Source organism: Pipistrellus hanaki (assembly GCF_964339955.1).
Source record: "Pipistrellus hanaki genome assembly, chromosome: 4".
Taxonomy (NCBI): domain Eukaryota; kingdom Metazoa; phylum Chordata; class Mammalia; order Chiroptera; family Vespertilionidae; genus Pipistrellus; species Pipistrellus hanaki.
Window position 1 is genome coordinate 98,753,039 of NC_140506.1, and position 142,051 is coordinate 98,895,089.

General features: G+C 52.4%; 2 protein-coding genes across 4 annotated transcripts in view; both read right to left on the bottom strand.

Moving 5' to 3' along the window:
• Positions 1-32,707: 32,707 nt before the first annotated feature.
• On the bottom strand, positions 32,708-97,879 carry CACNG3 (calcium voltage-gated channel auxiliary subunit gamma 3). The gene is made up of 4 exons (XM_084881257.1): positions 97,254-97,879; positions 40,964-41,047; positions 38,050-38,190; positions 32,708-33,711 (listed from the first exon to the last, which is right to left on the bottom strand). Exons 1-4 carry the CDS (start codon positions 97,462-97,464, stop codon positions 33,200-33,202), a joined length of 948 nt encoding a protein of 315 aa, XP_084737383.1. The 5' UTR covers positions 97,465-97,879; the 3' UTR covers positions 32,708-33,199.
• Positions 97,880-129,036: 31,157 nt separating this feature from the next.
• PRKCB (protein kinase C beta) overlaps positions 129,037-142,051 on the bottom strand; it is a 266,693-nt gene continuing 253,678 nt past the window's right edge. The window contains exons 17-18 of one of the 3 annotated variants that reach the window (XR_014794935.1): positions 132,931-135,139; positions 129,532-129,673 (exon numbers count right to left, since the gene is read on the bottom strand). Coding sequence is in view for 2 of the 3 variants with exons in the window: in XM_084882729.1 (XP_084738855.1) it covers positions 134,981-135,139 (159 nt within the window). In the remaining variant the exon portion in view is untranslated. Of the gene's footprint in view, positions 129,674-131,938; positions 135,140-142,051 lie in introns of those variants that run through there. The other 2 variants (XM_084882730.1, XM_084882729.1) reach the window with 2 other exon arrangements.

Sequence of the window (142,051 nt, forward strand, 5' to 3'; positions counted from 1 at the left end):
CACCCTGTTCTCCATCTGAAAGCTCAGACTTCAATGGCCTATTTTGATGTCATCCCCTCTCCTGCCAACTATTCTACCCAATCAATCCCAGTACACTTGCTGTTTGACCTGTTTACCTTTCCCATCCTTTAGTCCTTTAGTCCTTCTCAAAGGACTTCCCTTCCTACCTAGGTCCCATAGTCAATCACTCAGTAATACTCTCACCCATTTTCAAATCCTCTGTCTCTTACTTTCTGTCACTATAATCCAAACTCTCCTCATCCATTCACCAAGTCCTATGGAGTCCCTTCCTCAGATTGGTCCGCTGCCTTTCATTTCCACTGCCACTCTACAATTTTGGGCCACCACCATGAGACTGCATGCCTGCAGCAGTTTCCCAAATGGCTTCCTAAGTCCAGCCATGTCCCTCTCCAGTGCATTCCCTGCAGCTGTGTGACTGGTTGGATATCTAATCATTACCATTTCACTTTTAAAAGTTATATAAGGCAATTGTCCAGATCTATGAACTTTGACAAATACATCTTGTTATGAAACCATTCCCCAAATTGGGATACAGAACAGTTGCATCATCCCCCAAATTCCATCATGGTGTCACCTCTTACCCCTGGAAACCTCTGATTCAGTTTCTGTTCCCATTGGTTTGTGTTTTCCAGATTGTCATACAAATGCAATCATATAGTGTGTAGGCTTTTTAAAAAATATATTTTTTATTGATTTCAGAGAGGAAGGGAAAGGGAGTGAGATATAGAAACATCAACGATGAGAATCATTTGTTGACTGCATCCTGCATGTCCCCCCACTGGAGATTGAGCCAGCAACCTAGGTATGTGTTTTGATTGGGAATCGAACCAGGGACCTCAGGGTGTACAGGATAACCCTCAACCAACTGAGCCACATTGCCTAGAACAGTATGTAGGCTTTTGAGGCTGGCTTCTTGCACTTAGCATATTGCATTTGACATTTATTCAAGTTATTGTGTGTATCAAAATTTTATTATTTTTTATTGTGGATTAATATTCTACAGTGTGGATGGATGTATTACAGTTGGCTTAGCCTTTCACCAGTTTAAGGACATTTGGGTTTTTTATAGATGGGTTACCACAACAGACCTGCTGTTAACACTAATGGACAGATCTGTGAGTGAATGCAAGTTCTTATTTTCTCGGGTAAATTGAGATTTCTGTGGTAAGTGCTTGCTTAACTTTATAAGAATCTGCCAAATTTGTTTTCCAAAGTGGCTCTACCATTTTGCATTTCCACCAGCAATGTATGAGAATTCCAGTTGCTGTACATCTTTGCTAACATTTATGAACTATTATTTATGTTCTTAGTTTTAGGTGTTCCAGTAAATGTGCTGTGATATCCCATTTGTATAAATTGTAAGTTTGAGCATGCTCCTTCCCTGCTCATAACTGTCTGTACCTCCCGTTGTTGCTTTGGATAAAGCCTTCACTCATTAGCATGGCTTTGAGGAGCTGCTTGCGGAGTGGGGTCCCTGCTTTCCTCTGAGCCCAGCTGCTGCCATCCCATCTCCCTCTTTGCATTTCATGCTATAACCACAATGAACTACTTTTAGCAATCCTGATGCACAGCATTTTCCTCACTCTTTCATTTCCACTTTTGTAATTATCTCTGCCTAGAATGTTCCCTCTCTTCTCTCATCTGGGCAATTCCTACTCAATTCCCTGTCCTTAAATTAAGGGTCAATTACTCCAACTGTCACCAACTCCCTTGTTACACTCCTGTCTCAGCCCTAACTCCTATGTAATATTACATTTTCCCCTTCCTGGGTTTCAAAATCAGCCACCATACTTTGCAGTTCTTACCATCAAGTGAGTTTGTCTCAGCTCCTCTGACTACCTACCCATCTGTAGCTTAGCTTGTCCTGGACTCCTCTCTCACTGGGAAGATCACATTCCTTCTTCAGGGTAGCTCCTCCTCCTACCTTCCACCAACATGATTTAGTGGGTGCTGGGAATCAGAACATATCCTGTTCATTTGGCTGTAGGTCATCAAGACCTGGCCAAGAAAATCAGAGCCTTCCTTACAATTTTCTAAATTAAAACTATGGGAAAGGAGTTCCGGTCAAGATGGCAGTATAGGTACTTACATCCTCCCATAAGCATATCAAAATTAGAATTAAATTACAGGGAAAATATCATTCAGAATCACCTGAAATACAGCTGAATGGAAGTTCTGCAACTTGGGATTTAAAAAAGAAGCCACATTGAGATTGGTAAGAGGGACAGAGATGCAGAACCGACTGGTTCCACACATACCTGTGGCAGATAAAAATGGATAGGGATATCTCAGCTGTAGAGGTCCCCCCTGAGGGAATGAGGGCATCCCAGCCCCAGCCCAGGTCCCCCTAGCCCAGGGTTCCAGTGCCAGGAAGAGAAGTCCTTATTACTTATTGCTGTAAAGACCAGTGGAATTGTAGCTTAGTGAGATGGAGGGCTGCTGGAGTCCCAGGCGTTCCTCTTAAAGGGACTGCATATGTACATACTCAGACTCACTCCCTATGAGCTGCAGCACTAGGGCAATAGCTTGAAATGAACCAAGGACATACAAGGAGAAACTAAATTGTTCAGCATCAGGGCAAGAGTTGAGTAGGGGGCAGCTTTATGCTGGAAAAAAAGTGCTGGCAAAGGCCATTGTTCCTTTTCCGAGGCACCCCCTCACCAGAGTCCACAGGGGACACCATATCTGAGTCTCCATCAATTTGGCTAACACTTTTAGCTCTGTTCTGGTGATTCCCTGGAGACCCCCACACTCACCTTGTGGGCCCAACCAAGCCATTTCTAGTGGTTTTCTATACAAATGGTCTCTCTTGCCTCTTGCCTCCTAAAATCTCTCAAACAAGCAGCATCTGGCCTTGTGCTAAGTGGTCCAGGCCCAGCACTAGTGGCAATCAGCCTTGGTTTGCAGCTTGGCTTCTCCTGGGAAACTCCAAGCCAAGAAAAGTAGCAGCCATCGGCAGATTGCTCTTTAGATCATGCCAGGTGGCCCTAAGCAGGGCACAGGCATTGGCTGACTTTGCACCTCCCAGGAGGCTCCATAGCCAGTGCACCCAGGGGACAGCTTCAGACTATGCTAGGTTACAACCCTACCACCTCCAAGAGTGACATACTCATGGGGTGGACTCAGTGAGCACCAAAGCCCTATTGAAGCAAGTCCTGCTCCTTAGGCTTGACTCCTGCACATTAGCTCCTCTGCTGTAGTCACAGCTGGTCCTTGCAACTGATTGGCCTCATGGGGGAAGGGGGCCAATCCCTCTCTGTGACACCAACAGCAATCAAAGCTCAATAGCAAACACAGCCCATGTAGGGATGCATCTGGAATGCCTAGCTCGGGTGACTGGGGAGGCTGCACTACTGGGCCCTACAGGACATCGAGTACACAAAGCCACCCTACCAAGTGTGGGACACATAGCAGCTCTACCTAATACATAGAAACAAACATAGGGGAACAGCCAAAATGCGGAGGCAAAGAAACAGGCCCCAAATGAAAAACCAGGAGAAATCTCCAGTAAATGAACTAAATGATATGAAGGCAAGCTAACTAACAGGTACAGAATTCAAAACAATGGTTATAAAGAAGCTCAAGAAACTTAGTGAGAGCTCCAAGGGTCTTAAATAGCATGAAAAAATTACATAGAAACCATAAAAAAGGACCAGTTGGGAATGAAGGACACACTAACTAAAATGAAGACTAATTTATAGGCAATCAATAGTAGACTAGATGAAGCTGAGAATCAAAATGATTTGGACTATAAGGAAGCAAACAAAACATCTAATCAGAATAGCAAAAAAAAAAAAAAAAAATGTAGTTAGTGTTAAGATCCTCTGGGACAACTTCAAGTGTACCAACATTCAAATAATGGGTATGTCAGAAAGAGAAGAGAGAGAACAAGAAATTAAAAACCTATTTGAAAAAATAATGACAGAAAACTTCCCCTAACTGGTGAAGGAAATTGACATACAAGTACAGGAAGCACAGAGAGTCCCAAACAAGATGAACCCAAGGAGGCCCACACCAAGACATATCATAATTAAAACGCCAAAGGTTAAAGAAGAGAGAATCTTAAAAGCAGCAGGAGAAAAGCAGTTAGTTACCTACAAGGGAGTGCCCATAAGACTGGTAATTTTATCAACAAACATTGCAGGCCAGAAGGTAGTGGTACAAAATATTCAAAGTGATAAAAAGCAAGGACTTCTAACCAAGATTATTATAACCAGCAAAGCTATCATTTAGAATTGAAGGATATATGAAGAACTTCTTTCTGTAATCTATAATAATAAAAGCATAAAATGCTAATTAGACCAGACAACCTTCCAGATGAAGTTGGGGCTGCAATGGCCTGAATCATGTGTATATATCAGGCCTCTAGTGTATATATAATGTATAATCACCAGGTGTACACCTGAATCTAATATAATATTTATTATATGTCAGCTGTAATTAAAAACTAAAAAATGAAAAAAAGAGAAAAAATTTATCACAAAAAATGATAAAAACATACAAACAAACAAACAAACAAAACAACTATGGGAAATAGGGCAAAGCTGAAAAGATTTGAGCTTGGCTACCACTGATGGCCATGCTTTTAGCGCCAGGGAGATAACAGGTCTAAAGAAAAGCAAGTACCACCCAACTGGTGTGTTTATGTGTGTTGGGGTGAGAGGGAAGTTGACAGTGGGGGTGGCTGGGAAGGTCATGAGCTAAATAGGAGCAGAGAACCTGAGCTCCTTTGAGTTCTTGGTAGTATTGTCCATGGAGGCAGCTGCTTCCTCATCTTCCCAATGTTTAGTTACCTTGGCCAATAAATTCCTTGCTTTGCCTCAATTACTTGAAACTAAGTCACTTGCAATGATTTAAAGAACCCTCATAATACACAAGTCTTAGACAAATTAATTAGGGGGAAGGGTTAAGGCATTTGGTAAAATTGGCTCATTTGAACAGCTCAGGTGGAGGGTTTGTTGATGACACGGGTGAGGGTCTGGCCTGGGTCCCAGGCTTCCTATGTACGAGAAAGCTCTCAGCCAAAAGGCAAGACATGACATGTATTCTACATCAGAGGGGAAAAGTGTCTAATGGGTTGAGAATAATTCAGATTTAATTACTAGGAAAAATGCCTTCCTTTCTTTTTTTCTCTTTATTCTTTCCCCTGCCTGATGCTTAGACAGCAGGTTCAGTAGATATTTTTGTTCCAGAAATTTGACTTGAGAAACAGGGAGCTGAGTCCTCAGCTTCCTTCGTGTTGGGTGTGAAAGCCGAGTGTTTTGGATGTGGGCAGGAAGGAGCGGCAGGTGCTCCCAGCTCTTCCCACTGAGCGCTGCCAGGCTTAGTGCCCACTGTGGGGCCTACGCTGACACCTGGGCCTCGGAGCTCATGGCCCATCAACTAGAAATTACAGGTGTGAAATGCTCCAACCCCGCAGGCGGTGCCGCTGCAGCTCTGTGGTTCTGCATCTCAGATAGGGCCTCTTCCCTGCTCAGCAATCCCATCACACGCCCACTGCACCGATTTCCAACCCCAGCACTCCCTTTGGGCCTCAGCACGCACTGTGCCATCCCATGCCCCCTTCCTCTGTCAAAGATGAATTTTCTAAATAACAGCTTTAATGAGATATAATTCATATACATAACATTCACCCTTTAAAACGTATAATTCAATGATTTTTAGTACAGTCACGAAGTTGTACAACCATAACTAGTATCTAACTTTAGAATTTAAAAAAATATATGTTTTTATTGATTTCAGAGAGGGAGAGAGAGAGAAAAACATCAATGATGAGAGAGAATAATTGATTGGCTGCCTCCTGCATGCCCCACCTGGGGATTAAGACCGCAGCCTGGGCATGTGCCCTGACAGGGAATCGAATTGGGACCCCCTAGTCCACAGGTCGATGCTCAGGCACTGAGCCACGCTGGCTGGGCAAGAACATTTTTATCATTTTTATCATTTTTATCATTCCCAAAGGGAAGCCCCATATGTGCTAGCAATTGTTTCCCATTTCACGCCTTCCCACAGCCCCTGGAAGCCACTAGCCACAGCAGGATCTGCCTATTGGAACATTTCATATAAATGGAATCATAAAATGTGGTCTCTGTGACGGACCTCTTTCACTAACATGATGTTTTCAGGGCTCATTTATGTTTTAGCATGTGTCAGCCCTTCATTCCTTTTTAATGGCTGAATACTATTTCTTTGTATGGATATGTATTTGGTTTTTCCATTCATCAGCTTTTTTTTATTTCAAGAAAAATGATTTTAAATAGAATAATGTTACATGCAATAAACTTTAATATTTCAAGAAAAACTATCTTAAATCTAATAATGTTACATGCAATAAGCATTAATTCATCAGCTTTTTAAAAATATATTTTCAAGTTGATTTCAGAGAGGGAGAGTGAGAGAGATAGAAACATCAATGATGAGAATCATTGATTGGCTGCCTCCTGCACACCCCCCACTGGGGATCCAGCCCTCAATCCAAGCGTGTGCCCTGACTCTGACTGGGTGCTGGGAGCCATAAGGAAAAAGTCCGGTCTCACTTCCTGGTCAGTTCCACTTCCTGGTTGAGCAAGAGCGCCAAAAACCCGCGTGCCAAAACTGTTATCCCTCCCACATTGGAATAGCCAACCAGCTAAGAACAAGTACCCACCGCCCAGCCAATCACCTTGTGACAACCCCCCCTTTCCTACCCCTCCCCTCCCAGCCTGAGAGCTTATAAACCGTTGTTCTTGAATAAAATTTTGAGGCTTGATCAGAACCCTGTCTTGCCTCCGTTCTTTGCGTTCCTTGTTTGCTTCATTCTCTTAGGTGGTTTCCACGTGCCCTCGTTGTTGCCCCGCGGGTCGGGGCAACTGGGAATCGAACCGTGACCCCTTGGTTCATAGGTTGATGCTTGACCACTGAGCCATGCTGGCTGGGCTCCATTCATCAGTTGATGGACATTTGTGTTGTTTCCACTTCAGGGCTATTATGAATAATGCTGCTATGCACGTTTGTGCACATGTTTTTGTGTAAACCTATTTCCAATTCTTTTGGGTGTCTCTCCAAGAGTGCAACATGGTAACCCAAAATGAAAGTTTTTGAGCTAACATTGAATTGCTAAGTATGGTATTTTGAGGAACTGCCAGGCTGTTTTCCAGAGTAGCTGTACCATTTTACAACCCTGCCAGCAATGGATAAGGGTTCGTCTCTCCATACCCTTGTTCACACGGAGAGTGCCGGTCTTCCTGATCCCGGCCACTCCACTGGTTCAGTGTGGTGTCTCCTTGTGGTTAGTAGCTGCTGACTGGTGACTGGCGATGAGCGGCATTCCCGTGCTCATGCTCATCTCTCCATCTTCCTCTGTGAGTTTTGTCATGGCTTTCGCTCCTTTGAAAAACGGAGTGGTTTGGTTTTTCTTGTCAGTGTGTAGGGGTTCGTTGAGCATTTCGGATACTATTCCTATGACTATGTGCTGTGGCTGCCCAGTCTGTGCGTGTAGGGCTGTGTTGAGATCAGATGCTGAGGACAGAGGCCTCCAGGGCATGATGTCCCTGACTCTCTGCCCACCTGCCTGACCTGAGCGGCAGCTGCACCCGCCTCGGGGCGTTCTCCCTGCCTCAGAGGAAGGAAGGTTCTCAGGCAGCCTCCGCAGAGATCTTGCCATATGAATGAGTTACCACGTCGGTGAGTTACCATAGGAATTGCAATTGCACTCTCTGTTCTCTACTCACACGTATTCAACATTTAGTTTCTTCCATTAAAAATAAAGTCAAGTGGGAGGAAGACAAGGGAAGATAAGGGAGTTTAAGTGGCTTTTTTTTCCTTCTATCTGAGACCTTTTCTTTTCCTTCTTGGTGTTAACAGTTTCCACCAGCCATCTGACTATTAGACTTCTTCAATTCATCTGCCTCCTCAGTGCTCTCAGCTGGCTGGCTTCTCGCTGTTAGCACAGGCTGGCCTAGTTGTTCGATCCCCCAGTTTATCACCTTGACAAGTCTCCCTCTACACCCCCCCCCCCCACTTCCTTCCTGCCTACTGACTTGGAGCTTGGAGTCCCTTTCTCCTCCCTACCTTCTCTGGAGCGTCCCCTGCAGGCTTTCCTCAGTTTGTTTATCTGCAGGTTATGTGCTGTCTGTCTCCCCACTTTCAGCTTTAATTTAAAACTTCTGAGCCACATGACACTTTCACGTTTTTCCCATGCTGTTATGGATTTGTCTCATGGGTTTGGGGGTAACAGTTATGAGCATTTATACTCAGTTTGTAATGTGAGCCCCTCGCCAAGGGAACTTTTTAACATGCTACTTACACTAGTACCAGAGCCCCAGTGCACAAAATTCGTGCATGAAGGGGGGTTCCCTTAGCCCAGCCTGCACCCTCTCCAATCTGGGACCCCTTGGGGGATGTCTGACTGCCAATTTAGGCACGATCCTGGAGATTGGGCCTATACCAGCAGTTGGACATCCCTCTCACAATCTGGGACTGCTGGCTCCTAATGGCTCACCTGCCAGCCTACCTGGTTGCCCCTAACTGCCCCCCCCCCTTGCTGGTCTGATCACCCCTCACTGCCTCTGTGTGCCAGGCTGGTCACTCCTAACTGCTCTTTGCTGCCAGTCAGGCCATCCCCACCTGCTCCTCCCTGCCTGCCTGGTTGCTCCTAACTGACCCCCTCTGCCGGCCTGGTCACCCCATACTGCACACCCCCCCCCCCACTGGCCTCGTCGCCCCACGCAGCCTGTTCAGTTATTTGGTCGTCCCTCACTAAACTCCCTGCCGTCCTGGTCACCCCACACAGCCTGCTTGCTCAGTCGTTGTTTTTTTGTTTGTTTTAAATATATTTTTACTGATTTTTTTTTTTTTTTTTTACAGAAAGGAAGGGAGAGGGATAGAGAGTTAGAAACATCTATGAGAGAGAGATATGGATCAGCTGCCTCCTGCATACCCCCCCACTGGGGATGTGCCCATAACCAAGGTACATGCCCTTGACTGAAATTGAACCTGGGACCCTTCAGTCCATAGGTTGACGCTCTATCCATTGAACCAAACCAGTAAGGGCACTTGTTCAGTTGTCTGGTCATCCCTCACTAATCCCCCTGCCAGCCTGGTCATAGGCAGCCATCTTGTGAGGGCGTGAGGGTCAATTTGCATATTACCTCTTTATTATATATATATAGGATATTGAGTACAGAGCATGGTGTTGGTGCATTGTAGGCAGTTGAGAAGTTATTTGCAGAATAAAACAAGGGACTGCTAGGTGGTAGAGAAGCTTCTAAACACTCTAAAGCCCCTAAACTATGCAAACAAACAAACAAACAAGAGCCCTTCTTAGTTTGGCTCAGTGGATAGAGCATCAGCCTGTGGATTAAAGGATCCTGGGTTCAATTCTGGGTGGGGGCACATGCCCAGGTTACGGACTTGATCCCCAGTTGGGGGCGTGCAGGAGACAGCCGATCAATAATTCTCATCATTTCTCTCTGCCTCTCTTTTCCTCTCTGAATTCAATAAAAATATATTTTAAAAAAACAAAGCCCCTACACTCCCACTCCCGACCACCGTACTCCAGTGCTCAGGAGGGCGAGCTTAGAAATAGATTGTCTAGGGCAGTGTTTCCCAACCTTCTCTCATGATGAGAATCACCTGGTGGAGTTGTTAAAACACAGATTCCTGAATCCCAACTAAGAAGTGCTAAACTAGAATTTTTGGGAACATATAGGTAAAATTGTATACTTAACTAGTGCTCTAAGACAGATGTTATATACAGAGCACTAAGTTAGGTATGCAATTTTACCTATATGTTCCCAAAAATTCTAGTTTAGCACTTCTTAGTTGGGATTCAGGAATCTGTGTTTTAACAACTCCACCAGGTGATTCTCATCATGAGAGAAGGTTGGGAAACACTGGTCTAGGGGACACTCAGTGAGTTACTCCATGTCTCTGGACCTCACTTTGCTCATTCATAAAAGGAGAATGACAATAATCCCCACCTGTGGGATGGCTGAGAGGATAATGCAGTCATGCACACGAAGGGTTTAGGGTGGGACCTGGTGAATGTTCTCAATAAAGGTCGGATTTGCTTTAATCAACAGCAACGTATGTCAGATCTGAGCCATGTGATCTATGCTACTTGCGAGTCACCAGCTGTCCTCCCTCCCCCGAGTCACTTCCTCATTTACCTGAACTTTCTTTCCTCCACATTGCACCTCACTCCACCCCCTCAGCATCTCTGTGCAAAGTCTCTCCCTTCCAAGCAACCCAGAAGCTTGCCACAGTCTTCCTTTAATGAGCCTTAATAAAAACCCGTAACCAAGCCTGTCTTCACAGTCAGTAGGAGATGACTAAGCAATTAGCGTCCCTTACTCCATGCACCGGCATTTCTCTTGGGGCTCCAGTACCAATTAGGAGATGGAAGTGCGGTTTGGATCTTGTTTCCTGGTGGACATTAAGCACTGTGTGGTGAAACGCCTTCTCTGTGAGGGACCACCCGGGTGGATTTGAGAACACCTTTCTCTGGGTGGCTCTGGACCGGTGACATAGAGGGAACGATCTTGTAAGTCAAGCTTTACAGCGCCAAATGAGTTTTGTGTTGTAAGAGTGACCATATGGACCTGTCTGCGCCAGATTGGAAGGCATAGAGATAAAAGTCTAAAGAAAGCGATTGACAAAAAATCATGGAGGATGCGTTTCTGGTAAATAAAAAAGCATCACATATGAAGAGATGCCTAGAAATGTAGAGGATGTATTTCCGGTGGGGAGAAAAAAGAAAGCTCATATTCATTTGGAACATTATTGCCAAATTATTATTTATTTAGTGAGCACCTACTATGTTCCAGTCACTCTCGTAAGTGTCAGATAAAACAGCCTTTGCCCTAACCAGTTTGGCTCAGTGGATAGCGCATCGGCCTGCGGACTAAAGGGTCCCAGGTTCGATTCCATTCAAGGGCATGCACCTTGGTTGCGGGCATATCCCCAGTAGGGGTATGCAGAAGGCAGCTGATTGATGTTTTTCTCTCATTGATGTTTTTAACTCTCTATCCCTCTCCCTTTCTCTCTGTAAAAAAATCAATAAAATATGTTAAAAAAAGAGAAAGAAATAAAACAGCCCCAAGTCTCCTCCCTCTGTTGTTTACATTCCGCTTTAAGAGTAGTGGGGGGCCAAGGGTCAGAGGAAAAGGTACTTTTGCTTGGCAGTTGAGGATGTCTGGAGATGAACCATGAACATGACTAGAATTCTTCAAGGTAGATTTGGAGGGTCAGATGGAGAACCTTGGACCCCTGATGTCGGCCGGGAAGAGTAGTGGAGCTTGCAGGGAGGGCTGGGAGGCCCCCAGATCCCGAGCCAGGGCTGTAGCGCTGAGGGTGAGCGAGAGGCTGGCTACCTTGTTTGCTACTGAGAGGAGGATCTCAGAGGAGAGACGCTAAAGGGTTGGTGTGGACCCACAAGCAAGCGTGGCCTTGCTGGCGTGCTGAGGAAGACAGGGATAATGCCTTGTCGATGGCCATGCCTTTGACTTCAGGCAGCCCTGCTGGGAGTGGGGGCTGGCCCTGCTGTGTGAGACGTGAGAAGGGCCTCCACCTCTCACCTTTGGAATGGCAGCGAGGCTGCTGCCGGGGTGTGGACTGAGTGGCTGGTATGTGCTGCCATGGTTACCACCCCGTGTACAAACCATCTCCTGGTGCACAGCCTGTCTGGGGCGTGGCAGGGAGGAAACTTGCCTCTTCCTCAGACCCCACCCACCCAGGGCCCAGGCAGCCGTCCAGGGTTGCTCAGGGTCCACTCGGCTGGGCAGGCGCTCCTAGCTGCTGTCCTTGCACTTTGAGGCCTCTTTTCACTTTGTTTTTCAATATTTCCCAAAGCTCTAATTGCTATACTTCCTCCAATGTTTTTAATAAGCAATCAGTGAGTACTGCAATTAGGAGGGCCTGATTACCGTCGGCATTCTCTTTCTTCTCTCGGAAACCGCCACTGGAACAGTCACAAATAAACCTTAATGCAGACCAAAGATACGCTCCCCTCGAAAGCTGTTTGTAATCATGATGGGTTATTGTCAAAGCCAGCAGGCAGCGGAGTCCTCGGAGGCACCGCTACATGCTCAGCCGCCGGGAGGGTGAGCCGGTGGGCGGGCGGCGAGGCGCGGGTGTGCAGGTGCCCGAGGAGGGCTGCAGGCAGCATGGGCGTGTTTTAATTGATGAATTTGGCTGATGAAGCCTGTAAGCCACTCCTTTAAAAATGTTGCCATGCAGCATGTGAATGGGCAAGTGTCTGAGTCCTGAGTATGCGCTGATGAGTTTTAAAGGTACACACAGGCCCATGTAACCACGCAGACCAGGATACAGTGACCCCCTTATCCCCGGGGGATCCGTCCCAAGACCCTCAGCGGCTGCCTGAAACGGTGGAGAGCACCGAGCCCGGCATGCACCCCAGCGGTCCCTGTGCTTACGTGCCTGTGGTAAAGTTTAATTTAACAGACTAGGCACAGAAAGAGATGAACAACAACTAGTGACAAAACGGAGCTGTGGTGGGCAGTGAGGCAGACATGAGCAGCGCAAGGTCGCTGGGTCAAGTACAGGTCACCAGAGTGGAAGCCCAGGTGCCTGATGGACAATTGTAGGAGGGACCTCGCCCCCACAGAAGCCTCTCCTCCCCGAGCCTGTCTCTGGTCAGGCCTTTCCTCCTGACCTTTCCTCCTGAGAGGTAACATCTAGGCCTCGGTTCTATTTCAGCTCCAGGCCTAGAAAAGCAGCAAAACCAGACAAGTGACTCCACAGCTGCCCTTGGGACCAGCTGCATCAGACAATGACCCTCTGCCCTGCACCCACTGGTCAGTCCGTGGGGACCACACCCCTGAAGACCACCCTGGAAAGCTGCTGGATGTCTGCTGAGCTCTTTCCGGACCTCCCTGACACCTCCTTCCTCAGACCCGTAGGAGGAGGACCCCGCGTGCTCTCCCCGAGCGGCCTGTGCCTCTCCCTGCCCCCACCCCCACCCGCAGGGTGTCACCATCAGCTTCCTCACTCCCAAGCCCAAGGGCCCTTCCTCTGCCTCTATCACGTGTTCCCGAAGCTCGTTTCTTCCAGGAACCACTCCTCTGCCTCTGTGATTTACCAAGTCACTGCCCCCTTAGAGCCTGGGTCTCGGCTCTGAGTTCTTTCCCAGCCAGAACCAAGCACCAGGGCTGCTGAGCCAGGTCGGGTCTGACCGCACCCCGCAGCAGAACAATTAGGACAATATATGATAACGGAGGTGAGTGAGCATCATGTTGTAAAATAAAGGTGACTGACCTGAACACCAGCAGGGACACTGAGACGGCCGATCAGATAACCCAGAGGGCTCCTCAGCCACTAGCTGGTGGGAAAGGTACAGCTTGGAGACGCTGGACAGAGGGTGAATCTAGTCCCCGGGGGGACGGATCCTTCAGCACACGGTTCAGGAAGGTGTGCAGTTTAGACCTTACACGGTGTTTACTCCTGGAACTTTCCACTTAATATCTTTGGACCATGGTTGACTGCAGGTAACTAAAATCAAGGAAAGGAAAACAGCGGAGAAGGAGGGACGGCATTTCAAACATCTCGGACGGCTCTCCAGGGCCCGCTGTGGTGCTTTTAGGAGAACAAAGGAGATGAACAACGCTTGGATGCATCCCTGGGATGGATGAAAAGACAGACCTTCCTGGGTGCCTGGTGCCGGGTGGGGTGGTCCTGAGTGAAGAGCTGAGCCCCACAGGAGAGGCAGGCGCTCCCCTGACTCGTACCGGACGGCTGAGGTCAGTTGAAGGACATTCTGCACCACTTGGGCAGCAATGTGTGTCATCGAGGAGGGGTGACAAGGGGCAGGTGGCACACCAGGGCACAGAAGCTGCCCCCAGTCCTTCCCTCATTTGTCCCCCCACTCCGGAGCTTGCCAATGTTCCCAAGTGTTCTTTCCTCAAAACCTCTCGCTCTCCTGGGGAACCTGCCTTCCAAAGAGCTGGGGTGGGGGTGCGGGAGGTAGGGCCTGGGCTCCCGCCAGCTTTGAGTTACTTTAGAGAATATGAGATGGATTGCTCTACTGACTCCTGCCTGATGTTGTGAAATGTTTGAAATCGAATACAGTTAATATTAACATAATCATTGAGGAATATGAAAGTGTGAACATTTCAGAGGCCTGATGCTATTTGGGCTAATTAAGAAAAAAAAAATTTTTTTTAAATTGATTTCAGAGAGGAAGGGAGAGGGAGAGAGACAGCAACATCAATGATGAGAGAGAATCATTGATTGGCTGCCCCCTGCAGGCCCCACACTGGGGATCGAGCCTGCAACCTGGGCATGTGCCCTGACCGGGAATTGAACTGTGACCTCCTGGTTCATAGGTCGATGCTCAACCACTGAGCCACACTGGCCCAGCTTCTGGGGCTAATGTTAACTGAGGGAAAGTAACCCACACAGCACTGGAATGAGCCTGGCTGCTGTCAGCGCCTTCCGCTGTGTTCAGGGAGGACATTCCCCTCTCGGGGGTGGAAGGACGCCCTCAGCACACTGCCTTCTGTCTGTCCTTCTGTCTGTCCTTCTGTCTTCCAGCTGATCACTTAGCACGCTGCACGTTCCTGACCTTCTGATGACGTGTGTCCCTTCCCCTCTGGATCCAGAGCATTGTAGGCAAGCTGAGACACTTCACAGCACAGCCCTCCTGTGCGTCCCGCCGCGGACGGACGGCATGGCGATGGGGGGGCACTGGCCCCGGGAGGGTGGGGAGGAGGAGCCAGCTCGCTGGGCTCCCTGCAAATCAAGTGTCTCAGGGCAGGAGGAGAGGTGCCGATTGGAAGGAAAGACGCCCCCTCCCGAGATTGCTCCGCCGTGGGGCTGACCCGGTGTTCTGCCTTCTCTAAAGTGTCCGGGACCATAAGGGGACAGCCCTGCGCTGAGGGTGGCCATGGGCAGGACTAGCGTTGGTAACTTTGGAGCAAAGTCCCATTTATTAAGCACTCGCTAGGGGTTGGTCATGTGTTAAGTATGTCAACACGAGAACGTCCAAAGCTGAAGAGAACTTTTGTGTTTGAGCCAAACTGCCCGCGATGCGGGAAGAGCTCAATGCTCTGCACAGGGACAGCCAGCAGCTTCCCGGTGATGGTGCATCTGGGAGGCAGGCGGAACGTGAGGACCATGACGTGGGGGGAGGGCGGCGGGAGGAAGGCAGGATGGTTAACAAGACGACGTGGCCCCTCGGAGGCCCGTCACAGTGTGCTCACGGGGCGCACAGGACAGCGGACAGAGCACACCTCCCTCTAAAGAAGCTGTGTGTGGTGTGACCGCCTCCACGACCTGCAGGGGGCGTACGGTCAGACCACCTGCGAGGTGACTGCATCGCTGGCCTTGCACACACCCCTGTTTCCGTCCATGCATGCACACGGCGTTTTCTCATTCATCCTCGCTGCACTGAGGGAGGTGCCTTCCGTTTTATCCCCACTCTGCACTGGAAGAGAAGAGAAACCTTTCCCACTGTCCCCGTAAGTTCCCTTCCTGGGACCCCACACAATCAAGCCAATGAAAGACAGGTTAACAGGAAAAGAGGCACACATTTTATTTGATGCGAATATTTCCATTTCTTACACATATGCAGGATTTCACAGAAAAAGAAGTGAGAACTCACAGAAGTGTTAGGTCTGAGAGATTATACACCATTTTAACAGAGTAAAATATTTTTTTTGAAAAATTGGAGAACATTATGCTGAGTGAAATAAGCCAGTCAATGAAAGAAAAACACCACATGATCTCACTCATTTATGGATAATAAGGAACATTATAAACTGATGAACAAAAAATCAGTAAAAGAAACAGACTGTGGAATTACAGTGGGGAGGGGAGGGAGATCTGGGGGAGATAAGAGATCAACCGAAGGACTTGTATGAATGCATATAAGCATAACCAATGTACGCAAAACTCTGGGGAGGGAGGGCATGTATGGGAGTGGGGGGGATTGGTAAGGTATGTACACATATAATACCTTAATAAAAAAATGAGAAAAAATATTTTTCATTGATTTCAGAGAGGAAGGGAGAGTGAGAGTGAGATAGAAACATCAATGATGAGAGTCATCGATCAGCTGCCTCCTGCACCCCCCACACTGTGGATCGAGCCTGCAGTCCCACAACCTGGGCATGTGCCCCGACCGGGAATCGAAATGTGACCTCCTGTTTCACAGGTTGACACTCAACTACTGAGCCACACCAGCCAGGCAAACGGGTGACACATTTGCAGCAAAATGACAAGACGAAGGAACATGTTTGGGCATGGGGGGCAGTAACTGTGGGAAGTGAACACTGGGGGGCACTAATGGGAGATACGGGCTATTTCAGTGGGATTTGTTTATGTCGAGTCAAGTTGGTGCCTCCTCCAGAGATAAGAACTTTTTTTTTTTTTTTTTTTTTCTGGTGCAGGAAGAGGAGGGGACAGTTCACAGGGGAACTGGAGCCCCGCCTCTAGGCAGAAGGAGGGAGGCCCAGAGCTTTTCCTGCGCCTGCTGCTTCTGATTGCCTTCAGCTCACAATGATCTTCATGCCCAAGGGGCAGGTTTCCAGGTGGCAGATCCGGACCCCCATAGCTGAGTAAATGGCAGCAGAGAAAGGAACTTAACCTGAAATAAGCTCAGAGCAGGGACTTGAACTGGGTCTGTTTTAAGGACAGGGAGGAGGGGCTACTGGCATCTGGTGGGCCAAAGCCAGGGATGCTGCTAAACATGCACAGGACACCCCCAGCCCCCCAAAAATGAGTTATCCAGGTTCAAGTGTCGGAAGTGCCACTGCTGAGAAGTTCTGACCTCCCCGAAATTCCTCTGCTGCTGTAGGTAACCGTGACTGGCTTCCTTTGCTTGCGCCAGAGACTCGGTTGGCTTGTTATGAGTTGGTTCATTAATTAACTGAAAACAGTGGGGCATCGGTGCTGGGCCTGGTCTGATATTTGACATCTGCCTCACTGATCTGGAGGAGTGTGTGGTGAGAGCCCCACATTCGCTGCTGACGCTTAGCTGTGCCAGGAGTGAAATGCCAAGCCACTGGCGGCAGCCGCGGGAGCTCTCGGCAGCCTGAGAGTGGGCAGGGAGTTGCCAAGGAAGAGCCTCAGTGTGGGCAAATGCAAGGTGCCGCACTTGGCAAAAACACTCGGAGCTATACTTAGAGGGAGGAAGAGGAGAGAACAGGAGAAGCAAGTGAATAAAAAAGGAAAGAGCTCCATGAGGGATTTCCAAGCTTGATTCTGAGACTCACCCGAGCTCCAGCTAAAAAGCCGAGCCTTCTTGGGCTGCCCTTGAGCACGGGTCTGGTGCTATTCCTCAAGCAGCTTTTAATTTCCTGCAGGAGAAAGGACCCAGTTCCTTCAGATTTTATGATTTTCAAGAGAAATAAAAAATCCTGGCTCTTATGTATAAGTTCCCATTTTTCCTTTTCTGGTAATTTCTTATTCTATATAATAAAGAGGTAATATGCAAATTGACTCTGAAGCCCTCACACAAAATGACCACCACCATGTGCTTAAAGATGGCTGCCACAAGATGGTTGGCAGGGGAGGGCAGTTGGGGGTGACTGGTCCAACAGGGGAGCAGTTTGGCATTGATCAGGCGGTCAGGGGAGTGGTTAGGGGTGATCAGGCTGGCAGGCAGGTGAGCAGTTGGAAGCCAGCAACTGCTGTGAGAGGGATGTCTGGTTGCTGGTTTAGGCCTGATCCCAGGAACATCCCTTGAGAGGTCCCAGATTGGAGAGATTACAGGCTGGGCTGAGGGACACCCCACCCCCAAGAGCACAAATTTGTGCACCGGGCCTCTAGTTTTAATATAATATCAAGCTTATAGAAAAAATTGCAAGAATAGTGTAAAGAGCTCCTATACCCTTTACTCAGATTTACGGGTTGCTAACATTTTTCACATTTGCTTTATTATTACAACTTACCAATTTTTATAAATAGCCTATGGGTTGAGCTAAGCAAGAATTTGGACCCTGAACTACCATTTGGTGACTTCTGAAGTTCAGGCTCATTTCAGATGAGTTAAATAAGGATCTCCACAGTGGGGTCTGGACATTTGTATTTCTCTTTAAAGATTTAAAAATTGCTTTTTAGAGAGAGAGGAAAGAGAGGGAGGGAGAAAAACATTGATGTTGTAGTGAAACATCGATCGGCCACCCCTTTCATGCCCCCTACAGGGGATCTAATACACAACCAAGGCCTGTGCCCTGACTGGAAATTGAACCAGCAATCTTTCAGTGCAGGGGGCATTGCCCAACCAACCGAGCCACCCCAGCCAGAGCTGGACATTTGTATTTTTAAAGTTCCCTCCAAATGATGCTAATGTGTAGCTAGGCCTGGGGACCACTGGTCTTGGTCCCTCATGGTAATGTTGTTCCCCTTATTGGTGCCTGGCTTAGGGGTGAGTCAATCTTGGCTGAGAGAGGAAGGCAGAAAGCTTTTCTTCCCTCTTAAAGGCACACAGGAAAGAGGCAGCTCTTGCTACCGGTTGTTGTTGTTTCTGGATATGATGAATACTGGCCTTAGGATGGAAAGGTTTCTGATAGAAAGACTTGGGTCCTTAAATTTATCTGAGCTACTAAATTATCTAATCGCAAGGAGGAGACTTCATCTTGAGATTCTTTTTCTTTTTTTAATGGAGGATACATTTTTCTTAAATATGTGGCAGAGATGACTAGTCACCTGCCAAAGGTTCATAGTGCCTTGTAGTACATAGAGCAATTACTTGGAATCACCTCTCCAGCCGTGGGTGACAGGTTCGGTTTTTCCTCCCTGGGATTAGATGGTGCCAGGTGACTCAGGCTCACTAATGGAATGTGAGATGAAGTGGGTTACTTCTGGGTCAAGGTGCTTAAGTTTTGGTGCTAGATCCTTCACCTTCTCACTGCCATCCCTGTCCTCCTCCTTCCATCTCCCGGGTGGATGAGCTGAGGACAACCCTGAGGCCACAAGATGGCAGAGATAATAGACAGAAACAGAGTGAGTCCCTGTAGAGCACTCAGCCATTGGCCTTTATGCGAACAGGAAATAATGGTTTTTATTAGGTTAAACCCTGAGATTTTAGGGTTTGTTTGTTTTGACGGATAGCCTGATGAATACAAGGTAGTTAATAGAACTGGGTGTTACAAAACCAAAAGATTATTATTAAAAAAATATATATATATATCTCTATAGAATGAAAGTATTATGTATGTCCCTCTTTCCTTCTAGCCTGCTTCTGAATCCTTCTAGCCTGCTTCTGCCCCTGCCCTAGGTCTTCACCATCCTATTATCTGTGTCCCTGGGTTATGCATATCATTTCTAATAAAGAGGAATATGCAAATTGACCATCACACCATAACAAGATGACTGTGCCCACAGCAGAGTCAGGAATCCCATAATACAAAATGGCTGTGCTCACAGCAGAGACCAAGTTCCCGTAAAGAGCCTTAACAAGCAATCAGCAGGGACCTGAGGCTACATGGCACTGGGCCAGAGCTGGGGACCTGAGGCTGTGCCCTTGCCTGGTGAGGCTTGATGGGGAGGGACCATGCAGGGCTTAATGGGGGACCTCAAGGCATCCCCCCTGTCCCAGCCCAAGCCAGGGGACCTCAGGCCGTTCACCCTGTGCCAGTGCCAGGCTGGGGGACCTGAGGTTGCTCCCCCCACCTGGGGGGCTTGACAGAGGACCTCAGGCCTCGCCCCCTACCAGGGCCAGGGGACCTCAGGCCATACCCCAGCCCTGATGCCAGGCCAATCGACCTGAGGTCATTGTGCCCCACCCAGCAGGGCTTTACGGGGAGTGGGGCAAGTCAGGTCTGGATCTAGCCCAATGCGGGTGGGGCCAGCTAGGTCTGGGTCTCACATGATTTCGAGGCACACGTGGGTGGGCAGGATCTTGACTCTGGTTTCCATGGTGTGCCCCAGACTCTGACAGGAGAAACATTTTCATATATATTTTACTAATTTTCTTTCATCTCTGACACTTCTATTATAAAGAAAGGGCAAATAGCAATATTAAAATATTTCCTCTATTTAATTCCTTTTTAATGTACATGAATTTCATGCACTGGGTCACTAGTATGCATATAAGTTCTTTGGTTGATTCCTTCCCATTCTTTTTTTTTTTTTTTTTTTTAAATAAGTTTTTATTGTTCATATTATTACAAATGTTCCTTTTTTCCCCCCATCATTGCTCTCCTCCACCAGGTTCCCACCCCTCCCTCTGCCCTTTCCCCACTCCCCATTGTCCTCATCCATAGGTGCACAGTTTATGTTCAGTCTCTTCCCACGCCCCCCTCTCCCCTTTTCCCCAAGAATCATCAGTTCACTCCCCTTCCATACCTCTGATTCTATTATATTCAACAGTTACTATTGTTCATCAGATTTTTTTTTCTTAATTTCCTTGATTTTTAGATTCACTTGTTGATAGTTACGTATTTGTTGTTCATAATTTTTATCTTTGTTTACTTTCTCTTCCGAAAGAACCCCCTTCAGCAATTCATATAATTCTGGTTTGGTGGTGATGAACTCCTTTAGCTTTTTTTTTTATTAGTGAAGCTCTTTATCTGACCTTCGATTCTGAGTGATAGCTTTGCTGGATAGATTATCTTTGGCTGTAGGTTCTCACTATTCATCACCTTGAATATTTCTTGCCATTCCCGTCTGGCCTGCATGGTTTCTGTTGAGAAGTCAGCTGACAATCGTATAGGTGCTCCTTAATATGTAACTACCTTCTTTGCTCTTGCTTCTTTAATATTCTCTCTTTGTCTTTTGCTCTTGGAATTTTAATTATGAGGTGTCTTGGTGTGGTCCTCTTTGGATTCCTTTTGTTTGGAGTTCTGTGCGCTTCCTGGACTTGTAAGTCTAATTCTTTCACCAGGTGGGGGAAGTTTTCTGTCACTATTTCTTTCAGTATGTTTTCAATATCTTGCTCTCTCTCATCTTCTGGGACCCCCATAATTCTGATGTTGGTTCGCTTGAAGTTGTCCCAGAGGTTTCTTACATTATCTTCAATTTTCTGGATTCTCTTGCCTTCTAGCTTCTGTGGAGGAGTGTCTTCTGGCTCTTTATGTTCCAAATCTTTGACTTGATTCTTGCAATCTTCCCTTCTGTTTTTAGGACTCTGTAAAATATTTTTTATTTCAGACAATGTATTCTTTATTTCTTGTTGATCCCTTATCATTTCTTGATGACTCCTTATTAATTCTAGTTGATCTCTTTTCATATCCTCATAGGCCTTATCCATCTTTTCTAGGAAATTCTTGAAAAACCTTATAAGCGTAGATTTGAACTCTATATCCAGACGCTTTTTGTCCTCCATTTCTTTCATTTGTGATCTATTTTGTTGTCGCATTTCGCAGTTACAGATGGGACGGGGTTTCAGGGTGGAGCCTGCAGCTTTGGCTTCCGTCAGCCCTGCCCTCTGCGGGTCCTTCAGTGCTCGCTGCCGGCGCCTCTGAGAGAAAGGTGCCCTTGATTTCCGCCTGCTGCCAAACAGTCTATGCTAGGGGTGTCGAACTCAATCAGAGAAGGGGCCAAAATCTAAAATCCAGCCTAAATCGCGGGCCAAATGGTTTACTGAACAGTCATAAACTGACAATGTCATAAACTGACAGCGGAGTGCAGTGATGACAGTGCGGTGCGGGCCACATTGCAAGGCCTGGCGGGCTGGATTTGGCCCGAGGGCCGTGTGTTTGACACATGTGGTCTATGCTCTCCCCCAATGAGCCAGGTATTGGGGTTCAGTTCACTTGGAAGTGGAGTTGGAGGTGGCGTTCAGAGCAGTCTGGAGCCCCAGTCTCCTTCCCGTCAGGGCACTCCCGCGGCACAGCCAACAGTCCCTTCTCTGCGCTCAGTGTGCGCTCCTCCGGGACCTCCTTTCGCCGCTTCCCCGGGTCCCGCCTTACAGCCCGGCTCCCAATGGATGAGCCTGGGTCTCCGGGGTCTGGGGAACTGGGGTTCAGAGCAGACGGGGGCCCAGCACAGTCGGAGTTTTATCTCCTTTCCGCTAGGGAATGCCCGCCAGGCACTCCGCCTCCCCCTCCTCTCTGGCTCCGTCCTCTCCGCGCGCCGCGTCTCCGTACCTTGGGCTTTTCCAGCTCCTCCAAGCCTCCTTCTGGTTTCTCCTTGCTTCTCGCTGTAGAATTTCCAGTCAGTCAACCTTCCTGTAGTTCTGGGCAATGTCCGTTTTATATTTTAGTTGTATTTTATTGAAATTGTTGTGTGCGGCTGCGGCTAGGTGTTCACCTGGGCGCAGCCATCTTGGATCCTCGATTCCTTCCCATTCACCCATCCTCCCCACCTTCCTTCTGAGGTTCTACCTTATGCTCTATGCTTCTGTGTCTCTGGATGTATTTATCAGCTTATTTTATTCATTTGATTCCACTTATGAGTGAGATCATGTGATACTTATCTTTCTCTGACTGACTTATTTCACTTAGCAAGCCACTCTCCAGGTCCCTCCATGCTGTCTCAAAGGGTAAGAGATTTTTTTAAAAATTTAATTTAATTTTTTTTACTGCTTCATAGTATTCCATGGTATAAATGTTCCATAGCTTTTTTACCCACTCATCCACTGAAGGGTACTTGGGCTGTTTCCAGATCTGAGCCATTGTAAACTGTGTGCTGTGAAAATAGGGGTACTCTTGTAGAGGGCCACCTGGGAAGACACATGGACATTCTTTAGATTGTTGCTGACTGGGCTCGGGGATATTGGCGGAGTTATGTCAGTTGCACTCCCGCCCTGCGAGTGTGGAGATGTTCTTAGTTCCTGGCTTGTGTTTGTCCGGGAGGAAGGAGTGGGTGGAACTTGGGCTCTCCCAGGCTCCTTGTTTTCCTGTGAAACCCCTTGTTGGATTGGAGTATAAATATTGTAGATGTGCTGCGTGGCTCAGGAGGTCGTTGTCTGCTTCTCCAGCAGAGGAGGTCGGCGGCCCTCCCAGCTCCCAGTTTAAAATCTATCTCTGTGTCTTCTCTCTTTATTTCTATTATTTCTCAATCCCTGGCCACCTCCACTTAGAACCGGTTCATTCATCTCTCTTTCCATCTGGAATGCGGAAAAGGGAGATCCCCGCCACATCAGGCCCCCGCATATACTTTCTTTCTGATTTTTTGTGTTTCTTAGGATATATTCCTAGAAGTGGGATCACTGGGTCAAATGGCAGTTCCACATTTAATTTTTTGAGGGACCTCCATACCATTTTCCATAATGGCTGCACCAGTCTGCATTCCCACCAGCAGTGTACTAGGCTTCCCCTTTCTTCACATCCTTGTCACACTGATCATTTGTTGATTTGTTAGTGGTAGCCATTCTGACAGGCGTGAGGTGATGCCTCATTGACATTTTAATTTGTGTCTCTCTGATAATCACCTACTTTGAGAATTTTTTTCATGTCTTTGGCCATCCATACGTCCACTTTGGAGAAGTGCCTGTTTTGGTCCCTTGCCTATTTTTCTTATTGGATTATTTGTCTTCCTTTTGTTAAGTTGTATGAGTTCTTTATATATTTTGGATATTAACCCTTTGTCAGGTGAATCATTGTCAAATAGGTTCTCCCATACAGTGAGCTCCCTTTTCATTTTGTTGATGGTTTCTTTTGCTGTGCAGAAGCTTTTTATTTTGACTTAGTACAATCATTTATTTTCTCCTTAGTTTCCTTTGCCCTAGGAGATGTATCCGTAAACATATTACTATGAGCGATGTCTAACATGTTGCTGCCTATGATTTCTTCTAGGATTTTATGGTTTCCCGACTTACATTTAAGTCTTTTATACATTTTTAGTTTATTCTTGTATATGGTGCAGTTGGTGGTCTATTTTCATTTTTGTGCATGTGTCTGTCCAAGTTTCCCAACACCATTTATTAAAGAGACTGTCTTAACTCCATTGTATGTTCTTGCCGAGTTTGTCAAATATTAATTGAGCATAAGCTGGGGTTTCTGTTTTGTTCCATTCATGTAGAGAAGCTGTGAGTGGCGTGACTGCCGCCACGACCTGCACGCAATCCTCCACAGGTGCAGCAAGAGGTTTTCCAACAGGGTGGGGCAATTGCTTCTACCTAGAAGCTAATTGTTATTCTCAGTCTTTAAATGTGGCACAGAAACTCAATACTGTGGGGAAGGATTTTTTCAATAGGGTGGATCAACTGTATTCCCCCAGGGAAAAACTGCCTGGATAGCAAATATCTGCCCGGAAAAGAGGACCTTCACAGTGTGAGGGAATGTCTCAGTACAGGAAATTGGGGAGTCTGCCTTCTGAGCCCCAGAGTCCCCAACTCTGGCTTCTGCTCACACAGCTCCAGCCCACTATGCCCTCCCTGTTCCAGAGCCCAAGGTGAGTGGTTGTGCACTAAATTTTGTGCATTGGCCTTTTAAGAGGGTGTCCGCCTGTCTAGCCATCTCTCCCCAGCAGACAGCAACCCTGCTGCTTTTCACAGACAAATGTTATGTGGGCACCTGTCTCGGTTTTGATGCTCTTTGCTAGGGGGCACAGCTTGGGGATTAAACACCAAAGTTCTCAGTGGCAACCCCTCATAACTTAGATATCTTTCTGGAACTTCTGTGGGAGCCCAGCTAGCCCTTTCCCACTTTTGCCCCTTCTACTAGTCTTTATGTGGTCTCTACTTTCCATCCTTGTTTATCAGGGTTCTCTACAGCTATTATTCAGTTGATTATTCAGTGTGTTTTGTTTTGTTTGTTTGTTTGTTTGTTTGTTTATTTAAGTTGTAATTCCAGTTTGGTTCTGGGAGCATGTCTGTGTAACATCCACGTACTCCCCAAAAGATTCTTTTATCCCCTCTTTTCTTTAAAATCTTTATTGTTGAGATTATTACAGTTGTTCCTCTTTTCCCCCCTGAATCGCTCCTCTCCACCTGTTCCCACCCACCCCAGGCCCTGGCCACGCTATGCCTGTGTCCATAGGTACTGCATACATGCATATAAGATCTTTGTCTAATCTCTTCCCGCACCCCCAACACACCTCCCTTCCCTCTGAAGATCATCATTCTGTTCCATTTCCATGTCCCTGATTCTATTCCATTCACCAGTTTATTCTGTTCATCAGATTTTTTATTCATTTGATTTTTAGATTCACTTGTTGATAGATATGTATTTGTTGTCACTTTGTTGTTCATAATTTTTTATCTTTACCTTTTTCTTCTTCTTCCTCTTCTTAAAGAATATCCTTCAGAATTTCAAATATTACTTGTTTGGTGGTGATGAACTCCTTTAATTTTTTCTTGTCTGTGAAGCTCTTTATCTGACCTTCAATTCTAAATTTGCTGGGTAGAGTAATCTTGGTTGTAGGTTCTTGTTTTCATCACTTTAAATATTTCTTGCCACTCCCTTCTGGCCTGCATAGTTTCTGTTGAGAAATCAGCTAACAACTGAAAGGGCACTCCCTTGTAGGTAAATAACTGTTTTTCTCTTGTTGCTTTTAAGATTCTCTCTTTGTCTTTTTCCTTTGGTATTTTAATTATGATGTGCCTTGGTGTGTCCTCTTTGGATTCCTCTTGTTTGTGGTTCTCGGTGCTTCCTGCTCTTATAAGTCTATTTCTTTCACCAGGTAGGAGAAGTTTTCTGTCATTATTTCTTCAAGTAGGTTTTCAATATCTTGCTTTCTCTCTTCTTTTGGCACCCTCATGATTCAGATATTGGTAAGCTTGAAGCTGTCCCAGAGGCTCCTCACACTATCCTCATATTTTTGGATTATTTTTTCATTTGCTCTTCTGGGTGTTTCTTTCATTTGTTTTTTTTTCTTCCTCGTATTTCAAATCATTGACTTAATTTTCAGGATTCTCTAGTCTACTGTTGAATCCCTGTATTCTTTTTAAAAAAATATATTTTATCGATTTTTTTACAGAGAGGAAGGGAGAGAGATAGAGAGCTAGAAATCTCGATGAGAGAGAAACATTGACCAGCTGCCTCTTGCACACCCCCTACTGGGGATGTGCCCACAACCAAGGTACATGCCCTTGACCGGAATCGAACCCGGGACCTTTCAGTCAGCAGACTGACGCTCTACCACTGAGCCAAACCGGTTTCGGCAGAATCCCTGTATTCTTTATTTCAGTCAGTGTATGCTTAATTTCTGACTGATCCTTTTCCCTTTTCCTTTTTTTTTTTTTTTTTTTTTCATTCTCACTAAGATTCTTGAAGATTTAACTAATTCCTTAGAGGTTTCTAGAAGATTCTTGAGTAACCTTATAACTGTGGTTTTGAACTCTATATCCAGTAGTTTGTTTTCTTCCATTTCTTTAATTTGTGACATGTTTCTTTGTCTCCACATTTTGGCTGCTTCCCTGTGTTTGTTTCTATAGCTGCTAAGTCTCCTTGAGTTGATAGAGTGGCCTTGTGTAGTAGGTGTCTTATAGGGCCCAGTGGCTCAGCCTCCCCAGTCACCTGAGGTGAACACACTTGGTGCACCCCGTTGTGGGCTGTATGCAGTTTTGTTGTAGTTAAGCCTTGATTGCTGTTGGTGTTACTGGGAGGAATTGACCTCCAGGCCAATTGGCTGTGGGGACCAGCTGCAACTACAGTGGGAGAGCTGCTTTGCAGGAGACACTCTTATGGGGCAGGACTTGCTTCAGTGGTGCTTTGGTGCTTACTCAGTCTGCCCTTGAGTGTGTCCCTTATGGATGTGAAGAGTTGTACTCTGGTATGATCTGACACTGACCACTGGGTACACTGGCTCCTGGGTCTCCAGGGAGGTACAAAGTCAGCCACTGTCTGGGGCCACTCAGCAGGAGCTACAGAGAGATCTGAAGGTTCCTCCTCTTTGTATTGGGTTTGGAAGTGCCCAGACAAGACCCAGCTGTGAAGTAAGGCAGGCTGCTGGTGGTGCAGGCCTTGGGCCTTCTTTTGATAGCTTTGGGGCTCCCTGACCCAACTGCAGCTTGTTTGACAAGTTTTAGGCTGAGAAATGACAGGCCATTCATATGCAAAAGCTGCTGCACACAGCTTGGGTGGGGTTGTAAATTGGTGGGGTGCTATCTCAGAGAATCACCAAATCAGAGCAAACAGCAATGGCTGCCAGTCAGCCCTGCACCGGGCAGGTCCCAGCATGGGAACAATGACCACTGTGGGTACCTCTTTCAGGAAGAAAGCCACCCCCCAAGTTTCTGCCCTGATGCCAGACAGTCCAGTTTCTCCTTATATGTGTCTGGGTCCCCCAGAGCCTTGCCTGGGCACTGGAGCTCAGAGCCAGAGGGAGCTTGTAAATTTAGTTCACAGTGCTGGCCTTTTAAGAGGAGCAGCTTCCTGTGTGTCACTCAGCCCTAATCTGCACTGGCTTTTATAGTCCATAGTTCTCATTGCCCATAGAGTAAGGTGACCAGATGTTCTGCTTTTGGCGGGACGTCTGGTCACCTTACCACAGAGGTGTCTTTCCCCAGCTCTGGAACCCTGGGCTGGGGGTCTGGTGTGGGGCTGGGACCCCTCGCTCCTCCAGGCAGCCTCTGCAGAGGTGATCTCCCTCCAGATTACAAAAGCGGCCCACCCAGGTGCTGGACCTGCCTGTTCCGCACCTCCTACCAGTCTCAATGTGCTTTCCTCTTTACCTCTCTCCTTGTAGTTTTTCCACTCAGCCAACTTTTCTGCAGTTCTGGATGATAGTTGTTCTGTATTTTAGTTGTAATTTTGATGTGCTAGTGGGAGGCAGCAAGGACAGGCATTTACTTATGCCGCCATCTTGGTTCTCCCCCCCAAATTATTACTTAAAGCATCAGAGAAGGGCCCATGAAGTCCAGACCACCATGTAAAATGTATTTTTGTTTTTATTTATAAAGAGACAATCAGCTTTCCACAAATTTAAGGTGACATCCAGGAGGTGGTTGCTTTCAGCCCAGTGTCCGGGCCTTGCCATGGGCTTTTTGTTGACTTTGACATTAGGCTGTGGTTTACTAGCCCTTAGACAATGCCACTTGGCTCCTGGTTTCTCCTCCCTCCCTCTCTCCTTTTCTTCTTTGCTTCCTTCTGATATTTGAGCATCAGATAAGTAGCTCCATACTTGGCATGGAAGACATCAGGGAGAACAAGACAGTTAGGTATACTGCTCCCACAGAAAGTATATTCTAGTAAGTAACCCCTCCCCCCCCCCAAATTTAAACATTGTAGACTCTTGAGCTATCAAGGGGAAAAATATGAATATACTAAAGAATAACTGAAGATCTATTTTCTACTTTCCAGAGTTTGTGAATGAAGGCCTCACTGAAGAGGTGACTTTTCAGCTCAGACCTGAAGGATGAGAAGGGCCAGCCATACAAAGAGATAGAAGACATTTGGAGCAGCAGGGACAGCAGGTGCAAAGGCCCTGAGGCAGAAATGTGTTTGTCTGGATCAAAGAACTGAGAACGGAGGACACACAATGAGAGTGTAAGCAGTAAGATAAAAAGTGGCAGGAATAAAGTTGATTAGGTTAGCATAGTCCTGATAATGCAAGACTTTGGTGACCATGGCAAAATTTTGGATTGTGTTTAGGTACAATAGGAAACCTTTGCAAGGCTGTCCTCTCTTTACCAGACAGTTTAAAAAAAGAAGAACTTCAGCTTGAGTTTGGGCCATTGTTGCTGCCCTAGTCCCATAACATCCTTATATCTTTTCTGTTCTGCTTCCCCTAGCCAGTAGCAACTGCTTTCTGCATCTTTTAATTAAAATTTCCAGCAGAGATCACTGATTGACTCAGTTTACCTTTTATGTTCAGTCATAAACCCTGGACCACTGTCCACCCTATAAATGAATTGGCTACCTTTAGATCAGGTGCCATCTGTGATCCAATCAGCTGTGGTTAGGAACAAGGTCGTGCCCAATTCATGGTCATGTCCACTCGCTAGGTGGGGTCTCAGGGCCTTTGCACATGCTTTTTTCTTCCTCTACACTCTCTTCTTACTTAGATAACTCCAATTCTTCCTCTAGTTCTGCTTATAAAGGTCATATCTCCTTTGACTCTTCACTAAAATTAGAGATCCCTGTGTATATTCATTTGTATTCTGTATACTATATTTCCCCCTGATGACACTGATCACAGTTTCAAATGATGTTGATTTTTGCATGTACTTATTTAGTGTTTGTTTATCCTACTGCACTGAGAGTTCCATGAGGGCAGCAGACATATCTGCTGAGATATGGCTATTTCTGGCACATAGTAGGCACTGGATAATAAGTGCTAGCTGAATGGAGAAATGAATGAGTGAGTGAGTGAGTGAATAAATGATGAATGAATGAATGCCAACAAGCAAGGGATTATGTGGCCTAGGAGTCACTGAAGACTTTATGGAAGAGAAAAGGCTTGATCCTGGTCTTGAAGAATGGGCAGCATTTGGAGAGAGCAAGGAAAACATTTCAGACAGAAATGTCAGGGAGTTGGGAATAAGTATGGTACAGTGTGGGCACTGGCATGATGGGAGCAGGGGTGTGTGTTTACATGATTTGGACAGTAAGATTGTCTAGATTGGGGCCCAAGTGGGAAAAATGTAAATCTGAGAATATATTATGATAAGTACTGTTTTTGTGTCCATTTTACAGATGGGAAGCTGAGGCACAGGGGATTCTTGTGGCTGATAAATGCGGAGCTGGTACTGAACTCTGGGCAGACACAGAGTTTGTGTGCTTGCACGCTATGCCAAGCTGCCTCTCCCCTCCCGAAAGATAGAGACATGACGTTGCAAAAGGTCAGTTCTGGGGCGGGAGGACGGAAAAGCATACAAGGGAGACACATGGCTCTGGCCTCGAGGTTGGTGGCAGGAAACTGCTGGCCAGAAACCAGTGGGCTGGGAAGGGAGCTGCATGGCATCTAGCTGTGGGTTTAGCAATCTGCTCCTGCCTCAAAGGTTTGAATGAAATGAGAAAAGAAGAGGCATTCATGACACACTGGTTGGCACATACTCGGGGACCTGGTGAAGTGAATACTCTTCAGAGGCTTTTGGAGGACCAGGATTGCCCAGAACCTGGCTGTGAGCCAGAGTGTTAATATGAATATCTCTAGAGGCCCGGTGCACAAAATTAGTGCACTGGGAGTGTGTGTCCCTCAGCCTGGCCTGCGTCCCCTCACAGTCCGGGAGCCTTTGGGGGATGTTCGACTGACAGAGCTGCCTTGGAGGCTCCTGCCACAGCCGCTGCGCTCACCAGCCATGAGCCTGGCTTCTGGCTAACTGGAGCTTCTCCTGTGTTGAGCAACTGCCCCCTGGTGGTCAGTGCATGTCATAGCGAGTGGTTGAGCAGCCTTAGCATATCATTAGCATATTATGCTTTGAATGATTGAATGGTCAACCAGACACTTAGCATATTAGGCTTTTATTATGTAGGATTTGATGCCGCCAGCTGTGTCTAGCTGAGGACTTTTTAAGTAAAGGCACTCTGAGGCCACTGCCAAAGCCTTGCAAAAACCAGGGTTAGTAGCCGTACATTTGAGGGTCCTTCCAGGGCTTAGGGCCTCCTTCTCCTTCCCCCCACCCACCCCCATCTCTGGTCTTTGCAGGCTGGCTTCATACCTCAGTCTCCAGAGCAGGCATCTCTGTACCATGGAATCTTTCTCTCCATCTCTGACCAACTCCCCAGATGCTCTGTTTTTGATAAACTTCTAGTTCCCAGGGCTGTGGGTTGCCTTTCGAACCTTACAGTGTTCATCAGCTACTCACTGCATCGCTAAGATCCCTCCCTCCTCACCGGGCCTCAGCCACTCTTCCCAAAGCGCGGGCTGGATGGGATTTCTGAGGTGTGTGGTGTTAGAGAGCAGCAGACCCTGGAGAGGAAGCGACCCCTTTCCAGGCCGCCTCGGATCCTGCTGATCTGCCAGAGGAAGGTCTCCTCCGGTGTGCAAACACCGTCAGCATCTTCCTAACACTTGGGTTACATCTCTTCACACAGAGCAGCACAGCCTGCAGCTGGAAGATGGTGCGACTGTGTTGTTTCACTGTATTTCTTTTCCCAGGTACTACTTCTACTGGCAGTTACCTTTTGAGAGTAGTTCTTAAAGTTCAGTTCAAGAACTGAAGTAGAAACTGAGCCAATTTCCAGAGAAACATTAGGTAGATGGTTGTCGGTGTGGTGTGTGGACATGAAACTTCACGGGGGTTTGACTCCACCAGTAACAGGTTCGGAGGAGATCAGTCAGGTTGGAGCAGAGGCCGGATGGAAACGCTGGCCCTGCTCGCTGGCTCCTAAGACGCGTACTGTGCTGAGCCTCTCCTCCCTCACCTGCCAGGGTGGGTGATGGTTCCGACCACACACGGCAGTTCAGGCTCAGTGAGGTCATCTGGTGGGTGTGAGTGCAGGCTGAACACAGGGACCCTGGAGTGTTAACACGGACTGTGCTGTCTGTGCCCGACAACCAAGTTCGCTGTGTGAGTGGACACATGACTAGTTCCAGGCCTCTTCTCCCACCTGGCAGTGCCGTCTGGGCAAGCCGCACCACCTCTCCGCCTCAGCTTCCCCCCGGGTGAGCGGGGACAGTGGGGAGGGTGAAATGGTGGAGTTTGTGTGCAGTGCTGGGACACAGCCTGGCACAACCCCATCAGGGAAGAGTGAGCTGGGACCTAGCTCCGCCCCTGAGAGACTGGGCTCTTTGAAGGGAGAGTGCTGGGGTGCGCCCCAAACTCTAGCAAGTCAGTGTCAGTGGAGGTGACCGCACAATTATTCAAAAGTCCTTTCCTTTCTCCCCAACAGCTCTGAGCCTGTGCGAGCACTCCCGCCCTGCAATGAAGAGCAGCCCCCTTGGCAACACTGCTTGCCCTGGACTGGATGCTGCCCACCCCTCAGTTCAGGGGCTGAAGCCTAACCCCAATGTGAGAGTATCTGGAAGTGGAGCTTTGGGGAGGTAATTAGGGTCAGATGAGGTCACGAGGGTGTGGCCCTAGTGATGGGATTAGTGGCTTTGTAAAAGGAGGAAGGGCTCTAACCAGTTTGGCTCAATGGATAGAGCATCAGCTGAAGGGCCCCAGGTCAAGGGCATGTACCTTTGTTGGAGGCACATCTCCAGTGGGGGGTGTGCAGGAGGCAGCTGATCTATGTTTCTAACTCTATCCCTCTCCCTTCCTCTTTGTAAGAAATCAATAAAAACATATATAAAAAAAAAAGAGGAAGGGACAGAAAGACTTGGAACTCATCCCCTCTCTGCCATCTGAGGACCAAGAGAGAAGGCGGCCAGCCGCACGCCAGGAAGAGGGTCCTCATCAAGAACCCAATTGGCTGCTCTGACGGTGCAGCTGCAGACCTGTGAGAAATACGGCTGTTAAAGTCTCACGGTCTCTGGTGCTCTGTTAGGGCGGCCTGGGCAGGCTCGTTCTCTCCCAAATCTATCCCCAAATCACATCTATACACGTGTGTACTTTACCGTGTGCTAGTCACTCCCTGTAGTGTTTCATGTAAGCCTCACAACCTGTGGACAACAGCGCTGAGCCATGTTCCACTTTTAAGATGAGAAAACTGAGGCTTGAAGTTTAGGGGACTTGCCCAGGAACCTAGAGCTCCTAGGTCTGAGAGCCAGGCTTCGGGCCACATGCCCGCCCAGGATCTGGGTGACGGACACACCGACTCTGACATTCGTGGGAGCACCTTGCTGGCCTCAGGAGGCGAAGGGACCATCCTGCTGGCCAGCGTGCATCTGAGCAAAGCTGGGCCCCCAGCTCAGCTTTGCGGCCGGCTGGTGCGGCCCCCAGCTCACTTGGCAGCTGCCTGGCACAGTCCCCAGCTCACCGGGCGGCCGGCTGGTGCAGCAAGTACCAGAAGCAACGACATCTTGGCACAGGCGGTCACAGCAGAACCTTTAATCACATGAGTGCTTATTACAGGGGCTGCTCCGGGGCTCCGGCAGCTTTGATTTCTGGTCATGTTCTCTAACACGGAAAGGTGAATGCCTCCCCAGGGCCATGGCGGTGTGTCCTGAGGATGAGTGTGAGGGGACGATGGGGACAGCTGTGCACACGCCTGGGTCTGTGGGATCCCCCCAAGCCACCAGCTGTGACTCAGTGAAACCCTAGTCCCAGGAGGGAAGAACGTGGAGGTCCTTCCAGGGCAGAGGGAGGGAGGGAAACACTCGGCACAGATACACAGAGGACGGCGTCCGGGATGGGCTTGGAGGTCGGGGCAGCGGAGGGTCAGGACCTGGGGGGAGGGGCAGAGTGTGGGACAGGGCTGATCCATTTGGTTTCATTCTTTATAAAAAATAATACCATCACGAGGACCATGCCATGCAACCTCAGTGACACCCGCGCCCCCTCCCCGCTGCCTGCGGAGGCGAGGGCCTAGACCGGCGTGGTGCGCCTGTTGGCCAGGTCGTTGTGCAGCGCCTCCTTGAAGTCTTTGGGTGTGGAGTTGTGGAACTGCAGGAAGGCGTGGTCCCGGTCGGAGTTGAGGAGGGTCCCCATGGTGATCTTGGAGGGGTCCCGGGAGAGGGTGAACATGGAGATGTCGGTGGAGGGGATGGCGTGGAAGCCTTTGCCGATGGGGGACAGGTCTCGGGACCTGGGCTCGGTGGAGCGGGAGCTGGACCGCCGCCGGAACCGGTACCTGTAGGGCGGCAGGCGAGCAAAGGTGGACTTCTTCAGCAGCTCCGAGTGCGACCGGGCGCGCAGCTGCTGGTGCTTCTCTATGTAGATGTGCACGGCCACCACGCCCACGATCTCCGCGATGATGAAGGAGAAGGCCCCGAAGTAGAAGGACCAGCCGTAGGAGTAGCTCTTCTTGGAGTCGCGCTGCCCGGGGTCCCCGGCGTTGGCCGATATGTAAACGATGATGCCAATGATGTTGCTTAACCCTAAGGGAAGGGAAAGAAAGACGCATCTTTTATAAGCCTCGGCGGTGACGTGCAGTCTCTGTATTTATGGGAAACGTGGGGTCACCGGGAGCGAGGGGAAGGGTTTGTGGGGCAGCTGAGTCTGCGGAGCTCCCCTGGCTGTCTCTGGGCCTGAGCTCCATCCCAGGTGGCGGCCTTCAGCTGAGAGTCAGTGGGTCCCACAGCCAGCGCAGCAGAACTCAGGACACACGACTCCCCGGGAACCAGATCACTCCATGCACATGCAGTCTCCAGCAGGAAGCCATGAGGATGGCAAATGAATGAGGTGCAGGTCCCTGCCCTTGAGCTCCCACCATTCATAGGAGAGATTGACATTAATGCAATTAGAGCAGAAGACAGGGGGGCTCTCCCAGAGACATGGACAAACGCTCAGGAGCCAAGGAGAGAGATGACTAAGCCGCTTCCCTCTGAAGACAAGGTGACATTCAAGCTGGCCCTGCACTGAGGAGGCGATGAGAGGCCACTGCCCATGGAGTGAGCGGAAGAATGACTTATGAGGCTCCAGCTTGAGTCATGGGGACACTGCTGGCATCTTGAGCTAAAATAAGAGGCAGCAGAGAGAACAGGCTTTGAGGAGAGAAGAAAGGAGAGGAGGGGAGGGGAGGAGAGGAGAGGGGAGGGGAGGGGAGGAGAGGAGAGGAGAGGAGAGGGGAGGGGATGGGAGGGGAGGGGAGGGGAGGGGAGGGGAGGGGAGGGGAGAGGAGAGAAGAGAAAAGGAGAGGAGGAAAGGAAGAAAGGAGAGGGGAGGGGAGGGGAGGAAGGAAGGGGAGAGGAGAGGGGAATGGAGGGGAGGAGAGAAAGGGAGGGGAGGAGAGGGGAGGAGAGGGAATGGAGAGGAGGGAAGGGAAGGGCAGTGGAGGGGAGGGGAAGGAAGGGGAGGGGAGTGGAGGGGAGTGGAGGGGAGGAGAAGGAAGGAGAGGAGAGGAGGGAAGAGAAGAAGAGGAACGAGGAGAGGAGAGGAGGAGGGAAGGGAGAGTGGAGAGGGAAGGGGAGGGGAAGTGGAGAGGGAAGGGGAGGGGAGGAGAGGGAATGTGAGGAGAGCAGAGGGGCAGAGAGATGTGGACACACGGAGGTGGTAGCTGCCAGTGGACATGTGTGGAGCTACAGCTGCTGTTGGGGACCTAAGGAACCGCGGGAAGGGACAGTGGCTCCCGAGTCCCCTCCGCAGGGTGCGGTAATGTGCAGGTTCGCTGGGGATGGGGACATGGCGTTGTCACCCAGTCGGCAAGGTCCTCCACTTCGCGTCCCCAGGTGCCAGCAGACCAGCACGCGGAGGCGGCCGAGGCGTCGGGGAGCCAGGTCTCTGGGGAGTGGTGAGAAGAAGCCACGGAGCCTGGGCCTGAGCTGAGCTTGTGTCTGCCCCCTCCCTCCCATTATTGCTCCAAAGGCAGTATGGCTCTTTGTTCCTTTGCTCCAAGGGCCTCACTGGGGCCTCGATGCCAGCAATGACTCTGAGAGGTTGGCACATCGCTGGCATCTCCTTGCCTCCAAATTCAGACCACCCGCCGCGCCCTCAGTGTCCTGCCAGCACTGGCTGGTGAGTCATCGTTGTCAGGGCCTCCTGGCTCTGCCTTCCATTTCCCGAGCACCCCATACTCTTCCCAGGGATCCCCAAGGTGTCCCCATGGGCCAGCACCCAAAAGGTGAAAGCAGGGCCTGCTCGTGCTGCCATTCTGCCCGGCTGGTGCCCGCATACCAGGGGGCTGCTTCTCCCGCCTCCTGGCGTTACTCCGCACAGGCGGTCTGCGCGCAGGCGCTACCCCTGAGCTGGTCTCAGGGCGGGGTGGGGGGGGTGGCGCCGCCAGGCCGGCCACGCTGCAGCCCCCACGGGCTGGAGGGCTCCTCTCCGGAGGCCAGCGCGAGGGTGAGGAGGGCAGGCCCAGGCTTTCACATTCGAACGAACGTGAGTATGACGAGGAGGGAGCAGAGAAGAAGAGAGCGGATGTCTGAAGTGTCCATGGGAGACAAAGACATTTCAGCTTCTCGCCATGACCCTGACCCCCTCTGCGGCGGGAACACACTGGAAGCTCCCAATGGAAGTCTTGCCAGAAAAATCAAAGTTCCAAGAGAGGCTCAGAGGTCAGACAGGGTGAAAGGAAGCGAGAAGCCAGGTGATATCGGGCACTTCCTGTGCCTGCCTCAGGTTACCATGGCAGTGGCCATGTTAAAAAAATCCCCTCTCGTCTACGGCCATACCACCCTGAACGTGTCGATCTCGCTGAAAAATCCCCTCTCCCACGGGTGACAAGACCGAGGCAGAGAGCAGGGGAACTTCCTGGGCCGACAGGGCCAGGAATGTGGTGGGGTGTGAAGCTCACGAGGAACCAGTGGTAAGTGGGCATCACGGCTCCTGCTGCCCGCTGTCAGCTCCCTGCGGGCAGGGGCGAGACCAGTGTCACTGCTGAGGCCCCTCCCCAGCCCGGAGCTGGGCCCACAGCTCGCGTGCAGGGCATATTTGCGTGTCGAATGAGTGCACTGAGGTGGCATAAAAATGACATAAACCTGGGTATAGAAGGCAGCTACTACGCATTGAGAAGTTACTGTGTGCTAGGAAGTTCTAGGCACTTTACACCAGAACATTTATCCCCTCAACAGCCCTAAGAGGTAGAGCCATTATTAGCCCCGTTTTTCAGATGAGGAAACTGAGGCACAGGAAGGTTAAGAGCCGTGTCCGAGGTCACAGAGCTGGAAGTAGTAGAACAAAGATCTGCACCAGCAGCCCGGCCTCAGAGCCCGTCTCTTCAGCACTTTGCACACAGTAGGTGCTCAGGGAAGGGCTGTTGATTGCTTGTCTGCGACCACAGATGGGTAGAATAGCTGAGCGAAGGAGAGCCTTAGAGAGTGCGAGTCCTCCGTTTTGTAGGTGGAACCCTGAGGCTCTCTGAGTTCCCGGGGGAGGTCCGTGGGGGAGGTGGCCTGGGATTGACGTGTCCTGTCCTCCTCCCGCAGGCTCCCAGCTCCCTGTACTGCTCAGGCGGACAGCCCCAACACCTCCTGCTGCTGGGGACACACGCCTCCCTAGTAACCCCTGGGGCACACAGTCAGGGTCTCCTCCAGCTAGGAAGCCCTCCCCTCAGCACAAGGCATCTCTTCTGGGCAGCGGGCGCCCAGGGCCTGGTGGGGCCGCCAGAGCCTAGAATGCGCCTCGAAGCAGCACGTGTCCCCGAGTCTGCCAGCTGTGACCCTCTGTCCACGGCGTGTGGCCGGGCCTGCTCCTTTGGGGTGGCACACCCTGGGGCAGGATGGCAGCTTCTGGTCTGTTGCTGGTCAGTTCCCGGAGCCTCAGGGCAGGATGCGGTCCAGCCTCCTCGGTTCACAGAGGGGACGCAGCGGGGAGGGACTGAGAGGAAGGTCTTACAGGGCCCGGGACTGTATCTCCGCTGCTTCGCCAATACTAGAAAGTAATATTGTGCTGCTTAGGTTCCACCTACTTTCAACAACCCTATGAGGTAGGAAGTGTTATTTTTTCCCACTTTACAGGCGAGGAAACCAAGCTACAAGGCGTTGGTAGCGTTCCCAAGGCCACGCAGCTGGAGCCAGACCGCAAACCCATGACGTAAGCGCCACCCTTTAAGCTCTTCCCCCATGTTTCCATCCCAAGAAATATGCGCATTATTGGCAAAGCCTGAGGTCATCACCAAAGAGGCAAGCCCCACCCCAGCCCCCTGCCTGCTCTTGGCTTTCCTGAATGGCATAGTGGGTGTGAGGTGGGGAGTGGAGGGGAGGGGGAGGGAGGAAACACAGAGGAAGGAGGAGATGAGGAGTGGTGAGGAAGGGAGGAGAGAGAAGGCAGAGAGCAATCCCTTCCTTCAGCTGGTCTCTCATCCTCCTTGCCACCATGGGCCCCTGTGGTCAGGGCTGCCCCTGACCAACATCCCCCCTGGCGGCATCTGGCGCTGCCGGGCTTGCCTTGTTCCGAGGTGCCCTGAGCAGTATGAAGATTTGAGCCATGAGAAGCTGTGAGTAATCGTTAACCAGCAGACACAGACCTCAAAAGGCCAGAGTTCCTGTATGAAGAGGCCCTGCTGAGCAGAAGTTGGACATTTTCAAACACTCTCAGGCCCTGACTCTTAGGCCGCACACCATTCAGGCCCCCCGCCCTCATGCGAGCGTGGGCACCTCAGTCCTGCCCGCCCTGAGCGGACCTGGCCACCCTCCCGTCTTTCCTCCACGCTGCCCCTCTGTTCTGGTAAAGCCCGTGGGCCTCCTCCCTAACATGCCTTTCGGGGGGAACCCTGAGCAGCAGGCCTGGCTGGCCTGCTCGGGGGGAGTCCGCGGTGTCAGGGCGGCCGGGCTCACCTGCAGAGACGAAGAAGATGCCGGCGCTCAGGATGACGTTGTGCCTGCTACGGTGGAACTCGCTGGCCGCCACGCAGAGCCCGCCGAAGAAGAGCAGCGTGACGCTGAGGATGGGGAAGACGCTGGAGGCCCGCACGGCCCCTGCGGAGAGAAGGAGAGGCCGCCTGTCCCAGCAGCCCAGGGCCCGCCCGCACGGATGCCTGAGGGGAGCCAGCCCGTCCTCGTCCTCGTGGCCCAGACCAGCGCCTCCCCAGAGCCCGTTGCACCCTGAAACTCAGTCATCTAGCGTTGGGTCTGGGTTTTTGAGGAAGTCTGATGGGCCAGCGCAGCTACCCGGGGCTCCAAGCCTCACGCACCTCTTCCCACCTCCCCCCACCTCCCTTCCCTGCCTACCACCTCCCCTTCTCCTGGGATGGATCCTCAGCTGCCCACTTCCCTCTCTGCCCAGCCAGCGAGCACAGCCGCTCTTTGCTCCTGGTGGGGGCTGGGCACGGGCACAGGAGCAGCAGGGCCCTCTGAGTGTCCCTGCAGGAGGGAGTGGCAGCGAAAGCATATGAGGCGCTGTGCCAGGATGGCAGGTCGCAGCAGAGGGGGACGTTTTGTTTTGCCCACATTCCTACCAGGAGCCCGGATTTCATGTGGCACGGGGCCCTGCCAATGCCTGGCCTACCCAGTCCTGGGCTCCCATGGATCCCATGCCCGCCACCAACACGCCGGCCTGTCCCAGCACACCTGCACTGGCACAGCACTGGGCGTGCGTGTGTGGGAGGCGTGGTTGTGTGGTGCCGTCACCGTGTGGTGACTAGACAGTGGCCAGCCCACTCCTGGCTGCCTCACACCGCACGCCAGCCGTGCCGTTTTTGCCTGTCGGCTGGCGTCCGCTCTGGATTTGTTTGAGCCCAGACCCAGGGGACACCTCAGTCCTGCCCGCCCTGATCCGACCTGGCCACCCCTCCCGTCTTCCCTCCACGCCACCCCTTTGGTGGTGGCTTCCGAACACAAGGCTTCACTGCTCTCTTCCCCAAACGCCCGGGCTGAGCTGGGTCTTCCGGGTGGGGAGGGGGCTTATTCCCGGTGACTCACCGCTGGCCCTGAGAGGGTGGCCCGAGCCCCGGTTCTCTGAGGGCGTCTCTGGCCCACAGGGATGCCTGTGGATAAGCCTCCCGCTGCAGGGAGAAGCTGTCCCCCACCCAGCAGCACCCGGGAAGGAGGAGGCGGCAGAAATCAGTGCAGAGCCCTGTCCCACCACGTGTGGTCACACCAGGGCCTGCTGTCGCCGGCACTGGGGCCGGCACCCTGCGGGAACATGACCCTGACCCGGTGCGGCTGGGTCAGTGTCTCCAAAATTCTCAGCAGGAAATCCGTGTGCTGAACCCTTAACCTTGGCCGCTCCCGTGGCTCACGGTGAGCACAGGTGGGCCGTGGTGAGGTCCCCGCCGTCCCAGAGGCCGCGACGTGTTTTGTGGAAAAGCCCTGGACTGCTCCCAAGAGCTGTGGAGCAGGTTTGCTGGTTGTGAGATAGAAGTCACAGTTCCATTCGGTCTCCAACAGGCAGACACCACAGTCTCATCAACAGGAAAGAAAACAGAAAAGCTCTGAGCACTCGGGAAAACCCCTCTGTCATCCCCCAAAACGGGTCAAGCCACCTCTGTAAGCGTGAATCCCCCACCCCAGCCTTTCCGAGCTGCCGGCAGAAATACACCCTCATAGGCCTTTGGGTAAAGGCTGGTACGTGGATAAGGACTGAAAAGAGATAAGTGGTATGTTTATGTTGTAAAAATTAGCTTAAATGTGACTTTATTTTAAATTGACCCCTGCACCATTCACATTGTTACGTGATTAAAGGCTCATACATAGACCCACAGCCCATCTGCAGACTGAAGCTAAAAATGATTTTCATTGTAAAAACACTCCCCTTGAGTGATGAGTTACACACATCTGAATAGGACAATTTCTCAAAGCTCTTGCTTTAATAACAGTTTTAAAAACACCATCTTGCATTTAACACTCCCCTGGAAGTCCCCTTCCGGGCGAACGGGGACACCTGCCCAGTGGAGAGGTCGCATTTCAATGACATTAAGTCCCGAGTTCTCCCGCTGCTGGGTCCGTGTCAGGCCCGTGTCTGCGCTGGACCTTGCTATTACTCATCTTACACAAGGAAAGGAGCTAATGCGTGGGGCTTCCTGATGACATGCTGGCTCAGTGGAGCTGGCGTGAGCTTATTTAATTGTGTGACCCTGTCAGAGGGTGACAGTATAATCTCATTTGTGACGAGATAAAGAAAGCGAAGAGATGGAGAGATAGGCGGCTTGGCCCAGGTCCATCCCTGCTGGCAGGGCGCCAGACGGGCGCCAGTCCACAGTGGCCGGCAGGAGACCTGGCTCTGAGCCACCACTCTCTGCCCCTCGGCCTGCTGCCTGTGGGACAGTCCGTGCTGTTTCTGGGAATGACCTTGGGACAATCCTAGGGAGGCACTGGCCCTGCCCTGGGAGGACTGAGTCAGAGGGGTGAGCTTTGCGCTCCTTTACTCCCCTGTCTTGCCCCTGCACCCCGCCCATTAGCACCTGGGCCATTAGCACTTTTCCCATTAGCACCTTCTCCATTAACACCGCACAGCCCTCCGGGAAGGTGCAAACTTGGCTGCCAGTTAAAGAAAGCCTTAGATTTCCTCCCAAGCAGACCACAGGCATCTCCGGGCTGTGACTGGCCCACTTTATTCCCCGTTTCTTGTTCAGCAAAAGGAGAGACTTGGCTATCAGACCCGCTTGGGCGTCCTGTCTAGCAGCAGAGGCCCCTGAAGGTTCCTTTGCAGCATCCATTTCTAGGGTGAGCTTTGAGCAGCGAAGTCAGAGGCAGCTGGGCGGCTCCAGGGCACCCTTCCCTCCTGGGGAGACCCGGGAATCGGGCAACTTACGAAGCAGATACTCAGATGTGTCCTGGTCGTAGTCAGCATCATCGGGGAAGTGGTCGATTTTCTTGCAGACCCCTCGGAACGCCCCTGTGGGAACAAACGTGGTCCTGAGCGAGGGGGAGGGACGGGTGGAGGAGGGGGAGCAGAGTCTCGGCCTGGTCCCAGCCCTGCCCCTCCGCCCGCGGAGAAGCCCCGCCGGGGTGTTGGGCTGTGGCGGGATGTGCAGAGGTTGGCCCAGCAGCATCCTTCCTAGGGCACAGAAGGAGCCAGTAGAGAAAGAGACAGGGATTTTCTCTTTTCTAGATGACGCATGATCTTGGGATCCATCTAGAAGAGCAAAGAACTCTGAAGCCTACGCACTCGTGTTGAGGACTGTCTTCTCCCTTTTTTCCCAACCAGCAAGGGAACCGGGAAAAAGGGGCGAGAATGCACACAGAACCTACCTGCCCGCCTCGCAGGGGCTGGAGCCCGGCATAGGCATTTTGCTTGTGCTCCCGGTGAAGACAGCACTGGAATTCCGGTTTAGATGTGCTGGCTCCTGGGGGCAGGTTCCAGGACCCTCAGGAGTAGCCACTCCCCCAACAATGCTCACAGCCAGCACAGCCCCCCTCCCCTCTCCCTGGAGAGACGAGCTGGCCCAGCTCTAAGGCTCACCCTTCTGAGTGCTGCACAGCTCCATCTTGGGAAAGCGACTGTCAGTGTTTCGCTTCCTTTCCTTTCCTCAACATCAGCTTGACTTAACTCGTTGTGGGTGTTTGATAGTCGAGGTGGGTGTTGGTTAACTATCCAATTAACCGATCTCTGGGGGCAGCTAATGATGGCTCCACCAGTTTTTACACATGACAAACAACTTCAGAACTTCTCACCACAAGCAGCACGGATTGCGCGGTAGCATTCCAGTCCCTACCACGGAGGTTGGAGTCGCATGGAGGCGCGGGGCAGGTGTTGTGGACAGTGGGCAAGGTTTAGAGTCACATGGGGCTGGGCTTTTGCTGTGAGAATTACAGGAGGTGACATGTGAAGATGAGTTCATGGTTTGCAAAGCTCTGGGCATGTCAGAATAATGGTCGACTCTTAACGACGTGCTTCCAATGGGCCAGGCACAGAGCGGAAGCCGGCTTTCCTCCTCCACTCAGTTGTGCGGCCCTGGGCGATGGGCCATTCACAGGGACATTTGATGGTGAGGCCAGAAGACCACAGAGGGTCTCAGGCGTCACTGTGGGAGGTGGGGAATCTAAGCCCACGGTTTCCCATGACACTAAGGATGTAGATGTTATTATGATGTGTATTATCATCCTGCTAGGGGCCCAGTGCATGAAATTCATGCACAAGGGTTGGGTGTCCCTCAGCCTGACCTGCACCCTCTCCAATCTGGGAGCCCTCAAGGGATGTCCTACTGATGATTTAGGCCTAGTCAATGTGGGTGTTTGTTAACTATCCAATTAACTGATCTCTGGGGGCAGCTGCTGACTCCCTGTGCTTCTCTGCTTTCTGTGGACTTGCCTGCTTGATGCCACCGCAGGCCCTGCTGTCTGCTCTCTGTGGGGACCTGCTTGCCCTTCGCCACCCGGGCCAGGGACAAGCAGGGCCCTGCTGTCTGCTCGTTCACTGTGGGGGACATTTCTGCCCTGCCTCAGGCCACTTGCCTGCGCACGGGCTCAGAGTGCCTGGGTCGCAGGGATGCTCATGCCCCACCGCCGGCTGCTCTGTGCCTGCACGCATAGGCCCGGAGTGGCCAGGAAGTTGTTCCAGAAACCCAGCCCCTGCGGGCCTACGTGCAGGCATACAGGCTCAGAGAGGCCTGGCTCTTGAGGATGCCTGTCCCCAGGATGCAGGCCGCTTGGCAATGGTGAGTGCATAAGTAGCCACAGGGCAGGAACATTCATTGCATTGCCATGCGATGCAGCGGATGTTCCCGCCTCGCCCCCAGCTGCCCTACCTGCGTGCGTAGGCCTGGAGTGGCTGGGGTCATTCCAGGACCCCAGGTGCTCTGGGCCTATGAGCAGGCCTACAGGCTCAGAGAGGCGAGAGGCCCAGGTCCCGAGGATGCCTGTCCCTGTGATGCAGGCCACTTGGTGCCATCGTGCACACAAGCAGCCACCCAGCCCCCAGCCACTCCACACCTGTATATGCAAATTAACCCATCAGCTCTGCTGGGTTAATTTGCATACCCACTCCCGATTGGCTTGTGGGTGTCACGGAGGTACAGTCAATTTGCATATCTCTCTTTTATTAGTGTAGATACTATAAGGAGGCTTTGAGCCAGAGGCATCACACAATAAATGAGATGCACTATGAAGACATCCTCTTGGGCTCAGAATCAGGAAGGGGTGTCCTGGTGAAGAGAATAAAGACTCAAGGAAATTCTTGGGAGAAAGACAAATTCATAACTTCTTTCCTGATATTGAAAAAAGGCCTTTATTGTTTTTTCTTTAGACATTTGGGGTTCATTCACAAGTCCCTGGTTGTTTTAAGCCCCCTGCCCTTCCAACTGGGTGGGTGTAAGCCGGAATAACCCACCTGTTGAGCGCGCACCAAATGGTACATACCATTCTAAACACTTTACCTGTTTTATCTTCTTATCTTTTTTAATCTTCACCTGAGGATATTTTCCCACTGATTTTTAGAGAGTGGAAGGGAGGGAGGAAGAGGAGACAGAGGGGGAGAGAGAGATGTGAGAGAGACACACTGGTTGATTGCCTCCTGCTTGTGCCCTGAACCAGGCTGGGAATCGAGCCCACAATCCAGATACACGCCTTTGACAAGGAATCCATCCTGAGACCCTTCGGTCCGCAGCCAACACTAACTGCCAGCCGGGGCTGTTTTGTCTTCTTTAGCTCTCCCATTAGCTGTGTGAGGCACCTGGTGGCTGGATCCCTATTTTCCAGAGGAGGAGACGGAGGCTTAGTGCAGTGAATGCCTTCCCCGAGGACATAGCTCCCAGCGGTCCATTCCAGGGCAGCCTGCCCAGCTCCATTCCTGCCCAGCACTGTGCCCGCTCTCTCTTCCGCACGCATAGAGCTGGAAGCAGAGCCCTTTACTAGGGGCTTTGTGATAGTTTTATGGTCCATCCACTACTATTGAACTGGACCAGCGGTTCTCCATCAGCCAAGCTCTTCCCCTGACATATGTGGGGCCCCGAGCAGAGGGAGGGCAGTGGTCGTGTGACCACCTGTTGTCAGCTGTCTCACATCCTCCAGCAGAGAGTTCCTGGGAACAAGGGTTCAGCTGAAGACGCAACGCAAACTCTACTAAGACAGACCAGCCAGAGCCACGTGGTGATAAGGACCTGCGCGCGTGCCTGTGTCCCCATGGGACCTGGGGCTCCCAAGGTGGCTTGAATGGAACCAGGCCTCAGAGCCGGTACACCCGCAGCTTCCAGAGAAACATGGTCTGTTTTTCTCACAGCCCATGAGCCGAGAATGGTTTTGCATATTTAGATGGTGGAGGGGAAAGTCAAAAGAATAATATTTTTTTACGACATGTAAAGAACATATGTGAAATTCAAACTTCACCGTTTGTAAATAACATCGTATGGGAAAAGCATCCCCCTGTCCACAGCGCTCTCGCTGCAAAGGCAGAGCGGAGTGGTTGTGGCAGAGACGGCGAGGCCGCAAATAGCCACTGTCTGTCTAGGAAAACCTTGCTGATCCCTCGCCTGAAGCTCTCTGCCCTGGGCGGTGGCAGACTCTGAGCCCTGGCCTTCCTGGGGCAGAGGACACGATGGGGGTGGCACTTCCAGGGCAGAGGTCAGGCACCAAGGCTTGCAGAATGGCATTCGGCCTGGGTTTTCGTTTTATGTGCAGCATTTCAGTGCACCTTTTGTAAAAATTGAATATGCTCCTCCAGCTTGAACTTTAGGATTTGTCATGTGAAAGCTTGACCTGCAGATTCTCTTTGAGGAGGAGGTGTTCTGGCCCACGTTCCCTGGGACAACGACCCCTGCAGGCCCTTCCCCCAACCCCCTGGACCACCCCCAGGTCTGTGTCACCGAGGCCCCTAAGCAGATGACCTCTGGAACTCAGCCTCTTCCGCCGTCAGAGGGATGAGGCAGGGGAGAGGCCCAGCGCCGGCCGCTCCCAGCACCATCCTCTGACTTACTCAGGCACCAGCGAAAGCTCTCACACAGCTCCTGGCACGTGGCTAGGAGCTCGGTGAATTAGAGCTGTGACTCCCGGGATGTCGGTAGGTATTTTAGGACCGGAAGAGACACGCTGGTGTCCTGGTGGGTTTTAAAAAGCAGCATAAAGGAAAGAGAAGCCGGGGTGTCCCTGAGGGTGACTCCACACGGAGCGAAGCCGCTGGCACCTCGTGAATGCCATCGACAGTGGCGGGGCCACGCGTGTGCGTGTAATCAGAATACCCACTGCCCGCGTGTGTGTGCACTTCCTCTCAGGCTTCCTCTCCCCGAGCCTGCACACACATGGCTTATAAAATTGGGGCCATGCTGCTCTTCTCAGCTCCATATCCTCAGGAGGATTTCCCCATCAGCAGCTCGGAGGGACGCAGGGGGTGGAGCTGCTGGTGCATGCAGAGGGAGGGACCCAGAGTGACTGAGTGAGGCTGTGAGGACCCGGGCCGGGAAGAGGTTTGGGTGGAGAGAGCCAGCAGAGGCTGCCTGAGACTGGCTTGGGTGGTGGGGTGGGGGCCTACGGCCTCATCCTGGGTAGAGACGATGGTGCTGATGGTTCATCTGTGGCTCGGGCAAGGGAAGCACACTTCCTGCACATGGGGAAGGGCGCACCTTCTTAGATATTTCTTGGTTCTGAAATATCCCATTAGAACCAAGAACGAGAGACGGTGCTCACCACCGCCACCTCGGTGAGACCACTGCTCTACAAGCGCCCGGGCAAGAGAATAAGACCGAGTGAAGAGTTCAAGCAAAAGAGAAAGGAGGCTTTCCAGAGAGAGCGCGGCTACTGAGGAAGCGGACGGCTCTGCTAGGAAAGCTTCAGAGTGAGTGCAAGAGCTCAGTCCGGTGACTCCTTACGATATGAGACTCACAATGAGGCTGTAGTCATTAAGTCATTGTGGGCCTGACATTAAAAAATAACACCTATTAGGATATTTTTTTTTAATGCAGAGGAATATTACAAAGAAAACAAGAAGCAGTCCATTATTCCATATTCAGATAATTTATGTAAAATTAAAAGAATATATGCACACAGTTAGAATATTCAGTGTATAGAGAAAGCATTAGAAACTAAAAAGCATCTCCATCATCGCCAAAATTCTCTCACCTAATAACTTAGTTGAGTGATTTTTGTTAACTGAATGCTGATTTAATCATGTGTAAATTGAGATCTGCAGGTTAATTAAAAGTTAATCAGAGTAAGGGAGGCATGTCGCTTTAGGCAACATGTGTGATGCTGTGAGAGCTGTCATTTGGGAACTCAGAGTGGCTCAGGCTGTTAGAGATGGAAGATGGTTGGTCTGGGGTTACAGGTGAGAGGTGAAAGGTGAGAGGTGAGAGGTGAGAGGTGATGGGCTGTGACAACTGGGTGATTCAACCTTTGTCCTCTCCCTCCCTCTCTCTTTCCTTCTTTCCTTCCTCCTTTCTTCCACCCAAATGTAATGAGCACCCACGGGGTTCTAGGCTGTTTGAGGGCCTGGGACCCTGGTCCGCATGGGGCAGAGCCTACAGACCGGTGAGCAAAGGAGCACGACCGCTGTGGCTCAGGCAACACGGCCTGTGCTCATTGTGCATGAGTGAGGGCAGGAGGCGAGGATAGGAGGCGAGGGCAGGTGGTGAGGGCAGGAGGCGAGGGCAGGAGGTGAGGGCAGGAGGCGAGGATAGGAGGCGAGGGCAGGAGGCGAGGGCAGGTGGTGAGGGCAGGTGGTGAGGGCAGGTGGTGAGGGCAGGCGGCGAGGGCAGGTGGCGAGGGCAGGAGGCGAGGGCAGGAGGCGAGGATAGGAGGCGAGGATAGGAGGCGAGGGCAGGAGGTGAGGGCAGGCGGCAAGGGCAGGTGGTGAGGGCAGGAGGTGAGGGCAGGAGGCGAGGGCAGGAGGCGAGGATAGGAGGCGAGGGCAGGAGGTGAGGGCAGGTGGCGAGGGCAGGAGGCGAGGATAGGAGGCGAGGGCAGGCGGTGAGGGCAGGAGGCAAGGGCAGGTGGTGAGGGCAGGAGGCGAGGGCAGGTGGTGAGGGCAGGAGGCGAGGGCAGGAGGTGAGGGCAGGCGGTGAGGGCAGGAGCCGAGGGCAGGCGGCGAGGGCAAGAGTCAAGGGCAGGTGAGGGCCATTTTGAGCAGGGTCTCTGGTCAGACCCTTGAGCTCAGGCCTGAGTGGAGGGGAGGAGCTGGTTTGGTGCAGAGCCAGGGCTTTAGTTTGAGGACCCGGAGGGAGGACCGTGGGGTGGGGACCGTGTATGGTGGCAGTCTCTCTGGGCCCAGCAGCTGCCCTCCTAGCGTCCCTTCAGCAGCGGTCTCTGGAATATGCAGGAGGTTGGGTGACACAAGGACCAAGGTCAGTCCCCCTTCCTTGGGGTTGGGTGACCTAAAGGATCCACGTGGTCCTGAGTGGTTTCCGAACAAGGGAGGCGGCAGGGCAGGGCAGCCTGGAAAATGGGAGCCACCGTCCTGGATGAGCAGTGCGCCCAGGCTCCGGGGCTCCATCTCCATCTCCTTGCCCGGCAGCTGGGCCCTGGGCATGGCCAGCAGCAGTCAGGAAGCCAGTGCAGCTGCTCAGCTGTGAATTTTTACAAACAGGTTGGATTCTCACAATCTGGAGGAAATGTAGGCTGCCCTTCAGCAGGACATGTCTGACCATCTACAGGGACTTTGTGGTGCAGTGGTCACAGCATGAGTGTGGGGGCCCTCAGGCTTGAGTTCGAATCTCTGCTCCCCCACTCGCTAACTTACTCAGGGATTTTGGCTGAGTCCTTTACTCCCCTGAGCCTTGGTCTTCTTATCGCTAAAACATCGATGATCTGCAGGGTGTGGGGAGTTTTCAGAGTAGGCAGTCGTCTGCTCAGATGTGCTCTGTGCAGGCTTTGGCTAAGGGCTCTCTGGGTCTTCTCACACCCAGGAAGCAGGTACCCTGCTGGGTGTAGGGTGGTGAGAGGAACATGGGTTCCATCTGCAGCCCCGAGGGGAGACCCCACGTCTGCAGTCTCCGGGGAAGGAGGGGACGCCGGCAGGGCCTCTCCCTGGTCCCCCCGAAGGGATGCTCTGGCAAGCAGCCCACACTGATGGTCCTGGAGCAGAATTCGGTGACTGTGGCACCAGCCGGCCCAACAAGGGACGCTGCTTCTGAGCAGCCTCGGTAGTTACCACGTGCCCAGAGTGAGTGGGACACCCTTAACCCACCCAGCCCAGCAACAGTGCCAAGACCTGGTCCAGCCCAGAAATATAGCCACACAAGGCCCAGAGCGTGACACCTGTCCCGGCCACAAGTCCCACTGGTGCGCCCACATTCCGGGCTCAAAGTCCAGCTCAGAGACCCAATCAGGGTTGCCTGGAACTAGGGCTCTGGGCCTGCAAATTGGGCCTGTGGTAAACGTGCCTTGAGAAATCAAGAAAGAGGAAAAGCATCACATTTGTCTCTGCCCCTGAGGACGTGTGTTAAGAAAGCAAAAGTAACTGCCTGACTGTAAGAATGTTTGAGGTCCTGTGTTATAGCAGGTTTTTATTATCATAGGATAAGGATTCCTTAAAACATGTTCTCAGCATGGCTGCATATGGAACATGCTCTCAGTGTGGGCTGCACATGGAAATGTTCTCAGTGTGGCTGCACATGTACATGCCCTCAGCATGGCTGCACATGGAACATGTCCTCAGCATGGCTGCACATGTACATGTTCTTAGAGTGGGGTGCACATGTACATGCCCTCAGCGTGGCTGCACATGGGAGATGTCCTCAGTGTGGCTGCACATGGAACATGTCCTCAGCGTGGCTGCACATGGAACATGTCCTCAGCATGGCTGCACATGTACATGTTCTCAGAGTGGGCTGCACATGTACATGCCCTCAGCGTGGCTGCACATGTACATGTCCTCAGCGTGGCTGCACATGTACAAGCCCTCAGTGTGGCTGCACATGGGAGATGTCCTCAGTGTGGCTGCACATGGAACATGTCCTCAGCATGGCTGCACATGGAACATGTCCTCAGCATGGCTGCACATGTACATGTTCTCAGAGTGGGCTGCACATGTACATGCCCTCAGCGTGGCTGCACATGTACATGTCCTCAGAGTGGCTGCACATGGAGCTGCAGGGTGGAGGAGGGGAGCTGAGTGGGAGAAGACAGATGCTCAGCTCTCCCTGAGGCTGTCAGTCTGCCAGGGCAGCGGGGCTCTGTGGCTCCCAGGGAGGCCCACCTGCAGCCACGACCGCAGCCTCCAGGCGAACCCACTAAACCGGCCGGTAAGTGATGGACCTCAGGACGTGCTTCCACCTTCACGTACAGTGAGTGGCCCCTTATGGAACAGGGTGTTTGTCTTACCTATCCTTCCGATTCACCAGGGTGAACAGGAAAGGAAGCGCTGCTGCTTTTGGTGGGAGGGTTTTAATTCTTTTGATAAAATCGCGTGATGATGTGATGTGAAAGCTCCGATCTCCTGGCTGGGCTGAAGCTTGGCTTTCACAGTAGATCACAAAATGGGTCATTTTTGCAAAACACACTTGAGCACATCATCATTGTTCTCTGGGGCTTCACTAATCCTTTGATATTCAAATCCTTGGATGTGCCTATCACCATTCTGTCCGCCTATCACCATTCTGTCCTCGGTCCCTTCTTCCATTGCTAGCTGGTGTCCCCCGCCAGGCTCTCACTGCCCGCCGGCATGCACCCTACCCCGCAGGTGCACCCTCACATCCCTTTCATGATGCCCTGTGCGCTGTGCTAGACATGCAAGCTAGCTGTGCAGCGTCTGCTCCTGTTTGCATGGTGGCGACCGGAGCCTCTGGCCGCACAGAGTGTGAATTCAGAGCAGTCGGTGGGCGGGTTGGGCTGGGCTGGGCGGCTCTGAGTAGAGGCCATGCATGCACACATCCATATCAAGATTGCATTTGCTGGCTTGTCCATGCAACCTCCATGTGCAAGGATTTGGATACCGAAATCACAGGTATCGAGGGCCCTGAACTAAACTTGGTCTCTGAGCAGGATGGGCTTGGGTGCAGCAATGAGGCTGCCACTCCTTGTAAGAAAGCCAAGGAGGGAGCGGGTCAGGGAGAAATGACACCCTCTTCTGACGTTACTGAACTGCGGTCAGTGCCCAACCCCAATTCAGCCTTTTGCTCCACAGACTGAGGTGGCCCTTCACACACAGCAATCAGGCCAGCAGGGAAGGACAGGTAGGGGGGACCCACACCTGCAAGGGAGGGCATTTGGGGGTGACCAGGCCTGTAGGGAAGGGAAGTTAGGGGCAATCAGGCTGCCAGGGGAGGGTTGTTAGGGGTGACCAGGCTGGCAAGGGAAAACAGTTAGGGGTGACTGGGCCAGCAGGGGTGGGCAGTTGGGGGGAACCAGGCCTGCAGGGGAGGACGGTTAGGGGCAAGTAGGCCTGCAGGGAAGGGCACTTAGGGGCAACCAGGCTAGCAACAGAGGGCAGTTAAGTGTTACCAGGGGAGGGCAATTAGAGGACCAGGTTGGCAAGGAAGAGTAGTTAAGGGTGACCAGGTCAGCAGGGGAAGACAGTTAGGGGCAATTGGGCTGGCAAGGGAACAGTTAGGCATTGATCAGGCTGGCAGGGAAGTGGTTAGGGGGTGATCAGGCTAGCAGGCAGAAGCAGTTAGGGGCAATCAAGCAGGCAGGCAGGCCAGCAGTTGGAAGCCAGCAGTCCTGGATTATGAGAGGGATATCTGAAGCCTGTTTAGGCCTGATCCCACCGGGCAGTCGGACATCCTTCGAGGGGTCCATATTTAAGAGGGTGCAGGCTGGGCTGAAGCACACACCTTCCCCCATGCACGAATTTCATGTACTAGGCCTCTAGTCACTGATAAGCTCCCTCGTGGACACCCCACAATGGGGATCGGGCCTGCAACCTGGGCATGTGCCATGACTGGGAATTGAAATGTGACCTTCTGGTTCATAGGTCAACAGTCAACCACTGAGCCACGTGGGCCAGGCTTATTGTTGAATTTTAAGAGTTCTTTGTATATTTTGGATAACGGTTCTTTATTAAAAGTGTCTTTTTCAAATATTTTCTCCCAGTCTGTGGCTTGTCTTCTTATTTTCTTGACATTATCTTTCCAAAGGTTATGTTTTAAACCCAAATTTAGCACTTTTTAAATTTAAAAAATAATCCAAAAAAGTTTTTTTTTTTTTTTTTTTTTTTTTGTGTGTGTGTGTGTGTGTGTGTGTGTGTGTGTGTGTGGCATCTCATCTTCTGAGCGTTCTGGGCTCAGACATCTGCCCTCTGTAAACATGTCACAGAATCAAACCCACAAAACTGGAGCATATGTTTTATCTGTCTCTACAGAAAGCCACACTTTCTGACATTTTGTGCCACCTGAGAAAGGGGAGCGTGGGGCTCCTGGACCCATTCCCAGCTGCCCTGGGCTGCTCATGCCAACCCCCACTGGGCCGCGCTGCCGGACACTCGCAGATCAACTCCCGAGCACATCCATCCGGGGCCCTGACATTTACCCAGCGTCTCTTACTCTTCTATTCATGAAGCATGGGCGGTTGCCATGGCAACCATTAACTGCACCTGACATCTCGGAGCGGTTCCGGCGTTGGGAGCAGACACCACACTGGGGTTCAGTTCTGCAAGGTAAAGAGCTGCTGCCTCGTAGGACCCCGTGACGCCGTGGTTCCTCCCCGCAGCTGGCTAGGCGGGACGTGGTGTGATTGATGGCCCCAGGCCATGAGCGGTGCACCTGCACAGCTGCACACAGGTTAGCTCGCAGGCTGCTGCCGGCACCGGGCCGTATTGGTTTAGGGACAGAATAGTCATGGATACAGATCCGGGCATACACATGTCTCAGTGAGCATCGGAGAAGATCGAGAAGGCTCATCTCAGCAGTGGTTACCGCTGGGGCTGAGAGAGGATGAAATTTGAGTAGCAGATGGTGGGTAGCTTTTGCCTTTTAGTCTTTTGTTTTTAGAGTGGATTATGAATGAGTTTTACTGAGTTGATTCCATCTCCCTATATTTTTCAAATTTAAAAATCTAAAAACAGAGGTAGTATGTAAGAAAATGTTGAGCTGATCACTGTCTGGCACAAGTTGTGTTTTCAATAAAAACGTCTGGCCACTGAAGGGGAACATGAGGCGTCAATAGTGTGTCTGGGGAGGAACAGCCCCCTTCTCTCTGGGGTGGGCAGCGCTGGGTTTGCGTGCCTCGTGGCCACCATTAACGCGACCTTGGTGTGGTAAGAGCAGCCAGAATTTGCCCAGAGCCACCCGCTCCCACCTGTACAGACTTCCTCCTGCGGGTGAGCCCTGAGCTGCCTGCTGTAAAGTTCGTCTGAAGAGCCACGGGTGCCGGCCGGGCGGGGCCTGGCTCCAGGCGGGCAGCTGTGTCTGAGCTGAGGCCGGTGCTGAACACGAGGCAGCCACCGGAGGATGAGAAGGGACATCTGTCAGGGGGGCTGGAGTCCCGAGGCCCATGAGCCCTCTCCTGGGCAGTGCCTCTCAGCCTCAGGGGCTGCAGAATCCCAGGGGCGGGGGCTTCCTTAAAGGACAGACTCCCCGGGGATCCTGGGTCAGCAGGAGTGGGGGGGGCCGGGGGTCTGCATTCCAACCTGCTCCCAGGAGATGCTGATGCTGCTGGCCCAGGGCCCACCCGTCCCACTCACAGTGCTCCCCGAGGGAAGCTCTACTTTCTAGCCGCCCGCACAGAGAGAAGGGGGTTCCCTAGCCCCTTCCTTCCACCAGGGGGCTCCCCACAGCCCCAAGTGCTGGGCTGTGCAGTCTGTCCTTCCCCCACCGCCAGCCCCCCTTCCAAATGTGCAAACACTGCTGATGCCCAACCAGGCTGTGGTCTCTCAAACCTCCCTGTGCCAGAGCCCCCCGCTGCCTGAGCGGGAAGGAGGAGAGCCCAGTTCGGGCTGTCCTGCCTGCTCCCTGTGAACTGGCTCCTCCACATTCTGCCGGCGGGCCCTGCCGGGCTGAGGAGCAACCCGCCTCCCATCCTCTGATTCCTCCGGGAGGCATGGCGTGGGCATGTGTCTCAGGGAGAGAGCAGCTGAGGGGATGCCCCGCTGGCCAGCGCTCAGGCCCAGGAATCAGCCCGACGCGAGTCAAACCTGCCTCTGCCCCTTGGTGCCTGTGCAGCCTTGTTCAAATTTCTCAGCATCTCTAAGCGTCAGTTTCCTCACCCGGAAAGCTGGGATGGCCAAGCAGATGAGCCCATAGAAATAAGCACCTAGCACGCCCTGGGTCACAGGCCACGCCGTCAATAATGATGATGCTGGTGGCCAGGCAGCCTGGTGGGTCGCTTGTGGGACCTCTTCATTCACACTCAGTCATTTGGTCCCTCCCTCCCCCCCCTCCCTCCCTCTTCCTCCCTCCCTCCCTAGTTCCAGTCTGGGAAGCTGGTCCTACTTGCCATGCTGTCTACATCCTCAGCACAGTAGGAGGCACTTCCATTATGTTGTTCCATGCCTGTTACATGTACATGTTCATCCTTATCTCATTGGCCAGGCCACTGCAGACCGGGGAAGTGGAGGGAGTGATTTCAGGGCTGAGCTGACAGTGGAACCAGGCCTGTTGGTTCTCACTCTCGGGGGGCCACCCCATGGGGACCTGGGCGGAGCCACACGCACTCCCAGGACTGGACGCACACCGCCTGGGTCAGGCTGCGGCTCCTAAGCGCGGGTGAAGTCTCGGGCTCTCAGCTGTGCTGCTGGGAGGCGGTCTGGGTCTGGGCAGGCGTCCAGAGCAGAATGAAGCCACAGATGGATCAATCAGTTGTTGCCCCAGGAGGGCCAGGCTGCCGCCGCCGCAGCCACGCTGGCTCGGTGGGCGGCCAGGAAGCAGGCCAGGACCTTCCCGCGGGAGCTCTGTCTCATTGGGGAGAGCTCACACTCACAGAGCGGGGCCAGTCGGAGCAGCAGCGAGTGCTTAGCGTGCAGAGGCTCCCAGGCCGGGCACTGCCGGGGCTGGAGGGAGAGGCCAGGCCGGGGCCTCGGCCTGGGCACCGGTGGGGGAAGCATGGGGCATGTTTTAGGGGCTGGCATTGCCCAGCCCGAAGGGGAGGCTCTTGCCAGGGCTTGGAAAGGAAGGCGGCGCCTGCTCTTGACGCCCTGCTGGATGGATGAGACCCAAAGGGTTCCTGAGATCCCCCGAGTGGGAAGAACTCAGGTTTTAGCCAGCCTGGCTCCCAGGCTGTGTGGCCTCGGGCCAGTTACTTACGGTCTCTGGACCTCCTTTCCTGCTTGGTGAAGTAGATAGTAACAGTACGACCCTCAGGCACGCTGTGGCAATGGGAGACGGTGCCTGTGAGCACGCAGCCTGCTCGGTCAGGCGACTGAGAGGGAGGGTGGCGCACAGAGGAGGAGGAAGCGAAGGACAGGCGTGCTCTGCAGCCGAGGAAGCACCCTGGGAAGCCCCGGCCCTTCTGGGAGGCAGAGAAGACCTTCCTCCCGGAATGTGAGGGGGAGGCGGGGAGGCCTTGGCCAAAGATACAAAGCAAGTCGGCAGCATGTCCGTTGGCCTGGCCCTGAGGAAGCGCTCGGTGCACTTGTTGAATTAATAGGTTCCAAAAACAGTTCTCCCGAGGTTGGGGGGGGGGGGGGGGTGCCGGGTTAGGAAAGTGCCAGCGTGAGCTGGGATGGCTGGGAACCCCCTGCCTGAGGCGTCACCTCCGACCTTCGACCTTCGGCCTTCGAGAAGGCAAGGCCAGGTGCATGCTGTAAGGAGCCCAGGAAGATCCGCAGCTCCTTCATGGGGCTGAGGGCTCCCAGCCTCACCTTCTCCATCCCATAGTGCCCAGAGCCCAGGGCTTCTGCTTTCTCCTCCTCACCACCTACCTGGAATGCAGGAGGCACTGGATGGCATGCAAATGAGAGAGGTGTGGGGGTGTGGAGGGGCAGAAGAAGCAAGAAGAGGAGAAAGAGGAAGAAGAGGAGGAGGAAGAGGAGGAGGAGGAGGAGGAGGAGGAGGAGGAGGAGGAGAAGGAGGAGGAGGCAGTGAGAGTCCCTGAGGGACTTTCCAGGTCTCAGGATGGAGCTGCCACATGGCTGCTGGGAGTGGTGGGAACACAGGGACATATATATCTGTACTGCGAGGGCCGGGGTGGCCCACGCACGCAGAATGTTGTGATGGCTAATAAATCCCGGGGGAGAAACTGGGCTTTGGCTCAATCTAGATTCATCCATGAAGACGAGGCTTTCTACCTTTTATTTTTACTTTCTTAATGTATTTTATTGATTTCAGAGAGGGAGAGAGAGGTAGAAACATCAATGATGAGAATCATTGATTGGCTGCCTCCTGCATGCCCCCTACTGGGGATGGAGCCCACAACCTGGACATGTGCCCTTGACCAGGAATCGAACCATGACCTCCTGGTTCACAGGTTGACGTTCAACCACTGAGCCACGCAGGCCGGGCACCTTTCTCCCTTTAAACATCCTGGTGCGCTGGCCAAAGGTCAGTGCCATCCGGCACCAGGCCTGAGGCGTGCCCTCCCCTGGGCTGCCCGAAGACCAGGGCTCCACACCTCCCTGAGGGGCCAGCTTCGTGGGCACAGGATGGAGCAGGCTTATGGGTCCCAGGCCGAGGAGACTCTGTGCCTGGGTTAGCATACTGAGCTCTTCGCTGCCCGGGGCCTTAGCACACCTCCTCCCCCGCCTGGATGTGTCTCCTCCACAGTCTCACATGCTGGCCTCACCTCACAACTCAGGTCTCAGCTCAGATGTCACCTCTTCAGGGAAGCCCTCCCTGCCACGCCTTGATCTGACTCACTGGAAGATCACTCTCTGCTTTGCGGAGAAATCATGTAATGTAGTGTGTTCTTGCACTGTTTTTACCCCCCGCCCGCCAGGCGCCCCTTTATGAAAGAATGTGACTGTAACTCATCCGCTCACTCAGCGCGCCTTGTGTGAGGAAGTTTGTGCAAAACCAAGACCGAGAGTCCTGTGCGGGCCCATCGGGCTCAGAGCTCGAGCTGACGTGTATCCGGAGGCTCTCACGCTGAACACATTTCATGGCCCAGTTTCCACAAAGAGCAAAGTTGCTCTGACAGGTGTCAGGAGGTGGTTAGAATCCAGCTCTGCCGCTGGCTGTGATGGCCGTGATGGCCTGGGCAGGCCTTCCCCTCCTGGGCCTCCCCTCTCACCGCGCTCCTGCTGGGAGGAAAAGGCTTCCAGTTTGGCAAGGGACGTGGCACCAGGTATCGTTTGTTCTCGGCCTTTTTCTACCCTCACCACGCCTTAGCCTTTCCTCTTTGTTCAGAGGCCTTAGCTTTGTGCACATTGGAGACTATAAAGTGGTGGTTGAACACTCATAAGAACCTTAGTCTATGCTTGATTTGCTCTGTGATCTCAAGCAGGTTGCTTGCTATCTCTGTGCCTTAGGGCACGTCTGCAAAACAAGAACAACTCACAGAGCTGCTGTGAGCAAATCTAAGAATGTAGTGAACCAGGGGCACTGAGTAAATGCTTACAAATGGTTAGCAGTTAGCGTCCATCACTGAAGATGCTGATCAATTAAGGGCTAATGAGCTCAGGCCTGGACCAGGAGATGCATGGATGCAGGCTCAGCCCAGGTCTGAGGACGGCGTGGAGAGGTGATGGGCAGACCTGAACCGCCAGCACAGCTGTGTCGGCGGGCAGCCCTCAAGTGCAGAGAGGGCAGTGTGTATGCTGCCCTGCCCTGGCCGTGCGGGCACCGTCCCACCCAGGCCTGAAACAGTGGAGCAGGGCAGGGACTGCTCCATCAATGGCATGGCAAGTGCACTGGGGGTCACTCACCATCTAACCCCCCACGTGTGGCCATTCCACCTTGCCTGGCCTTCCTCCTGGGTCCCTGGCTCATTTGTTCACTCAAGCAGTGTTTCCCGGGTGTCCACAGGTCAAAGGCCGTGTCCTCTGCCCAGGAGTTTGAGATGCAAATAAGTGTGGCCCCACTTGGAGAGCTCAGGGCGGAGGGGAGGAGGCAGCAGCAAGCCATTGCCCACAGATGCCGACGAGGGAACACGGGCCTCGTGTGCACCACTGGACCAACGAAGGGAGGCCTCCCACCCCCGCCCAGGCTGCTGCAGGGACCTCCCCACCCCCTGTGCTGAGTGGCGCCACCCGCCCAAGAGCCGTGCGTCTGGATGAAGAGAATGCAGTGGAGTCTTCCCGGAGTGGGAGCCGGCCTCCACGGCAGGCAGGTGTCTCCCCAGCCACATGTCCCCACAAGCCTTCTGTTACGTGTGGGGACCTCCTGTTCTTCCGAGGGGCGCAGGGAGAGGCGAGGGGCCAGGCCTCTGTCCATCTCTGTGTGCGGACCCAGGGCCACTCACAGAGACCTGGGAGCACAGGCGGGACGCGGCGTCTCAGCCCGTTGCCCGGGCACAGACTGCAGAGAGGGCATGCCCGAGGTCCCGGGAGGGTCCTCAGGAGGGGCCTGCGTGTGGCACAGGGACAGGGACGGGCTGTGGCTGCCACGTGATGTTCTGAGAGACCCCCACCCTGACCAGCCCCGGACGCGAAGCCTCTGGGGAGGCGGGTGAGCTCGGCCACGTTCCTGTTCTGAGGCGCTTTCCCATGAGGAGCTCGGCAGGGCACAGGCTGCCGCTGGGAGGAGGGGGCTGAGGGGAGAGCCTGCTGTGCACCCCAGCATCTGCCGCCCACGTCACACAGCCTGGGGTGCCCGCGGCTCTGCCACTCCGGAGCCTCACCTCCCCCTCTCTAAAGGGGCAGGGCTGGCACAGGGCGGAGGGTCGTGGAGGTCGCTGTCAGTGTCGCCTGGGACGGCCCGGGGTGTGTGAAATGCCATTGAGTTGTATGCCTCGTTGCATTTCTCTGTCAGCATGCCACACTTTCATTCTTAGAAAGAAAAAGGGCCCTAGCCAGTTTGGCTCAGTGGATAGAGCATCGGCCTGAGAACTGAAAGGTCCCAGATTCCATTTCGGTCAAGGGCATATGCCTGGGTTGTGGGCTCCAGCCCCATTGGGGAGACATGCATGAGGCAGCCAATCCATGATTCTCTCTCATCATGGATATTTCTGTCTCTCTCTCTCCCTCTTCCTTCCTCTCTGAAATCAATAAAAATACGTTTAAAAAAGAAAAAGAAAAAGGTAAAAGCTCTAAGTATTAAAAAGATGATGGTACCCTTTCCCATGACCTGCGAACATGCATAGGGACATACAACCCCCGGAAGTTTCTCTGTCAGCGGGGCTGACCTTAGCTTTGGCGCTGACCGATCCAATGGCGCTGTTGGGCTTCCTCTCTGCACCCACCTTCCCTTGCCCACAGCGTGCAGTCTGTGAAGCCAGCCGCCGAGGTGAGGGGCTAAAAGCACCAGGTCCCGGTCTTCCCCGGAGATGCGGCAGGAAAGCAGCCACTCACGGCAGGCCCGGGCAGCGGGCAGGGATGCCAACCGCCCCGGGGACACGCACAGGGCAGGCTGCCCGGCAGCAGGCAGGAGGGCTCCCTGAGAGGCTGACCTGGAAGGGGAGCCCCGGTGCTGAGGGGAGCTTTCCGGCATCAGGGGCTGAGGAGGAGCCACAGATGAGAGCAAGGCCAGCTGCTGGCATGGAGGAGAGGGGTGGACGCGAAGCCGGAGGGGAGCGAGGGGCAGAGCAGGCCCAGGGGGTTCTCACCCAACAGCACACACCCCCACCGGGAGCTTTTAAAGGAAGCACCAGTGCCTGGACTGCACCGAGCGGAACTGGGCCTGGTGTCTGAACTCCGCAGGTGACCCCGGGCTCCTTAACGGTCCAGTGCCACCGGGCGGGGGGACAGACAGGCTTGTCCACGTGCACAGCTCTGTGAGGGGCCGGGGCTCCATCCTGCTCTAAGGGCTGAATGTGAAGGAGCCCCAGGCCCTGGCAGAACATTAAGCCCAAGGACAGCACGACCTTATGACCTTACGGGGCTACCATGCAGAAAGGGACCGGCAGCAGAGCAGATGGCGCTGAGGAGCAGCAAAGGGAAGCTGTGACCTCTTGCTTTCTTTGTTGTCTGAGGCCCTGGGACCCCGAGCATGGGGTCACCAGAGAGAGATTGGACACAATCTGGAATCCCTCTCGGTGCCATCTCCCTAGAATTCACATGTGTCAAACACACGGCCCGCGGGCCAAATCCAGCCCGCCAGGCCTTGCAATGTGGCCCGCACCGCGCTGTCATCACTGCACTCCGCTGTCAGTTTATGACATTGTCAGTTTATGACTGTTCAGTAAACCATTCGGCCCGCGATTTAGGCTGGATTTTAGATTTTGGCCCCTTCTCTGATTGAGTTCGACACCCCTACCTAGATACTCAGGACCATCCCTCGAGGGGTAACGCCCCCCAGTGACGACCTTCTAACCCAGACCTACCACAGGGCCTCAGGAGCAGAGAGCAGGCACAGACCCAGGGAAGTCGAGAAGACCAGAAGGATACACAGTTGTTTTGCATTGTATGATCCTTAGTGTCTCCGCTCCTGTTTGCCACTAGCCGTGCCCACTTCGGGGAGGCACAGGGCTGCATGCCGAGGCCAGTGAGGTCTGGTTTCCATGTGGAGGCTCCATCCTGCTGGATGGAAAATAGGTTCCCAGCCCCAGCCCTGCCTTGGGTGAAGCCTCAAACCCATCCCTGCAGCCCTGAGAAAAAGAGCCCTGAGCGGAGAAGAGTGCAGACCTCCCAGGACGGTACATTTTCCCAGGGGCGGCCCCTCCCCCCGCATCCTCCCGGTCACACCCCCTGTGCCCCTGCTGGGCGGGGACACCGCCCCCCTCCCCTCAGGGCGCCAGAGAGATGCGCTGCTGCTGCTGCTGCTGCTCCCCCGCAAACGCTGTGCTATGCCCCAGGGAACCCCTGCACCTCCCGGAACCCAGCTTCTCTGGGATCTCGTTGGCCAGGGAAGAAATACAAGTGAACGTGTTTTGCAAGACAAAATGACCCGATGTTATGCAAGCTTTTTAGAATGTGGGACCCCTTTTTAATATAGATAGATGGTCATGGATCATTGAATTGTTATGCTTTTCCTATCAACGAGACAGTACAAACACAAAGGTCTCAAACTGGAATTCTGAAGCTCATATTCTGCCAGAGGACATATGCTTACAGCGGTTTGGAAAGATTGACAATCACAGCCAAGGCTGACAGACTGCAGGGTTCGCACAAAAATCTAGATTCCTGGTTTCTAGCAAAATATCAGAAGATCTGCCAACAGGCCCCACCGGGCTGTAACAGACCATGTTACTTCCGGTTTGCCATGCGCCCCCCCCCCCCCCCCCCCCCCCCCCCCCGCGCAACCTGGCTCTGTAGGCGCCTGTGCTTGTGACCCTTGTCCTTCCTACAGATTCAAGAGCCCATTGTTTGTCCCATGAGGCCTTAGATCCACAAGTTGGAAACAAACAAACATAAAAAGCTCCTATCTGAGACTTAAAAGGACTTTGGAAGCCACTCAGATCAAAAGATCTTAGTCATAGCTCAAAAGAGGCCTCTACACAGAGAGAAGTGAATGTAGGCATGAGCACAGCTCTGCACCGGAGCCCGTCCTGATGTGAGTGGCCCTGGCTCTCGAGGGGCTGCACGGTGCACGCAGCCCGCAGCACTTCCGGATACTGATCTCTCCAAGCAGAAAGGACTGCGGTTCCCGGAAAGCCTGGCAAATGCCGTCCTGGGAAGTGTCATTGTAGCCTGTGTGCGTGCATCAGCTTCATTGAAACCTGGGAGGCAGCAAACAGGTTCAGGGCACACTCTCCCCTCCTGGGCTACCCTCCCTCAGAGGAGTGCCTGGAAGCACTGTTTAATCAAGGCCTGTAGCACCGCTGCCTGGGGGAGGGGAGAGAGGGGAGGGGAATGAGGTGGTCAGAGCGAGCCAGGTGAAAGTGGGTCAGAATTGGAGATAAGTGTGAACTCGTGGTTACCTTCATGTCAATACGAATAACTAACAGAAATAAGTATAGACCTGACTATGCAGATGCGTGAAGAGACGTGCCTCCATTCCCAAGCTCTGTCTGCCCAGAGGGCAAGGAGCAGCAGCAGCTGGGAGCAGCGAGCATAACCGGCACCAGGCCTTGGTTCCCACTTCCTCTCCCTGGGACACTTGGAGAAACACTTCTTCCCGGGCTGGGCAAGGTTAGCCCCGAGCGTTTTGTAGGTCAGGAAGTCAGTCAGTGTTCAAAACACAAACCCATGTGGGAATGTCCAAGTGAGAAGGAGCCTGCTGACAGAGCCCCTAGTGGCCAAAGCTGGAACTACGTGAGCAACAAAACAAAGAATGGAGCATTGGGTCCCAATCCAAGTATAAAATCCCTATCGATGAGCCCATACTGATAAACACATGAATGAATAGGGAAATGGGGGAGAACAGGCTGGCCTCCCGCACAGAGGAATTCCATATGGTTTGTGCAGGTACTTCTTTACCTCTGGGAGGGAAGCAGGACTCCCGCCTCAGTTGTGGGCTGTGCAGGGCCACCTCCTTCCAGAGCAGCAGGGAAGGGGGTGGAGTAACTAATGGGGAGAAACCGGAAGAAATGACCCAGGCCACCGTCGGCAGCGATGTCACATGGCTGGCATGTGCCCTGGGTGTGATGCGATGCCAATGGCACTTCCGTGGCCTCCTCAAAACCCCTGCAACCCCGGGTGTAATCATGAGAAGACTATCAGACAAAATCGAGGGACAGTCCACAGTCCACAGGCCTAGTCTCTCTCAGAACTGTCAAGGTCACCAAACACAAGGAAAGTGAGAAACTGTCATAGTCTCGAGGAGTCTAAACACAACATGGGATCCCAGAACAGGAAGAGGGATGGGCAAAGACGAAGAAAATCAGACAAATTACGGAATTCGGTCAATAATCAGGAATCAACATCGGCTATTGGTCGGTTAGTTGGAACAAATGCAGCATACAGTGTAAGACTCCGGGGAGGCCGGACGGGGGTGCAGGGGTCCTGGTGCATCGTCACAGCCTTGCTACAGACCTAAAGCTATTCTACGCTAAAAGTTCATTTAAAAGCATGCTCATCTTTTTTACTCGGGAATTTCGGTTCTAGAAATTCCACTATCAGAAAAGTAAGATGAATCTGTGCAAGAATTTATTTACAATGACTTGTGTGTGCCTATTGCTTTCCATAGAAAGCAAATGAAACCCTCAATAAGAGGGGATTAACTAGGTAAATTACGGGGCAGTGTAACAGTGAAACGCTATCTGTCATTAGTGATGCGATGAGCATTTGCTGGTGCCGAAAAGATGGTCACAACGCTTCGGTAAACGGAAAAGTACATTCGGGGTAAAAATAAGAAACAAGTACGTAAAGTGACGTTGTAGTTATGGGCTAAGGGGACATGCGGGTAGCTATTACTTGTTACTTTCAAACTAATTTTGATTCTCTAAGTTTTCTGTGCGAATAATGCATTGCTTCTATCGTGAAAAAAGAACGGTTATCAGAGGCGGGACCCTGACCATGGCCACTGACTGGTGTGCCCTGGGCGCGGTGGGAGCGCACTGCATGCTCTCCGACCCGGACTCGGACACTGGCAGGTCCGCATGCGGCCCGTCACAGGGGGGTGGCTGGCCGGCAGGCTGCTGGGGAGCCGCTGGGAGAGCGCCTCCTGGGAGGAGTCACACAGCCATCGGAAAGGGACGCCTTCTCCCTGGCCCTCTCACTGAGTGCAGGGACATCTACCCGGGATGGGAGAGTTCAGGAAACTGCCCTACTCAGCCACACACGCGCCTCAGGCATCAGAATGGACGTCTTTACACCAGGCTCGCTTTACGTCCGAGAGGCGTCGTGAAGAGCGCTCTATTAAATGAGCAGGTTTGGGGGAAAAGAAAGAAAGAAAAGCTATAATATATATTTGTTGTTGTTGTTAAAGAAAAGAAACCCCAAGTCTCTGAGTCTGGCCGTGGACCCCCACTCGGCCACAGGGAGGGGGCTTAGGGGTGGAAGCCGTGTCTCCCTTTCTCGGGGCCACTAGAGAGACAGGTGACACTTCGCAGCGCAGGGTTTGTCGCTGAGCGTGTGAGGCCCTAGCGCCTCGCAGAGCTCTCCACACAGCCCGCCCCGTCCCCACCCAGGCCTTCCTCCCTGGGGACCGCAGAGGCCTCAGCCACCAAGGGCTCCCGAGTGCCCCTGCCAGCCTGGGCGGCCGCGGGGCTGGGGGCCTCTGCACGCTGGCGGCCTGAGCGAGCGGAAGGATGGACGTGCACCTGCTCCACTGGCTCCATCCTCTGGCGTCACAGTCCTGCTTGAGAGGACCTGTGTTCTGGTCGCCGGAGGCCTGGCTCCCTGTGGCTCTCGATACCCCCCTCTCCCCGGGCTGCCTGTTTCGCAACCCGCTGAGCAGCTTTGGAACGAGCTGCTCATTGGCCTCGGTTCCAGCAGGGCGGCAGGAGGGGCCAGGCCTCTGTGAGGCCGGACTGAGCACCCCAGGCCGGCCGTGCTCTCGGGTCCTGTCCCTGTTTGAAGGACCGTCTGCAGACCGGAGAGGACCGGCTACTGAAAAACGGCGGAGTCCCGTCTGGCCCAGGCCTCACCTCCTTCCTTTCGGAGACTCCATGGGCCCCGGGGGCGTTCGGAGGCTCTGGGTTTGGGAATGGCGGTGCACACACAGCGGTGGTCGCCGTGCACAGTGAGGAGCCAGGCGGGCGATGCTGGCTCCCTGTGCTCGGAGAGGGGGAGCAGAGCAGGCGGAGCCCGGAACGCGGGGCGCCCCTGCCAGCCAGCCCGTGCCCCAGAGCCACTCCATGGTCCCAGACAACAGGGTGGCGTCCACGCTGCTCCTCCGTGGCTCCTCTCTCAGCAGCACTGGGCTGACTTCTGTGTGCAGCTGGGCGCCTGTGAGGAAGGGGCTTCCTCTTGTTTCTCAGAGAAGCAGTGACAGCTGTGGGGGCTGCACATCAGAGCACAGACTCCCGGAAGGGGACCGAGGGGACTCTGTCAGCCAAACCGCCCAGCCGGTGGTGGGCGCCATGCGCCCCGCTCCTGGTGGCGGTCACCCCCGGCGGAAGGAGACAGGACCGAGTGAGGTCCTGAGAGGGAAGGACAGCAGGAACTGGCGGCCGCTGGGAACATCTGACCTTGGCACCGAAGGCAGGCTGAGCAAGCAAACGCCTCCCCTCAACTCCTCCAGGGCGTGGTCATGTGACGTGTGGTTCCCATCCGGTCCTGGCTCTGTCCCTCTCACTGTGGCCAGGGGGTTACTTACCCTGCCCAGTTTCCTCCCCTGTGAATGGGGACAATGCTGACCCTCACCTCTCAGAGTCGTTGTCAGACCTAATAAGGCACAGTGTCCACGTGCTCAGAACAGCACCCAGTTTCTAATCACTGCATCCCAGGTGACTGTCCGCTGTTCTATCACTCACACCCAAAGGACCACGGCCTCCGGAGCCTGAGCTGCAGCCGAGATCCGTGCGGGGAGAGGGGCAGAGGAGATCTGCGTGGGACTGCCGTCCGGGAGGCAGGCCTGGGTCCCGGAGGCAGGCCCCGTGGCTTGGCAGCCTGGAGGCCTGTTCTGAAGCTGGCATCTCGGGGTGCTGTGACACACTGCTGCCTCCAGGGAGCGCCACTGGGCTCCTGTTCAGGCTGCAAGACGGGAGAAAGCCGGACTGACCATTCTGACCCCATGGACAGCCTGGAGGCTCAGGGACACACCAGCAGACAGAACTGGACTTCAGCTAAACTGGCAGGAGCAGGTCCCAGGCTTGGCCTGGGCAGGCACTCCCGAGGACACGCTCCTGGGCGCACACTGCAATGACACCCTGTCCCCCTAGGGCAGGCGTGGGTAGCCAGCCCCTGGCCCGCTCTGTCCCTGCACCAGCCTCCAGGGCACACAGCAGCGGTCATGGCGCATGCATACATGAAGGAGTGCTATGTGTTCTCACAACCTTACGCCTGGCATCTCGTTTCGTTCTCATCAAAGCCTGGGAGGAGTGCAGGGCGGGATAAACTGGCAGAGGACTCCTTCCTGGCAGCTTCCAGGCCTCAGACTCTTGTTCCTCCTACTCTAGCTTGCTGCCTCCTCAAAGTCTTCCATTTGTTGTTTCGCCAGGAGCTAAAGACAACACAGCTCTGTCGCCACCGTCTGCCGGACGTTTGGGGAGGGTGCAAAGTCCTCTGGCCTCCGCGCGGGCGTCCTCTGGCTACGAAGGCAATTATCTCCTCCAGTGCCCCGGAACCCGCCCTCCCGCCGGCGGACGCCGTGCCCGGCCTGCGGGCGGCGTCCATGGACGGAGCTGGGACCCGCGGCTTCGGCACAGGTGGCCGTGCTGGCTGTTCAGAGGCGCTGGCCCAGCCACCTGGAGGGGAGACATTCTGGTGTCTTCTCCCGATGTCCCCTCTGAGCTAAGAGTGCAGATGAGCTAAAGGGAGGATTTTACTACATCGATGCGCCTTCTCTCTCCTGCGCCTACCATGGTGCCCAGCCTGGGTTTGTGGGAAGAGTACAGCTTTTCTGAGGCAGCGGATTTTCTCAGAAGGGAGATAAGGCAGGAGCAGTTTTCTTGGAAAACGCATTTCTGCGGCTGAGGAAGAGGCTGGCCATCAGGTGGTCGGCAAGCTCCTGGTTGGGGGGTTTTGCTTGTTTGTGTTCCACACGGGATGTCCCCGAATGGGTCCCGGAGCCCAGAAGGGTCCCGGAGCCAAAGGCAGGCAGAGGAGGGAGGGCGTCCCTCGCCAGAGCGCCCTGTCAGCAGGCTCTCAGACATCTGCTGACTGTCTGGGCATCACGGCAATCTTATCACCAACAGCAGCAGAACTGCCGCCATGTTCAGGGATGTGCTTTTCATTTTTATGATGAAATCAGGGCAGGTTCTCTTCTCGCTCAGGTACTTTCCAGGTAGCTTCTCGAGCAGGGTGGGGGGAAAGGGGCGTGAGGGGCCCTATTCTTACTCTCCGGAGGAGGAGACAGAGGCCCTGAGAGTTCAAAGCAACTGGTTCAGGACTTGCAGCTTTGGGTGCAGAGGCCAGATCCGAGGCTGCCCATGCTGCTTGGGGCCATGCTCCCAGCTGGCGGCCAGGTGGCGGCCCGGCTAGGGAGCCGGAGGCGGAGGCTCAGAGCTGGAGGAACTGGGGGTATCTAGTCTAATTCTTTCATGTTTACGGAAGGAAATGGGGATTGGGGGGGCGGGCACGGGGTGGATGAGCCATGGGCAGAGCTGAGACTAGAGCTAAGATTCTGGTGTTTTCAACAGAGAAGACTTGAAGAATTTCTTGACAGACCCAGAGCCGTGAAATCTAAGAGCCAAGGACTTTGACTTGGGCAGGGACCCACGTCCAGAGTGGCCAAGATGCCGAAGGCCAGGTCTGCGCAGTGGCCACGCACACGTCGCCAGGGGCCGCGGTCTGGCAGGGGAAGGCCTTGACACCCAAGTGGCTGAGTGGCCTTTCCTTTCCCCACGGCTCTCAGGTCAGCCAGCCCGCTCGGCTCGGCTTCCTCCCCAGCACCCGCCGTCCCGCCCCCCGCCGGCCCTGCTCCTCACTCCGGGGAGTGCAGGCTCTCTCTAATCCATTTCATGTTTCAGGATTTTTGTTGGGTCCATTCTGGTGGTACCCAAATTTCTTAGGACTGACTCAAAGGAAAAAGCATTTTGTTAAAATAGCTGCTTTGCTTTTAAACAATGTGTCCTCCTACTCACTTTTTCTTTTTGGGAGGCAGAAACTGAATATAGATTTGTGGGAGAGAGAAAAAGAGGAGCCAGAGAAGAGGGGGAGAAGGGGGAGAGGAAGCAGAGAGGAGAGAGGCTGGGGGCGGGGGCAGGAGTGCGGGATCTCAGGCAGGACCTCCGGTTTCTGGCTGCCACGAGCTCCCACCTGGGACCAGCCTTGTTTCTGTCACGAAGGAACCAGTGCAAGCTCCCTCCCTGTCCCGAAGCTCCTGGCTCCCTGACAGGAAGTCTCATTTGCCGCAGAGGAGGCCCCTCGCCGGGCCCTCAAGGGGACTTGGGAGCGGGGCCTGACCCCGGAGATCAGGCCAGACCGCACTCAGGTGGTTCCTGGGACTCCGTTTCCCCACCGTGACTCCCCACGAGGAGCAGATGGAGGACAGTTCATGCATATGCATGTCCCTCCCTTCAGCGCTAAGCTTAGCTGCCACCTTTCTCATCCTGAATGCCTTCCGCCTCCGCACCAGGTCTCCGCCCCACCTGTGTCCGGGAGTCCTTCTGTCTGTCACTCCAGCTCCCACGTCCGTAACCCCCAATGACCACCCCTCCTGTGCCTGAGCCTCTCCCCACTGGTTCATCCCGATCTCAATCTGCCTCCCTTCAAAGTACATCCTTCCTAACCTCCCTCCACCGCATGCTGCCTGCTCCTCGCCTCCGTCCGCTCCATGCAGCGGTAGCTAGCACTCGGGCTGGGAGCGTGCTCAGCACGTCTTCCACATCCTAGTCACTTATCCTCACCCAGCTGTGCAGGGCTGGCACTGTCACTGCCTCTCTTCTTTTGTTTAACGGACGAGGAAACGGAGGCACAGAGAGGTTAAGTGGCTTGTCCCAGGTCACACAGCCAGTAAGTGGTGGCAGCAGGCCTTGAACAAGGACAGGTGGCTCCCTATGCCAGGCTCCGCACCACAGAGCCGCACAGCCCTGCAGCCCTCGCGCCTGGCTTTCCCTGGCTCTTTGTCCTGAGGAGGCCCTTTGTCTGCCCCTGCGCAGGGTGCTGTGCCCGGGGACTCGCCATCAGCCCGGCCCAGGACACCGGTTTTATGGAAGGGAGAGGCTCCTGTCTGACCGTGGCTCCAGGCCAGCGGTGCGCAGCTGCACACGCTCACATTTCTATGACTGGAGCTACTGCCTATTGAGCACACGGAGCGGCTGGTGCTGTGATGAAGACTTTACATGTATTACCTCATCTTTCCTTCAGAATAACCCCGTGGCCACAGCTACTTCCCCATTGCAGGCAGGAAGCTCGGGCCGGGGAGATGGGCTTTTTGGCACTGGGTGAGCAGGGAGCCCATGTCGTCGCCTACAGGTCTCAGCCTGCACTTTTCCTGTGAGGGAGCCAGCAGCCAGGCTCCTTCTCGTCCTGGGGCGGCAAGGAAGCTGGGTCTACAGGCAGCCTGGGGCCCTCAGCCTGGGACCCTCAGCCTGGGAGCCTCAGCCTGGGAACCCTCAGCCTGGGAACCCTCAGCCTCAGGATCCTCAGCCTGGGACCCTCAGCCTCAGAACCCTCAGCCTGGGACCCTCAGCCTGGGAACCCTCAGCCTGGGATCCCTCAGCCTCAGAACCCTCAGCCTGGGACCCTCAGCCTGGGAACCCTCAGCCTGAGAACCCTCAGCCTGGGAACCCTCAGCCTGGGAACCCTCAGCCTGGGAACCCTCAGCCTGGGATCCCTCAGCCTGGGATCCCTCAGCCTAGGAACCCTCAGCCTCAGAACCCTCAGCCTGGGAACCCTCAGCCTGAGAACCCTCAGCCTGGGAACCCTCAGCCTCAGAACCCTCAGCCTCAGAACCCTCAGCCTGGGAACCCTCAGCCTGAGAACCCTCAGCCTGGGATCCCTCAGCCTGAGAACCCTCAGCCTGGGAGCCCTCAGCCTCAGAACCCTCAGCCTGGGAACCCTCAGCCTCAGAACCCTCAGCCTGGGATCCCTCAGCCTCAGAACCCTCAGCCTGGGACCCTCAGCCTCAGAACCCTCAGCCTGGGAACCCTCAGCCTGAGAACCCTCAGCCTGGGAACCCTCAGCCTGGGAACCCTCAGCCTGGGAACCCTCAGCCTCAGAACCCTCAGCCTGGGAACCCTCAGCCTGGGAACCCTCAGCCTGGGAACCCTCAGCCTGGGAACCCTCAGCCTCAGAACCCTCAGCCTGGGAACCCTCAGCCTGGGAACCCTCAGCCTGAGAACCCTCAGCCTCAGAACCCTCAGCCTGGGAACCCTCAGCCTGGGAGCCCTCAGCCTGAGAACCCTCAGCCTGGGAACCCTCAGCCTGGGAGCACTCATTCTGGGAGCCCTCATTCTGGGAGCCCTCAGCCTCAGAACCCTCAGCCTGGGAGCCCTCAGCCTGGGAACCCTCAGCCTGGGAACCCTCAGCCTGGGTGCCCTCCTGGCCATCACTATAAGATACATGCTCAGACTCATTCTTGGCTCTGTTCTGTCCCATTTTTTTTTTTTTTCCTTCTTACTTAGTCCAATTTAAAAACTCCAACCTATGGCCGGCACTGGTTTGGCTCAGTGGATAGAGCGCCGGCCTGCGGACTGAGGGGTCCCAGGTTCGATTCCGGTCAGGGGCATGTACCTTGGTTGCGGGCACATCCCCAGTAGAGGGTGTGCAGGAGGCAGCTGGTCGATGATTCTCTCTCATCGACGTTTCTGGCTCTCTATCCCTCTCTCTTCCTCTCTGTGAAAAATCAATAAAATATATATTTTTTAAAAATAAAAAAATAAAAAATCCAACCTATCTTGCCTTGCTTTGGGTACTTAGAAACCACACTAAATTCTTTCTGGAACAAGGTGGATATGCATCAACAAATATGTTGAATATTTATTTTGAATTGCAGTAGGGCTTCTGACACATAGTAGGTCCTCATTATATCTATGATGGCATTTATTCTAAGTCAGGCGTAGAAACTGGCCTCTCCAGTCCCCAGGCCTGGGCTTCCCATGGTTCCTAGCTATTACCCAGAATCTTTCTCTGCTCAACAGCCCCATTCCTGCCTGCTTCTGATGTTTCCCACGTTCTTGGTGCCATCCTAACACACTTTCCAGACTTAGTCCCGGCCGATGGCTCAGTTGATGGGAGTGTCGTCCCATACACCAAAAGTTTGCAATTCCTGTCTCACATCAATGTTTTTCTGTCTCTCTCTCTCTCCCCCCTCTCTTTAAAATTCAATAAAAAACAAAAACATATCCTCTGGTGAGGATTTTTTAAAAAGGGCTTAACTCAGCCCCATAGCAACCCTCGTAGGTAGTTATAATTCCCTTTTTAAAGATGAGGAAACTGAGGCACAGAGGAACTAAGTAATGTAAATAAGGTCCTACAGTTCTAGGTGGTGGAATCAGACTGCGAAGGCCTGGCCTGGCTCCACAGCCTGACACCGGGCCGCGGGGCAGGGCGCCGGCAGAGATGCTGGTGCCCTGAGGAAACCCTGTGCGTGTGCAGGCGGAGGGCGGCGGCGTGGACTGAGGGGGCCCTGCGGTGGAGGCGGGGGGCGAGGGGTGTGGGTGCCACCGTTGTGTGGATGGCTCAGGCTCCCAGGCGCATCAAACCCTGAAGTGCAGGCTCCCACTCTTGTCAAATTGAACCGACTTTGCAGATTTCACTTTCAATCCTGCCAACTTGAAAGTTTTAGCATTTCAGCTTCTTCAGAATTATAAAAGCCTACAAATGCTAAGGTGCTTTTTTTAGAGTTTAAAAAAATGTGTCTTTTCCCCACCATCACAAAGCAATCCGAAGCGATTTTTTTTATTTTTTATTTTTTACAGATTCTTGCCAAATGTGTATTTTTAAAGATTGCATTTGGCCAAAGACCAGAAGTGGGAAATTGGGGAGGACTGTTGAGGAGGTTCTAAGGCACATCCATCCAGGGGGAGGGGAAACTCCCCATGTCTGCTGGGCGCATGCTGCTTATGTCAGCTCCTCTCTGCCCGGGCACCGCAGCGTTTCCTCAGGACACCCACACTTCCGCTGCTGCCTGGCCCAGCGGACAGCGGGGCTGCAGCCTGGCGGGGAGGCCACCACGACCATCACAGGAGCCTGCTGGCCCTCAGTGGACAAGTCCCTGCGCCCACCGGGTCCCGTGCCAGCTCCATCCCTCTAATTAAGTGTGTGTTTGTGTGCCACAGATGCTCCCCCTGTGTGAATCAGCTCAATCATCGTTTAGCAGTGTTTCAGCCTCAGATTGCAAACATGCACCAACAAACAGGAGCCTCACTTCCCAACGCGCTGGGGTGTGTGGAAATAGAGCCGCTCGCAGAGCGGGAGCCACAGATGTTCCCGGAGACGCAGGCCGCGCCAGGAGCAGACGGCGTGCGTGGCCACGAGGCAGGTCACAGAATTTCACCGGGAAAGTGCTGCCCACGGGGTCCAGAGGTGAAGACATGAAGACAGGCAGGATGGGACCTGGCCTTTCCTCCCCAAAGCCTGGCCACTGGACAGCTGCACACCAGTGCCCTGGGAGCGGCCCCAGAAGCCGAAGAGTGAAATGTGAGCAGCTGCTACCAAGGTCTCCGCTCCCAAAGCTCGGGAAGAGGTGTCTGGAAGGAATCTGGAAGATTGGGCTCAAATCCTGGCTCCAACACTTGGTAATCGAGTGTGCCCTTAACAAGTCACTTAACCTTTGGGGCCTTGACTTTCTCATCTGTAACGGGGGATGATAATAGGACTTGCCTGCCAGGTCGTTGTGAGAATTAAATGAGAATGTGCAAGCACAGCTCTGGGCATAGGGTTCACGCACAGCTAATGCTCCATAAACAAGACCTGTCTTCGTTGCATCATCATTGCCATTAGCTCTCCCCATGTTACCCTGATCCTGCTAAGCGTCGTTTTTCTCCTCTGTACAATGGCAATGATGAGGCCTGTTTCAGAGCACTGAGTAAATGTTTATTAATTTCCAGGACAGTGGCCCACACACGGGCCCTCAGCTCTGTCCTGGAGCTCCTCTCCTTGGGGGTTTTGTCAATGACTCGGTGAGTCTATCACGCCGGCAGATGACAGTTCGCGGGAGGTCTCGTGACTTTGCTGTGACAGTTGGGATTGCCGGAAAGGGCCTCTCCACGTGAAAACATGCCAGCCTGCACAAGAGGAAGTTCTAAATCTGGGTTAGAAAGCCCCAAGAGCAAAAACATGTTGCTCAGAATGGCATTTGGTGAGCTGCTCTCAAACAGCTCTTCCCCAGCCTTTAAAAAAACACAATAAAAAAAACCCCAGAAAGCTGGAGATGCGAAGCTTACACACTGAAGACTGAAAGATAATTTAATGACATAATTTTCAAAGCAAGAACGATCAATGCAGTTGGAGACACATGAAAAAGCAGAGAAGAAGGAAAAAGTAGACGAAAAGAAAACTAAGCCATCGCCGAGAAACGGGTTAGCCCACCCAGACCTGGCTGGGAGTGACTAAGGCTCCAGGAAGCAAAACCCTCCAGAGAAAGGCCCCATGCAAACAGACACGCGGGGAGAAGTCGCCCAAGAACTACGTTCAGAAAGGTCCCGGCGCCAGGGGCAGGCAGGCCCACGCCGCGCAACCCACTCAGAGCACAGAGACTGCTTACCCAGCTGCCAGGACTCTCAGCAAACCTGACAAAACAACACACAAAAGGCAAACTGCAGACCAACGTCATTGACAGATACCCAGAAAATCCTCAGTGACATACTAGGCTTCCTATTTCAGCATTACATCATCAAAACTAAAGCGGGCCCCAAAGGATTTATTAGGATGAATGATAGCTTGCTCACATGAAAGGCATTACACAACTTATCCTATTAACACACCACAGGAGAAAAGCTTGTAACCTCAACAGATATCCAATAAAGGAACCCGCCATGCTCGGTGACAATTCTGTTAACTAGACATGGATAGAAACGCAGGGAAAGAAAACCCTTCGGCACCAGCAGTAAAACACCATCCTGCTGGTGAAAAGCGGAAGCAGTGGCTCACTTTAGGGGCGAAGGAGTCACCCAGGTGTTTGCTAACATGCAGATTACTAGGTTCACATGCATTCTGGGCTCTGTCCCTAAGTCTGTAACCAAATTCTTGGGAACACGGTCTGCAAGCTTTACAACTGCAGTTAGGAGCTAGGCAGGGTGGTCTTTAATCACCCCCATCATTCAAGCCTATTCTCTGAGCCTCAGTCAAACAAAAGAGAAAAATTCAGTTCTATCTGTTATTTGCAGGTGACATGATTGTTTACCTGTTAAACCAAATGAAATTAATTGCAGTGAAATTGGCACCGATAAGAAAGTGCGAGCAGCTTACAGATAATTACAGCTCTAACCACTTAGAAAATGTCCTGGAAAACCCCCATCTACTCACGTTAGTAATTGCAAGTATAAAAGCTATGCACAGGCTTCGATGAAGAAAATGGTGCAACTTCTGTAAAAGACACAGAAGAAAACATTAATAAATTAGAAATACATTATGTCTAAAATGAGGGAGACGCCATGTTCTAAAGATGTTGATTGTGCTCCAATGATGCTATGAATTAATTTTTACTAATATTCCAGATTTTCTGGCAACCTGACAGAATGATCAGAAAATCCACTGGGAAATTCAAAACATCAGAGCTAAGAAGATGTACTAGTTTTAAGACTCTCAGAACAACAGTAAGATAGAACATCAAACACAGAATTATAGGTGAAAAGGAAAGATTACAAAGTATAGAAAACAGACACAGATCTATTATATGTGTAGACAAAGGTCAGAATTCAACTCAATGTGGATGAACTATTTCTTAATTCACAAATTACTTAATTTGTAGTGTAAACATTTAACACAACACCGTGTGCAAGTTCGTGGGATTTTTCTATCCATCTGCAACAAACACAGGAGGGAATTAACATGGAGGAGCAGAGGGTAAAGCACTGGGTCAGCCACCCGGAGCCCAGTGAGTGCCTCCAGGCCTGTGCAACTTCCAAAGCATTTACTGCCCTCCAGGCTACATCACAAGGGGGTGGGAATGGGATCCTAGTCTTTCCTCTCCTTACTTCACGTTGGACCTTGAGCAAATCACTCCACTACCTTAACCTCAACTTCCTCCACAGAAAACGGGGCAACTGCTCCCAGGTCCTGTCTCAGTCAGAAGTTGTGAGGGAAAGTGAGCTCCTGTATGACAGCCCTCCGTCACGGTCCGGTGCTCAGTGATAGCTGACATCTGGCAACCTTACCCCAATGTGGGGCTAAGAGCGAGGCTGTGGCAGGAGACTGCGGAATTGGTACTGTGACTCCATCATTCCCTGTCGGTGGGCCTTCCCTTATCAGTAAAGGGTGACATACCTCAGAGGTTGTTACAAAGAGCAAATGGAAAACCCACACCCGCTGCTTCGAATCGTGCCTGACATGCAGTAACGAGAGATGACGCCTGTTTGAGTAGGTGTCGTTGAGACCACCTGGGCTGAATACTTCACTGAACTCAGTGAAGGCCTTAAAACTGGGTAAAGGTTTAAGAGTCCAGTGACTGGGACAGAGATCTGTTTGCCTTGCCACCTCCAAGACAAGCCTTGCATGTAAGTCCCTTGTTTAAAAAATCTGCCACCTACTAAGCTGGGGTGGTCTGCCTCTTTCTTCAGTCTCTTTGCCTTTTGTGTACAGGGGCCAGTGTACCAACCAACACTCATCTATTTCTCTGAAATGGAATCCACAGAGAGGAAGCAGAGAAAAGAATGGTATGAGAAAGAGTATTTGTGGATCTGACCTCTGCATTAAGCCATCCACACATTTACTATCCAGTGTATGTGCCAATAGCATCCTCTCTCCCTCTCTCTCTCTCTCTCTCTCTCTCTCTCTCTCTCTCTCTCTCTCTCTCTTTCTGTGTGTGTGTCAATTAAAATTGGGTTTATGTCACTTGCAACTGAATGAATTCTAGATGATGCAACAGTATTATTGTATTGTTATGACCTCAGACAAAATGTTCCCAAATTCTCCACAACAGACTGGGTCTTGCTAGTAGCAGAGACTCTGCACTTAATCCATTTGCGTCCTCAGTGTGTAGTCACGCAGTTGTAAATGATGAGCCTTCATCCGGGTGACGGGCATTCTAAGAATGAAAACAACGCTGCCCTTTTCCAAATTCTGGTAGAGAGAACAGGGCTAGAGACAAGTCAAGAGCTTCAAGCTCATGACCTTCAAGCAGCAGCCCCAGGGCTGAAATGGAAATTAGAGGAAAACATCATTTCAAATTCTAAAAGGTCACCATTTATGAAAAGATTCTTAAACCAGATGATACATCAGAAATGAAAGGGGAAAAAAGAAAAAGAAATGGAAGGAGAAGGGGTTGAAACATTGGTTGTGCACAACTTGTTTTCCACACCCCAGTAACTCTGTGCCCAATCAGAGTGGCCGTGACCTCCAGAGGTGGCATTTAGACTTTAAAGCCAGTTGACCTGTCACACAGAACCTCATCTGATGACCTCTCACTGGTTGTCTCTAATAGAATTAGCAGAGATGAGAATGGAACACGTTTGACTGTTTCCTGGTCAAAAAGTATAGCCATGCATATGGAAGCAAATAGTAAGACGCCCCTTATGCGTTCTGGGCCGGTGCATCCGGGGGCATCTGAGCACCCCCAGCCGACTGCCAGATGGAAGGCTGCAAGCTGCATGTTCTCTCCCTACAAACTTCCCACATGTAAAGGGCGTCACTGTCCACCTCCAGGTAAAGCCAGACACGCGAGTCACCTGCCCTCATTTTCCCTCACTGCTGACATACACCACCAGGAAATTCTGTTGATTCCAACTTCTAAGCATCTCCTAAAGCAGTGGCCAAGGTCTCCTTCACCACCACCTCCTTAATTGGGAAATCTGTACCGGACTTGCATTTTTATATCAAGGCATTTTAACTGGCATTTTACTATTCCTCTTCCAGTCCCTAGCCCACTGTCCACGCCCCAGCCAAATGAGCCTCAAAGATAAAATCTATATCATGTCAGACTTTCACATCCCCATTCTGAACTCTCTAAAGGATCCCTGTTGCGCTCAGGATAGAGTCTAACTTATCCCGCCTCCCATGGAACCGTGTGATATGGCACCTGCCACTCTCTGCATTCACATGTTTCCTAACCGTGCTGGTTTCTGACTCCGGTCTTGTTTCTCTGTCATGTCGAGCTCTCTCTAGCTTCCAGACCTCTGTTCGTGTTGTTCCCTCTTCCTGGAACACCACTCTGCCCTGCAGTTCTCTAACTCCCCTCCATCCTTCAGCTTTTTAAAAAGTTGTAGTTTTTCTTCTGTAAGTCTCTTCTCAGGGAACTAGCTTGGTACTTAAGGGGAAAGGCCTTGAAGTCATATCATTGGAATTCAAATTCTGTCTTGGATTATAGCTAGGTGTGTGGCTCTCTGTTTTCTTATCTGTAAATGAGGATAACAAGCATTGTCAAAAAGGTCAAATGTGGCCACATAAATTACTTAGTATCATAGCTAGCACATCAACTATTAATGTTAGATAGTATCATCTTATCCAATAAAGAGGTAATATGCTAATTGACCCTCACACCATCACAAGATGGTGGCACCCACAGCCAATAGGAGGGAATATGCTAATTGACTGCCCTGCCCTCAAAGATGGCAGTGCCCACAGCCACAAGATGGAGGCACCCAGTCCCTGGCGGGCAAGGACTTGCTGCACACCTGCCTCTGGAGTCCCCCAGCCCCCTCAGCTCCCCAGCTGCCCAGGGCTGGCCCAAGGCTCACCCAAGCCTTGGATAGCAGCTGTCGAGCTGCCTAGAGCCACCTGAGTTGCAGGTAACCAGGGCTGGCTGAGGCTTGCACTGCTGGCAGTGGCAGCAGCAGAGATGTGATGGGTCATTGCCTTCCCCTGATTTCCAGGTCACCTCCCACCCCTGAGGATTCCCAGACTGTGAGAAGGGGCAGGCTGGGCTGAAGGATCCCCCTCTAGTGAATGAATTTTGATGCACCAGGCCTGTGCAGGGATACTCCCAAAGCCTATGTCTTTGGTTCTGTTCTCTTATTTTTATAGCCAGTTGGAGAGTCTTATTCATGCCCAAGGCTCTACCTCTACTACCAGTGATCTCCAAATGTGTATTTCCAGATCCGACCTCCCTCCAGACTTCTAATGTCTTGTTGGAGTTATTACAATAGTTCCCCTCACCCCCACCCCTGACCCGGGCTTATCTCCCTGCTCCATTCTTATATCTCTTAAACCTGTTTCCACTATACTTTTAAAATGTCAGCTCATTTGGGGCAAAGGCCATTCCTATGACACTCTTGAAAACCTGACTGGCACCTCTCCTCATGAGAGATCTGCTAGCCCTACTCTCCAGGATCTTGATGGTCCAAGCCTCCTGACTCTTGATGGCTTTGCCCTGCTGAGGTCTGGTCAGTATCTGGGATAGACTGAGTTGTGTGGCTCTGTGGTGGGAGCCACTCCCAAAGCCTGATTGGAATGTCCCCTTTATGGCAGATTCAATAGCCTTCCTCTGACTCCCCCTGTGGCCCTGCCCTGCTGAGGTCTGGGCAGAGTCTGAGGCAGACTGATCTGTGTGGCTCTGGGGTGGAGGCCATTTCTCCTTTGTACACCAACAGGTGCAGAGTTCTCCCTTCACACAGCCAAATCTTGATCTCATTGGGGCTGATGAACTCTGCTGGCCTCACTCTGATGACACCCGGAGACCCAGCCCCACCATAAAAGTGTGCAAGTGCCTAGTGAGTGGCAACTAGATTTGGCATAGCCGGGATGTTTGCTGAGCAGCCTCAGGCCCAGCACTGGCACCAAGTCTGAACTTGTATCAATCTGGGGAACACTGCCTCTACCTGGTGACAGGCAGCTCAAGTATCATCAGAGGCTCTTCCAGTGACTGAACCTGACAGGCAGCCGGCGGGCAGAGTGTGGAGGCAGATCTGGGGGGCCTTGGGACTTTTGCTGATCTGTTCTTGACCTGGTGCTGGTAAAAGCCAGCCTTGGCGCACAGCTTGGTCCTTCCCGCATACAGCTAGGCCCAGCAGTGCCAGCCACAAACTGTAGATGGCTTTGTAGCCCCAAACAGGTTGGCCAGGGCCAGTCACAGGCATTGTCTGCCATTGACCTGCATCAGAGTCCCTCCAGAGGCCCCAGAACCAACACACCCAATGGCCAGCTTCAGACAACATCAGAGGAGGGCACAATTAGCTTCATAAACAGCACATCCAAAGGTAGAAGATCTCAGCAGGCACCAGGCACAGCTGTTTCATGCGGTCAGCCCCTGCACAGCAGTTTATACACTGTGGTCGGGGTGTATTCTCACAGTAAGCCAGCCTGATGGTCAATTCCACACACACATGGGATCAATAGCAATCAAGACTCAACTACAATAGGAGGGACAATAAAACCTATACAAAGGACATTCTGAGCACCTACCTCTGGTGACCAAGGAGACTGCACCATTGGGTCTCACAGGACACCTACTATGTAAGACCACCCTACAAAGACTGGGAGTCATAGCAGATCTACTTAATACATTGAAACAAACACAAAGAAGCAGCCAAAATGGGGAGACAAAGAAACATGCCTCAAATGAAAGAATATGAGAAATAACCAGAAAAAAATCACTAAATGAAATGGAGGCAAATGATTTATCAGATACAGAGTTAAAAAAAGTGGTTATAAGGATGTTCAAAAACTTAGTGAGAACTACAACAGCATGACAAAAGACATAATAACCATAAAAAATAACCAGTCAGAAATAAAGAATACACTAAAAGAAATAAATAGCAAGTTGGATGAAGCAGAGAATGGAATTGGTAACTTGGAGGTTAAGGTAGCAGAAAATACCAAAATCAGAGCAGCAAAAAGAAAAAAGGATTTCAAAAATTGAGAATCTTTTAAGGGAATTAGGGACCACATGAAGCACAATGACATCCATATCATAGAGGTTCCAGGGGAAGAGAGTAAGGGATCAAGAACCTATTTGAAAAAATAATGAATGATAACTCCCCTAACCCAGGGGAGCAAACACACACACACAAGTCCAAGAGCACAGAGTCCCAAACAAAATGAACTCAAAGAGGCCCACACTGAGACACATCACAATTAAAATGCAAAAGATTAGACCAGTTGGACTGGCTCAATTAGTTGAATGTTGTCCTGTGCACTGAAAGGTTGCTGGTTCAATTCCAAGTCAGGGCACATGTCTGGGTTGCAGGTTTGATTCCCAGTTGGGGTATGAATGGAAGGCAACTGATGAATGTTTCTCTCTCACATTAATGTTCTCTCTATCTCAGCATGTACTCAGGTTAAAGACAAAGAGAGAAGCTTATGAGCAGCAGAGGAAGACAGTTACTTACAAGGAGCTCCCATAAAACTGACAGCTGATTTTTCAACAGAGACATTTCAGGCCAGAAGGGATTGGCGTGAAATATTCAAAGTGACATACAACCAAGACTACTTTACCCAGCAAGAATATCATTCAAAATTGAAGGAAAAAAGCTAAAGGAGTTTGCTACTATCAAACCAATATTATAAGAAATGTTAAAAGGCATTCTTATTTTTTTTTAAGTATTTATTGATTTTTAGAGAGAGATGAAGGGAGAAGGAGAAATAGAAGCACGATGAGAGAGAAACATCAACTGGCTGCCTCCTGCATGCACTCTCCTGGGGATTAAGCCCGCAATCTGGACATGTGCCCTGACCAGGAATTGAACAGGTGATCTCTTGGTTCAAGGGTTAACGCCCAACCACTGAGCCATACTGGCCAGGCAAAAGGTCTTTTTGAAGAAGAAGGAGGAGGAGAGGAAAAGAGGAATACAGTTAAGAATAAAATGGCAATAAATATGTACCTATCAATAATCACTTTAAATGTAAATGGCTTAAATGCTACAATCAAGAAATGAAGCAAAAACCACCAACAACAATAAACAAAAAACTTCATAGACATAGACAACAGTATGGTGCTTACCAGAGGGGAAGGAGGTGGGGGCAGGTAGAGGAGGGTAAAGCAGGGATAAATGGCGATGGAAGGAGACTTGACTTGGGGTGGTGAGCACACAATACCATATACAGAGGATGTGTTGTAGGATTGTACACCTGAAGCCTATGTAATGTCATTAACCAATGTCACTCCAATAAATTCGATATAAAAAGAAAAAAGCTGTTAAAAAAAAAAGACACAGGGTAGCTGAATGGATAAGAAAACAAGATGCATATATATGCTGTGTACAACAGACCCACCTCAGAATGAAAGATACAGGCTAAAAGTAAAGGGATGGGAAAATATATTTTATTTATATTGAGAGAAATAAAAGCTGGAGTAGCAATACTTATATCTGACAAAGGCTATTGTAAGAGACAAAGAAGGGCACTACCTGATGAAGAAGGGAGTGATCCAACAAGAGGAAGTAACCCAGGTAAACATGCATGCACCTATTTGCTTTACGAAGGTAGAACAGGAGCACCTACCTACATAAAGCAAATCTTGCTGGGCAGAAAGAGAGAGAGTGCAGGAACACAGTCATACTTGGGGGCTTACCACCCCATTTACATCAAGAGGTAGGTCTTCCAGACAGAAAATAAACAATGAAAAAGCAACCTTAAATGACACACTCGATCACACGATTTAATTGATATCTTCAGAGCCTTTTACCTCAAAGCAGCAGAATAGACATTCATTTCAAGTGCACATGGAACATTTCGAGAGTAGACCACATGTCAGAACATAAAACAAGACTCACACAATTAAAAAAAAAATTGAAATCATATCAAGCATCTGGTCTGATGGTATGAAACTAGAAATCAATCACAAGGAAAAAACTGAAAAGCACACAAAGACATGGAGGCTAAATAACATGTTGCTAAATAATAAGTGGGTTAACCATGAGATGAGGGAAGAAATAAAAAATACCTTGAAAAAATGAGAACACAAGAACCCAAAACCAGAAAAAGCACTCCTAAGAGGAAATCACAGCATTACAGGCTTATCACAAGAAACAAGAAAAATCTCAAACAAACAATCTAATTTTACACTTAAAGCACTTGTACAAGAGCAGCAAACAAAGCCTCAAGTGAGTAAAAGAAAGGAAATAAGAAAAATGAGAGCAGAAATAGACAAAATAGAATCTAAAAAATACAAAAGATCAATTAAATCAAGAGCTGTTTCTTTGAAAAGATAAACAAGATTTACACACCTTTAATCATACTCACCAAGGATAAAAAGAGAGAGGAGCCAGATAAATAAAACTGACACCAAGGAAATAAAAAGAATCATAAGAAAATATTGCAAACAACTATATGCCAACAAATTGGACAAAATGGATAAATTCCGAGAAACATACAGTTTGCCAAAACTAAATCAGAATCAGAAATTTGAATAGACAGATTACAACTAGTAAAACTGAAGCAATAAAAAAAAAAAAAATTCCCATCAAACAAGAGTGTTGGACTGGATAGCTTCACAGGTTAATTTTACCAAACATTCATAGAAAAACTAACACCTCAAATGATTTCAAAAAATTCAAAAGGCAGGAAGACTCCTGAGCTCATTTTATGAGGCCAGCATGACCCTAAGTCCAAAACCAGATAAAGACTCTGATAAAAAAAAAAAAAGAACAATATTCCTGATGAACCTGATCCAGCAATACATTGAAAAGATCATACACCATGATCAAGTGGGAATTATTCCTGGGATGCAAGATTGGTACAATATCTGAAAGTCAATAAACATGATATATCACATAAAAATGAAGGATACAAACCACACGATTGTATCAATCAAAGCAGAAAAAGCATTAGATAAGATCTAGCACCCACTTATGATAAAAACTCACAGCAAAGTGGGAACAGAGGGAACATAACTCAACGTAATAAAGGCCATATATGACAAATCCACAGCCAACATCATACTCAATGGGCAAAACCCTAAAGCATTTGTTTCCTTTAAGATTGAGAGCAGGACAGGGATGTCCTCTTCCACCCCTCTTATTCAGCCGCAGCAACCAGACAAGAAGGAATAAAAGGCATCCAGATTGGAAAGGAAGAAGCAAAAGTGTCACCTGCAGATGGCATGATAATGTATATACAGAATCCGACAGATTCCACCAAAAACATTACTAGAACTGATTAGTGAATTCAGTAAAGTAGCAGGATCCAAAATAAATATTTAGAAATCAGTTTTATTTCTATGTACCAATAACGAACGAGCAGAAATGGTAACTAAGAAAACAATTCTATTCAGAGTTGCATAAAAAACAACAACCTGGGAGTAAATTTAACCAACGATGTAAAAGACCTGTACTTGGCAAATTATAAGGAAGAAAGTGAAGAGATAAGTGGAAGCATATACTATATTCATGCATTGGAAGAAATAACATTAAAATGTCCATACTACCCAAAGCAATCTATAGATTCAATGCAATTCCTATCAAGGTACCAAGGGCCTATTCACAGAACTAGCAGGAATGTTTCAAAAATCAATGTGGGACCACCAAGACCCCAAATAGCCACAGCAATCTTGGGAAAGAAGAGCAAGTTGGAGGAATTATGCTACATGGTATCTAGCTATACAAAAGACCATCGTAATCAAAACAGCATGGTACTGGTATAAAAAGATACAAATAGATCAATGGGACAGAACCAAGGGCCCAGAAATACACCCATGCCGCTGTGGTTAATGAATATCTGACAAAGGAGACAAAAGCACACAGTGGGGTAAAGAGAGTCTATTCAATCAATATTGGACCGCTATGCTCAAAACAATGACACTTTCTCCCACAGAAGGGACAGATTCTCATATCTGCTCCTGCATGTACTCCGCTGGCAAATGCTGTTTTGTCTGGAGAAAATTCAGCTCAGACCAATCTGTGGGTAGCAAAGAGGTGTTTGAGTGCCTCTGAACAGAACTGTGGCTAGTCTTCCTTGATACACCAAAACTGGACAAGCAGATGACATGATAATGTATATACTAGTCTTAAAGTCCAGTTGCCAAGTGGACTCTGAAACCAACCTAATTAACCTTGGTGCTCCAGTGCATTCAACTCCGCTGTTCCAGTCCGTGTTGGGTGATCCTCGCCCGGGGTCATTCTGTGGCGCCAGGCAGCGGCTGTTTGGAAACGATCGGTTCACTGAGGCACACAGGTCTGTCACGTGCTGAAGACCTGGCGCTCAGTTTGCCAGCACATTCCATCCCACAATATTTAAAATATGACACTTGCTGATAGGAGCAGATAGAGGCAAAACTGTGATTTTTCACTTGAAACTTTGAATTTTATCTTTGGCAACACATACTGTCAGCTGCTTTTCTTGAAGTGACGAGCTCTCTCAGCTCCGTTTGGAGAAGAGGCCTGCCAGCTCCCCAGGCCTGAGAGCCGCCGTTTGCCCACGGACTGTTTGTCCGGGTGGCTGTGGTGTTTTGGGGGGAGCAGCCGGCCCCGCTCGCAGCTCAGCCACGCAGGCCCTGCTGGAGACCGGCCTCGTCCTCGGCACCAAGCCCAAGGGCTTTGGATGCACTCCCCGTTTTGTTCAGTGAGAGGCTGGAGATTTAGTAAAATCTAATGAAATCAGTGCTTTTGTACTGCTTCACCAAGGACCGTTCAGAGTGCCCGCAGCGCTTTCTTCCCTCTGGGCGGCGTCCACTTGGGGCACTGCCACTGCTCCGTACTGTTGCTCTGACTCACCAGTGCCAGTGCCACACAGTGCGAAAGGCAGCTGCGCCTCAGGACCCCATGACAGGGCCTGGGAGGGGTCCTCTGACCCCCAGGGTTAACAACACACTCTGAGAACACTGGGCTGTAACATCAGCATGAAGGACACCGGCTTTCAGAGTTAAAAGACCTGGACTTGCATCCTGCCTCTACCACTCAGTAGCTTTAAAACCTGGGACCATTACTTCTCTGAGATCCAGTTGCTCATCAGTGAAATGGGTCTGATACCCCATAGGCTCTTGTGAGAACCAAGTGAGCCAACGCAGTAAGCACTCAGTGTACACTCACTGTTGCTACTTCCTAAGTGCTAACAGGCCCAGGCATATCACACCACAGACCCGAGGCTGGTCTCCTGCAGGTCCCATCACCGGCATGCGCTGGGAAGCAGACTTGCGGAGAGGCGTGGGGACTAACAGAGCCAGGAGCCAGGAGCCATGCCTGCACGACTCCTTGTTGAGGGCAGAGAATGAAGATGGGCAGATCCTGTCCCATCTATTTATCACAGGAAGACGGGGGACAATCAACACCAAATTAATACTCATATGTGCCAGGCACCGAGTGCTGTGCAAATACAACCCATTCGCTACAGATGAGGAAATGGAGGCACGGACAGGATAAGTACCATGCCCGCAGTGGCACACTCTATGTGGTTCACCTGGGGTTTGAAAGCTAGCAACTGACTCCAAGGCAGAGTTCTTAGCTACCACCCTGTACCAGGAGCAGGAGGAAGGAGGGCATTTCCCCAGAAGGTCCCTTCCCCGCCACACAGCTCATGTAGCTACACAATCAAACAATGATCAGTGGCTTCAGAGTTCAGAATTGATCTGTAGTCCGACATAGGTGTTAGCAAAGTCATAGAGCAGAATCCCAATGGAATGAGTCTGACAGTGAAAAGGTAAGAACGCAGCTCATGGACCGAGGTAGGCAGGCAGAAGGGGAAAGTGGACATCTGTACCCCATAAGGTGGGAAGCTAAGACTGTCTACCCAAGGTGCCGGCAAAAGAAATGAAGATTTATGTTATTTTTTTAGAAATTGGAAAGGTAATCAATGAAGGGTGGGGTGAGTTTGCTAAATCCTCACCTATTGTGGCAGGAAGTCAATGGATTATAAATCAAGAAATGAAGGGCAAACATATTACTTAGAGGTTTGGATAGAACCACCAGAGGAACCGCGCCAGGAACGGTTCACTCTGAGCGGAGGACGCGGGGTGAGGACGCGGGAGCACCGAGGCGAAGCTTGTCATTAAAACCCCTTCTACCAGGCCTGACGCTTACACAGCGTGCGTGAGTAACGTCTGAATAAACGGTAAGATAAAAGCTTTTGATTAAAGTATGAAGTTTTAACTTGAAGAGAAAGGTATGACCTCTCTAATCTTTCTGACTTAGTAGAGCAGAAAACTAGGGCAATGAGATTTATCAGATAATTACTAAACTGGCAGAGCAGCCGTTTGGGGTGAGGAGATGAGCCGGTAGTGAGGGTGGAGGGGAAACCTTGCTTTGTCTTTTTTTGTTTTAAAAACTTTGATTGAAATGTGTTTTGTGTTACTCTTAAATTAAAAGTATTTTCATTAAGAAATACAATAGGAAAACTATGCCACTCAAAAGAAGGTGACAGAAGTTAAATACCCAGGAGTTTTTTAAAAAGAGAGGGAGGGCGCTGTCACTCAGTGTGTCTCCATGGTCTCTGGAGGCGGGCTTCCGGCCTGCCCCTTCCCTCTGCCCCAGGACCAGAACCCGGGAGGCTGGCTCCCATTCCGCTCTAGCTCCCGCTCTTGAGAGATCAGCTTGCCTCTGTGGACCCTACGCACGCTTGCTTTTCTGTGCATTTGGCAGGAGGGTTCTGAGCACCTACTGTAGGCCAGGCGGCCTGGGGACACGCAGCTCTGAGGGCCTTTCTGTCCAAGGCGCCCCACCCCCCCGGCAGCCCCCAGGCCCAGAAGCACCCTGCACCTCCGCTGGGTCACTCCTCAGTGTCTTCCCTACACGTCTGACCTTCCCAGAGACAGGAGTGTGTCTGCCGAATACTGTGTCTAGCACATAGTAGGTGTTCAGGAGGTACCTACAGAGCAAGTGACACAGGCTGACGTTGTCCCCAAAGGCAAACCACACACTCCGCACCCCCTAAGGCTCTGCAGGCTGGGAAGGGCCGGGGGAGAAGATGCATGTGGGCGGAGCAGGCTGGAGCCTGAGCCGGGAGGCTGCCAGGAGTACAACGGCCTCAGACTCAGCGCCGGCCTCCCACACTGCTGTCCATCTTCCACGTGAGACACTTAACACTGACAACGGCCGCCTCGTCCTCGGGGAAGGACGACAATGGCCAGGAGATGCCGTGCAGCTGGCTGGTCTTGGAGGAATGGGCCAGGGTGAGGCGAGGCTGAGCGGTGAAGCTGGGGGAGTGGGGTCACAGGAAGTGCCCTTCTGTTCAGGAGCACAGTTGAGGGGGAAGGCTGGGACATGGTGACCTCCAGAACACGTCTCTGGGCCCAGTCAGTCCTTACAACTTCCTTCAAGACCTGCCGACCGGCGCCAGGGCCTGGGCTTCTGTGCCGCTCCCCTCCTCTCCTAGCCCATGGCTCCTGCTCCCCCCCCCCCCCCCCCCCGACACACACACACATACCCTCACCTCTGGCCTCTGCTTTCGATGCTCTTCTGCCCAGAGCCTCCTGGGTGGCTCCTCATCTCCCCCACACTTTGGTTAAAGGTCACCTTCTCAGGGGACCCTGCCTCAGCCACTCTGTTTACCATGTCACCCTCCTTCCCACCAGCCCACCCTCCTGCCTGAGGGCCTTTGGTGAAAGCCCAGGGCTGGGACTCTGCCTGGACCCTTACCTTGGAGGGTGGGGGGTGGGGTGGGGGGCTCAGACCTAGTGTCTCTGGGACCAGCCCTGCCATCTCCCCTGCAGAGCAGGAGCGAGGCCGCAGGGAAGAGCAGAGGAACACTGATCCCGGACCGGACGCACATCATGGCCTCTTGATCTGATCTTTTTACTTTTCTCTAAACATGAAGAGCTCTTGGAGTGCGAGCCAGCGTCGTCTTGGGTGAAAAGTACTATTTTGAAAAACCGGACTAACTTGCTAGGACCTATTTTAAGGCCTTTTAAGCTGCTAAACTGTTCCCTGGCTCTGCGTCCTGCCATTGGGAAGGGGGATGAGTTGTGGTGAGGACGCATCCCTATGAGCTGCTCTTTGCCCAAACCAGTTTCCGCGGGGACGGCAGTCTTACACTGGAGAGGAGGTGGCAGACCCTGATTCTCAGCATCGCTTTGACTTAACCGGTAGGTGTGATTGCAGTTCAAAGCAGCTGCACGGATGCGGAATAGGATATTCCAGCTATGGAAGACGCTAGAACAGAAACAGTGTCTGGTGGGCGCGCACAGTGTAACCCTCCTCTCCTTCCGCAGGGCTGCACCAGACCACTAGCCATTCCGAATCGAGGCTGTGGGACTCCTCTGCATTATCTTTGAGGAAAAGATGGAAAATAAGGGATGGAGAACTAACGTTGAGATTTTTAAAACTATGGAGTCCGATGGCCCCGAGCTGCAGGCTCCTGCGTCACCCACAGAGCGGCAGGGACCGCAGAGGTGCTTCCGAGGGAGGTCTGTAAGCACCGGGACCAAAGAGCTACTGCCCGAGGTTAGGGGGGTCACAGAGTTCAAGGTGAGTGAGTGACCTCAAGAAGCACATTCAGTGCATGTCCCCTGGGCCTGTGTCATGTGCCAAGGCTCTGGCTCTAGGCTGGGGTCCTGGGAGTGTGGCTGAGAAGCAGCGTTTTGATGGTGATGAGCTAGTAGACAATGCCTCTCTGCAGTGTGCAGAGGAAAGGGGGGTACATGGTGTCAGGGCTTGCCTGCGTCATGCCCCTCTCAGCTGCCCACGCCAGGACTGCTGAGCCCACGGTCACGGAGAATCAGGCCTGGTGGGGCGTTGGTCAAGGCAGGTCTGGTGGTGTCCAAGGTGGGTTTGGCCCTCTGAGCTCTGCACTGGAATCGGCTGCAGACCACTAAGCCAGAGTCATCAGACAGAAACCTTGACCCCTGCCTGACACCGATTCTAAAACCCAATAAGTCAAATGATGGTATGCCCAAGTTCAGTCCTCAGGAAGTGTGACTGCCACAAACCCCATGGCACCCCAGGTTTGTAGCTCCCCGTCCTCATGTAGAGTTTGCCCGAATATCCGATGGTGTGCTCACCTGCCAGTAGTCAGACTTTCTGGGAAAGAAATGGTTCTAAATTCTAGTGATCGGTGTTGCCTTTTCAAAAAAAAAAAAAAAAAGTATATTTGGTCTCCAGTATATTTTTTAAAATATGTTTTTATTGACTTCAGAGAGAAAGGGCGAGGGAGGGAGAGAGAAACATCAATGATGAAAGAGAATCATTGATTGGTTGCCTCCTGCACGCCCCCTATTGGAGATTGAGCCCTCAGCCTGAGCAAGTGCTCTTGACCGGAATTGAACCCAGGACTGGACCCTTCAGCCCGCAGGCCCACACTCTATGCACTGAGCCAAACTGGCTAGAGCCAGAGGTGCTGTATTTTTGCAGCCTAGTGCCAAAACATCTAAATCTAGTTAGTTCTGCCATTTCTTTCCCTTGACCTTGCTTCCTGGATTTGGAATAAAAATTGGCAAAGGTTGGGTTCATTATTTTTCACAATATTTCTAGCTGAGTGGTTCAGAGTCAATGACTGACAGGAAAGACTGCAGGCAGCGCAGGGGACTCAGCCGCATTTGTTTATCCCAGTGACTGGGGCATGGCAATGACAGCAGCACAGGTGGGGTGGGGTCCCCGCTCTGCCTCCTTCCAACCACGACCTCTCTGGCTCTGTGCTTCCTCCTTTGTAAACGGGGGACAACAGAAGTATCTACTTCCTGAGAAGGTACAAGGATTGGATGACTAATATGTGTCAAGTGCTTACATGTGCCTGGCATGTACTGTGTGCTTGATACACACATAAATAAATGCTCAGGGATTAGCCTAGAAGTGGGTGCTCACAGCTTGGCCCAGAGAAGGTGTTTATTACATGCTAGCTATTTATCACTTCACTGCTTCCTAGTCATCTCTTCCTGGGATTCTCATGGCCCGTCCTCTCCTACGGTTTCTTTGGAAGCAGGTGAGCATCCACATTGGTGTCTCACCTGCTTGCTGATCCCAGGAGGAAGGGAAGAGCTCCCCTGGATGGGGCTCCCGAGCAAACTCAGGAAGCAGCCCGCAGGTGCCTTGCAGAGAGCTCTCAGACCAAGAGCTTCTAGTCTCAACCTTGCTGTTTCCCTGCATCAGCTGGGAGCATGCCTCTGGAGACCTTCCTGCGCTGGCCTGACCCTGACTTCCCCTCCTCGGCGCTCACCGCTCCTCTGCCCTGCCCGGAAGGAAGTGCCAGTGCTCCTCAGGGCTCTGTCACGTTCCCTCCTGTGTCCTCTGGGTTGCCTCTGACACTTCTGCACTTTCATGTCTTCAATTACCACCTGTGTCTGGGAAATACCAAGTGTCATTTCAGCCTTCACCTTTATCCTACGCTCTCTATCGGCAATTCTTCACATTTTTGGAGTGTGAGAATCCCTCCATGGGAGTGCACACTCACATGTTTTTCTTGAAGTCTCATGAGCATACGGAGCCCTACGCACAGAGCTACTAGTACATGGAGTCCCGATACCAGCTCCTGTGGTGGCCTCACTCTCCCCCTCCCCTCAGCAACTGTGTCTGCTGGTCTACCTTTAATCTCTCGTGTCATTTCCTTTTTCTGCCATCAGAACCTTGCCTCCCTAAGCTTTCTTCTCTTCCCAGCCCCCAAAGATGTTGTTTCATGCTTATTTGGTCAGGGGCTGGAGACCATTACAGAGAGGGGTTCATACTGACTTTCAGCTTCTCAGAAAAGGGCCCAGGACCCCGCAGCAGAGAACTGAGAGAGAGAGGTCTCAGGAAAGAAGAGATAACACAACAGAACACCTGATCAGACAAAGAGTCTCTGAGAAAGGCTAGAAAAAGTGTGGTTCAATGCTCTTGGAAAAATAAAGGACACTTCCAGAAGTAAAATGTTATTATAAATTTCTGCAATAGCTGTCACACTTCTTCAGTGGCAGTAACTGCAGGCTGGGCAGAAAACTTGGGGATACTAAGTAGGTATTTATGAAATAGAAAGCAAATTCCACACATGTTTTAATGGCAACATTCAAAATTATAGGTGCTGAAATTTGAATTTCTTATTTCTGTGTGTTGTGAAATATTATTTGATATTATTTAATTTTCAACCAACCATTTAGAAATGTACAACATATTCTTAGCCTGTGCACTGTACAAAAATAGGCGATGCGCTGATTTCTGTGCATGGGCCAGAGTTTGCCAACCCTGAGATGAATGTCTCACGTTCTCCACAGCGCTGAGTCTCACACTTCCATCATTTCAGAGGCAAAGCTTGAAGTAGGTCCTGTTTACTTGATGAGTCTCAAATTAGTGGCGTATAAATGTGTCACTGTCCTATCTTTTGACTGTGTTATATCCAACCCCTCATTTCTTCAATAATATCTTGGGCATATTTTATAACTTTCCAGCCACTTTTGGTTGTTAAAACTTCCAGTTAAATATCTGATTGCAAGGTTGTATCCCTGACCCTCCCTCTCTTACATGCTGGCAGCTTTGGCATGCTGTGCTAGGGAGCAGGGAGCAGGAGGAGAAAGAAGGCCACGTGTCACTCGGCTGGGTGAAGGTGCCAGCCTCTGTGGTTCACTGTTGCCGCTTCCCCAGCCGGCGCTGATGGCCAGGGATCTGCGTGGCAGGAGACATGTGCCCTGGTTAGCGGAGGCCCCGGGGCTTTCCCCCTGCCACCTTCTTCTCGGATGTGGGCCACTTGGGTCGGTCCAGGCTTTTCCATCCCCATTGGCTCCCACCACTGACAGCTCAGGGCCCCACACTGCTGAGCCCGTGGTACCCCGTGAGCTTTGTAAAAGGCCCTCCTCCCTTTGGACAGACTCCCTGTGGACCAAGGTGCATGGCTTGGGAGTGGAGCATGGGATGGCTCTCAGCCCCTGCGGACCCCAAGCCCAGCAATCCTGGGCAGGGCAACATCTTCGTAAACGCCCTGCAGCCCTGGCTGGGCCTTCTTGCCTAGCGGGTTGCTCTGTTGGGTGGAGCACTGACAAGACGGCTAAAGCTCAGCCATCCACTATCGGGCCCCCTGAACTCCCAGACCTCCCCATTGCGAACAGGCGGCCCTACTGCCAGCCCTCCCTCCACCCTGGCGCTTCCCTCCACGTCGTGTGAAGTAGGCACAGGAGCAGAGGGGCAGCCGTGCTGCCTAAGAAGCATGCAGTCCAGGAATGGCATGCCATCTCTTTTCCAGGCACCCTCGATCTTGAATTCTTCTTAGAATCATCGAGGAACTAAAGGTATTGGGAGGAAGGACAGCGGTATGAGATTGCTGACATCATTTGTCTTAGCCAGTGGATAGTGTCTAAAATGACTACTGGTCAAGGACTACTGGCCCACACACTATATAGAATATGAAGGAACGAAGGGACCACAAGCAGGACTAGGCAAACTGTTGAGAGCCCTTGCTACTTCCATTTTCTTCTCTTGCGGGCGAGGAGACTCGTGCTTAAAGGTTAAATGACTTCTGAGGTCTCACGGCTCGTAAACGGGGGACCCAGGTAAGAACTCGTGTCTACCTGGCCTCAGAGCGCCTGCTGTCTGACATTCCTGTGGTCTCTCAGGAATGACGAAGGGCCCTGTGCTCCTACAAGGCCTGAGAAAGTGGGCTCTGGCAGAGTGGTGCGGACGCGGGGAATAAAAACAGCATTGGGTTTTGTAGGCTTCTCTTTAACCTCAGAAGCATTGGTTCACTGGGGGCACTTCCACATGTCAGAGTATAATTTTCAAGTTGTAAGAAACACCATTCTCTTAAAATGCACAGGGAATTCATGTCACGTTTTATTTAACACATCGGCGAGGGAACCAGCAGAATGACAAAGCTGGTTCAGAGGTGGATGCTATATATTTTTTTCATTGGAAGTATTCCGAAATAAGATAGCTAAGTTAGATATAAAACTGATTAATGTCCTAGAGGTTAGGCAATAAATTCACAACATCTGTGTTTATCTCCTCTAATGAATAGAAATCATTTGGGTCTTTACTGTATCTTCTGGAGCTTTCTACAACTCAACATGCAACTGCAGCTGGGCTTGCCTTCACAGTAAAGCTCAGTCAGACAGTGTTACCTTCCCCGAGAATCAGAGGGCTCCCTGGGTAAGATTGTTGGTCTCTGCTCTCTGAGAACATTAACAGGACATAACATCTTTTTGCCCCATTTCTTGTTTTATTTCTTCCTGATGCATGTTGGTAACCTTCACTGGTCACCCAACAATGGAATGCAAATCACTTGCCTTTATTCTAACAAAATTTCAATGGTGATCAGAAATCTCTTCAGGTATCTACTTCCTAAGTCCTAGAGTCAGAAGGTAGGGGGCCTGGGTTTCAGATAGAAAGAAGACAAGTAGCTTCTTTCCACTCATGGTGACTCATCTGGGAGTAAGATTCCAAATGTTTAAACACCAGGAGGACACAAGATCTGCCGATCAGGACAGGTGCTTCCACAGGGCTGGAGCAGGAGCATGATGGCCTTGCTGGGCCAGGTCTGACCCTTTATTTGATGGGTCTTATAGATGTCTGGGAGGATCCAGAAAGGATGGTGGGGTTGTGAGGGCGGGGGCGGTGATGTGGGGACAGGGGACTTGGGCCAGGAGCTGTTTACCAACAAGTAGGGAAATAGTTAAACATTTTAATCACATGTATGGCTATACTAACATGTTCTGGCTGATGTTAGTCAAGCTCACACCCTCTGAATCCTGCCACCATGCCAATCCTGACCCACCCCCAAGCACACTCCTGGCCATCTTTCCCATTCTCCCCCAAGACTTCACTTCTCTCGCACTTTTATTTTTTAATATATTTTATTGATTTTCTACAGAGAGGAAGAGAGAGGGATAGATGGTTAGAAACATTGATGAGAGAGAATCATTGATCAGCTGCCTCTTGCACACCCCCCACTGAGGATGTGCCCGCGACCAAGGTACATGCCCTTGACCGGAATCGAACCTGGGACCTTTCAGTCCACAAGCCGACACTCTATCCACTGAGCCAAACCGGTTTCGGCTCACTTCTCTCTTCTATCTGCCTCTTGGGCTTTAGGGACAAGGATGGACAGTGCAGGGACAAGAGCAGGGTCAGGGGTAGGGAAGAGAGTAAGAGGGTACTGAAGTATTCTGTACCCATGTCCAGGGGAAGGTACAGCATTAGATCAGGGCCAGGAGGCACAGAATGACTATTTTATGACATTTTTTAAGCTCTAAGGATATAGCAGTGCCACCAACAGGCAAGAATCTCTGTCCTCTCGAGTTTACAGTCTATCGGGGGAAGCTCGGAGACAGGAGCAGTGTACATCAATGCCTGTGACAGCACCTAGCACTGGGCTGAGCACACAGGAAACACTCAGGCAGTGCTCTGTCCCTCCCTCACCCAGGCCCAGCTACATCTTTGCAGCTTCCCCGAGGCTTCTGAGCACATCAATAACGCTGGCACCCCATCTGGCTGAACAAGTCAACCATCTGGAGATTTGGAAATATGGGGGAACTTCTAATGATGGGCTATTTTTTTCCTAGTTTTTCAGCCAGATGTTTGATGTCATTCAGGCCCATCTGTAGCAGAAATAGAAGTTTATTGAAACACTTTTCCATAATTTTAATTTCCCTGTCTTAAAATCCTAAGTGGGCTTTCTTTTCTTAGTAGAAAATTTTTTTAATGCATCAAAAAAGTGATCATAGACTAATGAAGAGCAATTCAGTAATCAACGGTAAAACCATAAGAAATTTGAATTAAAAGGACTGGCAGCCCAAGGGTCAAATTCAGCTGCAGGGTAAGTTTGATTTGGCTGACACCATGTTTTTAAAAGTTGACCTAATTGCCCACATTTTAAAAATCAAAAGAGTTTCCATCTGGCATTTAAAAATTTGAATTATTGAACCAAATTGGTACACATTTCACCAGGGTAAAGATCAACTTAAACTACGTAGTAATTGTCCCTTAGACGGGGCTCGAGTGCCCCAATTTGCCACAGTCCCCACCACTCTCTATTGCCCCACACTGAGACGAAGTTTGTTACCATACCTCTTCTTAAACGCACTGCTACTCTCTCCCCCCCCTCCTAGAATTGGAGTAAGAGGACTGTGAAATGCCCCTTTTCACACTTTCCATCACCTGCCTGGTCCACACGGAAATTTGGGTTTGGTACACCTTAATCTAATCTGAAGCTCCCATTTTAGATTTGCATAAAGCGAGGTCCAAACAAGGAAAAGAACGTACACAACTGACATAACACTTAGTGACAGAAATGGGATTAGCTGCCAGGGCTCCTCCCCCCTAGGCCAGTGCAGTGCTCTTCCCACTATCTACGCACACCGCTCTGATGGTACCGAGGGCTTCACGGTTTTCCCAGTGAGAGCGTCACGAGTCACACAGTTCCCATTCCCAGTCGCACACTGCTCCTGAGAGCCCGAGCAGGCTGGGCTCTGCTCTGAGTGCCTAGTGTGCTTTCCAGATAACGAGCCAGGCGTTGGCTTTGGTTTCTCAGTGTGGGTGTCTCTACATGGGTCGATGGCTTTTTCATTCAAAGCATGTCCTTTGCTGCGTCTGAGTTTGCGCCTGTCTGGTGGCTCCCGTGCCTGCAGACGCTGCACAGGCACGCTGGGTGTTCTGGGAACTGGAGCGTCTGAATGGCAAGGCCCATGGGTTTGGGCGTCCTCACAAGCTAAGTGTCCCTGCCAGTCGCAGCCGGCCCACCAGAGCATGAGGTAACACTCTCCAGCCAATGCAACCTGGCTTAGGTGCAGTAGCAACTGCTGAGTGAAGGTGGGTGACCCTGGGAAAGTTACATAACTTCTCCAGCCTCAGTTTCCTCATCTGTAAAATAAGGGTGATGGTACTAATACCTATAGCGTGGAGCTTATTTGAAGATGAAAGTTAATTTTTTAAAATTCTTAGAACAGCCCTAACACCTAGTGAATGCCAGCATGACATTCTGGTGGGTGATGGGAATGAACCCTGGGAACACAGACTCTGACTCCACAGTCACCTAGGCCCATTGGAGTTACTCAGTCACCTTGCCCTTGACTTGATAACTGCTTGGAGGACTTTTAGGAAATTCAGACTCCAGCGACCCACTGCCAACCTATGGACGCAGAGAATCTAGTTGTGGGGCCTGATAACCTATTCTTTCAAAGCTCCTTATGTGATTCTGATGGCCACCCAGGTTTGGAAGCCATGATGCACTTGGATATCTTTCTGATATTTGAATACTTTGGTGGTGGGCAACTCATAGCCTCTGAAAGCTCCCCATTCTGCAGGGGACACATTTTTAGATTGAGGCCAAACCTGTTTACCTCAAGCTCCCACTTCTACCCCCTGGAGGCCACGCAGAACACTTAAAATCTCTTTTTCATATGAGAGTTCTGCAGACATTGCAGACAGCTGTCATATTCCTGCCGAGCGTTCTCTTCTTTGGACAAAATGGCCATAGTCTCTCATGGGGAAAAAGTATGGATGAACCGACTCTTCTAATTTGTGATATGAAAAAATGAGTAACAAGACTCCATACCCTTGTTATCCTTTGACACTTAAAGGACCAGAAAAAATGAGGATGTTGAGGCTCTGGAAGGCAGGAGATACCCAATGGGAGGTGGCTGTGCACCTGCATTTCATCAGCATGGCTCCATCTGCGGCATGTGCCACGCAGAGGCCAGACACTCCAACACTCCATGTGGTCAGTACATGAAGGCAAATCTTGGCTTCAGTTTCAGCCAGGCCCGTCTAGGTGTTGGTTATATGGATGTACACATAGCTAAAATTTCATTGTGATTCATGAAAGTTTATGTGTCTTACTGTATTTGGTACTTCAAAAATACAAACAAAAATGTAGCTGGACCAAATTTTACAGAGACTGCAACCAATTTTCTCAAAAGAATTCACCTGATCAAGGACATGTTTTAGATTCACCAAATCCCACTGGATTCAAATTCTCACAGAATGCCCGGGTGGGGCTCTGATTCCTTGTGCCAACTGTGGGTGGAGAACATGATGCTGGAGAAAAGAGAAACCATCAGCTGAGAACTGCTGAGGGTTCCGGAACCCTAGGCCCTAAAGGGGAAATTGGTGTTTAATTGTGTGTTCCAAGGTTCAGTTCCTAGAGGCAGAAGAGTCGGGAATAACTGAAACAGGGTCTCCATGTGCAACCTCGGTTGTAGTCTCCGGTTTTATATGCCATCCCTGGAACCATGTAGGCATCAAAATATCCATAGCTTCACAAATGATAGCTCAATTCCTTATTGTCCATATAGGAAAGCGAATTATAAAATTTCCCTTAAGTAAATGACTTCACCAAATGCAACCACAAACAACCACAAATGTTAGCTTCTTGTCAATATTTAGGAAAGAATTATTCTAGAATTTCCATCAGTACACTGGATACAATATGGGCTTATTGTATAATAAGTGATAAGTAAAGGCCACTTATTCCAAATTAATAATTTCCCAAAATAATAAAATGAGAATTGAGAATGGCAAAGGTCATACAGATAATTTGCAGCCTCACCCAGGCATTCTGACTTCACACACCGGGATCCTTCTTGCATTTAAAGGATTCCTTTCCCACCTGGACTTCCCACCAGTTGCAAATGTGCATTGGAAACAGACTCAGTTGTAGTTACTCTTACAGGCAGGAGAGCAGTTGTTCAGAGTGTCAGGACACGGGAAGAAGGCCAGGGAATGAAGCAATATTACACCAGCAAGTGATGTCATAGCATGATTTCCTAAGCGGCTGACATAAATGCAAGTCTTCAAGAAGCCCTGGCAAGTGCCAGCCAGTGAGAATGCAGGCCGGAGGACCAATGATGAGCAGGCAGAGGGAGCATATAGGGAATCAAGATTCTCTTACTCATCGCTGTGACAAGCTTTGCAGGTTCCCTAGAAGCCCAAGAAAAAACTCCCTTTTAACCCTTCAGTCCAGGGCCTCCCCTCAGGCACAGAGGCTCCAAAAGCTCCGATTTTGTTCTCTTTCTGCTCTCTCCCACCGACACCCAGCCATAGCCCAGTGATGCTGAGAATGACTCCAGTGCAGTGAAAGCAAGTTTAATAGTGAGAAAGGCTGCCTAAGGGCTTGGCATTCCAAAATTGATCTGTCCTTTTCATCATAATTAAGCTGATTCTCAATTTTTAAAATTAGAACTGACAAGCTCCCATTCTTGGAGAATCAATCTTATGCAAATATCATGAAAACATATCTGTTGGATTTGGGGGAGATTTAGGAAAGAAGAAAGCTGTATACCAAATACCAAGATTTCACTTTTGTTTTGATCCCCAAATAATAAAATGTATATTTATAAGGACATTTTCTTAAAGTGTGTGCATGTGTGTGTGTGTGTGTGTGCATGTGTGTGTGTGTGGGAGGGTTCATGCATGTTAGTCTGGAACTGGTTGGCAATGGAAGTTCATGAAAATATCTAGTGAGACCGAACTCATAAGGAACTGGTAAGACTATGTTGAGAAATAAGGAATAGCTTAGAGTGTATCAGGCTAGGTCAGGGGGTCTCTCTCCCTCTCTCTCTCCCCAGATCCCCCATTGAAACACAATTGAAGCAGAGCCAAAGACATCATCTCAAGCCAGAGAGCAAAGCGATGCACAAAATGATTCGAGATTTTGTATTTGAAGACTTTTCTTAATTGCAGAAGCTGCCTAGGTTGCTACAAAATCTCATCTCATGAAGCTTATACCAAAAACCATCAATAACATCCAAACCCTTCACCCCACACCACATAGCATTAGTCTTGCTGGGAACAGTCTGGACACCTGCACCTTCTCAGCAATCATCGGAACCATTCTTTTCTCCCCACTCACTGCTTCTGCCTCCCCCGAGCCTCCAGTGGAATATTAAATATCAGAAACTGGATTATTATTGAGAGGAATTTGCAAATACCTTCCAGGCAGCAGGTCCTCCACAGCCCCGAGTGTGTCATTACTTCTTCATTCTTCCTGCTGGTTTCATTATCACTTGTAGATTTAGTCCTGCACACACCTCTGGAATACAACCAGTAGTCCGTGCCCACCGCAATGGTCATTAAACTAAAAGCTGCAAAGGCTCCCACAGTGGTGATCAACATCTGGATACCTCTGTCACACATCCTCATAATTCTTCATGGTATTCTGGATGGCTGGGGGAAGAAGGGGAAGTTCAATGCCGGAGGAAAAAATCACCCTGCAGCTGGATAACCTAGGACTGGCTTTTTCAAAATTTCGGGTCTCTGTTTGTCAGCATCCACGGGGACTTTGGGAAAGCTGGGGTTTCCTGTCTGGAGCTGTCTCCGGTTCCCTGGTTCGCCTATGGCCCTCGGAAGGGTGCAGGCTCCAGGGGGTTGGTCCACATCACTGCTGCCTTCTGCGGGTCCCTGGGTTCCTTTCATTCCTCAGGAGATTGGTAAAAACGAGAGTCCGTGCAAGGCATGGCTCCGGAGCCTGGAGCTGCCAGTTCGGCTTGAGATGAGACTGGCTCCTCACAGCCCCGGGAGACTCAAGGCGAAGAAATCCAGAGAGGTCTCTGTGTGTGCGCGCTCGCGCGTGCGTGCGTGCATGTGTGTGTGTGTGTGTGTGTGTGTGTGTGTGTACGCGCGCGCGCGCGCGCGCGCGTGCCGGGGGTGAGGGCGGATAGCAAAAAATAGCACTGCTGGGAGGCGAGCCGCTGCGAAGTGTTCACTGCTTCCCCTGCCTCCCAGGAAAGCTCTCCGCCTGCTGCCCACACCCCCGCTCAAACTGGAGAAGACAGTCGCGGGGCGGGGCCGGCGCTCTCAGTGGGGCAAAGGCCGGCGGTGCTGAACGGACAGCTCCCGCCGCCGCCCCGCCCGCCGCCGTACCGCCCGGGCTCGGGTCCGCGGTGCTGAACGGACAGCTCCCGGCCTGTCAGTCCCGCGGCTGCACCCCGCCCTTCTGGCGCTGGGGCTGCAGGAGGGTCTCCTCCCCGCGCCCTTCCCTGGCCGTTTCCACTATCGGTCTAAGCAAGCCCACGCTTCGCTCAAAGTTTGGGGAGCAGGGGCGATCGGAGCCGGCTCCTTGCACTGCAGCACAGCCCGGTCCCCACCCGCCTCCCGCAGGGTTAAGGAGAGGGGCAGGGGAAAGAAGCCCGCAGCGCACGCTGGCGCTCTCACAGCTCGCATCCAGCGAGTCCCGACCTCCCATCCCCACCCCCACCCCCAACCCCACCAATGAGCCAGGCAAGTTTGCCTTTTGCTGCGGGCTCCGCTGGAACCCATTGGGAAAGACCAAGTCTTCTTAAAGGGACGCGAGACTCTGGGCGACAGTTCCAAGGCTCACTTGGGCGGGCAAAAGGTGTTGTCACAAGCACGTCTGTCTCCATTTGGTTCCCCACAAAACAAGCAATATGTCTACCCTCCTTTCTCTGGAGCGCTGGTTTACACCGGAGACCACATGTTCAGATCAGACCTGGAACTGTTCATATACATATGATCATGCATTCCTAAAAGAGAAAAGGCTAATTGTATAGAGACTCTGTTGCACACACATCAGGGGTTTTGGGAAAGGGGTGTTAAATATTGATCTCTGAATCTATATTTTAACAATCCTACATTGTGGGCGGGCTGGGGGGGGGGGATGAATTCAAGGGGGAAAAGTCTCAGAAAACATCAGATTCCTTCCAAAGGTCCTGGATGTTCATTTGTTAACATCCTTGTCTAAGTTAGACCAGAAGGCAGGTAAAGTTAAGCCTGCTTTCCTTGTTAGTCCCAAGTGCAAATGCCATTTCACATCCAAAAGCTAGCGAGGCTCTCCCTCAGAAATAATCAATGTTGCAAAAGACCAGATTTAACCAGCTTTTTGTTACTACACATTCTGGAATATATATGAGCACTCACTGAGTTAGCTAAAAACAGTCCACAGAATGCCCTTACCCCAACTCTCCCCCACCAGCACCATGGCCTGATGGGACTGATTCCCCCAGGCCAGTGTTTGGAGTGGAGGCTGCTTGGGTCATTTCTGCAGTCCCTGAGATGCGTCCATAACCAACTGTAATGTTGGAATGTTATTTGACAGAAGTATAATGGGAGTCAATCACAGCCACATCTGTCCTGCTGCCCCTCTGGCTGTCCGAGAGCAGCAGCAGGTACTGAAGCAGGCAGCCCACACCTTCTTGGTGACTTTTCTACTTGTCTTTGGTGCTCAGGTCACTTGAAGTCTTGATTCTTGCTTTTAGATATACATGCAAGTGCATGATAGGTTTGAATATATAGTCATGGTACAATTATGTTTGCACGTTTACTGGTGCTGAGTTCAATTTAATTGTACGTTGTGAGTCTGTTGTAGAACAAGCAGGCATGTAGATATGGCTGTGCCTGCAGCAGTGTTGTGGGCCATGTGAATATACTTGCTGTAAATGCATAGCTGTTTGCATGTGTGGGTGGACATGCCTGGGGCTAGGTATAGTGTGGGCTTGTGCATATGATTTGTGGGCAGGAAGTGGAAATATTTTAAAATTTCCACATAACGGAATAAATGATAGGAAATGGAGGAAGGGGCCTTCTTTGAGCTCCCCACCCCCATTTTTTTTCTACAGGCCTAGTTTTGCTCAGTGGATAGAGCATTGGCCTTTAGACCAAAGAGTCCAAGGTTTGATTCTAGTCAAGGCCATTCACCTCAGTTACAGGCTCCTGACAAGCCCGGGCTCATGCAGGAGGAAACCAATCAATGTGTTTCCCTCACGTCGATGTTTCTCTCTGTCTTTTCCTTTCTCTTCCACTCTCCCTAAAAAACAACGGGAAAATATCCTCAGGGGAGGATAAACAACAAAAAGCCAAGTGTAACATAAGGTGAAACTGGTATTTCCTGGGAGGGTTATTAAACATGTGAAAAATTCCTTCCCCCCTCTCAGAAACATAAATCATATGAATTAATAATAGTAACCAAATCAGCCATTCTAGGAACCATTTGCTTCTTTCCTTGCTTCAGTTGGGGATGCGAAGGGTCTTTTTTCAAAGCAGGACCATGTAGATGAAAGAGCAGTGGGCTTGGGCTTAAGGCTCCAAGCACCCACTCACAGACCCACCGCCCACTGACAGCAGCTCCTGCTCTGCCTCCTCACCTGTCACTTAACCCCAGGCAGGCGAGGCGTGGTGCCCAAGGGGTCAGCAGAAAGAATCAGGATTTCAGGCAGGACTGTGTGGAGGTGGGGCAAGGGTCAGGAGCTCAGGCAGATGGCGGTGGCAATGCTGAGTCAGGAAGTGCACACATTTTCTGAAGGAGAGAAAGGGACACATGCAGAAAGAATGGAGATTTGTACTGAGCCTTTGCCCACAGGGTGTGGGGAGCCCTGAACTAGGACCCCTGACTGGAGTGGCGTGAGGAGGCAGGGCCGCCATCAGTGAGCTCCTGAGGATGCCTGCCACTCTCCAGGGGGTGACCTCACCCTCTCATTCAGCTGATGTGTAGGTGTGTGTACACATAGGTGCCTACACTGACTGGGCTTCTACATACCAGTAAGCCTAGATCCAACTGCTGCTTCACCACTAGAGGGCTCTTTCATCAGCAGTCAGGGACCAAGAGAGTCAAAGCTCTCTGTCCTTGAAGTGATGGAGCTAGGCTCTCTGTTTGCTGATGACCTTCTCCAATCCTACTTCTGAGGCAGGAGACTGGGAGGCACTTAGACAGCTTGAAACTACATTTGATTCTATTACTAAGACTTCTCCCCCCCCCTCCCCCACTGGACTCTGAGCTGGGAGAGTGGCTGGCACAGCACCTTTCTGCAGTTCGCCCTCTCAGAGTCAGCCTCATCTCAAGAGGGTCAGTGCCCCCCGAAGTATTTGAGGGAGGAGTACTGGCAGCTGATTCCATTCAGGAAATGCTTCTTGAGTGCCTACCATGCACAGGGCAATCTGCTCAGCGCTTTGGAGAATGCAAGGACATGGCTCCTACCCCCCTCGGAGCCCAGTCTGCAGGAGGGGACATTTTGTTAGTCCATTTGGCTGTAAATAGCAGAAACTCACTGGAGCTGGTTTAAGAAATTGGGGGGTTTGGTAGAAGGATGAGGCCATGTTTTAAGGAGCTTTAGGACAAAGCCACCAGCGGGCCTCAGCAAGGAGCTAAAACCAGGGAGGAATGCCATTTTCATCTCTGCTGGGTTTTATATTTTTAGTTGAGAAAATTGTTTTGCCTTCTCTACTCTTCAATACTCAGATGTAAGCTAGGCTTTGAGTTTTTACATCATGTCTTTCAAGATACCCATCCAGACCAAACAGGGAAGTTTCCATCCCAATAACAAATGTCTAGGAGAGACACACTGATTGGCCCCGCTTGGGTCACGTGCCATTTCCTGACCCAGTGCTCCCAGCGCCAGTGCCAGCGTCCTATAGTGCGAGGTGGTGTCAGTACCAGGCCCTGGGGGGCTGGGGAAGGGGAGACATTGCTCAGATTAGGGGGGTTCCTATGCTTGGATGGTGCCATGGGCTCGGCAGAACAGCGGGACCAGGAAGGAGGAGGCTTTGGAAACTCTGCTAAAGAGGAAGTGTGCTGCCTGTCAGTGGTGGCACTTCACCAGCCTCATCAAGGCCTGTGCCCTCTTCCCAGGGGCACGGGTTAGGAGAGAAATCTCCTCTGAGGGAAAGGCACCCACATGGGTGCAAGGGAAGGAGATGGTGACAATCACCCAAGAACTTTTGAGCTCCTGTCGCCAGAGCAGGGAGGAAGCTTCGAGGGGGGAGGAGGGGCAAAGGGAAGGGCAACAAAGAGAACAGCCAAGAGGTGCAGCCTATCTAAATTGCTGGTGAGGGCTGGAGGTGGTATGTTACTGAACATCACAGAGATAGAGAACCAAGGGATGAACTAAAATTACCTACAGCCAGGTGTGGGGGGAAGTGAGCTAAGCTAAGACAGAATGGGTCCCGTGGTCTCCTTTGGGGAGAGGCCTGGAGTGGGAAGGAGGCTGCTTTCCTTACAGCTCCTCTGATCCGTTGGAGTTTTAAAAGCCTTGCGCATGTATCTCCTGAAAAATCTTTAAAGTCAATAAAAGCGAATGGACACAGCAGCAGGCCCCAGCTGTCTCTCCCAGCCCTCCTGCTTCACCAACTCAGATGCCAGGCTCACCCGGCCGGTGCCTGTGTCTGGAATGCTCTTCCCAGAGGCATTCTTCTAGCAAAAAGGTAACATTTATCCGAAACCCATTGCGAATTTACCTGAAAGTTGCTGCCATGGCTGTCACGGTTCAAGTCCTCACTTCATTGGCTCTCAGCGGGAGCGGCGGCTCTCCGGAATCCTTCAGCCGCTGCCCTCCTCAAACAGCGCCGCTGCTCTCCGCCTCTCCCTCGGCGCCGCTTCCCTCCCAGAGTCCACCAGTGCCTGACATCTCCTCTGCACACATGCACGCATGGAAACAGGCTCACATATATGTTTGCATGCTTCTTGCCACCTCCCCAACTAGAGCAAAAGAAAGAACCTTTTCCAAGAAGAGTGGTTTGTGTTGCCACAGTTAAACCACAGGCCCTGAGCAATGCCGGATCCAGAGGGCCTCCATTAACATGCATGTAACCAGGTGATTGCATATTTAGTCATGTGTCATACTCTGAGGCGCTGGCAGATCAATCAGCAAGCAGGACGTTGTTCTAGATCAACTGGAACTCCCCATCTGATGGCGAGGACGGGGATGAGTAACAAATAAGAACAATGGCGATGACTGTGCTGGTGTCCGAAGACGCCCAGATCCCTTTACTGGTTGGTCCCTTGCAGCCCTAACCCTGACCTCCCCGCTCCCACGGCCCTCGGCTGCCCCCTCCTGGGAGATCTGCTGTTGGATGGTAGACGCTGCCTCCCAGCCTGCGGTCAATGAGCGTCCGTACAGGGTGCTGTCCTCTCGTCAGAGGCAGGGGGCCTCTGTGGTGCTCTAGTCTAGAGTCCTCCTTGGGTCAGGTCACGGCAAGATGTTACCTGGGACCCGCTGTTAGACCCTGCCTTCCCGTCCCCGCAGGTCTCAGCGCCAGTGCGCAGCAGGACCACATGCAAAGCTGGCTGACCCCCGTGTGGAGGGGGCTCTGAGCATTCTGTGCTTTTAGCCAATCCCCCGGGGATGCCCGTCATGCCCCTCTGAGAAACCGCACTGCCCTTCCTCCTGCCGTTCCCCACTCTCCTGTGGGCTTCCCTCAGGGGCACGCCTGTGACGCCCCTGCCCAGGGGACTCCGCCTGGAGGGAGGACGAGGAGGCTGTGACGCGCTCTGTGGGGAGTGCAGGTCGGGCAGAGCACCACTGAGGGTCGTGGAGAGGGCTTCGCAGAGGGAATTCCATTGAAACTGGACCCTTAACGGTGACCAGCCAGGCGAAGAGCAGGAGCAGCTGCGGGACTGGCAGGTCCAAGCCCTAGTGAAGGATGTGTTTGAGGAAATGCCAGAAGCCCAACATGGCTGCAGTGGAACGTGGGCAGGACGGCGGCTCTCCATGCTTGAGTATTATGTATTCAAGACATCAGGTTGCCTATTGGCTTTTCCAAAGAGTGATGTTGCCACATGATCCCTAAGCTGGATACGCAGCAACCTGTGAGGATTAAACCCGAAACAGGAAACCCCTTTCGATCCTGAGCCCCAAAGGAAGCTTGTCTTCCCAAATCCACCTCAGAGGAGCTCAGGGAGAGAGATGGACAAGGAAGAACCTTCAGCGGGCAGACGGAAGGGGAGGGAGGTGCAGGCCAGGGAGGACTCTCGCGCTGGCAGGAAAGACCCTCTCCCCCCCCCCTCCCCCGCATCCTCCTGGCAGAGCGATGGCACTCCTGCCCCGCTGGGCTTGACAGTGAAGGCTGTGGTGCCTCAGCTTGTTTTCAGAAGGACCTCTGGTGGCCTGTGTGCCCTCTCTGCTATTGAAGGATGGGTGCTGGAGGCAGGTACATGGTCTTTAGGTCAGACCTGTTGGAGAGGACTGACCTGTTGACCAGACCAGAAATGCCAGGCTCACCCAGCCTGGTCCCTGTGTGACTGTGGTGATGGCTGCATAAAGTCATGGATGTAGTTAAGCTCCCAGCATGGGTCTCTGCGGCTTGTCTCCGTTGGGGAGGTGAATATGCTCTATGCCCGGAAAGCCATTCCCGGTGAAGGCCTGGGCTGTCGCAAAGATCCCAGCTGCTTATCCAATCGCCTCCATTTCTTCTAACAGATGAAGTGGCTGGGAGTTCATTTTGTCTAGTTGAAAGAAAATTACTTTTTTTTTTTTTTTTTTTAGTCTTCCTTAAAGATAAGGGTGCCCTGTAACAAATTTCTGATCAGTGAAGTATAATTAAAAGTTGTTTTGTGAACAATAGCCAAAAGGTAAAAACAGCTCAAGTGCCCACCAACAGATGAGGAATGGCTGAACATCTACACCGAGTGGCCAGATTATTATGATCTCTGAATGCATAATAATCTGTCCACTCTGTGTGTATGTATATATATATTAGAGGTCTGGTGCGTGAATTTGTGCATAGGTGGGGGTCCAGCCAGCCTAGCCAGGAGGAGGAGACCTGGGCAGTTGGCCAGCCTGCCTGCTGGTTGAACTCCTGGTTGAGGGGACAATTTGCATATTAGCCTTTTATTATATAGGATATAAACTGAGTGGCCAGATAATTATGGCATTCAGACATCATAATAATCTGGCCACTCAGTGTATAATAATAAAAGTATAATATGCTGATTAGACCAGACGTCCTTCCAAAGGTTCTTCCTGATGAAGCTGAGGCTGCAAGGGAAGCCTGGGTCCCAGGTGCCTGCTGGTGGCTGCAGGGAAGCCCCAGTTCCGGGTGCCAGAGGGAAGCCAGTGCTGGCATCTGGGGAAGGAAGGCCTACTTTTGCACAAATTCCGTGCATTCGGGCCTCTAGTCTATATGTATAAAACCCTAATATGCAACTAGACCAAACAGTGGAACAACCGAACAACTGGTCTCTATGACATGCACTGACCACTAGGGGGAGTTCAAGGAACATGTCGAGTAATGGCCGCAGCAGGATGGTGGAACAGATGAGTGTGGGTGCCAGACCGAGGTGGGGCAGCAGTTGCTGTTATTGGGGCAAGCTTGCCCCCACTGCCAGTGTCAGATCCACCTCTTGCACTCGCTGCTCGTGTCCAGCACCAGCCCTGATTGGTCAGTGCCATCAGTGGGTGTGAGCAGTGGCTGCAAGCCCTGATTGCCCCTCAGAGCTTCTCCACCTCCCCCTGCTCCTGAGGGGTGATCAGGGCAGCAACTGTCACTCACACCTGCTGATGGTGACAGCTCCACTCACACCCACTGCTCATAACTAGAGCTGGTGTCGGAACCACTGCTCAAACCCGCTTCTGGAGCCCAGCACCAGTCCCAATCGCTCTTTTCTGTCAGTGGGTTTGAGCAGCAGCTACCAGCCCCGATCACCTCTGAGGGCTTCTCCACATCCTCCTGGTACTGAGTGATCAGGGCAGCAGCCGCAGCTCCCACCCACTGCTGGCGCTCCCAATTGCTCGGCGCCATCAGCTCATGGGAGCTGCGGTGGCAGGAGCAGGGCTGCCGGCAGACAGGGGACAGGGGACCGTGGTGGGAAAGGCCAGCCAGGGGCACAGAGGGTGGGCCACAGTTCCTTTCAAGGTGCATGAATTCATGCATTGGGCCCTTAGTATGTCATATACTTACAGAAGAACTTTACTCAGCCATAAAAGAAATGGAATTTGAACACATGCTACAACATGGATGGACCCTGAAAACACTGTGCTAAGTGAATTAATCTACACACAGAAGGAGAAACATGTGTGATTCCCCTCATAGGGGAAATAAGCAAATTCATAGAGACGGAAAGTAGATTCACTATGATGAGGGGCTGAGAGGAGATGGGAGTGGGGAGCTGTTGAAAAATAGCTCAGGATTTGTTCAGTGTGATAAAATGTGTTAAAAATGGACAGTGATGGCCTCACTGGATTGGCTCGATGAATAGAGCATCAGCCTGTGGAGTGAAGGGTCCCGAGTTTGATTCTAGTCCAGGGCACATGCCTGGGTTTCAGGCTCGAACTCTGGTTGGGGGGAGGGGTGCAGGAGACAGCCAATCAATGGTTCTCTCTCATCATTGGTGCTTCTATCTCTCTCTCCTTCACCTTTTCTCTCTGAAATCAAATCACCTTTCCTTCTCTCTCCTCTGCCCCGACTGGAACTCAGAGCTGGGGGTTGGTCAGTTACCTGTTACCGTGAGTGACAAGCCATGGGTAGGTGGCTGAGAATAAAATAAAATTGGAGAAGCTTGAGTGTCTAGTAGTATTACAGAGCTGTCAATTCAGGCCAGGATGGATTATCTCCAAAATTATTATTATTAGTAGTATTAGTAGTAGTAGTAGTAGTAGTAAAATTATCATCACATGACAAAAATGGACTCCTTCATTTACTTTACCCTTTTCAAGTTTAGCAGCTGAACATAATTCCCAAGTTAAATGAAGAGAAATGAAATTAGGGAGGTAACCTGGCCATGAAGCTTCTAGTCACAGCTGACAGAAACCCCAGCTCAAAGTGTCTGAGAGAACCAGAAGCAGCCGTAGTGCATGTGACAAGGTGCCAGCGCAGGGGCTCCTGCGGCCGGCCGGGACTGCTCCCCTCTCTGCCTGCCCCCTCTGCTCCCGCCCCAGAGCAGCCTGGTGTTGGAGACAGGGTGTAAGCTGACAAGGTCCGTGCATTCGAGGGGGCTAGCAAGGCTGGCCCCCTACCCACACAGTTTTCCCAGACTTGTTTGGATGGCGACTATCAGAAGAATGAGAGCAACCTTTCATGGCTTGCCAAGAAGTCTGTAATTATTTACTGAGATTTGCTGTACCAAGAATTTGTCCTTCTGCTCTGTCTCTCCCCTAGAGATTAAGAGGAACAAAGAATATATTCCTCTCGACAGACCTCCTATTCGGTGTTTTGTGTATAAAAAGCATTACGCAGTTAATAAACCTGCTACAGTCGGTCAGTGGCTACCTGTAGTCCTCCCGACCCCGCTTTCCTGTCTTTCTTTCTTTTCTCAATTCCCACCTCCCTACCTCAGCCCAGTTCAATGGTCAGGCTGGCCCTGACAGCCTGGCTCTCAAGCACCAAGAATTCCTGGCTCAATCCAACTGACCCGAGGGGAAAGGGGACATTTGTCCACCAACAGGTGCAGTCCATGTCCCGGGGCTGGTTTCTCACTGACCCATTTGGCTCGGACCTACCTGGATCCCGGTGGCCCGGAAATGAGTCCCGGAATTCAGGTCTGGGCTGCCTTCTGTCCCCAGACGCACCAGGAAGGCCAGTCTCACCTTAACCCGCGTGGACAGAGAGGGCAAAGGGCTGATGCTCTACAGGAATTTGAGGGAGATCTTACCAGAAAGATGACTCCGTGGCAGAGAGTAAGAATAACAGGCATTCGCTGTGCACAAGCGTGTGGCTGCCAAGGCCTGCGGGCCCATTAGCCAGGTCAGATCGTTCAGTGAACATCCATCGGGCCCTCTGTGTGCCCTGAACACGGAGCTGAGCCGCCAGATGCTCTGCCTCTGAGGAACTGACGTTCCAGGGGAGGGAGACAGGCAGTGAACGTGCAGCCCACCCCACCACGCAGACACTGGCCGCCGCCGTGAAGATAGTTGGAAGGGGGCGTGGGTGGGAGGGGGTGACATACAGTGCTGGCGGCACCGGGGCTGCCGGAGGTAGGTGGACAGAGGGCATCTGAGGAGGTGACTGAGTCACAAGAAGCCGGTGGTGGAGTCAGCCCAACGAGGACCAGGGAAGCGTCCCCGGCAGAAGGGTCAGCAGGCCCCCTGCTGTTGCAGGACCGAGAGGCTAGTGCGTGGGAATCTTAGCAACAACAGGAAAAATCGTAGCCAGTGAGGTCAGAGGTGAGCTGGGTGGGCTGGGTGGAGCTAGTGGGCCTGGCACAGAGTTCTTTACTTTCTTCATTAGCATTTAAAGCCACCACACAGCTTTAGTGGGTGGGGGGCATGATTTGATCTATTCTTTGGAAAAGCCACTCTAGCCACTGAGTGAATAACGGATCTCCAGGGGCGAGAGGGAAGACCAGGAGATGCTCTGGGTCCAGGTTTGTGAGGGACACGCCTTTCTCCTGAGGTGGTGGGACCCGAGAGGGGCCGGCTGGGAGAGAGGTGCTCAGTTTGTTTGTTTGTGGCGCTTGGGGTACTTCCGAGCCTGGGCTCCTCTCCAGGGAAAGCAAACTGCTGCAGAGAAGACGATGGCAAGGAAGTTCCTGTCCTTTGGCCCCAGCCTGCCAGGCAGATGCTCTGCTGCCCACCTCGTAGGCCAGATGTGGGAGAGGCACTGGCCCTTCCCAGGACCTGACTGAGAATCTGCGAAGGGGAGACCCCACATGGTGTCCTGGGCAGCGTGGCCAGGAGCACGGGAGAAAGAGCCTCGGCCTCCTCTAATCCAGAGCAGTCTGGAAGAGAAGCACCGGACGCTGGCCTGGTGCCGGCGGGTAGCACATGCTGGTAGAGAGGATTTTGGAGTCAGTGAGCCCTGGATTCAAGTCCTAATCTTGCCACTTGCTGTGTCACCTTGAGAAAATGACTCAGCACTGCCGTGCAGCTCCCTTCTCATACATGAAAGAAGGGTACAGTAAGAAGACCCGTCTCTCTGGTCAGTAGGATCTGCTTGTTAAATAATGGGGAGTCCGTGCACTACACATTCGTGCTAACACAGGGCCTGGCATGTATGGGGAGCTCAATAAATGCCAGCGCAGCTACGAATAAAGCTGTGATGCCAAGGAAGCCGGCTCTCCTAATGAGCTGCTGTAATCTGCCACCTTCAGGCTGACAGCCGGCCAGCGACTGCGTGGTCTGTGGCTTTTCGTGAGGCGTGTGCACTAGCAAAGCGAAGTGACCCAAGAGGCGGTGAGAAATCCAAAAGGTGTCGTATTGAGAGATGAGATAAACACCCCAGTAACAGCTAAGAGGCTTAAAACCATTTTGGAAACCTTCCCAAAATCAGCAAAACAGGATGTGGCTCAGGGCTTTTCCTATCGCCTGGAAATGGTGGCTGAAGCTCCAAGAACCATAACAATGAGCAGGAAGCGTTTCGGCAGCCAGAGCCGGAGCTGGGAGTGACTCCCCGGGCTCAGGGAGGGCCCAGGCAGTCCTGCCCCTCCCCGGGGACTTCGGCTGGATGTGTGAAGAGTGGAGTTCAGTGAGGTGGGGACCTACCAAGTCCTGAGCCGAGGCAGGAGGGGGCTTTGGCTCTTTGTCCCATCCCCCCGGGGGGAAGAGGGGCAGCTCGCTCCCACCAGGCCAGTGAGAAGAGGACCGTCCTGTAGTCGCTGGAGGGGGAGGGACCTGCTGCTCCCGCTGGTGCCTGCTAGCGGTTGGGCTGGGGCTGTAGAAAGACTTTGCATTGAATGTGAGGTGCAATTTGGATTTCAACTGAATTGGACTGAAAATAACTTTTTATTATGAAAAATTTCAAACGTTGGAAAGTGGGGAAGAAGGTTGAGAGGGCAGGACAGGGTTAACTCTTGACTCCATCTTGTGCTATGTAACTGGACCCTAGCCCTCACCCAACCAATCGGAGTCAGCCAAAGCAGTGACCTCACCACCCCTATAAATCTTTGGTTCTAGAGAAACCGGCCCTCTTCCTCCACTGCTGTCTTGGTATGTGGGGGTGAGCCGACTTTGCTGAAATAAGAAAGACTCTTTTGCTTTTGCATCAGACTCGGCTCCCTGGTGGTCTTTGAGGATCATGAAATCTGGGCATAACAAGGTGCAGTGGGGAGGAAGGTGCAGTAGGGAGGGAGGTGCATTGGGGAGGAAGGTGCAGTGGGGAGGGAGGTGCAGTGGGGAGGGAGGTGCAGTGGGGAGGGAGGTGCAGTGAGGAAGAAGGTGCAGTGGGGAGGGAGGTGCAGTGGGGAGGGAGGTGCAGTGGGGAGGGAGGTGCAGTGGGGAGGGGGGTGCAGTGGGGAGGGAGGTGCAGTGGGGAGGGAGGTGCAGTGAAGAGGGAGGTGCAGTGGATGCCCCACCCACTCTACCCACTGTGTCTACACAGTCAGGACCATGCCCAGCTCGTTCAAGTCCAGGTGCCTCTAGCTGTCCTCCCCACTGCTTATTTCAAATCAAGTCCCAGGTGTCATATGCTCCCGGTTTGAGCTTACTGCCTGTGAGTGAGTCCTAATTACAAAATTACTGTGTTTACTGCTGACCAGAGGGTCCTGGGTGCCACCCACTGTCTGTTCTACAGCCTCTGGAACATGAGTTCCACCAGGACAGGCATCTTTCCATTGTAGTCACTGCTCCACCCTCAGACTTAACACCTGCCCAGCGCCCCTTTAGCGCTTGGTAGAAGTTTGTTGGGTAAATAGTGTTTTTCAAAGCAGTTCAGCCTTCCTTTACCATAACTCCTCAGGCACCCAGACTGAGGTAGGAAATGAAGTCCTATTTTATCTGACTAACTGCCTCACCTCGGAGCCCACCTACCTTATTCTGCAGAAACGTCCCACCCTGAGGACCGCTAGGAGCCACCTCTCCCGAGAAGCAGTTTCCACAATCATCATGGGCCTCGGCGTGGAGGTGCCTCTCTGATCCTGCTGCTCCCAGCGCCACAGGGACCACGCAAACCGGCCGCCCGCAGTTCTGAGCAGCCCATACTGCCGGGCCACGCTCACCGGGCTGAATATTTGCGAGGCTCTGTATTGGATGTTGCCCACATTCCCCGCCAGTAACCGGGCAGAGGAGAGCAGCATCTGCGGCTTCAATGAGGCAAGCCTGCTTCGTTTACCGCCGTCCCCGGCCCCTGCCTCCCGCCTGAGGCCTCTGCGTGGCTCCAGTGGGGCCCCTGGCGTCAAGCGACAGGGAGGGACAGGGGCCACCAGCTCCCTCCAGTTGGTCCAGACGATGAGCTCACCCAGACCACCTGGCCACTGCCGTTTCTTTGACTAATTTCTCAGTTTCCCCCATGGCTTTGCATCTTACATCTTTTAATTTTTATTTTGAAATAAATTTTTTGGCTATATATGTTTCCTTATGATATAATCTACTATAGGCCTGGTGCGCAAAATTCATGCATGTGGAGGAGGGGTGTCCCTCAACCCAGCCTGCACCCTCTCCAATCTGGGACCCTGGTGGGATCGGGCCTTAAGAGGGCAGTTGGACATTTTTCTCACAATCCAGAACTGCTGGCTTCCAACACTCGAGTGCCTCTGCTTGATTGCCCCTAACCACTTCTGCCTGCCAGCCTGATCACCCCCTAACCACTCCCCTGCCAACCTGACTGATGCCTAACTGCCCTCCCTTGCCAGTCTGATTACCCCTAACTGTCCTCCCCTGCAGGCCTGGTTGCCCCTGACTTCCCTCCCCTGCTGGCTTGGTCACCCCTAACTGCCCTCTCCTGCTGGCCTGGTCACCCCTAAACTACCTTCCCTTGCTAGTCTGGTCCCCACCAACTACCTGCCTCTGTAGGGCTGGTCTTCCCAACTGCACTCTCCTGCAAGCCTGGTCCTCCCCAACTGCCCTCCCCTACAGGCCTGGGTCCCCCCCAACTTCCCTCCCTTGCTGGCCTGGTCTCCCTCAACTGCCCTCCTCTGCTGACCTAGTCACCCCCAACTGCTCACAACTGCCCTCCCCTACCGGCCATCTTGTGTCCACATGGGGGCAGCCATCTTGTGTCTTGGAGTGACAGTCAACTTCTATATCACTCTTATTAGATAGGATTTCATCAAAATTTTCTCATGGAGCAGTATGAAGTCACACATAATGGTTGCTGCATTTTAAATTTATTTTTCTTAACCATAATCCTGATTTCTCTTATTCTTAATGGTGTCTTGACTGTCTCCCTCTTCTTGATGAGGTTAGCTAAATATTTCTTTCTTTTTATGCCAACGCCATTCAAGATCCACTTTGAATGTTGTCTTATCCATATCATGTTGAGTGTAAACTTTTAAAGCTTCAAATTACACGGGTGGCAGCCTTCTATTATTGCCAGTAAGAACACAGCTTTACTCCTAGTTATATATATATATATATATATATATATATATATATATATATATATATATATAGAGAGAGAGAGAGAGAGAGAGAGAGAGAGAGAGAGAGAGAGAGAGGAGGGAGAGAATGTGCACACATATACAAGGTTGGGCAAAAATAGGTTTACAGTTGCTCAGGAAAAAGACGTGCGGGTTCTGATGACACAGTCACTGTATTAGCTCAGGAGAAGGTCGCGGTGGCACAGGAACCTACTTCGGCCAGCCCTGTGTGTGTTTGTATGGGAACAAGGGAGAAAGGGGGGCAAGATAGATAGTAGGTGCCTGGAACCAAGTGACCACGTTGCCTTTTCCCCTGGAACTTTGTCTAGTAGATTGTCTGTTTCATTAACATTTATTTATTTGTTTATTATTTTAAATTTCTCACCAAGGATATGCTTATTGGTTTTAGAGCAAGGGGAAGAGAGAGAGAGAGAGAGAGAGAGAGAGAGAGAGAGAGAGAGAGAGAGAGATCAATTGGTTACCTTCTGTATGTTCCCCAATTGGGGCTCGAACCCACGACCATCTGGTACACCGGCCAATGCTCCAACCACCTGAGCCACTCCCACCAGGGCAGTTTTAATTAACTTTTAAATTACTTTATAATGCTTCATCATCTGGATTTTACATTGATATATAGTGTAAGATGAAGATTTAATCTTGCTTTATTTACCCCCCCCCAAGTGTTAATCAATTGTCCCAGCATCATTTACTGAATATTTCTATGACACTTTTATTATCTAATAAAGTCAGGCGCATGAAAGACTGTCGCAGAGCTGTCTGCTCTCTTGATCTATGTTTCCATCCTTATGCACTCTGCTATTTTAATATGTGAAACGTTACAGCCCATTTTAAAGTCTGTGTTTAGCGCGTCCTATCCTCATTCCTCACGTTCGAGTTGTTCTTACTGTTTTGTCCATTCGTCTTCCCTGCGGAAGAATTGTTTGAAATTCAATTTCTCTCCCTTCTGGCAAAGGAAAACAAATACTGTAACAAATATAAAATTAACATATATAAAATTACTTGTTCATTAGGATTGCATCAAACCCACATTTTCCAGGAAGAAGCGACATTATTAAACAATCATTCTTTAATTCCATCCATCTGATTTTGCTTTAAAACCCCGTGGAGAACCTTTGCTGGTTCTTCCTGCACATTCTGCACTCCCCTCCATTTAAACGCAGTGGAGGCTGGATTTGAATCCACGTCCGTTTGCGAGTGGAGCCTGACCTCACCTCTGCTACTTTGTCTAAGGTCAGACTGTACCTTGAAAGAATTTTGGTAATTTTTTCCGGAAGAGCATCAGTTTCATCAAAATGTGCCTGTTTGCTAGCATAGCACTGCACTTTGACTTTCACTGCCTCTTCCAGCTTCTTAAGTTGGACACTTCACTTAATTTCCTTCTTTCTCTTTAAATGAATGAAAACCATTAAGGTGGCCCTCTCCCTCCCATTGCCCCTGCCCTCTCTCTTCTGAATCTATAACCTGTCGCTGTCACCTGGGCTCCTCTGTGTCCTGTCGCTGAAGAGAGACGCAGTCACTCAGATAACTGCGCTCTCATTGGCTGACGGGCCGAGAGGCTCAGCTCTGGGCCGCGGAGGCCCAGTCCAGCTCCTTCCTAGCTGGCTGCCCACTCCTCAGCCTGCACCACGCAGGCCCCAGGCCACCGCCTCTCCCTGGCTTGGTCTGTGGAACAGCCAGAAATGACACTTTGAAACGATTTTATTTTACATTTTCCCATCACCATTTATCCCTCCTATGCCCTCTTCCACTTTCCTTTCCCCCTCCCCAGCAATCACCTCACTGTTGTCCCTGTCCGTGCATTCTCTCTCTCTCTCTGTTTCTTTTTTGCTCAATCCCTCCATCCTCCCCACCCCCTGAGCTGCCTGCCTGTTCTCTATGAGTGTGTCTCTGTTTTGCTTGTTAGTTCGCTTTGTTCATTAGATTCCACATATGAGTGCGATCCTATGGTGCTTGTCTCTCTCTGACTGGCTTATGTCACTCAGCAAATGCTCTCCAGGTGCATCCATGCTGTCACAAAGGGCAAACTTTCTTCCTGTTTACAGCAGAGAACTATCGCATTACATAAATAGCTTTTCTATCCACTCATCTGCTGGTGGGCACCTGGACTGCTTCCAAATCTTGGCCATTGTAAATAACACTGCTATGGACATAGATAAGGGTGCATATATTCTTTTGAATCAGTGTTTTCGGTTCCTTCGGGTGAATTCCCAGAAGTGGAATCTCTGGGTCATAAGGCAGTTTCATTTTTAAATTTTTGAGCTAACTTCATACAATTTTCCACTGTGGCTACATCAGGCTGCACCACCAGCAGTGCACGAGGGCTCCCTGTTCCCCACATCCTCGCCAGCTCTTATTGATTTATTGGTGATTCTGACAGGTGTGAGGTGACATCTCATTGTCGCTTTAATTTGCATTTTTCTGATGATTAATGACATTGAGCATGTTTTCACGTCTCTTGGCCCTCTGTATGTCCTCTTGGGAGAAATATCTATTCAGGTCCTTTGTCCATTTTTTAATTGGGCTGTGTATTTGTTTCAGTGTTGTTTTATAAGTTTTACATATATTTTGGATATTAATTCCTTATCATTGGTGACTATGTCCTCCCATTCAATGGGTCATGTTTTCATTTTGTTGATGATTTCCTTTGCTGTACAAAAACTCTTTAGTGAGACGTAGTTCAATTTGTTTATTTTTTGTTTGTTTCCCAAGGAGATATCTCAGAACACATGCTGCTGGAGAATGTCTTGGGTTTTACTGTCTATGTCCTCTTCAAGGGTTTTTATAGTCAGCAGCAGTTTTGAGAAAGAAGAACAAAGTTAGAAGAATCACACTACCTGATATAAAATATTCTACAAGGTCATAGTAATCAAAACAGCATGGTACGGGTATAGAACCCAGAGATCAATGGAACAAAACAAACTGCCCAGAAATAAACACATACCTTTATGGTCAATTAACATTTGACAAAGGAGCAAAAACATAAAATGGACTAAAGACAGTCTTTTCAATAAATGGTGGTGGTAAAATTGGACAGTTACATGCAGAAAAAAATGCAACTAGACCACCAATTTACACCACACACAATAATAGACTCAAAATGGACCAAAGACTTAAGCATTGGACTAAAAAACAGAAATGATACTTTAAAAAGCTGACCAGGTCGTGTCACTATGCTATGTTTTTCAAAAACTTTCCAATTTCCCACTTCTCTAAAACAGACCACAGCATCAAGGCCTGTGGCTCCGGCTCCCCGCTCCTGGCCTTCACTTCACACCCCCTTTTGCCCGTTCCCTCGAGGCTGGTCTCCTTCTGTTGTTGTTTCTTGAACCTGCCAACCCCTTCCTGTGATCACCCTGGCTTTCCGCTCCGTGCTTGGCTGCCCAAATGCTGTCTCCTAGATCACGTGGCACAGGTGACACCTCACGTTCCTCAAAAGCCCCCGTGGCCACCACCAGCTGCCCGCCACCGCCTCCGAGCAGCGCCCAGTCAGCCACGGGGACTGGTCACTCACGTGTGTGTCTGGTTCCTGCCGGCTGCTGCCTCGCCGGAGTCTGGGTGAAGGGCCCTCCCCCCCCACCCACCCCCTGCCCTCTTCACAGCACCTGTAGGGCCTGGCACAGTGCACGGCGGCGGCTCTAGGAGCTCGGTACCTGGGTGTGCGGTGAGCGCGGTGCGGGGCCTCGCTGTGCTGTGGGTGTGCCTCTGCTCGGCCAATGCCGAGCTCTGCCCAAACCTGGAAGCCGCAGTGCCGTGGGGGCCGGGGCCGGGGGGAGGGGGACGGAGCGGGGGAGGAGGGGAGCAGTGCACAGAAGAATGCAGACATAGGGAGCCGAGATCCGGCTTTGCGGGCTGTCCGTCCGTCTGTCCATCCGTCCGTCCGTCGGTCTGCAGGCAAGTCAGACAAGTCAGGCAGCTGGTTTCTAGTTTAGTTTTTTGGTCATTTTCTCACAGGACCTAAATCACACTCACTGTCCTGGTGTGAGCATCTATCAGCTCTCGTGGTCCTGGGCCTTGCGTAGGGGCACGCACCCTGGCTGCAGGCGGGGGTGGCCGGGGTGGGGTCGCCTCAGAGGCTCCCACTCACAGGCGGTTGTGGCTGGTGCTGGCCGTGGCTGCGACCTCCACAGGGGCTCCGGTGCCCATGCCATGGCCTCAGCGGGGCCCGTGGCCTCAGTGCAGCCCTGTGCCCGGGCATGCGCCAGGAGGAAGCCCTCCGGTTGCTGACCAGCTTTGGCCTGACTGCGCCCCCACCTGCCCCTCAGAAGCCGGCCCACCTCCAAGTGCCAGTGCGTTCTGCTCTTGATGCGACGGCTGTGGAGGCGGCCGGTGGGATGTTTAGGACCACAGTCCCCCGGAGCAGCTGCTGTCTGCATCCGGTGAGTCTTCACTCGTCCGATGGCTCCGAACATGCACGTCAGCCCGCAGCGCCCGGCTCTCTGTGTGCTGGAGGCCGGAGGCCAGCGAGGCTCCCTTCTGGCTCTGCGCCTGTCGCCACTGCGCTGAGCTCCGTGGGTCCGGCCTCGGTCACTCGGGGGACGGAAGCGTAGTGCACTGTGAGCGGATGGGGGCGCAGTCCCTCCCTGTGCGGCAATGATTGCGGAGCCCCACCTCCCAGCCCTGCCTGTCACAGTGGCTCCATCCAGACCGGGAGCTGCTCCTTCCCGGGGAGCAGGCCTGGGGTCGCCTTGCCGCACCCGCACCACCGGGACCTGAGTTCCACCTCCCCCTCCTTGCAGCTCTCCGGGAGCCCCTCTGCAGGCTGAGCCCAGGCTGCGGGGTGGGGGACATGGCCAGGACACGCTGCCAGTGTGGGCGCAAACATTCTCCCCCGGAAAAGCGGCTTGAAGGCATAGACTCGGGGACAGAAGGTTAAAAATAAAGAGTGGTCACGTCAGGTTAAAGCGAGGGAGTGCCAGGCCCGGTCTTGGTGGCGGCGTGTGGAGCCCTAATTCCCGGGACCGCCCAGGTTCAGGCCCCGGCACCTCCTGCCTCGAGCTGTGGCTCAGCATCTGAAGTCTTCACCTTTCAACTGCTTTCCGGGTGAGCCCCCGACAGGGATTTTAAGTTTCCAGCGTTGGATGTTTTTGAATTGGGCATTGGCTCCCAGTTATCCCTAAGGCTTCCCGTAATCTGAGAGCAGCCAGCTCACCGACATCAAATATTTTCCTGGCTTCGACAGACATTCAGATCCGGTTTTGATCCCACTGAGTTAGAAAAGACGAACTTAGACCTTTCCTGCTTTCCCGGGGCCGGAAAACTCACACGCAGCCACCCACGGCGCTCCCAGAGTGGCTCCCTCTTAACCAGTCGCAGCTGCAGCCGCGGCCCTGGCCCTGGCAATGGCAGCCCAGGGTCCCAGGCCTTACCCGCTGGCCCCAGGCCTTACCCACTGGTTCCAGGCCTTACCCGCTGGCCCAGGGGCTCACCCGCTGGCCCCAGGCCTTACCCGCTGGCCCCAGGGCTCACCTGCTGGCCCAAGGGCTTACCTGCTGGTACCAGGGTTCACCTGCTGGCCCCAGGGCTTACCCGCTGGCCCCAGGGCTCACCCGCTGGCCCAAGGGCTTACCCACTGGTCCCAGAACTCACCCGCTGGTCCCAGGCCTTACCCGATGGCCCCAGGGCTTACCTGCTGGCCTCAGGCCTTACCCGCTGGCCCCAGGCCTTACCCGCTGGCCCCAGGGCTTACCCGCTGGCCCCAGGGCTTGCCCATTCTCCAGAATGGCTGCTGCTGAGGTGGCAGCGCTGGCAGGTGGTTGCTCGTTGCAAGTGACAGAGCATAGGTTTAACTCGGGAAGCAGAGAGGGTGGGCGGGTTGGCGCCCCCAGGGCCAGCCCTCCAGCACTCAGCTCTGGCCCTCGGTTTCTGGTTTCCGACCAGCTCTCTCTGGGTGGCTTCTCGCCTCCCCAGCCAACAACAGCTCTCTCACCAGCCCCTGTTGGGAGAGAGAGCTTTTCTGTCCCAATAGTTTTAGGTTAATGCCCAGGACACTAGTAAGAACGAAATGGCATAATCAAGTGGGAACCAACCGCTGTGGCCAGAGGTACCAGGTGACTGCTCATGGTGACACCGGCTGGGGCAGCCCACCGAGCCGCCCTGACTGACCGCGGCCGGACGGTGCCGCCCGGAGCAGGGCGCTCTCCCCAGCACACAAACCCCAGGACACCTGCCCGCAGAGACGTCACCGCCTTCCTCACCAGCGTCAGCGGCTTGAGATCCCCACGCAGGGCGAACAGGCCTGTTGCTAGAATCTGAGCATCCAGCAGAAGGCGCCTCCCAGCCCAAGCTTCTAGTGGAGCCCTGCTGGCGCTGCTCCAGAACCCATCCCTTTCCCCCTTTCTTTAAATCCCACCACTTTCCTCCGGGAACCCCCTTTGCCAACCTGATATTTACTCTATGGTCCAGGGAATGAAGTTAGAGACAGGCAGTTAGGTCAGGCCAAGCTGCTCCACACCCGTCCTCGGGAATGTTGGAGGAAATAGCTTCTCCCGTCACTGCTGTTCCCCGGCCTGGGACAGTGGCTGGGCATCCGGGGCCACAGGAAGGTGAAGCCGCGGAGAGCGCTGGTGGAGGCGGAAGGGGCGCCTTCTGAGGCTGTGTGAGTCTCTGGGCCCACTTGTGCCCGAAGCCAGACAAACCAAGACCCTTTAGATTACTGAAACACAAGCGATCCTTGTATTTTAATTTAATTGCTTCAGTTGGAGGTGACTGAAAAGGGTCCAACATACACGTTCACACCGAAGCAGGTGTTGGGTTCCAGAAGGCAGAGGAGGGCACCTGGGAGCAGGTGCCTGAGGGCGGGGCCTGGGCAGCGTCCAGAGACACTGCTCCTGAGGCTCTGTCCTGAACCTGGGCCCTGCGGGCACTGCCCGGGGCCCGGGCTTCTCTTCGCACCCGGCCCAGTTACCCCATGGCCATTGCGAGGAGTCTGCTTCCACGCGTCTCTCAGCAGAAGCCCTTCTGGAAGGATCAGCGTTTTAATGTGGTTCTCACTAGTAAACACACAGGCAACAGCATTCATTCGGCCTGCGTTCAAGCCCTCCCTTGACTGCTCACCAGCTGTGTGACCTTATTCCAGTTTGTTGGCATCTCTGAAACAGTCTTCTCATCTGTAAAATGGGTGTAATAACACCCAGCTCCCAGAGCTTCATGAGACTACAATGACCTTAACACTGATGGGAATCTCTTCTCAACTCACAGAAACCTGGCTACTGTCAGCGTTACCAAGCAGACTGCGCCCCTCACTGTGTCTGCACAGTCATTCATTTGCTGTGCTCTTTCTTGCTCGGGGACGTTAGCACAGTGGACACACCACAGGCCACTGACGTTACCCATCAGTTTGTAAGGGCCAGGTAGCAGATCAGAGCACAGACTGGACACTGGAGGGTCTGGGTTAAAACCCTCCCTCTTCATGCCTAGGCAGACTTGAACCAATGGCTCTGTGACTCAGTTTCCACATAAAATGGGGATGATAGAAGTAGTACATGTCTCATTGGGGTTAAGTAAGTTAATATTACTATAGAATGTTTTTTAAAAATATATTTTATTAATTTTTTACAGAGAGGAAGAGACAGGGATAGAAAGTTAGAAACACTGATGAGAGAGAACCATTGATCAGCTGCCTCCTGCACACTCCCTACTGGGTACGTGACCGCAACCAAGGTACATGCCCTTGATCAGAATTAAACCTAATGCCCTTGGGTCCACAGGCTGACGCTCTATCCACTGAGCCAAACCGTTCAGGGCTAGAGTGGCTCATGGTCACTGCTTGGTAAGGGTTCATCATCTATGTGCTTAATGCACATCAACTACACACACACACACCAGTGGCCACGGGCCCACTTCTGGTGGACACAGCAGCTCTGAGTACTGACAAGGCTTTGCTGAGCTCTGGTGGCCGGGGTCCTCTCGTGGCCCTACTAGGCCCAATGCCGTTCAGCAGTAAGCGCCCTCAGAAACACGCGTTCTGGTGACAGCTCTGGACATGCCAAAGTTTTGTGTGAGGTTTTAAAAATATTTATGTGGCTCGAAAAACATGTGTGAGGGCAGCCTGCATTGGAAGCAAGCTCTGACACCTGCAGTGCTGTGTGGGCAAGTTACCTAACCTCTGAGCTTCACTCCCTTCGCTGGGGAAGGCATCGGTAAGGCCACTGCACTGGGCTGGGCGAGGAGTAAGCGAGTGGATGTCATAAAGCCCCCGAATAGGGCTGGGCACTCTGCACCTGTAAATTAATATGTGATGAATGTAACGTCCAGCTAATAAACCCTGAAAACGGAGAGCTCCCAGCGCCCTTAGGATTTTCCTGGAAGAGCTGGAAACGTGTGCCATTGATCTGTGCGCCAGAGGTTTCCTGCTGTGGCTGCCTGGCCTGACACCTATATCAAATGGACCTCTTTCATTTGCATGACCTGGAGCTCCAAACAATTAGAGCCAGTGGCCCGCATTTCATATCAAATCTAGACTTCAGCCTCCCCGGGGGATGGGACACGACCTTGCTGGCCACACCTGCAGGGTCCCCAGAGAGGGCGCCACGGAGGCTGCCCCGTGGGAAGGCACTCTCTCCGTCAGGAACTCCGGCGTGCAGCATCCGCTCCCCACTCCTCAGAGGCTCACTAGCCATGAAAACAATAGCCAGCACACGGGAAACATGCTACGTTCCAGGCTCTGTCCCTCAGGCTCCGTCAGTCCTCAGGGAGAAGCGCTGCCCCTCCGTCGTAGGGGTGGGAAGGCGGCTAAGGAGCTCTCCAGAGCTGTGCGCTCACTGGTGCTCGGCAAAGCTGGGAGCTGAGCGTGCAGAGCCCGGGTTCTAGCACCTGCCGTACTCCAAGGAGCCCTTGATTCCAGCCCCGGCAAGGCTTCTCCAGCTGCGCGATGGAATGGGCTGTGTGAGGGTATCGATACTCAGTTCTCAGGGCCACACTGGCCACCGGGGCTGCGTTACAGAGGCCTGAGGTGGTGACTTAGTAACCAGATGTCTGATTTCCCCTTTGCCTTCCCCACCGCCGGGTTCATCGCTGAAACCAAGGACTGTGCCACTGAGACTACCAGCTCCTGCTGCAGGCAGTGCCCCGGAGGGAATTCACACCCCCACCCACCCAGTGCCTCCCAGCTCTGCCCCTCCGCCGCAGGGCACGGGGCCACCCCCATCCCCAAGAAGTGGATACATTCTGCCCACCTTTTGCAACCACAAACATACCTTCCCCAGGTGGCCCGGTTCACCCTCCACCCACACTGAGAATGAAATCCAGGTGAAATCCCTGTGCTGGGCTCGCACCTCTCCCTAACCTGTGCCTCTTTCCAGTCCATATAAAACCTCGCCTGGCCAGGGAGCCCAGGACGCTTCCCTGGAGCCTGCAGTCACTGAAGGAGAATCCCCTCCGCTATCCGCACAGCCCTTCCAGCAAGACTTGGTCCCGGCTCCTTCCTGGAGTCTGTCAAACAAGGTGTCTTCCTTCCCTCTCCTGGCCGTCACGTCTCAGGATAATATTTGAAGATGTTGTTGCAAAATACGATTCGCCTTTTATTCCAGTCTGACTCACAAATTCATGAGTGACTCTCGTGAATTTTGAAGAGAACGTCGGTACCACATGGTGGCTTTTGAGAGAACGCCCAACAACTGCTGTCAAATGCTCAGCGTTTGAAAACGAATTCCCAGGAGAAGAAGGGAAGTGAGTGCCGTCCGTTCTCTGCAGCTCCGCCTCGCTCTGCAGCAGGAGACACGCAGGCTGAGCCCGCGCCGGCGGGGACCGCCCGGAGGCTCTCTGTCCTCGGGCCTGAACATACCAAGCAATGGCTGTCTTCTGGGGCCCCCCAGGAGAGCGGCACCCACAGAGGGGGTCCTTGCTCTGAATTCCAGCTGGTGGGAACCCTGCTAGGTGAGGGGCTTAAACACCAGCATCCCTGGCTGTCAGACTGGCCTTTTTGGTTTCTTCTCATCTTGTTTCCTGGGAGGATTGGGAGACGACCCCATCCCTGACCCCACATGCCTGGTGGCACCCCCCACGGTGGACGGTCTTGGTTCCAAATCACATCAGATTCTGGGCTGTGAGCTGGGCCCCCACGGGGTATTAGCTTCCTGGAGATGCTCTCACAGAGGACCACAGACTGGATGGCTTACGTGACAACTTTCATCCCCTCCGCTCTGAAGCCAAAGGTCCACAGTCAAGTGTGGGCAGGGCCAGGAGCCCCTGGCAGCACTAGGGCAGACTGTCCCTTCCCTCTGCCAGCTCCTGCCCTGGCAGCAGTCCTCGGCTGTGGCCGTGTGGCTCTCAACTCCCTCTTCACAGCGCCTGCTCGTCTGTGGCTGTTGCCTCCGCTGCCTCTCTCAGCAGGCATTCGTGATGGCACTTGGAAGCCACCTGGGTGACCCAGGTCATGTCTTCAGCTCCAGATGCTTGATTTATTACATCTGTGGGACGCTTTTCCCGAATGGGTGACTTACAAACCCAGGGTTAGGACTGGACATCTGGGGTGGCCTTGCTTCCACTTGCTCCACCAGGTTTCCCTCACCCTCTCCTGCCTCCCCTCCCTGCCCGTCCGGGCCTCCTCCCTCCAGGAAAGGCACGCACACCCAGTGGTCTCCACAGAGACTGAGCTGGGACGGCTGAAAGCACCAGTGTGGCTGGACTTGTTCAATCAGTCCCGCACCTTCTCTGCCTTTTGTCTCCTCTCTGTGAGGACAGGGAGTCGAGGGCAGCCGCACCCCAGCTGTCCTGGCGCTGATGCAGAGGCCTCTGTGACCCGCCTGCTCCTCCTTTTCCCTCACAACCATGGTCCCTGACGTTCATCAGCTCATATCCATCCTCACTGCTTTCAGTCTGTGGAGAGACAGACTAACGGTTCTCCAAAGACATCCATGTCCTAATCACTGAACCTGAATATGTCACCCACGTGGCAACGGGGACTTGGCAGAGTGTTAGGATGATGAGCTAGGGAGGGTTCCCCGGGGGGTGGGGGGTCCAGTGTAACCACAAGGGATGTGGGAGGGTCATAGATAGGAAAGATGGGACTGTGACAGGCCAGAGTGACGTGCTTTGCAGAGGATGGGGCGGGCAGGCCGTGAGCCCAGGAGCACAGTGCCTCTAGCAGCCGGGGCAGGGAGCGGATCCTCCCCTGGAGCCTTCGGGAAGGGCCGGCTCATGGACACCTCAACTCAAACCCCATGAAAGGGGTTTCAGACTTCCGGCCTCCAGAACTGTGAGAGAATAAGTGTGTTGTCGTAAGCCACCCAGTTTTTGGTCGTTAGTTACTGCAGCAACAGGAAACAAATACAGTGTCCAACGGATTCTCATTGAACTGAGGACGGTGTCAAACTTCTTCCAAGGTCTGCAAATGCCTGCAAGATCTCTGGCCTCACGTTCCCACCCGGCCTCGTGCTCACCGTGTCCTTGCGACCTGGGCTAAGTTTCTGACCCCCTGCAGGACAGGCCTCACCCGCTGCCCTGAAGTCCCTCTGCTTGGAATGCTTTACTCAGGCTCCTTGTCCTTGAGTTCAAACCATCACCCTCTCAAGGAGGCTTCTCTTGAGCATTCGGGATAAACATCTGTCCACCCAGCCATGCCCGCCTGCAGCTTCCGCCCCACGACCTCGCTTCGCCCTCTCCAGGGCAGGAGGACCTCTGTGACCACGTGGTTCACTGTGTTTAGGACGGTTCCTCCAGGACATCAGTTGCAGGAGGGCCCATGTTTTGTTTCCCTTCCGGAACAGTCATTGGACCTAAAGGGAGAACTGCTGAATGAACAGATCACATTCATCCTCACTCAGGTCTAAGGACCCCGCTGCACTCGGGCTGCCTGACGCCGTGTCCGCCTTTGTAGTGAACAACAAGCGCAGGTCTGGGTGCGGGCACGCAGAGGATGGGGCCCGGCGGCATTTCCTGCTTGTTGCTCTCTTCGGTGCCCTCCCCTGAGCATAATTTAAAAGCATCCCCCTTCTCCCTGCTTTCTCTGCGAGCCCTACTGGGCCTTCCACTTACAGCTCAGCACGCCTGAGTGCGACCTTGGGGCAAGCATGCTCAGGGCTCCTCAGCTGGAGCTGCTACCGGTCCTTCAGCTTTCTGCTACTCCACGGTGGCCGAGATGCTGCTCACGTTTTAGGGGCTCCGGGACACTCCTCTGTTTGAGACCAGGGGCCTTCAATCTTAAGGGCTTAGTAAGTGATGACTTATTTCTGTTCATGAGGAGTCTGACTCTTCTGATCTGAGGAAAAGTCATTTCCCTTTGGATCAATGGCGTCAGCCTGGCCACCCACACCAGCTCGGAAACTCTGGGTCGGAGAGGGGATGATGGCAGTGTCTCCTCCCCACTCCACTCCACTTGATCTGGTAGATCAAGATGGAGCACATTCACTGGACACAGCGCTAAGACTGCCTTTCTCTCCCAGCGCCGTCCCTTAGTATGTCTTTTGGAGGACGCCCTTCGCGCCACAGCGCAGGCAGCTTCTGACGTGGCTCCCATAGTCTCTGCCTTGCCCCCTTAGTTCCCGTGCAATCCCTTCTTCCTCAGTGTGGGCTGGCCTTAGTGACTTGTTTGTAATAAGCAGAATTCACTGTGAAAATGAAATCCTGCCACTCCTGCTTCATCCACAGAAGAGTGGAACTCCCATCTCGCTGATGTTCTCGCTGTGCTGCCACCCTGGCTTGTACACTCGGGTGAAGTGAGCCGTCACTTTGGAGAGGCCCACGTGGTGAGGAACTGAGGGCAGCCTCCAGCCAAGAGCCGGTGAGGAGCTGGGGCTCTGGTGGAAAGGCTCACAAGGGATTGAATCCTGCCAGCAGCCATGTGAGTGAGCTTAGAAGTTGAGACCGTAGCCCTAGTCAACACATCGGATGCAGCTTCTGAGGGACCCTGAACTAGAAGGCCCACCCACTGTGCCTGGAGTCCTGACCCACTTACAGAAACGGTGAGCTAATAAAAGTGTCTTGTTTGGGGTAATCTGTTAGTGGAGATCAACAACCCACACAACACCTAGGAATCTTCATACAATTCAACCCACCTTAGCAAATCTGCATTTGCTAGGCCCTGTCCTCTATGCATTTACTTGCCACTTGGACCTTGGGAGGAAGTGTGTCTAACTGAAAGCAGAATTGAGTGTTCTTGCATCTCTTGTTCAAATGCCATTTCATTCCTACCCTGACACCTGGCCCAACTTGGAAGACCACACACCAAGGAGAAGAGCATTCATGAGACAAGATCCATGGTGGACAGAGTGTGGTTCAGTCATCTATCCAGGACGCTAGAGCTCAAACCTCTATTGTTTGGGGAAATTAGGATTCACTTTGGGAGCCTGCATTGTTTGTCTAGGAAATGATGAGCAGCAGAATCCCATGTAGGTCAAAGCAATTTAACCTCAAAACCAGTGAAGGTACAGGCCCGGAGAGATTTGGTGTTGGGCTTTTAGATTTGGTCCCCATTGGTCTTGTGTTGCACTCCTCCCAGGTTTCTGCAGCATTTAGCTCCGTGGGGTTCGGAACAGAGCCACGGCAGGAACAACACCCGAAGGTTTCAGAATTTCATCCTCCTTGGTTTGAGGAGCCTCCACCTCAGCTCTCCAGTTGGCTCTGGTTGTCCAGGTGACAAGCCTGGACTCTGGCGCTGAGTCTTTGCGTGTTGAGTCTGAAGAGACAAGTAAGAAGATTATCTTCTGGTCACTCGTGTGGCCTGTCCATGAGGACCCCCAGGAAGTTCCTGGCAATTTCTTCGCCCTCCGTCTTATTTCTTTAATGCCCCCCCAAGTTCATGAACAGGCCCACGGATGGGCTGTGCAGCAGATACAAAAAGGTCACACATTTTTCTACCTGTGCCCATTCGCCTCTGCAATGTGTTTCTGCAGTGCCCCCGTCCACAAGTGGAACCTGTGTCTCCACCATTTGGCTTATGGGGAAGCAGCAAACACGACAGAGCAGAGGCTTGGAAAGTGCTCGTGCACTAGGCTTTGCTCCTCATTGCTATTCTTTGGGTGTCCTTAGAGCCACCGATGAAGACCCAGCTGCAACATACAAGAGCATTTGGGGCAGAAAACAGTCCTTGCAACTGAGCTTCCCCGAGGCCAGCCAGTGTGTGCAACACTATACATGTGAATGTGGCCGGCCCAGGCCATCTATCATCACTGCCCTTCCAGCCGACTGAGGAGACACAGCAAGTCCATCACAGATAAGCTGGGGTGGCCAGACCAGAAAAACTGCCACTGTGAGTTACATAAATGGCTATCTTAAGAGACACTACGTGCCGAAACCGGTTTGGCTCAGTGGTAGAGCGTCTGTCTGTGGACTGAAAGGTCCCGGGTTCGATTCCGGTCAAGGGCATGTACCTTGGTTGCGGGCACATCCCCGGTAGGGGTTGTGCAAGAGGCAACTGGTCGATGTTTCTCTCTCATCGACGTTTCTAGCTCTCTATCTCTCTCCCTCCCTCTCTGTAAAAAATCAATAAAAGAAAAAAAAGAAAAAAAAGAGACACTACATGTTGAGGTGGTTGTCACTCAGTACAGATGACTGACATAGACTTCTATTGTGTATATGTTTCTGCCAATGCATCCTCATAGTGTATTTTGAGTCCTGAAGGCAAAGGACTATGAATCATCAGTTCACATTTAAGCCCCTGCCCTTGGTGGTAGCTTGGCAACGAAACAATGGCCACCTCTGTGGACTGATGAGTCAGTCCTTTACCCCATTCTCAGTATTGAGTACCTTTAGGGCAGAGCCCACCATTTAGGGAGAGCCACCATGTGGCTTGCTTCCTGAGCACACACCCACCTCGTTCCAAGAACAGTTTCCAGTTGTCGTTCAGAGAGCTGTCCCCGCCCACTTCCATCCCTGTGGTTTGGGTGGCACTCACCCAGTTCCAGATGCCCTTCCAGGTGCGTGGAAGGCAGTCACTAAGACGACACCCAGAGTCCCACCACAAATGCTCCCCTGTATAGTCCCCTCCCCTTCAGTGAGGGCGGGGGTTCTTGACTTGCTTCTAAAGAACAGAAAACGGCAATATGATGGGGCTCCTTCTGAGATGAATGGCTTCTGGCTTAGGCGCTCTCACTTGCATCATTCAGACTCGGAAGCCAGTGGCCATGGCCAGAGGCACCCATGGGGATGCTCTCTTTTGGGGAACTGAGGCTGCCAAAGACCATATAAGTGAGCAGGAACATACATCCCATCTCCCCCCAGCTGACCCTTCATGTGTGACTGCAACCCTGGCTGACAGCCTGACTGCACCCCCAGGACAGGCATTGCACCAGCTAAGCCGCACTGTTTCCTGCCCACAGACCCTGAGAGGTAATACATACTTGTTTCAAAATTTTGGAATAATTTGTTACACAGCAATATATACAACTTGGGTCTGGCCAATCAACCCCCACCCCCCCGCCCCACCCTGAGCCAATCAGAGTCAAGTGCAGAGCTTTATAGGAGTCGTCCCAGGAGGCAGAGGGGCTGGGAATCCTGCAGTCTTCTTGTCCCAGTGAATGGACAGTCCTATACTATCTTGTCACTTTCCCCCAGCACCCAGAACTAGGCCGGGCTCAGAGCAAGTGCTCAATATTTGTGAAATGAAAGACAGGTTTATATGCAGCAAAGGGAGAAAATGTGAGGGGCCGGCATGAAATGGGGGGGAGTCAGAAGTAGCATGGCTACTTTTTCTATAATATTATCTTAAGTGGAACATGCCATCCAACACCGATAGAAAGCCATGTGCTTTTGTTTCCTAAATGTGATGCACAGAACACAGTTTCTTCTGTAAGTTGGCTTTGCTCGATTTTAATTGGCAGAGTTTCTACAATTCCGAGGATCAACAGATCTGCCGTCTCCCCAGTGCTCCACTGCCAGCGTCTTCTGAGGAGATGAATACACTCTGTGGAGTCACAACGTCCGTGGTGGGTCAGGTTTGTCCTTTTCTGCTACCTGTGCTGCGGGCTGGATTGCTGGTCTTTCGGAAAGAAGCCTAAGCATGACTTCATTCAGGGAAGGTGGCAGGTGACACCACGATGCAGCGGTGTGCTCGCTGCTGCCAGGGAGATGGGCTCCTTACCATGCCAACAGCATCCGGAAGAGCCGCCTCCTCCCTGACCTCCCTGGACAGGAGGAAAGGACATGTGCCCCACAGTGGTTTTTGTTGTTGTTTGTTTTCTGAAGATGCTAAGTTAGGAGGAAGCAGTGAAAGGTAAGTAATTTTACAATGACATCCTCGAAGACCACAGAAAAGTGGTGTCACTATGTCGCCAGCAGCCTCCTTGCTGACTTTGTCATGGCTAGAATGACATTTTCATTGTCTACTTCATGCTTGAGGATTTAATACATACAAACCGCATTGACTGGGTGACTGAGCAGAGACTGTGATTATGGGCACAGAAAAAAAAATGAGGTCACGAAGCTTGTGACTTTCAAATGTCTCACCCTCAGACGGTTACAGCAGCCAGGTAGGTAGGTAAAAAGTATAGGCAATAGGGCATGGTGGAGACTGTGGTAAACTGAGTGCACACATTGTTCTTAAAGGAGACATTTCTGTCAAATTAATTCCACATGGGAACCAAGGCCCAGTACTGCCAGTCTTCTGATTTTTTTCAAGTGACTCTGAAAGCCCAGAAATTTAAATAAAATATCGCATTAAAAAAAAATGTTGACAATGACAACAATTAAATAAAATGTTGTGTATGTGGAACAAAGCTCATGTTCTGGCTGCGTTAGACTATGGTTCTCCAGTTTGCAACCTCTGTACTGGAGTCTATTTCAAAGCAGACATGGTAACAAGAGAGTTTGCATCTATTAACTCAGTTTAATCATGTCAATTCTTAAACAAAAATTTCCTCCAAGAGACAACAGTTCACAGTAACTGCGAAGCTTACTCACAATTTTTAAAAACACCAGTCATGCTTAGCATTCAAAGAAGATACTGCAGAATAGCTGTAAAAACTCCCACTAGGAACACCAGCCTCTGATTTTAAAAATTACAAATACTGAAGCATTTTGGTATCAGACAGTAGTTTTGACAATGTCTGTTCATTTGATGAGTTTCGGGAAGTTTGGAAAACTGTTCCTCTCTACTTGGATAAAGCACTTATTCTAAACTAAACATTTTTCAAATGTAGAAAACAAACTAGCAAGCTACACATACAAAGAGAAGCCCCCGGCCAGCTCCACACAGGACACCGGCAGGAGCACCACGGTCTGGAAGACGAATCAATGCAAACACTCGGCCTGGAGTCCGGCCGCCACGCTCAGCAAGGAGCGGGCGCTCACCTACACGTTAATGACAAACTCTGGGTTAGTATAGGAGAAGCCGGCAAACTCATTTTGGTCCAAGTTCATGATGAAGAGTTTGTCCGTGGGCGTGAGTTCCACAGGCTGTCTGGTGAACTCTTTGTCGAAGTTGGAGGTGTCTCGCTTGTCTCTCTGCCAAATGGAAAGCAGACACGTTAACACAGCACAGAGGGCAACGTGACCGAGATGGCCAGCCACCGGGAGCTGACGACCTCTGGGGCCGGTGGGGTGCCCCGCAGAGAGCACGGGCGACCGCCCAGCTTGCTGTCGCGGCCTGTGCTGGCTTTGGAGAGAAAGCATGCAGCGTTTCTAAGGGAATGAGACACTGGATTTCTTTGAGGCCTGTCATAGAGCAGGGTGTGCTCTGTTTGGGGCTATGAGCTGAATTGAGTTGGGAACTGCTTCTCGCCATGTGTGACGTCATAGAGTCAGTCATTGGGTGGAGTGTCCCATAGCACACCACCCCATGTGACCCCTGTGGCCAGGATGACCTTCCTGTAGGAAGGAGGACCGCTGCACAAGCAAGCAGCTCCCCACAGCAGAGCGCCATGGGAAAGGGGGCCACTGCTTCAGAAAGGAAGGAGCGCCCCCACCCACACTCCCTGTGGCAGCCCAGGTGAGGCCGAGAGGGTAGCAGCCCACCACCCCACCACAGGGGCGGGCCTGCAACCAGAGGGCTCTCCCAGGGTGCTATAGCTGTATCTAGTGACAAACTATAAGAAACAAAACCCAAAGCTTAACGTCAGGTCTGCAGGGCAGCCTTAAAACAAGCAAAAGTCTCTTCTTCGAGTGAATCTGGCATTGCTTGGGATGGGGAGCAGGCAGGAACCCCGGTTCGGGGCAGGTTTCGCCAGGGAGGAGTGCAGGCTGACTCCCACATCTGAGACAGGCTCAGGCCTTTGTCAGCCCGCCCTCTCTTCCTGTCCTCACTACCCACGGGCAGAGGGAGCTGGAGTCTCCCCCTCACGCTGTGACCTGTGAGAAAACCAAGGCACGGGAAGGTGCGGTGACTTGCCCAAGACCACCCAGCGGGTGAGTGACGTTGCTGACCACACTGCTCCGTCAGGCCTCGTCTCAGCCCCTCTGACTAGGGAGCGAGCCTGAGAGCTGGTTCGTCACAGGACCACCAGGATGCCACGTGGCGGAAGCTCCATGGCAGAGGAGAGGGTCAGTGAAGATGACTGACTTGCTAACGTTGACCAATCACCATCCAGGTTTTAGGTGCAGCCTCCAATGGGCACCGACTGATAAGGATCTCTCATTCCTGGGCTCATGCCCCTTTGCAAAAGGCCCGTTCACCAACATTCCCCTTTATGCCACTCCCCTAAGATGGGAAAAGCATCCCCACAGAGGTCTCATCTCCTCTGGCCATGTGTGTGGCCGTAGGAGTGAGCAGGAAATCAGGGTACACTTCAATGCATGCAGCACGAGTGCAACAGTTGGAGGATGCCCATGGAGCTGTTCTCTGGATGGGCATCTCCTGCCACGCTCTACCCTCTGTTCTGGCCCCTCCTGCCTGTGTCCCGCCTGCCTGTCCAGGGCTCTGCCTGTGTCATGCCTGTGTTCAGAGAGAAGCTCGAGTGTACTTCTTCCTTCACTCCTGCTGTGCACCCCCCTCTGGGCCCCCCCCCCACACACACACACACTGGGCGCCCTGATGATCTGCATGGCACTTGCTGCAATCGGAAACGGACTTCTGTGGCCTCTCTCCAGGAGGGTGGGGCCTTGGCTTGTTTCTCACCATTGTGCTCCCAGGGCCACCAATGGGCTCGGCACACAGCAGGCTGTCCACACTCTTTGTGGGATGCATGCATCCACGAGTGAAGGCCCCATTAAGGATGAGCCTCTTCACTTTTCCCTCCTTACAGTTGCTCCCCAGCTAGAGCCTTCCCTCTACAGCGAAACAATGGGATTGGGGCCATTGAGCCATTGGTGTCTCACTGTCCATTTGGAGACCCGGGTGAACCCCTTCAGGCCTGGGTCCCATGGGTATATGGGGTAAGGCTGGGGCTAGAGGGCAGGCAGCTGCCTCCTTGCAGGGCTGTTCTGGTAACGCTGACCCCATACTCCCTTCCCTGCCTCGGCTTCCATAGAGGGTCCTTTCCCACCAGCCCAATTTTGAAAGCCCTTCCTCCTTGAGCTGGTGACTCGTGCTGCTCCAAACAGCCACGTGGCCCGAACAGGGCTTCCACTTCGGACTTCATCCCAAAGGCCGGGCTCCACAGTGACCCTGGGTTTCAGCCTAGAAGCTGGGAGAGTGTCCTCTCTGTTGGGACAACTCCCGAGTGGACAGGCTCGAAGCCCCATGAGAATCTCACTCACTGAGGAGGCTGTGAATCCCACTGGCCTGCCGTAAAGTCCCGAGTCACGTGATCACAGGCCTCTTTCTTAGAAGAGGGTCTTGGATCCCAGTGGACAGCTAGCTATGGCTGACCTGTTTCAGTTTCTTTGGATTTCCTGGCTGTTTTTCATTCTCCCTACTGTTAGTTTTTTTGGGAAATCTCGGGCTGTGTCAGAGGTACCAGGCCTGCGCAGCGGGGCCGTGTACTGTGGGACGGCGTCCCCTGAGGGCCGGGAAGGGACTCTGAGTGAGACTTGGGGCTCAGGGCCTCAGAACTGAGTACAGATCCAGGCCCTCGCTCCACATGGTGTCTGTCTGCTCAAGTCCCGCGACCCACATCTGTTTGAGCACAGGCACAGTGCTGCTGGCTTCTAGAAGGAAACCCGCCCAGCCGCCCTGCCTCCCTTCCCGCCCGCACTCTTGAGGACTGGCCCAGAAACCCGCTCCCGGGGGCGCAGCTGCACCTCTCCTTCCGCTCCAACCGCGTCCTACAGAAAAGGCCCGACCAAAGCCTCTTGAGGACTCGGTCTTTCTTCCCAGAACTTCCCCGACCAACCCAGAGACTGCTACCCTCTGCTCTCAGCGTGCTTTCCATGGCTGCGTCAAGACTGCCCTCTGGACGGCACCCTATGCTTCCCCACGGTGCTCATGCCACCCAGCGTAAGCCTTGTGCTCAATGAACGATGCTGGTGACTGCACGGAGGGCGGAATACACGCACAACAGGAAAAATGAAAGAATGGCTTTCTTCCCGGATGAATGTGCAACGTGTCCCCGGAGACGCCGTGCATGGCAGGCTGGCCACCCGGTCTCCGGTGCACGGAAGTGCTGATGGGAGAGGGAACCGCGGGCTCTGACTCAGGACTCGGCTCCCACAGGCTCCTGCCGGCCTTGGCCAGGCCTAGGGCAACGGAAGCTTGGGCATGCGGTCATATATCTGCAAGCTATCAAGCTTCTGGAAAATAATGGCAGCAATTTGGGAAACGTTGAGCACAGTGTACATATACAGTCTATTCTTCCTATCTATCTATCATCTACCCACCCACCCACCCGCTACAGTAGTCTCTGAAGTGTCTTGGGTCATTTGTCAGCCACGCCGTGTTTCTCATGGTGTTTTCCTTCCTGAGAGCATATCCAGGAAAGGACAGGTCGGACCTCAGCTGACCTGCCTGCTGGTGGGCGCTGCTCCGATGCCAGTTACAGAGCAGAACGCGTCTGGTGCCGAGTGCCAGGAGCCGGTGTGCGTCCCAGTTGGCTGACCTTGGGCAAGTCACGTCCTCCCTGCAGATGGTTTCCCCAGCGGCTACGTGAGGGGTTCTGCCCCAATTTCCCTCCCCTCGCCTCCCAAAGATCCCTCTGAAACTCAAGTTTGCTTTCCCCGAGGTCTAGATTGCTACCGCAGGCAGCCGCCGGGCGGCCCACAGCCGGCTGCGAGCAGCAGCGAGAGGCAGAGGGATGAGGGGCAGGTTTTCCTAAAGATGAGAAGTCTTCGAGGATTTTGCCAAGTTCCCTGGACGGTCTCTCAGAAGCCCTGGAGCTTCCGGAATCACCCAACTGGGGATGAGAATCTCTTTGGGCCTGAGAACAGTGGAGGCAGGGGGTGGGAACCACTGCTGTCCTCATCGGTTAGACAGAAATGGGGTTTCTCCTGCCACGGGCTTTCCTCGGGCTTCCGGGGCCTCACAAGGCTGCTGGCTACAGAGGACCTTTAGTCCGAGCTGGGAGGAGCAGCGATTTTGGTGAGAAAGTAAAGAGTGTGGGCCATGCTCCTCGCTGGCCCCTGATGTGGGCTGTGTGCTCTGATATCATTCGAGGGCCCTGGTCAGCTCTCCCCACCCCACCACAGGCACCAGGGGCCTGGCCGGCCACAGCCTGGGCCTCTGCCTGGCTGAGCGCGGGCCTGAGGTTAAGCTCTGGGTTCAGCTCCTCCGTCCCGAAGCCTCGGAGGCCCACTCTGCAGTCTGGGTCCACATTTTTCAAGGCCGTTCTCCGTGAAACAGCACTCGGCTCCTGTTTTTACTATCGCATCTCAATGCTAGGAAAGGAAAATGGCACATGACACATCCAGATACAAATGGACATTCCACAGACATCTTGTGAAACCACCTCGGGAAATGGCGTCTCTCTCCAGGCACTTAGCCAGCTACCCAGCCCCGTCCGCGGCCCAGGCGCCTGCGGGCCTGGAGCAGCCTCCTCTGTAGATCCAGGCTGGCCACGTGGTCAGGAACGTTTGGACACATTTTTCGAACCATGTAGTAACAAAATGAGTTGGTTTTTTGTTTGTTTGTTTGTTTTGCATTTGAACAACAACAGAAATAAAGCCCCAAAGCAAATAAAGTTTGAAATGTGATGTGAATCCCGGTCCTGGGACCGTGCGAGAGTGACCATGTCTCTCAGGAAACGGCAAATGCCTTTTCCGAGCAGTTTGGGGGTGAGGTGAGCAGGGGCGCATCGGGCCAGAGGTGACAGCACTGAGGTAGCACCCAAGCTGGTTGCCTTTTGACCCCTTGAGGTGCTTTTAGGCAGAAACTTTGTAAAGGCAGTTTTACAAAGGACTTAGAAGGACTTAGACAATCTTCTTTACTTTGAGTTTAAAAAAAATTTATTTGTAGCATGTTCTTTTCAGAGCACGTGGTGCCTCCGAGGCAGAAAGAACAGAGAAATTGCCTCTGAGGCCAAGCAACCAGATCCTTGGACACCAGCCAGGCTCCAGTGCGAAGCGGGGGGCCGCGGCCATCCACGCCCTGGGCGGAAGAATCGAGACGGGGTGGTGGAGGGGCAGACGGTGTAAAAGTGGCCATGCAGGAGAAAGGAGAAGAAAGCAGGCATTTCTGTCCCCACTGGGTCTGCCTGGCCAGCATGCAGGAGGACCGCGGGGAGAGGACTTGGCAATGAGCTAATTATGCAGCCTTTTGGACAGGCATCTGCATAATCCCGCCTCTTAGAGACGCTGCAAACCGCTGAGGACATTTGGGTTCCAGGACATGGTCAGTCTCATCAGCAAATAAACATGGATGCGACGTGGCAATGAAAAGTATGTCACCATGATGGCCGTCGAGCTCGAACGACAGAAACGAAGGACGGAGGTCTACACATCTACTTAGCTCTTGACTTCAGCTTTTAAAAATTCAGAGTTAACAAAGGAAAATCCTTCGAATTCTGACTGGTCAATATTCCTGATGACTTCCTGGTCGGGAGGTGTGAGGACGGGTGGATGGCGGGTGAAAAATCGGTCGAAGTTCTCAGCATTGCGCCCGCACTATGAGGGGAAGAAAAGAACTTGTGGTGGGTGAAACAACACAAAGCAGGAAAACAAAACCGGATGTGGGTCTCTCCGTCCCTTCCCGTCACCACCTCACAGAGGCCGTCTCAATGACCAGAAACGAGAGCAACAGAAAATGCAGAAATCTCATGACCTTCAGGAATGCCCTTGGGCTCCTGACCTTCAGTTTCTGTAGCTGGTGAGCTGCCGCGGAGTCCTCCGGGCAGTCAGGAGCTTGTGGCAGAAGCGTGAGATGGCGGGGCTGCAGGCATGAGCCATGTTTCTCACCACAACCCCCCCTCCCCCCAGCCAGCCAGGCTCATCTATGGAAAGAGATGAATTAAGGCACCGGAGATGTTTCATGTGGCAAAGGCTGCAAATGGCCGGCTCATATGTCACCGGGAGATGTCGGTAATTCGCAGCAGGTCCCTCAGAGTGCGGTCCGAAGGCTCTCAATCAGGGACAACGGACATCCCCTAGCCCAGCAGGTACCGGAGTTTACCAGCTCCAGCCAACAGAGACCAATCCCACCCCTGGGTGTGGTGCCTACAGCCTTGCCCCCACGGGGCCCTGGTCCGGTGCCAGGAGTAGTAGCCATCTCTCTCCGTCGGAAGGGAGGGTGTGTGTGTGGGGGGGGGGAGGGGGGATACAAACCAGAGCTTGGTGAGACTCTAGAGCACATGTGTCAAACACAAGGCCCGCGGGCCAAATCCAGCCCGCCAGGCCTTGCAATGTGGCCCGCACCGCGCTGTCATCACTGCACTCCGCTGTCAGTTTATGACATTGTCAGTTTATGACTGTTCAGTAAACCATTCGGCCCGCGATTTAGGATGGATTTTAGATTTTGGCCCCTTCTCTAATTGAGTTCGACACCCCTACTCTAGAGAGAAAACCATCGCCTTTTCTCACCCACCCCGCGGTCCTTCTATGTGCAAAGGTCCCGGTCCGAGGCAGTTATAGCACGTGTGTGTGCATGTGGTATAACACATGCTAGTCCCCCCCCAATGAGAAGGGAGAAGTCACTAAATCTGATGTTTGTTCAGCAGTCAAGCCCATTTGCACGCTGGCTCAAGTCATGTAGCCCCAACCTGGGAACACAGCGGTGGCAGTTGAATTATGACAGCTAACATCCGCTATGCCTGCACTCTGTGCCAGACCTAGAACCCTCTTTACATGCAGGATCTTATTAACCTCCCAGTGACGCTACGAGGCGGGTTGGGTGTCCTGCTTTGGGCCAGAGGAGCCATGGAGGCCAGGCACACCGCGGTGCGGAGCAGAGCTGCCATGGGCCTGGTCTGCCTGCCTCAGAGCCCACCTTCGGCTCCATTTTACAGGAACGGCTGACAGGCTGGCACGTTGCCGAGTGGTGGGGTGGGGAGGAGGGAGGAGAAGTCAAACCAGGTCTCTGGTTTGAATGAGAGAGGACGGGAGGGGCAGAAGGAGGACATTTCTGTTGGGGACGCGGTGCCTCGGTGGGCAGGGAGGCTCTGGGAGATGAGGGGTGGAGGTACAGGTGCTGGGGGCAGGAGGGAGGTCCTGGAGAGAAGTTTTCAGAGAGAGAAAAGGGAGGGTGCGGAGGAAGAAACAGGAGCAGTCTCCAGGCCGGGCCCTGGCACTGCGGGTGCTGTGCTCACACTGCCTTTCGCACACATCGCCGCCGCCCAGGTTAGGTACCTGGTTCGCACGGATCCCTGAGAAAACTGCCCCTAACGCAGGGAGGTGGAGCGGAACCAGGAGGGAGAACACCAGGCAGGCTGGGGGACGAGAGGAAGGACAACAAAGGGCATTGCTGTGGCAGAAACACCTCCGAGAGGCCAAGCAGGGAGTCCCTGACTGGCGCCTGCATCTGGCGGCTGGAGGCGGGGCCCGCAGCTGCCCACCTCCCGGAAAAGGAGGGAGCTGAGCAGGACAGAGGGCAAGCTCCTGTCAAGCGCTCCAGTCAGAGCAGAGGTACCTGTGCGTGTGCAGGGACTGAGCTCGGCAAGGCTCCGTGGGGTTTGGGAAGGAGGCGGCCATGCAGACATGGGTGCGAATCCAGGTACCAGCCACTAGCTGTGCAACTCCAGGCGTGTTCTTTAAAGGGAACCAGCCCACCTCATTCCGCTCACAGGGTGTGAGCGCGGCGACGGGAGACAATGCGCGTGCCCCCCGCGCCGTAAGCGCTGTGAGCTCTCGTCTTCTGTCCCCACTGCAGCCCCTCCGGGGAGACACGCGCTGCACGGGCGCCTCCGGGACGGAGGTTGTGAGGACGGAGGGAAAGGTCGTCACCCCGCCTGAGAGGGTGTTATCCCGAGCTCACTGTCCCGCTCTCCGTATCGTGGCTTCAGTCCTCAGAAAGTGAGAAGTGACCCCGCCGCCCCCACCATAGCAGGAGATCTAAGGGATGGTGCGCTGGCCGGTGGGGGAAACGCCAACACAGAGATGGGCCCTCGGGGTCAGAGCAGCGTGGGCAGGACTCCTGTCCAGATTCTCTCTTTTTCCATTTTCTCAGCCAAGAAATATTTACTGAGCATCTACTATGTACTGATCATAAACTATACAAAATCCCTACCTTGTGGGCCTTATATTCTACTACAGGGGAGGAGGGGGAGGGAGGAAGGCAACCAATAGATGTAGATGATTGTAAATAAGTGCTTTAATGCTAGAAAGAGGTAAGTGATACTAAAAAAACTAAAGCCAGATCCGAGATGAAGAGGGAAGACAATGCCATTTCGACAAGGCGGTCAGCCCTGAGGACCTGAGCTGAGCACGGGCATCAGTGACTGGAGGGAGGGTTCCCTGGACGTGGGGAGGAAAAGCATTCCAGACAGAAGGAACTGCAGGTGCAAAGGCCCGGAGGCAGGCGTTCCCACGGCAGAGCCACCACACAGCAGGGAGGCCAGCGGGCCAGGCCAGGGCCCAGGGAGGGCTCGGAGAGGGCTCCAGGAGCCAGGCCCCGGACCTCGCTGGCCACGAGGACAGAGGGTTTCACGCCCTGGAGGCCCCTGAGCGCTGCCTGCGGGGAGGGTGGGGGGACAGTGAGGCCGTGAGGAGCTGCTGCAGCGATGCGGACAGGAGACGCGGCAGCTGAGGCGGGTGGTCGTGGGGCGCCAGGAGGTGCATGAGGTTTGGGGACCTGCTCTGAACTTGGAGTTCACAATGTCTGCTGATGGGTTGGATGTGGGTGAGAGGGAGAGAGGACTGGTCAGTGACCCCAAGACTCTTTGTCAGAGCTCCTCAGTGAGTGGGGCACACGAGGGGCAGAGCATAGCTGGGGGGAGAGCGAGCTTGAGTTGCATTAAGGTGAAGTCTGAGTCCCGTGGAGATGTGACAGCGAGCGGAGACCCCGCTGCTGTCGGGGCTACAGGGAGCAGGAACGGGACTGATGGCAGAGGCGCGGAGGCAGGAACGGTGGCATTGTCCCAGGAGAGAGGTGGTGGCGAGAGTGGTGGGGAGGGAGGGGCAGAGGGGATGAGGTGCCCACAGGGATCAGGGGCAGAGATGGCAAGTTAAAAGGCAGACAGACCTGCAGTGTTTCTCTTGGCCTGGGCGTGGGGACCCACACCAGCCTAGGAAGCATGTTCACTGAGACACAGAGTCTTCAGGGGCCATTTTTCTTTAAAAACCATCCATTTCCCATCGAAAGCAGAAGGCTGCTGCTTTGCTGGGTCCCTCAGAGGGTGTTATGGGAAACAGGAAACAGCTCCTGGCAGCTGGACGGCCGCCTCGCCATCGCCGCCCGCGGCCTCCGAGGGCAATGGCATCCTTTCAGGGAGGCAGCAGGGAAGAGGCAAGGACCGGGCAGGCCGGGGCACCATACAGGGTGCGTGATGTCCCTGCTGACACACAGCTCAGGGCTGGCAGGTCACAGCCCCCGGTGCTGCTGTGGTTTGAAATGGAGCTGTCACTGCCTGTTAGCCTCAGCAGCTCCTAAGGAGACCGCGCCCTCCGGAGGCACAGCTGGTCGGTCGCTCTGCCTGCTGGGTCCAAGCACAAGGGCAGAGTGGACACACCTGCTTCCTGCTCCTGGCAGGTACTCCATCCCTGCTTCGCTCCCCAAGAAACCCCAGATGCAGCCCCGGGGGCTCCTGAGCAGCGATGGGGCCAGAGCGGGTTACGTAAACAGATGGCGCTCCTCGGGGGGAGAGGACGCGAGGTTGCGACTTGTTCGATCGTGCCGCCCTGAGTTTGAGAACCTAGACAGCTTGAAACATTTGTCTGTGAGCTGCTCCACGTGACCATTTTTCTTCTTCTCCGATTCTCTCTAATTTCTGTTTCATTGTGTTAATAACAGCTCTGCGTCTAGCTGTCAAATGAGGAGTTGGCAAAGGCCCAGCAGCCGCGGGATCTTTCAGACTCCAGCCTGGATATGTCACCGCTTCCATCAGCGGGAACTGCCGCTGCCCGAGGCCCACACTCCTGAGGGGGGCGGCCGGGATGCTCAGGACCTAGCCTGGCCATCCGTGTGTGTGTGTGTGTGTGTGTGTGTGTGTGTGTGTGTGTGTGTCCCGCACACCCTCCTCAGCTGTAAGGAACTGCCAGCGCCAGGAGCCCTCCCTCACACACCCTCTCCCTCCAAGCCTTTGCCGGGCTGTCTCCTCCCAGGAGCAGGCCCTCCGACCCCAGCTGCCTCCTAGGCAACCTAGCTGCCTCCAGCAGGGGGCGCTTCCTCCAGGAGGCCTTTCCTGGACCCTCCTGGACTCCTGGGCTTACCCATCAAAGGACGCCTCACCAAGTAACTGTTAGAAAGGGGAGAAGATTGGAAATCAACTATCGACTGATAGGGAATAAGCTTAAATAGATAATGACATGTCTATTTGATGCATGACCATGCAAAACCCTTTTAAACATTAGAAGAAGATAGAAGAATATTAAATGGAATCGCTCCATATAACTAACTACTCACAGTGCATACAATGTGTTCCCTTTCTGTAAATTATGTACACAAACGTGTGTGTGACTGGGAGACTTCCAGATTGGTTCATTTTCTCCTTCATCTTTTACTAGAGGCCCAGTGCACGAAATTCATGCACAGGTAGGGTCTCTAGTGGCTGCTGGCTGCTGACAGCTCTGTGCTCTAGTGAAGTGGAATCATTTCACAGAGCCTGGCTGACCCACGTTATTGTTTTTGCAGTAAGTAGAGTTATTAATAACATGAACGGAGCACCCGTTTTCTTGCCTGGTTCTGCTGTTCCCTGTGTAAGTCCCGGCCCTGTGCTGAGTGCTCCCAGTCACTCTTACCGCCTTTCCTTCCTCCCCCCCTCCAGGGGCAGGTGCCTCACCGCCCGCGAGGGCACGCACTTGGGAGGGCGACTCCTGGGAAGAGTGGCCCCCACCTCTCGGGCAGCTTTCAGCTCCCGCCGCCTCGGTGTTCCAGTGTTTGTCCAGACTCCCCTCAGAGTCCCATGCTCCCCCAGCACGTGACCGTCCAGCTACTGTCCAATTCAGGCTGATGGCTTCTGTGCCAGGGGACAGTTCAAGGTCATGCACCTGACAAGTGATGGGAGCTTACTGGCCTGGAAACCTGCCCATCAAACCATCCCGGGAGCCTGGCGTGCGGCTTTCCCATCGGGCTCCGTGGGCGAGTGGGCGGGAGAGACAGCAGCGACTCCAGGCTTTCTGTCCGGAACGACTCTGGCTACTTGTTAGTCACTGAAGCACCAGCCGGTACTCGGAATCCGCTCTCTGCACACACACACACACACACACACACACCGCGCCTGGCCGGGGTGCCGCATTCCGGAGGCCACACGCCTGGCTCCACCCGCAGTCATGCATCCTGGCTGCCAGCCTCAGAGTCAAAGCTGCAAGGAGCAAGTCGATTTGCATCTTGTAAAGGCCCTCCGGTGAATTACAAAAGGTGTGACTGTGCCACTTACCCGTGGCAATATTTTAAAATAGATGCGAAATCATTTGAATTGAAGGAACACTTGGTCTTTTCCTCTGCGCGGCGGGCGCCATTGGATGGAGACCCGCTCTCCTGGCGGCGGACCCCAGGAGTTCCCGGCGCTGCCGATGTGCCAAGCGGCAGTGCTGCCTTCCTAGCTCCACGCCCCCCATCCCCCACCTCCCACCCCCCACCCCCGGTGTGCAGAGCCCACCCCGCCTCCTGAGTGGCTGCGGGAAGGAACCGGGAGCACTCGGAGCACTGGGAGCACTGGGAGCCCTGGGAGCAGTGCCTGGCGCAGCGGGAATGCGTTCTGTGTGACAGCGGAGGTGCCGAGAGAATTCCTTTAATCCCAGTTCCTGAGAGGTGCTGCACTTCTGAGCGTGTAGGGAGCGGGCAGATTCTGGTCCTAAATCACTCATCCCGTCAGCTGGTCAGCCTGCGGAGCCAGGCTGGACCGCGGAATCCCGTGCTAATCAGACCCAGGGACCAGGGACCGTGAGTGCAGTTCACGAGGCTCCGCTAGGCCACGTCCTGGCCCCTGCGGCACCGGCCTGGGCAGCGACAGAGAGCAGGGGCACAGCCTGTCCACGACTGCGCCCTGCGGTCCCCCACAGCACTCCCCCGTGCACTCCGCCACCCCCACATGCCAGCACCCACACTCAGCCTGGATGAATGGGGCAGAGGCTGTCCTGCAGCCATGTAACGCGGGACACCCTGCTGAGCGGGAGAAAACACAGCATTACTACCAACCCCTCTGCCACCCCTCCAATTCCCCAGCCCCCCTCCAGCCTCTTCCCCCCTCCAGCCCCCTCCCCCTTCAGCCCCCTCCCCCCTCCAGCCCCTCAGCCCCCTCCAGCCCCCATCCAGCCCCCCAGCCCCCTCCGGCTCCCCTCCAGCCCCCTCTAGTCCCCCTCCAGCCCCCAGCCCCCCTCCAGCCCCCCTCCAACCCCTACCTCCCCTCTCCCCTCCCCCCTCAAGCCCCCCTCCAGCTTCCTCCCTCCTCCAGCACCCTACCTCCTCAAGCCCCCCTCCAGCTCCCT

What these genes read in the sequence shown, in the direction of transcription:
- CACNG3 (XM_084881257.1), bottom strand. Translation starts at nt 97,464, where the DNA reads ATGAGGATGTGTGACAGAGGTATCCAGATGTTGATCACCACTGTGGGA. An exon ending in CACATCTGAGTATCTGCTTC is followed by an intron (nt 38,191 to 40,963) that starts GTAAGTTGCCCG and finishes TTCTCTCCGCAG; the next exon opens with GGGCCGTGCGGGCCTCCAGC. An exon ending in CATCTTCTTCGTCTCTGCAG is followed by an intron (nt 33,712 to 38,049) that starts GTGAGCCCGGCC and finishes CCCTTCCCTTAG; the next exon opens with GGTTAAGCAACATCATTGGC.